Genomic DNA, 120,085 nt, shown 5'->3' with positions numbered 1-120,085 from the left:
AATATATACTTTAGTCAGGTAACATGAATGTGCCACTATTGTAATATCATCTCCAGGGATATTTGTTCCCTGCAGCTGCTTTGTAATAATGGTATTTTTTTTATAATAGACGGAATTCTTTTGTAATGTGAAAAATATAACTTGATACTTTTGAGCCAGGTTGCTTTGGTGGTTTAACACAAACATCCTGTAATGTTGTAATTATTTTTAGGGTTGAAACAGTTAATTGAAATAGTTGACTATAAAACAAAATATTTTAATAAAATAATAAATGTTTTGTTTTAAAAATGTATTCTTTATAAATACAGCAAAATACCAAAAAATAGCAGATCTGCAAGCTCCCACGTTATGTTATGTGTATTTGTAAAAATAATAAGTTGTCATATGTCAGCATGTAGACCTGAATGAATGCATTTAGCTACTTAAATCCTATTTTGGATATGTCATATGTTTCAAAATTCTAATAAATTCTAATCATAACAAAATGTAAACCTAGTTAGTGGCATTTTAGTAGAGTTAAGTCAAGGTCGTACGATTTGTCACACACGTTACGGCAGTGAAATTTGTTCTCCGCATTTGACCCATCTTTTGCAGCGGTGAGCCGCCGCCAAGGAGTGTCGAGCTGCAGCCGTGCTCCGCTCGGGAATAATTTGATTTGACCCCCCCAATCCAACCCATTGATGCTGAGTGTCAAGCAGGGGGGCATTGGGTCCCATTTGTATGATTTTGATGCTATTTGAACTAATTCATATGCCTGTGAACCCCTTGGAAAACCCTCAAGGACCCCTGGGGGCCCCCAGACCCACTTTGAGAACCACTGCTTTATATTAACTCAAGTCATACACTCATTTTAGTGAACAGATCAGACTGTAACATAAATTTTTATCCAATTTATTACAAAAAGAGCACATACAAAAGGATAATATTACAAGCCATGAAAAAAAAAATCAAACATAACAGTTTGGGTTTAGCAATGCAAATTTTAAAATCATTATTATTAGTAGTAATAAATAAAGTACAAAATTCCACCAAATGTGAATCTAACATTTACCCATAATATCCTCATCCAGTTCAACACACGCATAATCATTAACGAGCTATTGCTTTAATATTAACGATAAATAATTATATTTTGAGATAAATTATCCTATATTGAAAACCATTGCGCAGTCACAACTAAACAGCAGATTTTCATACAAAGATGGTGGCAGCCCTGTCACTGGCACTTTTTGGGATATTTTCTTCCGTTCTGTTTTTTTTCTTCAGATTCAAGCAAGCAGCAGCAAAAATGAATAATCTTCTGATTTGTTATATTCTTTGTATATATTTTCACCATATACTGTACTTATATATCATTGAGACTATATTGTTGAAACCTGAGAAAAACATGCATTTTTAGAAAGTTTGTGCTTTAAGATCCTCTTGTCTGCCCTTTGCTTTCAGTAGAGGATTGTGTGAAGAAGCAATGGATGGAGTCTAGAATGAATGGACGGTTAGAATCAAACCCTAATTAACCCATTTATTTCATATTTTTTCATAAATTAAAGCCTTTCTTCATCATAAAGGTGTCGCACAAAACTAGTGACAATAGCAGATCTACGAGCACGCTCGGCTATATTCACTATTTCAATCGTTTTTAAAACAATAATAGAAAAAGAAGGGTTTTGGACATCCATTTTTCTACCCGTTTTTCAATAGGCCTCAGGTCTTAATGGGTTAATGCCTGATGTATACCTCATCATAAGATGGTGTTTTGCGTGGATAATAACCAACCTACAAGCTGACAAGATGTGGCACGTGATCTTGTACATTGGCTATTTCCGGTGCGTGGAACCTTGTACGACAGACTATACGTTTGTTATAATATATTCAGAGACGAAAACAGAAACAGGAGAATATGGGGCACGGAAATATAGACGTAGTAGATGAAGAGAACAAAGGAAATGAAAGAAAGTAATTATGTACTACACAGTGAAAAATGCCTCTTTGTAGTCAGAAATATTTCCACAATATTAACATTTTTATCAAAGTATAGCAAAACAACTTTGATAATGGTATGACAAATGCATTTTCCCAAGTCAGTCTGATTTGAATTTGTAACCATGATTATAAAATATAATATGTAAAGAAAATGTGACATGATGCATCACACTTTTTTAGTTGAAATTTTTTGTTTTGGTGAGCAATACCGACAAAGTATACATATGGCTTAAGCAAAGGCACAACAATAGAATGAGGATGCTACCTTTGATTCATCAATTCTCGGGATTTCTTTCACCAATCAAGTCCTTCATTGGACATTTATATGAACAATAAGGTGACCATGTGATAACTTAACTATCGTCTCTGTCGGATGGAAACAGATCTACCAAGCTCCAAACCTGCTACTTTTTATGCTTTTGTGTTTCATTGTAATATGATCAAGGAGGGCATTAGTCTATGGAAAAAGAAAAAGTAAAAAATCTGGAGATAAGAGTTTTCTGTCCGACAGCAACGCTATATTAATGGCTTAAATAATGTGGAAATATCTCTTTGACGTTAGACGTGAGGCACTTATACGAGATATCACATATGAAATGTTGATGGTGAAAGCAGAAAACAACTTGACAGAGAGAGAGACAGAAGGAACATCCTTCAGATTTGTGATTTTAAAGTCAGCACATTATGAAAGGCAGAGCACTGTGATGGTGATAATAATATTGACTGATACTGCGTTATGCCAGTGAGAGGGTTCCCTTATTAAATCTATGAGTGCAAAACCAGACAGGAAGAATTGATACAAAAGAAAAGAAGCAACGAACTCCGCTGTAGTTTGTTCACTAAGAGATCACAGCATAGAGGGGATTGGAGAAATTGCATTCAAAGGAATGTAACCAATATCCACAACAGCACCAGAGAGAGAGAGAGAGAGCAAGACCGAGAGAGAGAGAGAGAGAGAGAGAGAGAGAGAGAGAGATAAAGAAAGAATTAACTAACGAACGTACTGGTGAGACAGACAAAGACGGAGACAGAGATAGCAGGCTCAGTATCATAGCCCAGGACAGTAAAGCGTGATTTACACATAGTTGTATCTTGGTGTGGCGTGCCTAAAATAACAGATCTTCAAGCTTTCAGTGTGTGGCACCTCGTTGCAATGTGAGATATTAGATCTGCTGTTGTTGGCACGCCACACTGGGATAAAACTGAGAACAAATCAGGACAGTAAACATCACACAGCCGGCTCAGGCAGATCAAACAGCAGGGTTTTTTTTTTTGCTTTTTCAATTTTCAACATTAGTCTTCAGAAAAATACAACTGCATGCAAAGCATTCCCATTTAAAACAATGCAAAAATGAGGTAACAGTTTCTTTTTTTCTCCCAAAAATCATTTTTGTGTTATTTCTAAATAAATAAATATGATTCAATTGCAAAAAGGAAAACTATATAAAATTAAATATGCACCCACAATATCTACAGTTAGTAATAAATTATGATTGTTAAATACTTAAGGCATCTCAACTGACAACACCCTGTGTAAACTATCAAAACGTCCCACAAACAACTCCACTACAGCAGGAGGCAGTGTCAACACTGGCAGTGCACAAGACAGCAAGATGGCCTGTCTTAATTCATCCTTGCTAATTGATCCCTTGGCCCACGTGCCTTTGGAGTTAGTCCCAATCGTTTTTGTTTTGTTTTTTGTTTTCCCCCATTTCAGTGCATAGGACAGTTAGGGTCCTAAAGGAATCTCTCAAGTTCAACACAAATCTGTGATATTGAAAAGATGGAAAATAGGGCATAAAAGGTCAAACAATTGCAAGAAAGCGCAAATATTGTTATTGAACGTCAAGGAAATCAGTTTTTTTAAATCAGTCTAAAAGATTCTTTCCTGGCATAAAGATTGTGCTCCATCAAGTCTATATACACTGTGAGAGAGATACTGCCTCCGTCGTACAACATTCTACATTGTTGATCTATCAATACAGCATAGCAACCAGCATAGCAACCATGGGGGGAGATCCGTCACACAACAAACACTAGGTGAATACACAAGCTCCTCACTCTGATTCAAACACTGCGTGTTTCTATACATAAACATACTGAAACCAAACGCAAATGCAATACCAAAGAAAAACATTTGTTGCTATATCTATCATCACATGTGCTTAATTGTTCTTTAGGCAATAAGGTAAACATCACAACAGGACTCATCGTCGTTGCCACCAAGAGGACAGGATGAACACACGCTACAAGTCAGCAATACAGCCACACAGACATCGTGCTCGAATTTAAGTTTGTTCGTTAGCATCGAGGAGATAGTCGCAGGCTCAGGTTAAAGCCTAATTTAAACTGTGTCGTACGTCAGTGTCGCGGAGCGTTGTGTTTTTTTGTTGTTGTAAATATGTTGTTTTTCGATAGCGACACTGTCGTCGACAAGTAAGTAAAAAAGCTACGTATAAATTAGGCTTAATTAAGTCATGCACAGACAACCGTGCACCTTCCTTAGTTTAAAGGAATGGTACAGAAGCCAACAGCCCATGTCTACAATGAAACATGCATTTACTACATTTTTCAGCCAGAGCACTTTATGTCAGTCAGGACAGCATCTATAGCCTCCTTTAGCCTTACTGTACCCTGTTACTGTAGTGAATGATGGGGATGGGCCCTTAAAATAGTTCATACTGTAGAATACATTTTCCTTTTTTTTTGTCCTTTTTTGGCTTTGGATTATATAAATTCATGTAATTAATCTGGCCACAAAAACTTCTAGAATGATGCCTTGACACACACTTCAATTCATACTTAAGGATTTGTTGCGCACACCCACACTTTAGTATACTCTATACATCTACACAGTGGGGCAGTGTGCACAGGCGGTATATGCGTGCGCGTGTGCATGCACACACGCATACACACACACACACACACACACACACACACACACACACACACACACACAAACGCACGCACCAGTGAATCAGGTCAAGCTACGCTATGGTGAAATGTATTTTGGTAAAACACTTTTTACCTGCGCATTTTAACTTTGAACACGAAAACTCGATCCCTAGCCCTCACAGCAGTGAAGGAGACCTTCTTCACGTGACACCACAATTTCAAATGTGAACAATTGTGTTGCAAAAAGACTACAGGCTGGGTGCAATTGAACTGGACACTCAGCTAGTGCTCTCCTCTATAAAGTGATGGGACCACTGAATATCACTTGTTGGACACTGCTACTGTTACTGTTACTATAACTACTACTACCACCACCATGAATGATCTGGAGACACATATGGCAGCAGGCCATTTAGTTCCTATCAACCACATTAACCCTGGTGGTGTCCCTATTTTGGGCATGTCGTTACAGGCAACAATTCTCAAAAAACCAGCCTGTGCCTATATGTGTATAACATAACAAATAGCGGATCAACAAGTTCGCTACGTGCCACAATGCACCGCGTTTGGAGCTTGTAGATATAGTTATGTAGTTATTTTCGCCACATGCCGGTGTCAGGCTTAAAATACATGATGTCACAAGTGCGTGTGAGGAAGGAATAGAGGGCGAGAGAAGGCATCTGGCTGGAGGTGGGGTTGCGCGTTCTCCATGCTCAGAGTTTGAAATCATGGCTTTTTAAGAACATGCTACACTGCCCAGGCTGCCTACAACAGTACAACACTACACTAACAACACCCCACTTATAACAAGCAAGCTACGAGTAAGTCCAGTGTACATATGTTTGTATGTATGCATGTATAGTCCTCATTGTACTGTGTGTGTGTGTGTGTGTGTGTGTGTGTGTGTGTGTGTGTGTGTGTGTGTACCGTATGTATGTTTGCATAATGTGTTTGAGGGGATGTGCTTCTATATCGGGAGAATTTCCAGCAGCCTCTTATTACATAAAGTTAACAATCCTGGCTTGGCTCAGTAAGCATGAGTCAGAGTGAGTGGTCATGTGATCGTGCGATCATGTCATGTGACATCTGGAGACATTTTGGCAAAGCACCCAGTGAGGGGGAGGGGCCAGCAGACCATGTGGAACGGAACATTGGAACCACGGCGGGGTGATTGACATGTGGGATTTCGGGCGGGTCATCAGCTGTCAGGGTTCAGCTGTGTCTCGATGTCAACACGGCATATGGGACACTTCCTGCTGGTGACCAGCCACTGGTCCACACAGCCCTGGTGGAAGAGATGCATGCAGGGAAGTCTCCTGAGAGAGAGAGAGAGAGAGAGAGAGAGAGAGAGAGAGAGAGAGAGAGAGCATATCGCTAGTCTCAGCTGTCTTGAGGGGGTCTGGGAATGCTGTCCGAGGAGGGGTCTATCTCCATATTTTACATTTATAACTGGCCGATACATCAGCTTGGGATGATATATTGATAATCCCAAACTGATGTATCGGCCAGGCTCTAGACTAGGCCTACACTACAGGCATGCTATCATGAATAGGATACAGGGGAAGAGTAAAGCCCAAACCACACCAATGCAACCTGTCGCAACACCTTGTGACAAAACAGTTTTAAGGTCAACCACACCGAAACACACAAAACATTGGTGCGGTTTAGGCTTAAGAGACCATTCCAGTGAAAATGTCGTCTCACCTGACGTCCTCTCCGTCCTCCAGCATGGACAGGCAGATGGTACATTTCTCATCCACGTCCGTCTCCTCCTCGTATTCTCTGATCTTCAAGTCCAGGGGCTTTCTCTGAGGGCCAAACGGAATGCACAAAAAGAGAATATGGGGGTCAAACCATAGAACTATAATATATCTAGAGAACGGATTGGGGAGCGACAGCCCCGCCCCCTGCTATTCACTTCCATGGAAGTTGCTCAATGGCGTTTTGAAGCACCTGGAAGAACAACGAAGTCTTCTGGATAGTACCCCTCGAGCGTTGATATGATTGGTTGGCTCCCATCATAGTACCCCTCACGCTGTTCTTGTGTACGTCCTACGTCACGATTCAGTCATAAATTGAACATGGGCCCAGCCTGCCTGCAGTACCAGGTTTTGCCCAGTAGGGAGACGACTTCAACATTGCCCAGCCAAGCTTGGGTCAAACCTTGGGTCTTTCCTTCTATAATTTTTATCCCACGATTTTGTAACCCATTTTTCAGTGTCCAAGTCGCTCCTTCACACCTTACAAGGGGGAGTTTCCCTGGTTGGACGTAGCACGTGGAAGGAACAAGTTATTCCAACCAGTTCCTTTCCCCTCCATCAGGCGCCCCGGCTGGCCAGGGGGAGGCAGTTTAGAGACCAGGATTACTGCATCTTTTTTGTGAGGGTACCTACCCTAGGGGACACGGGGAGAACATGCAAACTCCACACAGAACACTGGTTCTCAGTTGAACCAGTTATTCTTTTCCCGCCTGAAAATGTATTGGTTCTGAACCTTACAAGTTGGTTTGAAACTGGAACAAAAAAATGGCCGCCGGTTCCGTGAAAGCACCAAGGTTCCAAGAATATAGAACGGAACCAGAGTTGTTTTGGTGGAAAAGGGACCATCGTCAATGTGCAGTTTCGGGGAGGGCTTTCCAGGGGGTCCCCAGCTAAATGATTAATAGTCACAAATAGAAACCAAAGCAATGGACTGTTACAGGTCTGTAACTCAGAGTGTACAAATTGTACACTCTTAATTACATTTTATAATCTACCTTTTTGTATTTGTGTGGAAAGGTGAATCTTTCTATGGTTGTCTGGACGGCTCCTCTGCTCACACTTCCCAGACGATCTTCAAGTTGCAGCAGCTCCTGGGTCAATTCAAGAAATAGAACATTGCATAAATATGATGTGATACTATAGACACCACACTAGTACAACATTCTAACAAGTCTTCAGACACTGCTTTGTATTATTGGAGCCAAATGTACAACTTCAAGTATTCTAAATAAGTGATTCTCAAAGTGGCATCTAGGGACCCCAGGAGTCTTTGAGGTGGCTCCAGGTGGTCCCAAGGTAAATGTGTTAATACAGCACAATCACAATAATTTCAACCCCCTTATGGCTCACAGCCAACATATATATACTGCTATGTTTGAACATCTTCAAAATGATCAAAAAGGTTTGTTAGATATACCGTGAGGTTCCCAGTTCGATCTCCTCAAGTGTCCTTGAGGAGTTGAACGCCTAATTGCTCCCGATGTGCAGGTTGGTGCCTTGCAGTTGCATGGTTCCAGCCATCATTGGTGTATATTAACGTGTGGGTGAATGTAATACACAATCTATGTAAAGCGCTTTGGAAAAAAGTGCCATATAAATGCACCATTTACTATTTAGAACCACTGATCTAAATTGGATCAAACTACAACAGCTAGGTTGGTCTACCTCATAGGTTTCCCGGACGGCAGTGGCGTGCCGTGAAGGGTTTATGCCTTGTAGTGCCAGAAGGTGGAGCTGTGGGTACGGGTAGTTTCTGATCTCATGTACAACCTGGCAAGGACAAGAGAATGACACAATTATTCTACTTGTCAACCAAGCCCCTTAAAGGGCTAGTTCATCCTCAAAATGACTTGTTTTCTATCAATTACCCTGTGTGCGTGAAGCCTTGAATTGCCTTGAAACATACCACTTGTGCAGACGATGTGTTCCTGGGGAAGTGGTGCAGTCTAGGAGAGGCCAGGTAATGTTGGTAATGCTGTGGAAGCTGCTGTAGTTGGTACTGGTGGTGAGGGAGGTTAGTGTCCACACTGAGATCCCTGGAGATACACATCACACCAAATCAATGCCAACAGTGAACACCCGTTCTAGCAGACAGACAGAGATGCGGAGGGAGGGGCAACCATTTGATCTGTAACAGTGACTGACCAGTCTGTGCCTTCAGCCAGGTAGCGGGGCTGCTGCGTCAACGGCTGTGGAACATGGAGCCCTGGAGAGAACTCATAGCCTGAGCGTAGCCGATGAGCATTCAGAGGAACACGCTCCTGGGTTCTCCTGTGGAGAGCAAAGAAATTCATTAACCACTTAATACCAAACTTTGACCACCAGGGTCCTCTATACTTGGGCTACTGATTTTGTCACTCTACAGTACTCTCTAAACCAAGGGCTCTATTTTCGTCCATGCTAAACCCCTTATCCCTAAACTACTTTGTTATTTTTTACGATTTTGAAAATAATTTTCGAATAGTTCAACTAGCTGATCTACATCGACACGTTGTGAGCTTATAAATTGGCTATTTTAACTATTCAAAAATGTTTTAGTAAAAAAGGCAAAGTAGTTTAGGGATAAGAGGTTTAGCATGGATGAAAATAGAGACCCAAATCTCTTCGCCCAAAACCATGCACGCGCACGCACGCACGCACACACACACACACACACACACACACACACACACACACACCTGGACTGCGGGAGGATCCTGCGCTGCTGCGCCTCAAGCAGTTGCTGCTGGATGAGGTATTGCTGGTGTAAGGCCTGAGGTAGGAATGGAGGCCCCGCCGGTACGTCCTGGAACTGGGAGGCGGCCGGCAGGGCCGCGAGGGACGGGTGGTGCGCCGGGGGCAGGTGGGGGGGCAGGGCTGTCTGGGGGGCGGGAGGCTGCTGGTTGGCGGCATGTCCCAAGGAGAAGTCGGCCGAGATGGACGCTTGCTGTGGAGCGGCCTGCAGGTGAAAGTGTCGGCAGGAGGTAGCATGGCTGTGTTGATGCCTGGTGAAGTGAGCTCCTATACATGCACAGGACATAAACACAAGCAGTGAGAATTAAGACCACACAGACAATGATATAATATGCAATATTTTTAAGTGAGTCATTACATTCATGAAGCCTAAACGATGCGGACAAAACTACACAATAGATGTACCTTGAACACACACAAATGAAATACAAACCATTAACCACTTTCATCCCGGCGTCCCCATTTTGGGCATGTCATTATAAGGGAGATCTTCCATATAGCCGAGCTTGAAACAGCTGGTCTCAATGTGATGTGTTTTAGCTTGTAGATCTGATATTTTTCACCAGTATTCACATACTACTGTAGGCCTATACACTGTACATTGCACAATAGAGTACAGAACAGAAAGAGAGGAGTGACCTCAAACAGGAATTGGGTTCACAAGACAGATGAAGCGGCAGATGGACAAAATCACAAAGACCCCTATGGAGCAACACTAAATGCCAAGATGGTCTTCCTCATGGGTCAGTGGACGAGACACAGACAGAGCTCCGTTACACGCAGCACGAGTCCAACAAGATCTCCAGAGCACAAAGGATCGGCTTGTTTTGTCTGTGGCTGGTCAATCAAATAGATTTTGTTGTAGTTAGTAGGCAACGGAACACACATCTTTTTACTCTGGTATTTTTAACATTTCTACTGAAAACATGAATATTATTTTGGTGACGTAATATACCAAGCTCATGTGCACGTTGTACATACTACATACTGTATTATTATTTATTTATGTTTTATTTTATTGGTTTCCATTTTATTATCAGTATAACGACTCTTTTTGTTCACCCTTTCTACTTTGTTCTTCATTATTATTACCTACTGCATTGCCTGAACGAAAAAAAAAAAGGTTTTACTCTTGTGTACCTCTACACAAGGTGTCACAATAAAACTCAACCTTGAACTATCTTGCTTGGCCCTCAGCACTTGGACTGCCCGGATGATGCGTGTTGTATAAAATTAGGTATAAAATGTAGTCAAAGTGCACTAACGGTATATTAATCCATTGAAACTGAGAAAGTGAAACATTTGGAATAACGTCGAATTACGAAAAAGTGAAAGAACTACTGATTTAGAGGGCATTTGCAAATCGGCCTCGTGTCAGTTATTACAGTAGCCTATTAAACATGATATTAAGGTATACATGTAGGCTTGGTGATAATGTCACGTTATCAAACAGTATTAACCAGGCAGATATTGTTTATCCAGTGCTGCAGACTGGGTGAGGACAGGACTGTCTTGTTGTACTCTCTCGAAAGAACAGGAGACTATAGTAATCTCGCTGAATCAGCATACTGCTGGCTCAAAGCCAAATAATCAATATCCATTACTAAGCCTGGGAGTGAGCACGGAAGACTGGAAGAAATGAGAAGAGCTGGATCTGAGAAAAGCAGCTGCTTTCCTTAAGCCTTATAGTGTATACTTTGTTGTATGATATTGATAAATCAGCTACTATATTTGAAAATGAGAAAATATTGAGGAGTGGTACCACTTTCAGTCTGGTGTCCCTATTTTGGGAATATCATAGGCAAAAAAGGAAAAAAAGAGAAGTCACAAATTGTCAGAAATATTGAATATAGCCTAGGCTTGCCAATAAGCCTATATGGCCATCCAGTCCTCTGACCATCTAGGACAGGGGGAAGTCTCCAGCCTGTTGGGGATGGGACGGGAAAACAAGTAGACCATGGACCATGTCAAAGGCAAAGGAGCCCTACCAATATAATAGCCTGGGTAGTGGGAACATAATCCAAGTTTTTGTCGTCTCCGCCAGGCCAAAGGCTCATGGTTGTGCTATAACATGGCCGATTCACGTTTTTACCTATACTACTACACCAATAAGCGTGAAACTGTGCACACTCCCCCTAGGGACCAATGACAAATCTCTGCCGTGCAATATTCAGATCACAGTGCAGAGTTTAGCAAAACAACTTTTTTAATATTACTTTATTACAAACATTACGCTAATCTATAGTCAAGTGATCAAGACTGATCTGTCTGATTTTTCATTCATCCTGATTGATGTATTCCGAACATTGCTGGCCCACAATAACCTACCTGACCTGGTGGAGACCTGTGCTCCATCAGCTAAGAGGAGCACTTTTTTCTAGTTTGACAAAAATATAGTAGAGAATTATTGACAGATTTAAATCAATAATGAATACATTCATAGAATTTCCAATGTACAAGACAACTAAAATAACAAAGACAACATGGGACATATATGGAACCTGATACAACTTGGTGTAGCTTCTGTAATAACCTTAGAAAAGTAATTGCATTGATATCATATTTGTGTACTACACATTGTTTACAATCTTGTGAACCATATACATTTTAACATGTTCTAGTAGGCTACTACTACTCTCTCCTCCATACTGAGCCACTTGAGCTTGTAGAAGATGTGTTCTGTGATAGTTTAAGGATCTACCTAGCCAATTATGTTTAAAGATTTTTAGGGAGTGTTCCAGGATGTGCAGGCGTATTCCAAATGTCATTGAACAACGGCCCCTGCCAATATTTCTTTTTTATTTACCTTTGAGTGCCCTTTTAGTGCCCAACTGCCATACTCTCTCCAGATTGTTGATTGTCGAATATGTAGTCTGAGTAGGCTAAGTAACTGCTTCCTTGGTTCAAAGTCATCTACTAGCACTCTGAACCCATGGCAGCAGACTTCTTCATTTGGCATTTGACCCAAAGAATATAGACAAGATAGAGACAACTTATTGTATGATAAACAGATGTTCATGGAGCTCTATAATGTATGAACATTTTAAAATGGTTCAACTGGATGATCTACACACGATGTGAGTTTGTAAATTGGCTATTTGAAAAAAAAATCTAAATTGTGGGGGGGAAAAAGGCAAAGAAGTTTAGGGATAAGAAAATAGGCTTTAAGTACTTTTAAGATCACAGGTCGATCATACAAGGCACACACTTTTGGGGGCAGACTGCAGCTACCACCTGGGGGTCTACAGCAGCCCCTCAACACAGACGGGACCAATCAGGCGAGTGATCTGTCCTCACTGTGGAGGTGACATCCTGGTTCCAAAATCCACAGCCCGTGTCATCATGCATGAAGATGCCATGTGCCATGTACTGTAGCTACAAACAAGACTGAAGCAAAGACTCCTTCATGTTGTATGCTGAGGTTAATACAAGGAAACATAATATGTAAATAATAAATGTGATGATTAAAACATCGCAATTTGTAACATTACAACAACCGAAATCGCTTACAATTTGAGGGAGTTTTGAGTACTTGAATATACTGGGATTTGTTCATGCAATCCTTAAATTCTCACTTTAAAAATATGCCATTCATTATACAAGCGGGCGATACGCACTGTACGTCTTAAAATGTTATTACAATTTGTGCTGACATTGTGAATGTGAATATAGCCTACTTGGTCTACTTCTACAAATGAATGACGTTGAAGAGTAAGTGGATACTGAATTACTTTTAAGGTATTGAATGGGTAAAAAAATGTAAAGTATTCTATTTTCACTATCTCTAATCATAATTCATATTACTATTGCTGCCAACATTGTTTTTCACTGGACATAGCCCTGGGGAACATAAACCCAGTGACACTTGGTGTGAGCTGTGGAGTGAACCCACAATGTTTGGCTGAACAATTAGAGCAGAAATGGCGGATTTATGGGTTGAATGGTCCAGAGGGAAATAATTTCAAAGCACATTCACCCACTTCTGAGGGCAGATTAAATGTCACAGTAGTATTAAAGCAGTGAGTGAACCCAGTATGGCTGAGCGTAACTCATAACTTGTTCTCGATTTAAAATATTAATATTCCATAACACACTGCAGTGCTCCTGACAGCAGCCATGACATGTTTACTAACGATACCTCTGCCTTGAGTGTTGAGTTAACTGAAAATGCACGTAAGTGCTTTAGACCTGCCATTTTCTGTGTGGGCGACAACTAATCAGGCTTAAATCTCCTGACTGGTGCAGATCTGTCCACATGCATGTGCCTCTTCACAGCCCCTCCCCCACTATGTGGCTGCAGATGAATGACAGGCAGCCCCCCACAATACCATCCCACCCATGACTGCGCCAGTCCAATGGAGAATCAGTGTTCTTTCACAGATTATCCTGCTTATAATATAGAGCTGCAACTGTCAATTATTTTCTTGTGATTATTCTATCGCTTAATTTATTTTTATTAATCCAATAATCGAGAACGTGTTTGCGTGGCATTCAATATATAATAAATATATTTTCCTTGTATTATAATTGACTAAATCAATTGGTCTGAATAACAAATTTCATTTAAATTGAATTTCATTTTACGATGGCATCGTGTAGGGGTGGGCGATATGGAAAAATATAATATCACAATATTTCTTTCAAGCAGTATCACGATACACACTATTCTATTATTTAAATCAATTTGTTCGATAAACTGTAGCACCCTATAATCATTGTACTACACACACATTGTAGCCAATCGGTTACATGGTCCTGTGTGGAAGACAAGGACCTTGTCGGTGATGTTTTTCAGCATCCATGGAACCTTACATGCCTTGAATGGGGGTTTCTCTTCAAACAATCTGATGTAACCATTTGCAATGTGCTCTGCAATATGGTGATTTGTGTAGATTTGTAACAAGAGATTTGAGTTTCAGATGTACCTCAATTCAGAATATCAATGATTATTTGAGCTAATATGTATTCATGTATGTTCGCATAAGCCACAAGCTACACCAATTCTCGTGATTATAACAACATTAAATGTATCTATTAATATCATCAACGACATGACAATCTGCATCAGCAACTCATTTAACGCCTTATTTTAATAGTATAGTAGTGACAATAGTCGAATAGTAATAGAATGGTAGTAGAATAGTATAGCCCTGTTTTAATGGTAGGGACAGGTGGATTGAATTGTTTAGCTGTGTTATTTTTATTAATCTTTTTGCAAGACAAATGTCAATAATCTGAGGACACAGTTTGTGTCATATTGTTGCTGTTGGGTGGAAACATTGCAAGTCCAAAACCACCACTGGGGATAAAAGATCTGGTGAACCGGTGTTATTTAGTCAGTTACCTGATATTGACATATATATATATATTTATTTATTAACCCTATAGTACAGACTAGACACACCACTTTCACTTTAAAAAATAGCAGATCTATTGTGATCGTGTAATAGTGTAGATCGACTATTTTTGCAACTTTTGTGTGACATTGTCGTACGAGAAAGAGTAGGGAAGGGAAAAAAACACAATAGATACAAGTTATCTGCCCGACAATGACAATATGGTATAATTCAGACTGACTGGCCTCAGAGCAGAGCATTAATTACTTGCAAATGAGCATCAGACAATAGCACCAAGGCAGAGCCTTAGTAATGTGATTGTCTGATGCCCTCACGTCCCTATATTTTGGGAAACATTTTCCAAAACATTTTAAAAAGAAATCTCCAATTCGTACCAAAAAGATAATAATAATAAATCCAATGTTGTTTTTGCCATACGATGAAAAACTTGACTAAACTGTAAAAGTATAATTTGTAGTGGTCAATACATGAAACAATTTAAAGCGAACCCCTGTATTCTTAGTTAAAAATTGACCTGAATTGCAACTGTACTGTACTTTCCATCTACACTATCTTGTAAACTTGTAGATCTGCTATTTTGGTCAATGTTCCCCGACAGAATATGGATTAAAAAAGGCATGAGACAGAGAGGAAAAGATTGAAATGTTAATAATGACATGATGTAAATATAAAAAATCCTCCGTTTTCTGGCAAGGGCAACTAATTCAGCTGCAACTGACCCCAAGAAAGGAGTGCCCCCTCTGTCACACACCTAAGAAATGACAGCACAGACAGTATGGACAGGAGACTACTTTAACCCACTTAAACCCCATACTAATCTTAATCTACATTAAATATCTTTGCTGAAAATAGCCATTTGACAAGGTCACAACGCGACATGTTGAGATCTTATCGATCGCCTATTTTCTGCAATGGTTTTCCCAGAATATGGATGCTGGGGTTTAAGTGGTTATGGGCTCATTTAAGCCTGATTTATACGTTGTTGTATACAATGGGCGTCTCACGCCGAAAATCTACAAGCTCACTGGAGCTTGTAGATCTGCTATTTCCTCATGACAGACAATATAATTTCAACTGGAGAAAAAAAAAGTGTAGATGACGCTGTTCACGTCTACACTATATATTTTGTTTAACTTTTCAGTTGCAAATAATGTCATTTTTGGCATATGACGTGGCCATTCAACAACAAAGTATAAATGAGCCTTGGTGAGAACATATAGTTGGGAGGGGAGGGGAGGTGGGGGGGTCACACATGGAAATCAGCAGAGAGCACACTGAGGTTAGGAAAGATACTACAGTCTTTATTGGAAAATATTAGTTGTGTTGCAATGTGTGATAAAAAGTAATAATATACCCTATAACCATAATAATTTCATGCAAATAAAGACAAAAGGCAAGGCCCAGTCATGCTTTCTGTAGGGTTAACAGAAACAGAAGCAGCATCCAATGAGTAGATGTGAATTGCTAAACAGCACACATTTCGGTACAGCAGGGACAATCTCTACACAAAGATTACATTAGGATCTGCTGTTCAATATGGGAAAAAACAAAATAGAAAAAAAATGATCATGCATTAGGGCCTAAATAATACAACAACAAAAGGTAGGAAACCATAACAACAAAAAAGAAGAAAGAATATAGACATTTTTTTCTAGAAGGAGTTCTACAGCAGTGCAGGATATATTCACATCCCTGTAAAATGGATAGCATTCTGTAGGTGGATTTTATAGGGCAGGGGTTCCTGAACTTTATAGCTCAAGACCCAAAAGAGAAATTTGATGTCTCCCCCTGGGACCCCAACTATAGTGAAAATAGCAGATCTGCTATAATTACTACTTTTTTCCCCTGAAAGGTAATGATTTCTTTATATATATATATTTTATTCCTCAGATTTTTTTCTATTTTGAAATAATAATGTAAAAGGAAAATGTAGGAAAAGGGGGGAAATTGATATTTACTCCTGACCCATTAAAATGGGTCCAGGACCTCAAAATGGGTCCCGACCCACTGTTTGGGAGGGTTAGGGTTATAAGGTGAGCATGGGGCATGACAGTGGCTCAGAAGGGACTTTTAAAGCGGCGAGATACTTTAGGCCTATGTTTCGCCAATTTACTGTGACCACAAGCTGAATGGCCACATTCTACTAGTAGGAACAAAGACTGTCACACATGGGGAGGATTAGGACTGTAGCGACAGGTGCACTGGACCATCAGACAGAGGTGACCATTTCCAACGGAAAACATTAACCTTAAACCATGTTTCAAATATAGCGACAATAGCAGATCTACAAGCTCAGAGCATGGTGCACTTGGAACACATCTATTTTCACTGTTTTGTAAAGTTTTCGCCAAGAATGACATGCCCAAAATTGGGATGCTTGGTTAAAAGCACACACATCATTTTGCTGTTAATTATAGCAGTTATTTGCAGATAATGTGACCTTTTTTTTATGGGGCTGCCAATTGATGATGAAAGCTGCACGTACAATGCACCTTTTAAGGGAATGGAGAGACAACTATCCAAAGAGTTTGATCAAGCCCGGCTGTAATCGAATCAGGGGGTCAAAATGTATCCACTTTACAGAAATTTACAGCAGAATGTAGTCTATCCACACGGAATGGAAGAATCACAACAATGACATTTTGTTGTCAAAATCTAAAAGCTACAATGGGTTATTATTTTTTTTACTAAAGAGCAACATGACAGTTTAAAAAAAGACAAACTGTTTTCTACAGAAAGGTGTTATTCTTTAGTTTAGTTACACAGAAGGATACGATTATGAATCAGTTTTAAAATGCCAATGTCGTCTTCAGATGGAAAAGAGGAAGTATGGAAGAAGGGGGGGTCACAATAACAGCTAGATGCAGAGAACAGGCAGAGGCTACGGCGGAGCACAGCAGCAGATGATCGTTAGCTACACAATGGAGGGGGACAAAGGTCTGAGAAAGGCGGAATGTAGAGCCAGCCTCCATACTATGGAACAGGAAAAAAGAACACAAATAAAAGCACAATGAAATCATTGGCGCTACTTGCATGTATTTTTTTAAGTGCATGTCATTATTATTGTTGTTGTTGTTGTTGTTATTATTATTACAATCAGCACAGATAGCCTTCTGTGATAGTGGGTGATACTTTGGCCAGTGTGAAGTGTATTTCTGCTTGCATCGACAAAATGAATGTGTGTGTGCACGCGTGTGTGTGTGAGTGTGTGTCTAGGGAGTGGGGGTCAGTTGTGATCATGCATTCACAGTTTGAGCACGTTCACAGTACCTAACCTAACCTACAGTATGAAAATGTAAATCAGATGTTCCCTCTGTCACATAGCCATATTATTTCGGGGTCTTTTTTGAAACACCAAAGTAGCCTAATGAACCCATTTAGAAGAAAACAGCTCACGCATGCATGACATCTGCAGAGGGAGTTACAACCATAGAAGCGTTTTGAAAACCTTTTTGACTGTACTAAATAAACTGATCACAAGTGAGAGGGCAAAAGGACTAAATTGGAACACAGATTAAACTGCCAATTTGCAGGAGAAACCGGTATGGTTGTCAATTTCGTCTTGGCCAGTGTAGTTCTCAGCCTGTGGGTCGGGACCCACAGTGGTCCTTGAGGGGGTCCCCCAGCTAAATGATTGACAGTTGGGATCCAAATAGACACTTACAGGTCTGTAACTCTGAGTATGCAAATTAAACCAAAAGGACCCTTACAGGTTAATTAGCTTCGATTTGTAGATCCTCAGGGTAACAGTAACATATTTTAGTAGACATAGGGACCGTCTCAGAGATTTAAAAAACAAAAACAAACATGAAATGGATGTCCATGGCATGGCTTAGTGCATATCAAACTGGGGATCTTAATTAAATTAAAACAAGGTTGAGCTTGTCCAAATTGCAGAACATGGCCATTGACCAAGATGAGCCCACATTTGATTGTGAGCAGATCAATAGCAGTAATCAATATAACGGTTTAATATGAATATAAACACCGTATAAATGAATTCAAATCCACCAAAACAAAACGCTGCACGATGAGCCATTGTTGTGCACACTGCACACACAGCTGACAGACGGCTAGTAGCCTAGTAGCATCAACAGTGCTAGCTATGTGATCAATGACAGCTGCGTGTTAATAACAGGCCCAAGTATTCATCTAACGTCTAAACGATATCTCAAAACGGAGCTTCACATAATCTTAAAAACAAAAAACAGCACGATCGCTTCGGCTTCGATTAATTAAACAGCGGGCGATCATCATATATTAGCAAGTTTAGCATCATGCTGATTGCTGATACTACTGACGCTTGGATTGGGGCTAGCAGGTGTCAATACTATGTTCACATTTACATTACTGTGTACATCGGCGTTGAAATGATGAAAGCCGGGTCTGTGAAATGTTAATAGGGACATAATTAATACAATAAAATAAATATTTCAGAACTCATACCTCTGTTTCTAACTGAACCGAAGACGGGAAGAACCAAATATCCGACATGTACCAAGACCATCCTGGATCCTTTGTTGTGTCTATGGTGGGGGAGCCTACTGTGCTGTGTGTAGCCTGCTAGACAGATGGTCCATCCAGAGCTCCCAGACACACACTACTCTGCTGCTAGTCTGCTGCTGCTCGCCTGAGTCGCCTCGGCTGAGCTCCCCCTCTCTGCTGCTCGACTCGACACAAAACAAAAGCCTGCTCTAGAACCTCGTCGTACGACGGTGTCAAGCGCCTGATCTACAAGCTCACGACGCGTCGTCTTGAGTAAACCGGTGAGCTTTTAGATCGGCTATTTTCACAAAGCACACAGACCGACAGAGAGAGACGGGTCGTCGCGGGACCATGAATCCGGGACCATGAAACCTCTGCTAAAAACAATGAGATCAGCATGGGGGGAGGAGGGAGGGGGGTAACGGTTCCTCCCTCCCCCTATGTGAATTACTAGTATTATATATATATATATATATATATATATATATATATATATATATATATATATATATGCGCTGTGTGTGTGTATTTTAATTTGTGTACTCTTGAATTAATAAGTACTATTTTAAAATGCACGAAGGTTACTTTTGGCAAGTATAACTACACTCCAGTACTTAACTACTCAAGTATAAATTGGACTGAGCAAAGTGGCTATGCTGTGCTGAGTAGCCTAACATTTGACCTACAATACTTTATTTTACTACTGGGGTTGAGTACTTTGTCCAACACTAGTTGGCCTATCAAATAAAGAAACCTGCCGATGTATACAAGCTCACAACGCGACGGATGGAGTCGGAGAGACTGGATGGAACAGATGGGATGGGGATGTCAGTCACCCCCCACCATAAGCCTAGGGGCACACAAACTGAAACCTATCTCTAGTATTGTAAAGACAGATGTCTGTGTGTAACTGATGTTGGCCCTTTACTCTCATTTAGGCAACCAAAGATCTTTGCTTTGCAGTCACAAGAACAGCATTACAATAAATTCATTCTCAATATCATCCATAAAGTCAGAGAGTATAGAAATGAAGCAAGACAATAATGCAAAGACTGAGTAGCTTACCATGTCACTGTGGTTGCTGCTTTAGTAGTAGGCCTATTGTGTTTATTCTATTAATTATTTCTTACTTATTCATTTATTTTACTAACAATTCCAAACATGGTTGTGTGTTCTACTTGCCAAACATTGTGTTAGCTTAATACTTTTAACAATGTCCCTGTAGTACTTGTTACAGCAACGCCCTCTGGTGGTGGTTGTAGCAATAACTGTACAAAGTGAGGGGTCTGAAACGCACACAATCATGATGGAACATCGCGTGAAGACTTACTTACATAATTAAATATGATTTAACACTGAATATTGTGTTATCAGGCAGAAGGACATTTCGCCAGAAGCATTTACACTTAAATTGGGGGTTAAAGCAGCACAATTATTAGCATACAGCTAACAGCTGACCTCATGTGTGCAAAGATGTCAAAGGGCTTTCGGGACTTTTCTTTTAAATAGTCAAATTATCAATACTACAAGCTCACATGTTGTGAGCTTGTAGGAGCGTGCTATGTTGTAGATGCTATTCCTCACACGTCAAAGTATATAGAATTAAGTTTGGGATAAAGGCCAAATAAGACTGCATAGCTCCTCATTATTATTAATGTTGTACTCCACCTCCCCCTCCCTAGTGGCAGATGCCAAAACATGAGCTCTGACCCCGATCCTTTAGGGGTGAGGAGGTAGTTGTCTAGGGCTCTCTAGGCCTATGATGCTAGTCTACCAAGACCCCAGTAGGCTACTGGGAGAGGGGTTTGCAGTAAGGGTGGTGTGATGGGACAACTCTAGTACAACAGTTGTTTGGCCCAAAAATAATTTCCCATAGGACACAAGATGATCTAATGCCATACCAGTGAAAATCCAGATTTTGGATCAGGTTTTAGATCATCTTAGCAATACCATTAAAATAGTCTGAGCTCCAAATTGGGCAACATGGTCTAAAATAGACAGTATACTGTAGATATTTGTGTGTACCAATACTTGCCTTTTAGAACACATGCTGTATTTTGTGAATTGTATCTCTACGCATGAAAATTATATTCATTGGTGAATGTATTTTACTGATTTCAATGTGTAGCCATTTCTACTGGATAATGAAATTCAGTGTGTAAGTTACAAGATTGATCACTTGAGTTACTTTTGGAACGTTTAATTTAACAATAATTCTGTTTTTACCATTATGTAAGCTACACCTGTCATCATCATACCCCAAAAGATACCCATCTTGTATATTTGGGACAAGAAAATTAATTACAAATCAGTAATTAAATAATAATCTATTTAATTTGAAAATTGTTTCCTTTTGTTCTACAGACTAGTTCAAGGAAGTCAAGGATTTGCAGAAGCAACAAAAATATTAACACTTGTGTTGTTTACTTAAAATACTGACAGTAAAAGTGAAAATAACAAATATTGGTAAATTACTTGTAATGGGGCCACTATTTCAGTTGAGGATAAAATGTGGCAAAACAACCATATATAAGTATCAATGTCTTAGTATCTAGAAAATCACTATCCCTTATATGAGCAATGTCTTAATAACTTTCAGTTTCAACCTCCCCAATTTTGGGCTGGGTCCTTATACGTAAACATTTTCAAACAATTTGAAAATATTTTAAATATTTGTCATATGACAAAATATCTAATGTTAGCTCATGTGTGACAATAACCACAAGCCACAAGGAACAGTAAATTGGATCGATCCATATATGAAATGGTTTGGTAAAAATCATTATTGTCATGATAGCTGCATACTGATAGCTGTGGATAGAACTGGCCAAATGGAAAGAAAAAACATCAAAGTAAAAATGGACTTTAAAAATAGTAACCATCATATCAGACAATTTCACATTGGCTCAGATAACTGAAGGTACAACATGAAATCATATTACAATATCATAATTATATCATATTATATCATAATATCAATACTTAAGCAAATTCAGGTTTAAATGACAAAGCTGAAAATAAAACGCAACGGTGAACATAATTGGGATATTTAAATATCAATATTTGTTACAAGTTTCCATCTAAACTTTGGTACAGTTCCTGTGTGTATAGCATGTTCCCTTTCTGGACTGGCAGGAAAAAAGATAAATTATAATTACTCAGATTTGAGATAATTTCTTATGCTATACCATTAAAATAGTGCTTCAGTGGTAAGATCGCAGAATGTGACATTGGATTGTTGAAGTTAAATAGCTTGTCTGCAGTCACACTAGGGTTGCAGTACTGCATAAGACTGCAGTACTGCATAAGGGGTAAAAACAGTTCATACATTACATAATGTCTACTATAAGCCCCACAAATGGGCACAAGCTCGTCATCACTTAAACTCTAAATAACTATGTACTAAATTCACACCTATTATTAAAATATTTTTAGATAGCAAAATCGTCTGCTTTTTTAAGGTAAAAGAATAGGCTCTATATGATTCTGAAAGAAAATAGTGCACATTTCAAGGCATTCAGGCCATCTTGCTTTGAAATACTCAATGGAAGATACATTTCATTATGCCCGATTTATACTTGGTATGCGCTACACCATGTTGTGAGCTTGTAGATCGGATAACCTTTGGTGAGTGACTCCGGCATGCAAATAAGTATAAATCAGGCTTCAGTTATAGTAAAGGGATACGGGAGGGGGGAAAAAACGAACCTCTCAAACAACACAAGATGAGCAAACAAACTATAAGTGCACAAGTCAGTAAAGCAGGGTCATACATTCACCCACTATTAAATTACATGGGGCACTTTCAGACTTTCCCTAGCCACTTTCAACCGAATCCCTGGAGACAGACTGCTGGCTCGCAGTTTTCAAACGTTTCTGCCGAACAGTCCATACATGTTAAGAGCTGAAAAGGAGCGTAAATATATCCTACTGGGAACCAAATTAGTCAGAAGTCTAGCGATCTAGCTGCTTAGCAGAAATGGCAATTAAAATACTGTATATAGGCCTATATATTTTTTTGTGAAAAAGATTACTCTGTAGCATTTGAACATTGTTGAAGACTTGTTTGGCTTGAGAGACTATACTTTCAACCTGGTGTCCATATATTGGGCATGTCATTAGTTTTGAACATTTTCCAAAATAGCACAAATTGCAGATCTGTATGTGAACTTGCAGATGTTATAGTGTGGGGTAAAGTTTTGAAAGTACAAGATAGGGCTTAAGTGGCTAGAGCACAAAGGTGGCTTCAACATACAAGGTGTCAAAACAAAGGTATCCCATTATACATTAGAGACACCGTAGTACTACTGAATAGCCTTTGTGTGTGAGTGTGTTGGCCCTGAGGCAGATTTTGACCAGTGTTTTTCCTGTTTTCTTTCTTACAAAAAGGAAAAAATAAATCATATTAATGTGGTTGACACCAACAAAAACAAATACAGCGAACTTCAAATAAAACAGATACTTCCACGACTGCACCAAAAGCACAAAGCTTTATGCTAGGCATAAAAAAGAGAAGAAATTCATCAATGTAGGCTGAACTAAGTTTTGAAACAGTGGTGAGACTTTAGAAAATAAAACTAAATTTGACCTAGCCTAGTGTGACGGACAGTCAAACATCTATCTATTGTAAAACATCAACTGTAGAGCAGATATATTTTGTCTCGACTCCAGATGGCTGTTAGAAAATAAAACAATCCAGTCTGAATATAACATGAAAGTCTGTATAGTGGAGCAGGACAGATCTGACGTCAATTTACCAGCTCCACCTCAAGCAGCAGCTATGTTGAATGCTTATTTATACACCATCGTATGACAGGAGTTGCACACCAAATACAGGCTTGTAAATCACCGTTTTCAGTGCACGACTCCATCGTACCACGAAATATAAAGGCCCCTGGCAAACAGAGTCCATTTAGTTTGCAAACGACATGTTTAAAACATGCTCTGCAGGAGACTACCCATCTCTAGAAGAGGGTCTGTCTAGAGCTAAATCTCACAAACTGCTGGAGAATTTCTTTCACGTTTTTTTTTTTTTTTTTTACTTTTCAACATTTTAAATAATGTTTATTTTAATTTAATTTCAACTAGTTCAATAGGGATTTGATCAGGCTGAAACCTTGGCCATATTTGGAGTCATAGATATGTCAGACTACTCACGTCACAGGCTGGCCACAGGAACTCCAAGGACCACATTGGAGCCACGCCATTCCCACGTGGAACCCTGGATCCACATGATTTGATTATTTTCAATCAAACCCAGTTTTGATTCCTGAGTTCTTTCAGCTGTGTTGAAAACGTACTGACCAATAAAAAGTGCATTGACTCTGTGTGCAAGTTCTATAACCACTTAAACCCTATACTTAGTTGACCGGAGTCCCCCAGGGAATCTATGGTACAAATATGAATCTTTCCCAAAAATAAGAGTATCAACAAGCTCACAGAGCTTCTAAATCAGTTATTTTCACCGAATGTTCACCCCCAGAATAGGGACACTAGGGTTCAAGTGGTTACATCAGGCTATACTGTACACACAGCAAGCATTTACACACAATGCCTACTGCAACCACAGCCGTCATCAGGATACATGAGGTACTAGGAAAAACTTGGGGAATATATTGCTATCCATTAAAGTCGATTTCCTGTTACATTTCTACCTGAACTCGATGTGCCTCGCCTTCAGCATCTCTGTTCTCAAATTATTTGTTGGAAAACAATGATCAGGGAATCACTTCAGTAGAATGGTGTCGCTGTCAGGCAGAAACCTTGTATCTCCCCATTTCTACTTTTTGTAAATTAATGCCCTACTTCATCATACTACAGTGTCACACAAATGTAGAAAATAATTGCCGATCTGCAAGCTCAAGCTTGTAGATGTTATTTTGCTATAAAGAAAGAAAAAGAAAATAAGAAAGTGAAAAGTGGTAAAGTGTGTCTGTAGGTTTTATAAATATTGAACAAATGAAAAGTATTAAGAGCTTGTGACTAAATAATTACATTGGATCTATTGTAACAAGGTTCTTTCCCCCCATTTTCTAGTTTTGGACATACAAAGGTTTCCAACCAACAGCGACAATGGCTTTGATATACAAGATTGTTCAACAGCAGGTTGACAACAAACAAAACAGCACTTTTGAACAGGACTCTCCGCCACAAGCAGTTACGGGGTGCAGCGGCCGCTACTCAAGGAAGGTTTTCCACCGTTAAGATTACGAAGGGACCAGGTTTGGAGGTGTGGGGGGGGGGGGGGGGTGTACAAGTGACTCAGAGTAGGTATTTGTGTCCAGTGTCCTCGTCCAGGGTGAGGTCAACCACCTCGGGAGGGGACACCCAGTTCGGCTGAGGTGAAATGCTAGTCCAGAGCTGTGGCGGCTGCCTCGTGCTGCTGTTCAGTGGCTCCGCAGAGTTGGCCTTCCAGGAGGACAAGCTCTTAATGACCCCGCCACAAGGATGGGCACAACTGTAAAAACATATTGACAAGCTTAGTTAACCACTTAAGACCTCTATTCTCAGCTAAGCCTAAATGGACCTGAGACTCGGCAACTGTACTGTACCACCTTTTCCCCTCCGCACCATAGTAGCCGATCTACAAGCTCACAATGTGAGCAACGGGATGCGTTCTGAGCTATCTTTGGCAAAATATCCCCCCAGAATAGGTTATGGTGGTGGGGTTCAAGTGGTTAAAGCCACTTTCAACCCGGTATTCCTATTTTGGGCATGTCATATTGTAGGGGAACATTTAAATATCTTTCGAAACATAAAAAAAGGTAAAACAGGAGATTATTATTTTTTTATTTTTTTAATAAGAATTTGAAGGTTTTCAGAAACCGTAGGTTAGGTTTTGAAGGTCTATATGGTCAGTTATTTTCATCTGGTGCTAATAGAAAGTAGCTTCTACCAATACAGTAAAAACTTACTTACTTAGTTTTGGTCAATCAATGTATTCTATTCATTAACACTTATTATTTCAACCTTGTCTCTATTTTGCACATGAAAATATAGGTGAACATTTTCAAAAAAGGTTAAGATATTTATGTTTTGCAATAAAAAAATTGGTTTAGCACTTATTTACCAGTAGTTGGAAGATAGTGTCATGGAAAAGGTGGAAGACTATTTTTACCGTGTGTTTTCCTGCACTCCTACTATTTCCACTTCACTATCTGAGGAGGCAACATTAATGGGACCCTTGTGCTGTGAACTCTCCCTGTGGGACAGCTCTGCCTCCATGTGACCTGAAACACACAGAGGAAAAACAATCAGACACTTTCAATATGACCAGGTGCCATGGAGAGCCACAGGTTACGCTGAAACAAAAGACAGCATGTGCTTGACACAGACAGGGACAAATCGAAAGATAGATTTCTGACCATTTCCAACAGCGGACTGGATTTGGTGGAGTTAACACTCAACAAATGACTAAATACATTTGTTCACAACTTCATCTTCATCAATTTCCTGTGCTGAAGCAAAGCTGGAAAAATGTCTTAATACTAAAAGCAAGACAGCCAAGAATTGAAACTGAAGATAGACAGGAGACAGTACTTCAAAAGATGTCTTGCTGAGATTCGTATAAAGACTGAAAGTCAGAACCATTTCCACCACTTGGTATGTTGCATATTGGTGACACCACGAGTCTACAACTGTCTGGTCTCCAATGAGAGGAGTGGATATTTTCAGTTGGATACACCGGGTTTGTAACTGACCTGAGATAGCGCTCAGAGCTCTTATGCACCCAGAGTGAGCTGCCATATCCTGGTCTCTGTGTGTTTTTAGCTCACGCTTTATCACCGTGGCCCGGACGGTCTCCATACTCATACTCTCCTGGTTAGAATCAGTGTCAGAAATATCATAGTGACCCACTACTGGAGGACCGTCTGCAGAAAACAAAGAAAACACTTCATTTGTTCATTATTCAAATAACGCCCACGAGGATTAGGATTGGGCTTGGGACAGCCAGCCACAACCACTGTACGAGTTTGTAAAGAAATACGACTTTAGTTTATTTTCGTCTACAATAGCCTAAGCACGGATTAATGTACTGATGAAAAGGCTTAATGCAAAAATAATGTACTTGCACTTATTGAAATTATATTATGTTACAGGTTTGCTGTATTCCAATCCATCAAGGATTGGCAAATACTTCAACCATAAATTAAGACAAATTAAAAGTATGCCGTGATGTGTATGTTGATGCTTTCAGTTGATGTTAACTTTTTTTTACATAATCCGGTAATGATATGCCATGTACATTTAAAATTGTGTGCTAATATTAATCACTTTAAACCTGGCATCCCTATTTTGAGGACAATGTAGGCAGAAATAGTCAATTGGTTACGTGTGTATGGTTTGTAATGAACTAAAACATACTGCAGCAATTATTTTCAGTCTTTGTTTATTGCCCTTAAATAATAAGCCATTCACAAAAACCACACCAGGATGCAAAACCTCTCATTCCATGATTCCGAATAAAAGCAAAAATGAGCCAAAAAGAATGATTCCCTACTGGAGAGTCAAAATGTGTTACTTGGGACACACATTATCTGGAGAGCACCAAAAACATTCACCAGCATTACCAGAACAAACCTAGCAAAGCTTAGACACCGAACATACCGGAGATGATGTACGAATATAAACCTGTCTAATCTCTTTGGTAAATAGGACTAGACTGTCCTCAATCATTTTATGAACTAAGTCCAAGTCCCAGAGCCATTTGTATTGTGGACTAACCTGTTCAGACAACGTATTGGGTCCATTAAAAACAAAATAGCAAAGTCACTTTTGTTCGAAAATGAAAGTAATATGAAGAGATTTGAAACAAAACCAGAAGACAGAGAGAAACTAGATGAGAAAAGGACCTTACCGTTATATCAACACTTGCAATGTGTTGCTCATAAAACATTCTCAATACAAATTTACATAACCACATGAGGAATCACATGCAACAGGAAGGACAATATTTGAATGCACTCAGTTGAAATAATTGTAGAACTAATTCTTACAAGCCTACAAATATATACATAAAATGCAATATTAATATAACTAAATTAAGATTAGGACCGGGATCCCTTTAATGTCCATGACGATTAGGTAGTGTTTGGAGTGTCAAGTTAATAGGTCTGTGACACCATTGGTCATCCATGTCTGCATTGCAAAGGTGGATTGAAGAGAACATTAATAGTTCACCCGAAAAGACCACAGGATGTGAACCAGAAGGACACTTCACCATCAGAAGGATTGGAAATCTGTAAACGTTGCCATGCATCTATATTAATGCGGTAGATCTTTTTAACCACTTAAGCCCTACATTGACTTTATTTTTTTTAAATAAAAACGAGTCGATCTACAAGTAGATTTCAGGGGGTGGGGTGTATTGAAAAACACACGCCAGGCTTAGAAGTGGTTAACACAGTAGTTTTAACTACTTGAGTACAAACTGAAAAGAAAGAAAGGGGGGCAGCATTTTGTTGAAACATAGGCCAAGCTGGCAGAAGAAAATGCTAGTGCATGTAAACCTAACCAGAATTATATATGGATAGAGATTTGAGGCTAATCATATTGCAGCCAATACCTACAACTAAAGACCACATACCATATTTAATGCTCATTGTCTATACATAGGCTAGTCAAAACAAACGTTGGGAGTGATTTGTCCCTCACTAGTTTCAGTTATTACTGCACAAGGGCAGTTTGGCAGCAAAGATTAACAAAAATAATGTAAAAAACAAATGCAAATCTAATCTTCACTACCTACAAAATACATTCTTAAAACAAATGTGAAAATTTGTGTGTTAGTCTATTGCATTAATAATATATTATAGGTATATCATTTTCTTGAACTTTTTTTATTTTTATTTAGTAAAGCTATGCAACCAAAGCATCGGTTGCCACGTTGAAAAAAGTTATAAACAGATTATGAGCAAAGTGCACACTGCAGACCAAGGGCCTAGATGCTAATGAACTGCCTAGAACTTGAATTTTAAAAAAAGAACGCTCTATGTTATCATTCCCAGCATGAATTCAAGATGACAAGGCACATGCTATCTATGAAACAGCAGCCCCATACCTATAGCACTTTAATATTGGCTGCCTGGTCTGTAATGAACATTCTGTATAAATTACATTAATTTCAACTGTGCGTGCGTGTGAAGGTGAAGGCGAGAAGAGAAATAGAGAAGGCTAGTAAACAAGAAAATTCTTAGAATAGGCCATACAACAAAGAAGCCCTGGCTCAAATCTAACATTGCCTATTGCCTGTCTATTTCATCAAAGGTAAACAGGATTCTACATTAACTCCAGGAAGTCTTTAGGCTGAACAGCACCCCAGAGGGCCAGTTGAGTTATCCATGTCAGATCTCACAGTGATTCATTGCCAGCAGATGTCCAGGCTTTCAGGCCCTGTACAGCATGCAGAAGCATCTCCCTTCAACGGCTTATTATTTGCATCTATTGGTTCAGTTTAATTGTCCTCAAACTCCTCATGTAACTGACTCTTAGCAACAGTATGCAACTTGAGAGCCATAATAATGGCTGCACACTGGTGACCTGTTTTAGTCATCTAAAAAAAGGAGTCCAGAAGTTGTGACATACATACATGGAAAATCTAAACATTCAAGACACCAGGGTCAGGAACTCCCAGGTTCCCATTTGGAGTGACCACTTCAGGTAGGATGTTGTTGTTTATAGGGGCGGGTGTGAGGTTTATATTTTCTCGGGTCAACATGTATGCAGCCATCGTCTCTGCCGACTCCGATGAGGGCAAAAAGGAACTTGGAGGGGAAGGACGGGCCCTCCGGCCGCGACGGTGCAGACCCTCTAGTGCATCGCTTGAATGTTTGGATGAATCGTCGTCATCCGAGTCGAGGCGTGTGAGCTTCTCCATCCAAACGCGGAAGCGCTCCTCAGTCTGCCGTTGCATCACAGCAAAACGTGTCATGGCCTCCTCCAAAACACTGCCGATGCTGTTTCTGTCCCACGATCCGCTGTCCAACAGACCATGAATCTGTGCACCCACTCTGGATCTCTCCGTTGCACGTCTGAAGCCAGCTTTAAAGACATTGAGGCCAAGCCATAAGAAAATACAGTAGGACTTTTCATGCTTCGGAGGTGGACTTTTGTTTTAGAAAGAAAATGACTGTTTTTTGGTTACGTGCAGATCGTCTCTTTCATGCTAATGATGGACTACACATCATGCAGTCTGTGTGCAGGATGAAGTAATGGTTGATAACTTTTCTACACAAGCCCACAATAGTAGATAGATGACCGATTCATTTGCTCATGTTTGGAACGTGTGTTAAGTGATGAAACCCTAAAGAAGTAACGCAGATGAAGTACAGTATAAAACCTCAAGACAAAAAATCTAGTGTTAGCAAAATGTCATCAGTTAGAAAAGCAAATAAGTTGGTTAAATATGAACTGACACAGGCTACTAGTACTAGTACATAACTACATACTAATTACTATGGGGCATAATATAAACAAAACATTCTGATTAATGCAACAACGTAGTATTATACAGCCTAAAATGTGTATAGAACTAAATCTGTGGTTTTAGCTTAGTTCCTATTTTGCCACAATGATAGGACGAAATAGGCAACCAAACTCATAGGACGAAATAGGCAACCAAACTCAAAACCAAATATTGAGAGACAAGGGATTATAGTCAAAGTATAAATCTAATATAAATAGGGGGACTCTCCCAACAGTAGGCAGAAGGTCATGTTCAACCAACCCAACCAGTTACAGTACAGTGAGTACACAGTTACTGTAGTTGGAAATATAAAGTTACACAGGAGACATCGATGATGTAATAGACATAAGACACATTTTGTCTGCTACTTTTGATGATTCGCCTTCATGGCTGCTATTCTATGAATCAACATGCTAAAACATGTAACAGAACTCAACTCAAACAATGTTGAGAGAGAGAGACGTTTCACTTTCAAACCACCAACTTCAAAGAAGAGCAATTTCTGGTACTATGGAGACCATTCCACTGAACCAAATGCTTCATTAAAACTAAAAACAAAGCCCAAGACTGAGCCTCTGCTTTGGATCAGGAAGAAGTCACATCTGACAAATCAGGGCTTTGGGGATAGGCCTGTTTGAAACCCACCGTTACACATGACAGCAGTTGAATTTCATACAATACAGTATAGCCGGATTGACAGGTTATTTGGCGTACTGAAAAAAGACAACTATTTCGACCCAACTCTCCTTTCCATTAGGTAGGAGAGTAGGTAGGTATATAATCTGTCAAATACAAAATGATTGATCAAATTCACCATGACATATTCTTAACCAATGCTATTAGCTTCGATTCTCAGATATCAATTTAGCTACTACAATACTCAGAATAACACCAGTGAAAAGCAGCGATCACAAAGTCAGACTAATCACATACATAACATTACATAGGCCTATTCAGAGCAAACAGCCTACTGAGAATAAAAATGGCTCACTCCTGGAAGCACAGAAATAGTAACAGAGGTTAGCCTATAAATGAACCCATTTAGGACATTTAATTTAAGTTGAATAAAGCCCCTAGATTTCCACAGCATGCAAACATTTAGACAGAACACTCACTACTACAAAATGCTCTTCAACATGTAAATGTGTAAATACCTAAGGCAATGGTGAATGAAGACAAATGATGAAATGAGAACATAAACACAGGTGAGACAATAAGCAAACAAACAAGCAAAACAGCACCTGTATTGATTTGTAATTACAATGTGCAGACACAACAAGCTATTTGAACAATATAATTAGGATTGCCTAATAAACCATTAGGTTTCAATCTGATGCTTGTTAAACAACTTTAACTGGTGTCCCTATTTTGGGCACGTCATTATAGGTGAAAAATCCTAAACATAGCTTTTAAATTCTATCCTATGCCAGTGTTGCATGAGAAATAGCTGAAAAGTATGAGCCGCCATTTGACTTTTGACATCAGTATCAGCAATTATGCAGCTGATTTGTTAAGATTTTTTTATTTCAACACAATTCAATATATATATATATTTGTATTGAATTGTTTAGTTAAATGTTCTCAAATAAAAAAATCTAATATAAACTTTTCAAATTTATTTTAAGATTTTTCTTTTGGAAATACAATATCTGTCAAAATATAGGAAAATTGGGATCGGACCCAAAAATCTGGGTCAGTCTGGCTCTATTCACAACGCGTTTCTAATTCCATCAGCTATTTTCCGCACACGACATATAGATCTAACTGGTTAAACATTAATCAAATATCAAATATCAATATTACAGTCCTACAGCCAGTAATGTGTTACCTGGTATGTCTGTGTTGATTGTCTTGCTCCCTCCCGAGGTCTCATCATCTTCATCGTCAGAGGAGCTGGTGCTGGAGTCGCATGTGAGTTCGCTGTCACTCGTACTGCTGTCCTGCAGCAGGTTGTACTTCTTCCGCGCTGCCGCCTCGCGTTTCTGTCTCAACAGACGCATGCGTTCTTTGTGCTTCTGGCTTCGATGGCCTTTTACTTTGGACAATTTGCCGTTGGTTTGCTTTTCTTGCCCTCCCACTGGTGCCATGGAGGGCTGGCAGCGGTTTTTCTTTGCCGCCATTGTGTTAGAGGGCATTTCACTTTCTGATCGCGATCTCCTAGATTTTCTGCCCCCTGTAACCACCGCAGATGTTTGCCCTCCTGTTGCCTGCCCAGAATCAGTGCCAGCTTCCATGTTGGTTGATTCCCCTGCTCCTACCTGAGGAACAGACCTTTCTTCCCCCGAGGAGAGAGTGTCTGAGTCAGCCAGGTGGCCACTGGAGGATGGGGACACCATGCAGGCATTGGAGGAGTCACTCTCATAAACATGGCGAGAGACAGGCCTGTCACTCCCTGTGGAGGCGGGTTGAGACTCGGGGGAATCTCTGTGGAGCTCCTTCATGAGGCAAGGCATGGAGAGGAGTCCAGGCTCTGGGCTGTCTCCTTCCTTGTCCCTCGGTGGTGAGCTGGTAGTGGGTGTGGTCTCCGTTTTTAGAGAGTCCTCCTGCTCTCCCTTGACAGAGGCAGTGACTGAGTCTGCATCAACAGGGCACTCTGGCAGGCTTTCAGCATCCAAAAACTCCTCTGTCTTCTCTGAGTCAGCCATCTTCATGCTAGTTCAGCCCAGAGCCCTAAGGTCCAAATGACATGGACCAAAGTCCCTGGACAGGAACTCACCTGGTGGGAGAAAAGAAAAACACGACTTTACTCTCACACAAGGGCTGCTGGACAATAACCGGAACAATCGGAACCGATATTTAGAACAATAGCTAACTTACTCAAGGTAATGTATGTAGGTTAACATAATAATCCAGAAGCAGTTTTCTTTTCTAATTGAGGTTGACTAACCACTTAACTCTTGTAATGATGATGTACAAAAAATAGGTGATCTACGAGTGAACATCTTCCATTTTCACTTTTTACAACTTTTAATTTAAATAGATAGATAATACATTTGAAATCATTGTGATATTGATTTGATATCAAATCACCCAGCCCTAAATGGTAAATGGTGCATTTATCTAGCACCTTTATCCAGGGCGCTTTACATAGATTGAGCATCAATTCACCCATTCACACACACATTCATACAACGATGGTGGCGGAAACCATGCAGCCCTAAAGGTCCAAAGCGCACCAATGCATCTCCTTGCAAGTTTTGCAACAAAACGGTTATGTCACACCAATGCAACTCGTTGCAACTGCCATTGGGGATAATGGTTTCATCATCATGCAACTACATGCAATTACTCGCAGCTGTTTGGTTGCAAGGAATTGCATGGCGATTCATTGGTGCGGCTTGGGCAGATTGCTATTCTGAATTTTCTGATTGCTATCCAAGTTTCTATGGTAACCATGTACTGTAGGGCAGTTTATTCTTATAATACCACCCCTTAACTTTGCAGCTCACAGTCAAACATATGTAGGCCTTTTAAGCTGACAGAATCGAGTCATGTATTGGAAACTAAATTTCCAATACAACAGATTATAAAATAAATTAAATACAAGTTGCCCAATAAGTAAGTCCCTTAAACACTCAGACTACGTACTGTACCAAACTAAATGGTTGTCTTAGGTAACCACTTGTGTCATCAATTTCTGTGGGTGATGATTTATGTTTTAAAATCACAGAAATTGTGTCATTACATAGAAATTAAAGCACACAATACTATCTCTTACAATTACAACTGGTTAATAATATGCATGAAAGTGAATGTCAGCCGTACCCCTCTCGGCACCCTCCGTAACGTTCTGACATTTGGATGACTTTACATGTCCCTATGCATTTATCCAAATTCAAAACTGTGGAATGCACTTCCCATTGCAGTCAGAACTGCAGCATCACTTTTAATCTTCCGCCGTAGTCTGAAAACCCACCTTTTCAGAATCCATCATGGCCCATAGCACTTACCCCAACCCCTTAGATAGCATTTCTGTAGACTTAGATAGCATTTGATACAGACTTATAGCATGTTATGTAGACAGCACTATAATTGCATTGTATGTAGTCATAGCACGTCATAGTACATATGTATAGCATAGTATAGTGTATATGTATAGTTAATAAACATGCACGCAAAATAAAAATGAAAAAAGGTCTGTCTGTCTGTGTGTGTGTGTGTGTGTGTGTATGTGTGTGTGTGTGTGTATGTGTGTCAGACTGCCACAACAGCTGCATTAGCTTCCCGCGTTAACGCGTCTTACTGGTATGTATAGTTTCATTATATAGATATCCCACTGTTACTTTCTTAGCTTACGCATGTTTCATGATAAATGTTTTTATGTGATGTATTCCCATGCTTTTTTGTTCTTGCTTAATGTAAGTCGCTCTGGATTAAGAGCGTCTGCTAAATGCCTAAATTGTAAATTGTATCACACGCGATATGGTATACAGACGTACATACCCTCGGGAAAGGCCGTGCTGCGGCCTTTTGGTGGTGGTGAGATGTTTCAAAAGAAGCATATAACGGAAACGTCAGAGAATTTTCATTTGGCGCCGTTAAGTATTTTTCATCTTTGTTTGACCATTTTGGCTGCTCTGAAATTCTCTCTTCCTTCATTCCTTATTGACTTCCCATTATACCGCCTCCAGCACCGACACTGGCTAGCTGCTCGTCCCTATGTTCCTGCCTCTGATCTGCTCTGTCGCAGCTAGCCAGTGTCGGTGCTGGAGGTGGTACAATAGGATGTCAATAAGGAAGTCAAGGAACGAAGGAAGAGAGAATTTCAGAGCAGACAAAACGGTCAAACAAAGTTTGTCTCCTATAGCCGATAAGTGCTTCTTTTGAAACATCTCACCAGCACCAAAAGGCCACAGCACGGCCTTTCCCGAGGGTATGTACATCTGTATACCATATCGCGTGGGATAAATGCATATGTAAAGTCATCCAAATGTCAGAAAACTTTACGGAGGGTGCCGAGAGGGGCTAATTCATGTCATAAGATTGGAGGAGCGATATCAAAACTTTATATATACACCAGCAACATATTTGTGTCATTTCAATAGTGGTGTGGATATTATTTTTTAGCTGCGAGATGACAGAGGTGTGAACTAGTAGATCTGCTATTTTCACAATATTCATCTGTGGAACTCCTACATGCTAACCTCGATCCCCAGTTCAAATATGATTATTTGGGGTGGGGTCACGGCCAATTTTTTTTTGAGAACCAGTGCCCTAGGGCAGGGAGTAGGCAACCTTGAGGGGGTCCCTATCTCTCCCTACCTAGCACTGGACCAGGGCTTCTCCCTACCCAGCTAAACGACTGATAGTTGAATTGTAAAATGTAGAATAGATTGGGGTCCCAGAGATACATTAAATGAAATGGAGGTGCATGGCATAATGTATATCAAACTGAGGGTCGTTGGTTGAGAATCACTGCATCAAATTCATTCTTTTATGTAGCAGAGCCGAGGTCAGTTAGGTTGGACCACATCAAATTTTGTAATATTAGCTGCGACTGCGTAGTGAATGGAGGGTCGGTGCGTCGGTCAACAAGTGACATAACATAATTATACCGGCTCACACGCAGTTCATACATTCGCGACCCCAAAGCTCCAACACTGGACGCAGCAGTGATAATAATGCTGCGCAGTAGCCACAAGCTAACACATGCTAACACCTACTAACTATGCTGAGAGAGAGCACATTAGCCAACTGACGCTACACTACATGTTAGCATCAGAACATCGGCTAAGCTAGTTGCTAGTTACGATAACTTACCAGGGTGTTACTATACACTCGTTTCCCGTGCGGCCCACTTTGTTGACAGCATCCTCAATTTGTAACATTAAAAAATGTTTAACTAAACCAAAGCGTCTTTAATTTTTAACTTGGGAAAAAGTGAACCGCTCTGAGTGAGCCTGAGCTCACACCTAGCTCGCAGACTAACTGTGTTTATTGTAAAATGTCTTCATCACTCAGCCCCAAGTGGCACTGTCTAGTGAGCTAATCTAGTGAGCTAATTTAAGGCTTCCGGTGGACGATCTCTTCAAAATAAGAGTATCTCTAGAGTATTGGAAAAAAAATTTATTTGCACATTAAAACTACAAATTAAGCATTTAAATGATGCTATAAGACACACATTATGTTTCTGTGTAAAAACAAGTAATTAAATAATAATAATAATAATAATAAAGTTATCTAAATGGATAAATGCTATTCACTGGAGTGCATGGACTTCATAAAATGGACACTGGACAAAAGACGGCTCCGCGAGGCAACTATCTGGACATACCCACGCGTCCGGGGAGATGTCCTCTACCACACCCCACTCTCCGCTAAGCGGGAGAGGTGTAAAATTCACAGCAGCAGAGCTTCTACTGTGGTCAATGCAAAAAGAAATACCGTTTCCGGACCCAGAATGGACACTGGACAAAAGACGGCTCCGCGAGGCAACTATCTGGACATACCCACGCGTCCGGGGAGATGTCCTCTACCACCCCACAGTCTCCGCTAAGCGGGAGAGGTGTAAAATTCACAGCTGGAGCCCTTCTACTGGGGTCAATGCAAAAAAAATACCGTTTCCGGACCCAGAATGGACACTGGACAAAAGACGGCTCCGCGAGGCAACTATCTGGACATACCCACGTGTTCAGGGAGATGTCCTGTACCACACCCCAGTCTCCGCTAAGCGGGAGAGGTGTAAAATTCACAGCAGCAGAGCTTCTACTGTGGTCAATGCAAAAAAATGTACCGTTTCCGGACCCAGAATGGACACTGGACAAAAGACGGCTCCGCGAGGCAACTATCTGGACATACCCACGTGTTCAGGGAGATGTCCTGTACCACACCCCAGTCTCCGCTAAGCGGGAGAGGTGTAAAATTCACAGCTGGAGCCCTTCTACTGGGGTCAATGCAAAAAAAATACCGTTTCCGGACCCAGAATGGACACTGGACAAAAGACGGCTCCGCGAGGCAACTATCTGGACATACCCACGTGTTCAGGGAGATGTCCTGTACCACACCCCAGTCTCCGCTAAGCGGGAGAGGTGTAAAATTCACAGCAGCAGAGCTTCTACTGTGGTCAATGCAAAAAAATGTACCGTTTCCGGACCCAGAATGGACACTGGACAAAAGACGGCTCCGCGAGGCAACTATCTGGACATACCCACGTGTTCAGGGAGATGTCCTGTACCACACCCCAGTCTCCGCTAAGCGGGAGAGGTGTAAAATTCACAGCAGCAGAGCTTCTACTGTGGTCAATGCAAAAAAATGTACCGTTTCCGGACCCAGAATGGACACTGGACAAAAGACGGCTCCGCGAGGCAACTATCTGGACATACCCACGTGTTCAGGGAGATGTCCTGTACCACACCCCAGTCTCCGCTAAGCGGGAGAGGTGTAAAATTCACAGCAGCAGAGCTTCTACTGTGGTCAATGCAAAAAAATGTACCGTTTCCGGACCCAGAATGGACACTGGACAAAAGACGGCTCCGCGAGGCAACTATCTGGACATACCCACGTGTTCAGGGAGATGTCCTGTACCACACCCCAGTCTCCGCTAAGCGGGAGAGGTGTAAAATTCACAGCTGGAGCCCTTCTACTGGGGTCAATGCAAAAAAAATACCGTTTCCGGACCCAGAATGGACACTGGACAAAAGACGGCTCCGCGAGGCAACTATCTGGACATACCCACGTGTTCAGGGAGATGTCCTGTACCACACCCCAGTCTCCGCTAAGCGGGAGAGGTGTAAAATTCACAGCAGCAGAGCTTCTACTGTGGTCAATGCAAAAAAATGTACCGTTTCCGGACCCAGAATGGACACTGGACAAAAGACGGCTCCGCGAGGCAACTATCTGGACATACCCACGTGTTCAGGGAGATGTCCTGTACCACACCCCAGTCTCCGCTAAGCGGGAGAGGTGTAAAATTCACAGCAGCAGAGCTTCTACTGTGGTCAATGCAAAAAAATGTACCGTTTCCGGACCCAGAATGGACACTGGACAAAAGACGGCTCCGCGAGGCAACTATCTGGACATACCCACGTGTTCAGGGAGATGTCCTGTACCACACCCCAGTCTCCGCTAAGCGGGAGAGGTGTAAAATTCACAGCAGCAGAGCTTCTACTGGGGTCAATGCAAAAAAATTACCGTTTCCGGTCAATGCAAAAAAATTACCGTTTCCTGGCAGCGGTAATGCAAAAATATTAGTAATAGAAGAATTGCTTTCAACTGTCCAGGCACAGAATGTACAGATGTCTGTATGTTTTGCTTGAACAACTGTGTGGACACCACACATACTCAACCAATCTACTAGTTTGTGTATAAAATCTAATGGGTCATTGTGCATTCCTAAGGCCAAGTCTGGGATGCTATTCACTAGTTGTTGAGTGACACCACAGATTGTTTTGCAATCAAATGTGTGACCTGGATTTTGAAAAAACGCTTGAATGAGAGCTGCTAAATTCCCCGGCATAGATGACAACTGAACCATCGAAGTAGGTGTCAATGGTTTCAATTTATCTTGTCTTGTCGATCATGCTTTGTATCAACATTTTCTTTCTGTGGCGCTAGTTTCTGTGTCTCAGACATGATGGTGTCAATACTGGCTTGCACCACGCTAGAGTTCCTTTTACTACCAAGTACAATACAAGCAGCTTGTACTATTGTACTTGTTTGTTGTAGTGTTTTGGCATTAACTAAAGTGCTGAAGATGTACATAGCCAAATTATACCTCTTATCTCTGTGTATGTATTGTTGTTTGCAAATGTGACTTGCCTGTTTCATCAAATGACTTTTACATGCCCTTATGGTACAGAAATCTAAATCTTTGTTATCTGCCTTTCCTACCACTATTCTCCAGCAGCGTAACAACTAACAAGTACATACTCATGCTATCTTGATTGAAGATACGCATACTGGCTTTTAAAAGCACTATGGACCTGTCACTATTAATCTGAATCGGTGTTGTGTTTGAATGAATTAAATGAACTTACTATAATTTCATAATACAAAATCCTTTTCTCTGTTAGTTTAGTCTTAATGATCCCCCCTGTGGCATCCCATGATGCAGCACATTGTGCGGTCGCATTGTGCCACAGTTTCACTCCTGCTTTACTAAAACATATAACCTTAAGGGGACTAACTTTAATAACTTGAATGAATCCTTTTACAACAACACTGTCTGTGTCTTTATCCTCCCATTCTTTTTTAAGGTCCATCAAAGCTTTGATCTCACTGTTATCCTTCCATCCTAGTTTCCGCTGTTCATATTTGACCTGCCTGTACAAAGAAGTGTCTTTGCCAACTCCACTACGATTTCCAGCTATTAAAGACCTTGGGTCTGCATTGTTCACTGCCTCAATGTAAGCATTATGTGCAAATCGGTTCTTCATTTTTCTACCCAAGTTTGCACGCTCTGTGCTTCTAATATATCTACCTCTCAATTTGTCCTTTGTGTGATGTATGTTGCCAGTGTAAGCTATATGAAATATGCCGTCTTCGAATGAATAGAGATGTATTTTAAAGGTCATCTCACATGAAGTATGCCGACAGGCGCCAATGATTGTCAGACATGGCTTGTTTGATTTTCTAACGACAGCGGTAGAAAAGTAGTGATTAACAAAACGGATTATACAGTATGGATTCGATTCCTTGACTTTGCTGGCAAACAGCTCTTGCCATTCATACATCTTAAAATATTTATTTCCTTTGACTCTTAAGGAGTTTACAGTGTCCCATTCTGAAGACTTCAAAGTAAAGGTAGTAGGTTCAATGGCACTGTGTTTGAAGGGTCCTAATGTAGCACTAGATAGTCCCATGACACTCTGAACAGTACCATCATCTAGACTCAGAGTCTGTACAGACTGATGTACAGTGCTATACGAGTGATCTATTTCTACAGCATCTAGACTCAGAGTCTGTACAGTGCTATACGAGTGATCTATTTCTACAGCATCTAGACTCAGAGTCTGTACAGACTGATTCTGTACAGTGCTATACGAGTGATCTATTTCTACAGCATCTAGACTCAGAGTCTGTACAGAATGATTATGTACAGTGCTCTCATGAAATGCGTGGTGCACAACAACTGGCTTTATAGGCACATGAACACTGCTGGTTTGATTTAAATGTGATTCATCTACACTAGTGCTGTCTTCCTGCACATGAACACTGCTATTCTTTTCAGGCTTTATAGGCTGCACATGAACACTGTTGGTTTGATTTAAATGTGATTCATCTACACTAGTGCTGTCTTCCTGCACATGAACACTGCTATTCTTTTCAGGCTTTATAGGCTGCACATGAACACTGCTATTCTTTTCAGTATATAAAATCCCCTGTGTCAATGGCTCATGATTGCAAGTAGTGGATAAACACGCATAATTGAGTTTGTCAAAGTCTCGACTAGGTGAAACTCCCAGACAGTCCATATGAAACCAGGCTCCACAGAGGTCACATGCAATCATAGCTTTATTTCGGTCATTTGGCGCTTGGCAAATGCAATAGACAGCCCTTTTACTTGGCATGACCCATTCATTAGCATCTAGTGGATGTTTGGCACACCTTCTGTTCACACGCATTTTCATGGGTGTAGCAGATGTGTTAATTTGTAGAATCTCTAAAGCAATCTTGTCAGCTTCATCATTACTCTGTTTCGTATCTGTGGTCAAGGCATTGCCAATAACTGGACATTCACTAATTCCATCCACATCCTCTATGTGTAGGCTGTTACCAATATAAGAAGGGCTCCAGCTGTGAATTTTACACCTCTCCCGCTTAGCGGAGACTGTGGGGTGGTAGAGGACATCTCCCCGGACGCGTGGGTATGTCCAGATAGTTGCCTCGCGGAGCCGTCTTTTGTCCAGTGTCCATTCTGGGTCCGGAAACGGTATTTTTTTTGCATTGACCCCAGTAGAAGGGCTCCAGCTGTGAATTTTACACCTCTCCCGCTTAGCGGAGACTGTGGGGTGGTAGAGGACATCTCCCCGGACGCGTGGGTATGTCCAGATAGTTGCCTCGCGGAGCCGTCTTTTGTCCAGTGTCCATTCTGGGTCCGGAAACGGTATTTTTTTTGCATTGACTCCAGTAGAAGCTCTGCTGCTGTGAATTTTACACCTCTCCCGCTTAGCGGAGACTGTGGGGTGGTAGAGGACATCTCCCCGGACGCGTGGGTATGTCCAGATAGTTGCCTCGCGGAGCCGTCTTTTGTCCAGTGTCCATTCTGGGTCCGGAAACGGTATTTTTTTTGCATTGACCCCAGTAGAAGGGCTCCAGCTGTGAATTTTACACCTCTCCCGCTTAGCGGAGACTGTGGGGTGGTAGAGGACATCTCCCCGGACGCGTGGGTATGTCCAGATAGTTGCCTCGCGGAGCCGTCTTTTGTCCAGTGTCCATTCTGGGTCCGGAAACGGTATTTCTTTTGCATTGACCCCAGTAGAAGGGCTCCAGCTGTGAATTTTACACCTCTCCCGCTTAGCGGAGACTGTGGGGTGGTAGAGGACATCTCCCCGGACGCGTGGGTATGTCCAGATAGTTGCCTCGCGGAGCCGTCTTTTGTCCAGTGTCCATTCTGGGTCCGGAAACGGTATTTTTTTTGCATTGACCCCAGTAGAAGGGCTCCAGCTGTGAATTTTACACCTCTCCCGCTTAGCGGAGACTGTGGGGTGGTAGAGGACATCTCCCCGGACGCGTGGGTATGTCCAGATAGTTGCCTCGCGGAGCCGTCTTTTGTCCAGTGTCCATTCTGGGTCCGGAAACGGTATTTTTTTTGCATTGACTCCAGTAGAAGCTCTGCTGCTGTGAATTTTACACCTCTCCCGCTTAGCGGAGACTGTGGGGTGGTAGAGGACATCTCCCCGGACGCGTGGGTATGTCCAGATAGTTGCCTCGCGGAGCCGTCTTTTGTCCAGTGTCCATTCTGGGTCCGGAAACGGTATTTTTTTTGCATTGACCCCAGTAGAAGGGCTCCAGCTGTGAATTTTACACCTCTCCCGCTTAGCGGAGACTGTGGAGTGGTAGAGGACATCTCCCCGGACGCGTGGGTATGTCCAGATAGTTGCCTCGCGGAGCCGTCTTTTGTCCAGTGTCCATTCTGGGTCCGGAAACGGTATTTTTTTTGCATTGACCCCAGTAGAAGGGCTCCAGCTGTGAATTTTACACCTCTCCCGCTTAGCGGAGACTGTGGGGTGGTAGAGGACATCTCCCCGGACGCGTGGGTATGTCCAGATAGTTGCCTCGCGGAGCCGTCTTTTGTCCAGTGTCCATTCTGGGTCCGGAAACGGTACATTTTTTTGCATTGACCCCAGTAGAAGCTCTGCTGCTGTGAATTTTACACCTCTCCCGCTTAGCGGAGACTGTGGGGTGGTAGAGGACATCTTCCCGAACGCGTGGGTGTGTCCAGATAGTTGCCTCGCGGAGCCGTCTTTTGTCCAGTGTCCACTTTATAAAGTCCATGCACTCCAGTGAATAGCATTTATCCATTTAGATAACTTTTTTATGTTATTTAATTACTTATTTTTACACAGAAACATAATGTGTGTCTTTACAATAACTGTAATGTAATAATAATACTAATAATGTAATGTAATAATTATTTAATTAACGAATTAAATAACCTTATCTTATTCTGAAGGCAACTGGATGTCTTAAATTAGCTAGCTCTCAGACAGGAAGTACTAAATTAGCTCATAAGACGGAGCCGCTCCAAGTACGTCACATGCAACACTTCCGGGCCTGAAATGGGCAGTTTTAAAACGCGAGCGCCCCATGCCGCAAAACGCGGCATAGCACAGCAGCCTTGTTCACAGAGAACACTGACACACTGACAGTACAATAAATAATGCAAGGTAAAACGATTAAAAACTCCCAAGAGAAAATCTAAATGACTAGATATTCTGCATTATAATAATAGTCTTCATTATTCAAGAGTGTACAGTATCCCATTAAAATATATAATGTCAATTAGATCAGATATGGCATGTATAAAAATGAAAGTTACACCTGAGGCCAGAGACATTTCCCCTAACAACGTTTGTCAGATAAGTTAGTAACTTTAGTCTAAAGGCCTATATGATATTGACCTTATGCACACCGCACCTCTCTCTAGGTGAGAGAGGTGGTAAATTCAAAACAGGTGGTACGCATGTGCTGGTGAGTGATATTCAATGAGCATCCATGCAATTGTCACAATTACCATACAGTTTGCATTTGAATTAAATACTGGGCGCGTTCGCTAATTAGTTTGCATTGCACAGTGCACTCATAACTTAGTAAGAGAAACCTATGAAAATCGGGGAACTAAATCGTTACCAAGACATTTCTTCCCCAATGCGTTTCTAATCTTTCTTTCTTTCTAATCTACTAAAAGTTTGAAATTCAACTCCTGTGGGAAATTTGAGTTATTAGCATAATATGTGACCATACCATTAACATCCTATATAAGGCAAAAAAATTATCATTTTTTAAGTAGCATGTGTCATATGAAACTAAGGGGTTGTCATGATTCTGAATCCATTCCAAGCATTAGTTTGGTACAGTATAAGTATGGTACAATACGGTACACTGGTACAGTATGGTACTACAGTACAGTACAGTACAGTACAGTACAGTACAGTACAGTACAGTACAGCTGTACTGTACTGTACTGTACTGTACTGTACTAGTACAGTACAGTACAGTACAGTACAGTACAGTACAGTACAGTACAGTACAGTACAGTACAGTCTGGTAAATGGTGCATTTATATAGCGCCTTTATCCAAGGTGCTTTACATAGAAAGTGCATTACATTCACACACACATTCAACCAGCACATCAGGAGCAATTTGGGGTTCAGTGTCTTGCTCAAGGACACTTCGACACTAACTCTGGGGGAGCTCGGGTTTGAACTGGCAACCTTGCGGTTACCATCCAGCCACTCTACCCCTGAGCCAATGCCGCCACAGTCTGTACAGTCTGGTTGCGAACGCAGTGAGCACTTACTATGAGACCTAGCAGATCATGTCTGTGTGTCTGTGTGTGTGTCTGTCTGTCTGTCTGTCTGTCCCGCTATCCAAATATGGAGTGTGTTGCATCAGCAATCACTCAGCTCCATATATGGGCACAAAAGGGGCCAGGTCCACTCAGCTCCATATATGGGCACAAAAGGGGCCAGTGATTTGTTTGTTGTGGACCTGGCCCCTTTTGTGCCCATATATGGAGCTGAGTGAGTTCGCTTCCCGCGTTCGCGCGTCTTACTCATAGAGTACAGTAGGTGTATGGCACTGTTGGCAGGTAGGACCACTACCAGTTGACCTGGAGTAAGTCTCATGGTCGGGGGGGTAGGACCAAGTCTCATGGGATTTGGTATTTGTTTATAAACATTTGTGATTTGTTTATAAACATTTGTGATTTGTTTATAAACATTTGTGATTTGTTTATAAACATTTTGGGATTTGTTTATAAACATTTGGGATTTGTTTACAAACATTTGGGATTTGTTTATAAACATTTGGGATTTGTAAGTCTCATGGGGGGGGTAGGACCACTACCAGTTGACCTGTAGTAAGTCTCATGGTCGGGGGGGTAGGACCAAGTCTCATGGGATTTGGGATTTGTTTATAAACATTTTGGTATTTGTTTATAAACATTTGTGATTTGTTTATAAACATTTGTGATTTGTTTATAAACATTTGTGATTTGTTTATAAACATTTTGGGATTTGTTTATAAACATTTGGGATTTGTTTACAAACATTTGGGATTTGTTTATAAACATTTGGGATTTGTAAGTCTCATGGGGGGGGGGTAGGACCACTACCAAGCAGGGCCGGTTCTAGGCATAGGCGAACTAGGCGGTCGCCTAGGGCCTCAACCACTGAGGGGGCCTCGTCACAGGGAGAAGATTAATTTTTTTTCATGTATCCCTTACATGGGCTACTGGCCACATGTGGCCCCCACCTAGCTTCTTAATTTTGATCTCAAAGTGCACCAGATTGAAGCATTTTCATGGCAAATTTACAATTTTTATCCGGCGTGGCAAAGCAGGAGGGGGGGGGGCCTCTGTATAATATGTTGCCTAGGGCCTCAAAAGGCCTAGAACCGGTACTGGTTGGCACAGTACAGTACGGTACGGTACAGTACAGTACCGCACCCAAATAGTCTGACTGAACAACTGGGCACCTGGACAAATGGGCACCTGGACGAGTGGATGACGTGGCGTGGCTCTAAAGCGAGACCAACCAAAGTCTGGTCGAGTTTGAAAACCACTGGTTTGAGAAAAGTTTGAGAACCACTGTGCTACACTGGAAGTGGAACAGAGCCTTCATTTGTATCATTGGCAGTGGTGTTGTGCTCATAGAACAGTACCACGCCGTGGTACCACTAAATTTTTGACGTGCATGTCACGTGCAGGGACAGAACGGAACGGTGCATGCGCATGCACGCTAGAACGCAACCCCCGGCCTAGATTCAAGAGAAGATGCGCATAATCGACTTCGCGTCACCAGACTTTCGAAGACACACAAAGTACCCAGTGCTCTAGGTTTACTGGTGCCCCCCCCCCCCCCCTCTTTTCACGCCGTGTCAAGTACCGTGCCTACTACTTTGCATAACAACAGGACAGCTTTAACTGTTTATACCTGAGCGCACAGTAAGCATGCCCCATGCACACTTACACTTACAGCAGTAGGCTATGGTTCCAGTAGGCTACTGCTGCCACAATTAAGAAGAATGCCTCCTCCAGAACAGATTCATTCGTCCAAAGAAAGCTTTCCGTTTCGCTAGTGTGCAGTAAAGATGTTTGTCTGACTATTTTAAGTCTACTTTTGTGTTTGTGTCTAAAACTATTTTATCATGAACATTACTAGAAGATAAATTGAAAAGTGGTGAAGTGGTCCTTTAACTTTGTTACTGAGTGTCCACCGTTAAGATGTCACAATCCAGTAGGTGGCAGTAATGCAACGAATATGGATGCCAAGCGATAGAACACCATAGAAGAAGTTTTCCCTGCGAGCATCGGCGGAAACACAACAGCAGCAGTAGATGAGATGCCCGGGGGAACGAAGCGGACTGTTGCTCATTTGAAACAGACATTTGTTTTTACAACAATAGCATCGACTTTTCTTTGTAACATCCCACGGTCGCCGGTCGGCCAAGACGATATAATCTAAAAAAATCAAGGTGACGGAATACGGTGGGATTTTGAAGGTGAGATATACCCTATGTTGCATTTAATTCCCTTTGTTAATTCCATTCCCGCCCAATTGTAGATTACCCGGAGCGCAACAAGCCCGTTCGTTGCTGCACGTTTACACTATATCTGTGTTATTAAGGTAAAAAACTATTAGGCCTATTTTGCACTGGTAAAAAAAAAGGCTCGTGATTATAACGTATGGTTTGTGCTTTGTAATTTTGTACTAGTAAAACATTACTTTACACCTAACATTATGTAATTGGCTAATTGTGGGCTTCAGGTTTTCTATTAACAGTTCTGAACAGAGCAAGTACTAATTCAAGCCAGTTATTACATGCAACACTACCTCTACAGCAGTGGTTTTGCAATTTGCAACTTATTAACATATTATACCAATTAAGGACATCTAGTTTGGTATGAATTAAGCCACAGACCCCCATAACTCAGTGTACAGAATATTGGTCAATTTATACACACTCAGAATCAGAGTTATGCCAACATAGGTTCCTTTACTATCAACAATTTTGCTGGGGAGTGGGGACCCCACCTTGAGAACTCCACTGCCACAGCAGTATTGCCAGAACCATGCCCAAAAGAAGCGACTAACACATCAACACAAATCTGGTACGGGGGTCTCTGGCACAAAATGTTTTCAGATGGGGATACGCAGACAATTACATGTTATGTTGGGGGTCCTTGACATGAAAATGTTTGAGAACCACTGGTTTAAACAACATGAGGAAGGAAGCCCAAATAAGAATGCACTCTGAGAATGTACAAATGGAACCAATGGCCCCGTATAGAAACATTTGGTTCCATTTGTACACTATCAGAGTTAAAGAATGGGGGCCCCTGGCTTCATTAATATCAAACACTAAACAGGGTTCTTCAAAAGGTTGAGAATCACTGTTCTAGCCCATAATTGTATCAATATAAAAATGTATTGTATCAGTATAAAATATATTCCTCGCTTGATCGAAAGCCAAGTTGTAACTAACCTTTATAATCTTTTACGATTTGACAGGTACAAAAAAATGGCAGAGGGGTCAGAGGCTGGTTCTCCTAAGAAGAGAGGTCGACCCAAAGGCTCCTCCAACAAAAGAACACTATCGAAAGCCGCTGCAGCTTCTGATACCCCAAAAAGGGCAAGGGGTAGGCCGAAGAGTAAGCCCAAGCCAGAAGGTGGGGACGAGGTTAACGGCAGTTCTACGACACCTGGCAAGAGGGGCCGGCCAAAGGGCTCTCGCAACAGGAAGCCCAAGCCCGTGGGAAGGCCAAGGAAGCACCCTCTGCCGTCAGCCGACGAGCTGAAGAAACCAAAAGTATGGAAGCCGCTCGGAAGGCCACGCAAAAACCCCCGGGCCGACGACGCAGAAGGCGCCAGCAAAACCCCGCGACGAGCCAGAGGCCGTCCCCTCAAGGCAGGTTCAAAACGGGGTGCTCAGCCGAAAAAAGACCCCTCCGATGGTGGGCCCCCAAGAAAGAGGGGACGTCCTAAAAAAAGTGCAATTGCAGAAGAGCCTGAGAGTGCAGGAGAAATGGATGCATCTGAGTAGGAGGTACACGAAGAAGTAGATGGGGATAAACTAAAAATTGTGTTCCAGTAACTGAACATGATGAAAGTGACTTGTAGAGTTGCAACAGTTAAGAACACAAATCGATTTAATTGAGAATAAAAATAGATTTACATAAAATAGAAAAAGAAAAAAAGTTTTCAATGTTTTTTTTGTTTTTTTTGCTCGTTAAAGTTACATGAGTGCATATGCTATTGCTGGGTGATATTCAATGTAAGCTTCTCATATGAACACATTAAACACAAATACACAATCATTGTTTAGTTAACATTGGTTTCTGGAGTCTTTCATTTGGGAATTTGGGATTGCAAGGAAGGTGTGGGATTCCTTTTGTGTGTCCGATTATTAGTGATTATTTATTAGTAAGTACTTGTGACAATATCTACAGATATTGTTAGAATTTGATTTTTTTCCCACATCGATTCATTGATTTATATAAAAAACATGCTTTAATTGAAAATTAATTGATAGAATAATCACTAATAAGACAATTGATTTTTAAATGGTTAAAAGTAGTTAATTTGGCTCGGTGGTACTACACAGTGGGACTGTTAATCTGGGTTTAACCAATAGAAAAACGGTTGCAGGAGTGAAATTATTTAAGTTTAACTGCATAGACAAAGGACACAATGTATTTGGTTGTTTTTGAAAACAGAATAGTAGTTTGAACTTTTAACAGTGAGTGCCTCTGTTTTCCTGACTAACTTGTATGTTTACCTTTTTATTGTGCTTTTGATGCTTTCGTTGGTTATGTCATTGCTGTTTTTACGCTGATGTTTAATTGTTTTAAGAAACAACAAGCATGCCTTTTTTTGCTTATTTCTTAGTTTTCAGTATGTGGGGTTGAGATTGAATTTTGACTTGACTTTTGAAACAGAGACCAGGCTTTCCTCCGAGGTGGTGGAAAGCCTGGTGAGGCGAGGTTACCTGGGGGGTGGGTTATGACTGTTAAAATGTGTTTTTGTCATCAACATTTTGTATGATAGTTTTTACTTTCTCTCTCCAAAGCCATTTTACAGTTGAAGATGTCTTTATGGTTGTTTTATATTAATTGCCAAAGCTTTGAATGTGCTGCCATCATTCCTGGATTGACCAGTTGCCATGCATACTGTAATTCGTCTGTCGGGCAGAAACCTTCATTTTACGGTTACGATTTTGAACATTTTTTTAAGTCATTGAGTCCTTAAACTATGACATGCCTGAGATCCCAGAGATTGTAGATGTATGGTTTATTATTTTCAGTTTTGACAGATACAAAGTTGCAGCAATTTCCAATTTATTCAATCTTGTCTCTTGGAATTATGATTTATGAACTATGAAGCTTATCTTAAACTTCTTACTCTTTAGATCCTGTAATGCACTTCACTGAGAAATGTTTTTGCTTGAGTATTGCCAAACAATTTAACAATTGTATAATACAGTAGAAAGATACAGTATACTGATGAGATTGCTTGATAGGCTACACTTTTAAGACTAACATGCAATCTGGTTTTGGTCCAGTGACCATGTTTTTGTCTTGTGTGTTTTGAATGAGAAATTCAATAACTTGTGACATATGGTCTTGAAATAAATTGTCAATATTACTTTACTATGGTGTGAGATTTTCATTAAATCATCTCTACACACAGTCAGGCACACGTTTTAATTTGCAGAATGCACTGATTGCACTCTAGTCTAGACACGTGTGTACTTGTTATTAATTATGGGGAATCATCACTAGAGATTGCAGCACACAGCCATAGTATTACTGCTTTGTATTTTATCGGTGTTGTTTCATGTCTTGCACCAGCACCACGGCTATATTTGCCATCATCTGAAATACAGTTTGAAGAACTGAATGAATCTATAAACACCCGGAATTTAAAATATAGCCCACTTACAAGCTCAGAACGCGGCGCAGCGTCGCGACGAGATCTGGTTTTCGGTGCCTGACAGCATATCCGGTTCATTCATAAAAGCCTGTCCTCCATCTTTCCAGGCCGGTTGTCAGACTGGTCAGTCAGTGGAGGAGAGGATCGCGCTGCCTGCAACGACATCAGCATGCTGTCAGTTCGTGTCGCAGCGGCTCTGGTCCGCAATCTGCCCCGTCGGGCTGGATTTGTAAGCATTCGTTCGTTGTCATTCATTGTTGTAATTTTTGCTGAACTTTAACGACGTTGTGAAGGAAGTTCGACTGTTCGAGTCTTTTCCAGAAATCAATGGCGAGGAGGAATGGATAGAAACGGCCATATTGCATCTACTAATTTCAACATTAATTTACCCTTTTATTTAGTTTTCTTGCAGATGTCTACAAATTTGTATAAAATATACGTATTATATGAAGTATTCTCTTAAAATGACAGGTGATAAACATAGTGGGGGGTCAAGGGAGTATGCCAGTGAACATAATCCCATTGATGGTTATGAATGTCATTTCGCTTTGAAGTTCATGTTTACTCCATATATAACGTTATATGAGCGTGTCATCATTATTCAGGTTGTAGCATTGTGTTTATCTGACATTAATCAGGGCCTCAGCGGCAGATCTCAAGGGTTTTTACATAACATCTCGTACCGATAACGGCTCTTGTTTTTCGGTCACCGGGCCGGCATATTTTTTAGGGCTTGCTGCTTTGTACTGCCACCTACCGTGTGTTTTGGTCGAAAGGATCGTAACCATGACTAGCCTGGCTAATAAGCCAGACTCAAATCGGCTGATTCGGTCTGGTTTATTAGCCAGGCTAATCCATGACAACCAGTTTGATATGCATTAGGTTGGACCATAGATTTATTAGATTAGGACAGGGGTGTCCAAACCTTTTTCAAAGGAGGCCATATTAGAAAATATTAAAACACCCAAGGTCCAACTACATTACCAAATTTAACCAGACATGCAAGTAGGGTGGCCACCTGCAAGACCTCAGAAAGGAGGACACTTTTTGCGGGGCTCGCTCCCCCGACCCCCCCCCCAGATATTAATATTATTACTACTACTATTGCACCTGATTTTCACCACTATCCTCTCCAGCATTATGTCCACAGAGAACATATATTTGCTAATTAAATTAACCTTTTTAAATTATAGGGTACCACAAAGGCCATTCATTTTATAATCAATTTATTTTATTTGATGTTTAGATATGTTTTATGTTTAATCTCTTTCTTGTGTTTTTTTTTATACAGTCTTATGGTCATCGGTGTGGGACATAGAATGATGCCAGTAGCCTATATATTCACAGTGCTTTAGCCTCCCTTTCTTTATGATGTCGAGTTCCTTGCTCCATTGCTCATTAAATGTAGTTTTTCATTTCGGCATATTTGGCTTATTTATCTCTGCATCAACTATACTAAAGTGATTGTGAGAGCTCAACAAACAAACCGACCATCCCACTGGCAGTGTTGCCAGGTTTTGGAAGAGAACCAAGCAACCATGTCTATGAAAACAAGCCCAAAAGAAGCCTGACTAGGCTTAGTAGCCTATTATATAAAACAAGCCCAAAGTCGCTTATAATTAAGCGGACATGGCAACACTCCGAACGTCTCCACTCACCCTCACTCTTTTTAAGACAGTGTGGCCGGCTCGCTTCGGAGCTGAGCAGCGCTGCGGAGATTTTAATACCCAGGCAGACGACGTAAATGACAGTTATGGCACAAGCACTGTATATCACAAAAAAACGGACAATTATGTGTCCGGCCAGAGGTTGAGGTGGGAGGAGGACAGGTGGGTCTAAAACCGGACTGTCCGGCGTGAAACCGGATGTCTGGCCACCCTACATGCAAGGTAAAAACAAAATAGCCTTTCTTTGACCCCTTCAGAATGAGACAACAATGAATCCTGACAAATTATACTCTGGGAAATGCCCAGGTCAATAAAAAACATCAATGTAAAAATATGGCCCCATACAGTGGGGCGAACACTTCAACAGTTCATAATACAATTTAGGTATGAAGCTTCAAATTCTTCCCCAGGCCGCATTTGGCCTACGTGTGGCGGGCCGCACTTTGGACCCTGTTGCATTAGGACTAGGTTACAGACTAGGTGTTAATTTAACTTTGAAAGTTGGTGTACAAGTTGGTTGGTTGACCTAACTATCAATCATTTAGCTTGGGATCCCCCAACAAAGGACCTCCTGGGGCCCCGAGATCCCATGTTGTATTAGTAAGCCTAGTAATTTTAAAACACAAGATTTAAATTAAAATGATTGGCTGTTTTGTTGCAAGTTTGGATACAAACTGTTTCTCATTGCTACCCCAGTCAGAAGACTTTTGCTGACTGGGGCAGGAATAAGCTTTTGTAGCTAGCTACCAATCCCAATTGTTTTGAAATGCTATATAAGACAAGTGCAGAGGGCTTAGCTGCTGCCTAGACTCGTAAGAAATTAACACGATTATCTTTAACTATTGGACAACTAATTCTACATAATATCACATGATGTCAAGTCTTTGTATTGTAAACAATACTTTATATGCCACTTTATGCTACCTCTCTTTAAATTCTCAAAAGGTTTCTAAGAATGCTGCTGCAGCATGTGTAGGAGTCAAGAACCTGCACACCACCAGACCATGGCTACAGAAAACAGGTCAGTTATTTCCAATAAGTAGTAAACCGCAGGTGCCAACTACAGGTTTATGGTGCTACACAGCTGTAAGTGCTAACATTGTTGCATTGACAATAGAAATGTTCAGATAGTACTTACTGCCTTTTATGCCGGCTGGCATGTAGGGCAGCAACAAAGGATTTCGTCTCCTGTCTATTCTGGGCCAGTGTCTTTTTAGAACGGCCAGATGTGATGCAGGGTCTTAAGCTCTCCCTCCACTCACTGTCCTATGCCAGGTGTTATTGGGTCGGCCTCTTTTATGGCCTCTTTTATGGGGGTGATGTTGTCCACTACAGATTACATGCTCAATCCATTTCCACCGCCTTCTCATAAAGATGACTAAATTAAAAATTCATTTTTAAATATTGTGTACGAAATGACTTTTAATACCCATCAGTCTCTAATATCCTGTGACCAAAATTATCTTATCTTGTCTTCTTGTGTGAATACACTGTTTTCAAATAGGTATGCATGCACAGTATTGTCTTGGTTTGGTTGGTATAAGAATAAACATCTTACCAGTTGATTTTAAGTAATAAAAATAGTCTTTACTAGTCGAATGCTATTTGAATACTGAAAGAAAACAGAATGTCCATTATAGCTGAAATAAGTCTACACTTCTTATGGGCAGTGGTGTTTTGGTCACTACACGTGACACCACACTCCACAGCATTCTAGCAGTAATTCTTCTACGTGCAAGGTTACTCTAGAGAGTCTAGAACACGTCCCCCTAGATTCACGAGCAGGTTTACCAGTGAACGGTATAAAAGCACCACAGCATTGTGGTACAGTACTTCTGTCTGTATGTAACAAGAATGCCTCCTTGGCTATTCTGTGCACGTCATTAAAATACTGTTCCCGTGGGGGAACGGTAATGTAAACGTGTAATCACCATTACACTACTGCTTATGGGTAAATAGAAAGCCTCTCAGTCATTTGATGTGGTGCAACAGGTGCATGCATGAATGTATGTTATTTAAACAGTGTATGGGTGTATGTTAACAGGTACAGCTGAAATGTCTTCCATGCTGGAAGATAAGATCATGGGAGCTTCCATTAGTGCTGACTTGGAGGAGACTGGTCGTGTTCTGTCCATTGGTGATGGTATTGCCAGAGTCTATGGCCTTAGAAATGTGCAAGCTGAGGAGATGGTGGAATTCTCCTCTGGTCTCAAGGTGAAACATACAATACTGCCAAGCAACAATCACAGTAAATGAATAAAGGTCATTGCTCCTGTTCTTATCGTGCCTTCTCTTCTCCAGGGTATGTCTCTGAACTTGGAGCCAGACAATGTTGGTGTTGTCGTGTTTGGTAATGACAAACTGATCAAGGAGGGGGACATTGTCAAGAGAACCGGAGCCATTGTGGATGTTCCTGTTGGTGACGAGCTCCTGGGTCGTGTTGTCGATGCTTTGGGAAATGCTATTGATGGAAAGGTCAGGACATGATGCTGTAGAGGATTACCGTATATAAAACAACTATTTCATGGATCCTAGTTTACAATTCCATTCTGTTATTACCGGTACATTTGTTCTGTAGCCACTAGCCAACCATGAGCATTAACTTAACTGATATTTGTCATGCTGGTATTTACCAGGGTCCCCTTGGCTCAAGCATCCGTAGGCGTGTGGGTCTGAAAGCACCTGGTATCATCCCCCGTATCTCTGTGAGAGAGCCCATGCAGACTGGCATAAAGGCTGTCGACAGTCTGGTACCCATTGGCCGTGGACAGCGTGAGCTTATCATTGGCGATAGGCAGACTGGGTAAGTTATACCCTTGAATGAGGACCACTGGATTTCAGTCATAGCAGCAGTCCCACCACTCCTTTTGCCTTTCGCTGAAAAGCTGTCAGTGGGAAAGGGACATGGCTTTATTGTCATTAACAAATACTTGAAAGAGCCAAGACTCCTCCTAAAACCAACATGTCAGATTTGATTATCCCATTTGACTGCATTTTAAATGATGATAATCAAGATTGATAATCAGAGATGCCAACTACTATGTTGACCATAGCAGCCACGAAATGTGACTCTGCTACAGTCAATGTCACAAATCTCACGTTTTTTGTTGTTTTCTCCTTTTGAATGGGATTAAACGGAACAATGTGTCTGCTAAAATGTACCTAATTTGTGGCGTTCAAGGTTTCTTTTTAGCAGAAATGAAATATCCTGAATATTTGCCTTATACATTTATACTGCAGCAAAACCGCTATTGCCATCGACACCATCATCAATCAAAAGCGCTTCAATGACGGAACGGATGAGAAGAAGAAGCTGTATTGTATCTATGTTGCTATTGGCCAGAAGAGGTCCACAGTAGCTCAGCTGGTGAAGAGGCTTACAGACGCTGATGCCATGAGGTACACCATTGTGGTATCTGCCACTGCCTCTGATGCGGCCCCCCTGCAGTATTTGGCCCCCTACGCTGGCTGCTCTATGGGAGAGTACTTCAGAGACAACGGCAAGCATGCCCTCATCATCTATGACGATCTGTCCAAGCAGGTTTGTTAAACCACTTTAATACCGCAAGTGTTAAAACTGTAGCCATAGCACAGTTTTCCTTTCTTATGATTAGTTGGCAGCATTTGAACATGAAGGGTGATCTTTGTTGCTGCTCTAGGGCTATGTGTCCAGTGCTATGGGCTGGGGCAGTGCCTGTCAGTGGGGAGTGTTAAAACCGGAAGAGTAGGATAGAGGTGCTACGTTTTCTCCGTGGGGCCTCCTCACTGGCCGAGTGGAAACACTGAACAATTTGGGTGAAAAAAATACAGATTTATACAGATGAATCAAATTTTCCGAAGACGGCAGCACTAATTGACAATATCATAAGTAGTTTCAAACAGTTTGATCGTTGCTCTTCACTTTCTTCAGGCCGTTGCCTACCGTCAGATGTCCCTGTTGCTGCGTCGCCCCCCTGGCCGTGAGGCCTACCCTGGAGATGTGTTCTACTTGCACTCACGTTTGTTGGAGCGAGCAGCCAAGATGAATGACAACTTTGGTGGTGGCTCCCTAACTGCCCTGCCTGTTATTGAGACCCAGGCTGGTGATGTGTCTGCCTACATTCCAACCAATGTCATCTCTATCACAGATGGACAGGTATGTGTTTCAATGTACAAATTGGCACCGGTCTAGTATACAAAATAAAAAGACTATAAAATAAATTGTGCTTTCAATCATTCGATTTAATAAAAAAAGTAATTGATAAAATAATCACTAAGAAAGTATAGTTTCATCCAAAGTGAAATACTTGACTGGTAGAAATTCTAAGTGGTTTGTTTTTATGCTTAGATCTTCTTGGAGACTGAACTGTTCTACAAGGGTATCCGCCCAGCCATCAATGTGGGCCTTTCTGTATCACGTGTGGGATCTGCTGCTCAGACGAAGGCTATGAAGCAGGTTAGTTCTGACTTCTAGTCCGCTGCTGGCCTCATTTATCTACCAGTGGTGAAGTGGTGGTCCAATATGGATTGTAATGACTCATCGTATCCCAATAGGTGGCTGGTACCATGAAACTGGAGCTGGCCCAGTACCGTGAGGTGGCGGCCTTCGCCCAGTTTGGTTCTGATTTGGATGCTGCTACTCAGCAGTTGTTGAATCGTGGTGTTCGCCTGACGGAGCTGCTAAAGCAGGGACAGTACTGTAAGTATTTGCACATACAGAGGTGATTACAATATACTGTAGAATCTACAGTATATCTACAGATTCCTTCAGAAAACACCTTGACTAAAGAGCACATTGGTCAAAACACCGGGTCTTGTGATGATCAAATAATGAGTCGCATGGGAAAAAATTGACTCAAACAGTCTTGAGTCTGAGATGAAACTTTAATCTTTGCTGTTATTTTCGGGGGCTGTACTGTATAGTGACAGGAGGGAGCCTAGTACAGAGCCCTTGGGAATCTGGTCAACTAAGGATAGGGTTTAAGTGAGTAATCACAAAAGGTTACATAAATAAATAAAAACATGTTTCAGTAATATACATTTTAATCATTAGTAATAAATTGTCTCGTCTACACGGCCCTGAGGATGACTTTTTTATCTTATCTTTTCTTTCGTTTTGCGATTCTTTAGGGTTTGTTTTTTAAATTCAAGTTTCCTTATTATGCTAAGTAACAAAATAGAAGGTAGATGGAAACCAACCTGTTATATGACTTGTATTTAATACTATAAATAAACATTTTTATTTAATGTTTCAGGTCCTATGGCTATTGAGGAGCAAGTAACAGTCATTTATGCTGGTGTGAGGGGTCACTTGGACAAAATGGATCCTAGCAAGATAACGAAATTTGAAAAAGCTTTTCTCCAACACATTCTAAGTCAGCACCAAGAGTTGCTGGCGACTATTAGGTAAGTTCAAAAATAAATGTAGTTCTAGACTGTTAAAATGTTGGAACTTATTTGTTAATATTAATTTTATATTCAGTTTTCTTAATATTCCCTTTAATATTATTGCAGGGCTGATGGCAACATCTCAGAGGATGCAGATGCAAAACTTAAGCAGATTGTGTTGAATTTCCTCTCCAGCTTTGAGTGATTTCCTTTGGGCTTTTGTTCAAGTATAGTTTGTGTATTCATATTGCATCCTCAGCTTTTCTTTTCCTGAACCTTAAAAAGTGGCACTTGATCTAAACGATCTTTAATGTACATAATATATCTCCTAACAGAATAAAATGTTTCAACCCCAGGACACATGGTTGCCTTGGTCTTTATTTTGTTAAACAAATCGCTCCATATTTTATTTGTCTCATGAATTGACATGATTTCAAGTCTCTGCAAAGTAGATTATCATATCTGAAATGATGGAATCCAGTTTTTCTTGAAAGACCAACAAGCCATTAGATAATGACAATACTGCGATTCATAATCAGTGGGCTAAACAAGCCGGACAACTGGTATCCTTGTGTGTACCACTTTTACCATTACAGATTAATCCTCAATATATTGTTGGGATAAAGAAATCTGAAGTAAACGCAAATCGGGGGGCATACAATGCCACATTCAGCTGTGCAAATCAGCATTGTTCGGCAACAGTTTGCGTTGTGTGTGTGTGTGATGTCAGAGCAGAGCTCAATCACTATATATGGATTTGTAGGGCAGACTAACGGGGGATGTGGAGATAAGAGTAATAGACGCATATAGAGATAGAGGCATTGCTCAAGCTCCAGGCGTTCCTAACCAGTATCAAGTAACAACTTTAATGTCTTAAAAATTGTATTTGAGTTCATTGATTTTCAAATGTCACAAACATGTAAAACTAAGATGAAGGAAAAGAAGAAGGTAGAAGAACATAAGAAGAAACCATTAGTGGAGCGTAAAGGGAAAACGTGTGTGCGCTATAAATGTGGTATGCTACCTACTATACAGGATGTTCTTCGGCAAAGACCAGGTTGGTATGAGGTCAAGGATGAAGGACAACAGTGGGACTTTAACTGGTGTGATATTAGCTGGCTGAGGGATAATTTTGATCAATCTTTTATGGAAGAACATCAGAGGATATGCCACTTTCGCAAGTGCTATGAGCTTACGCGAAAGAACAGCATGGTGAAAAACCTGAAAAGGTATCGTAAAACCCTTGAAAGGGAAGTTGGGTGGCGGGAAGCAGCCAAATGTGACTTTTTCCCCCGCACCTTTGATCTTCCCAATGAGTACCACCTCTTTGTAGAGGAATTCAAAAAATCCCCTGGCAGCACATGGATCATGAAACCGGTGTCGGGAAGGGAAGGCAAGGGGATTTTCCTATTCAGAAAACTGAAAGATATCATGGACTGGAAAAGGGATGCTGGCACCTTCCGGTACTCTGAGGAAGTACAAGCAGAAGAGAATCAAGTGCAAAACTACGTGGTACAGCGCTACATAGAAAATCCCTACCTTATTAATGGCAAGAAATTTGATTTGAGAGTCTATGTCCTCGTAACATCATTTCATCCTTTGAAGGCCTGGTTGTATCGGGACGGCTTTGCCCGCATCTGCACTACACGATATGACCTCAACAGTATTTATGATGAGTATTCGCACCTCACCAATGTAGCAGTTCAAAGAACAGCACCCGCCTATGATCCTGAAAAGGGCTGTAAGTGGCAGATAGATCAGCTTCGTAGGTACTTGACTGCCAAGCACGGCTCCGAGACCGTTGAGGCTATGCTCAAGGACGTGGATAACATATTTATCTTCAGCCTGCAGAGTGTGCAGAAGCTCGTTATAAATGACAAACACTGCTTTGAGCTCTATGGCTATGACATCCTACTGGACCAGAACCTCAAACCGTGGTTGATTGAAGTGAATGCCTCTCCGTCGATGGCAGGCAGCAATCAGGAGGACTATGAGATGAAGTATAATATGCTGGAAGACACACTACACATAATAGATATGGAGGCAAGACTCACTGGGGAAGAGAAGAGGGTGGGTGGCTTCGACCTCTTCTGGCATGACGGGCCCGTCTACAGAGAGGACATCAACATGGAGACGTTGGGGTGTTCCTCTCTGACTGCCAACACTCACTTAGGGTGTGTGAATGATAGGAAGAAGCAGCTCCGGGTCCTTTTGAAACCATTATCTGTCCAGAAGAAGCTATGATTATTGCACAGAGAATTGAGGACAATTGTAGGATTGTAGTAATATATTTTATATTTTACATTTACTGTCAACTAAGAAAAGATATTCTTTGTATAATTAGCCCTTCACTAAATCCCATCCCAAAAAGCGATTGTCCAATGCCAATCTAAATAGTTTAGCAACAGTTGCTATGGAGGTCAAGCTTTCTTCGCTGCTAACATGCCTATTGGATAAGGATGGGTTGGGGAGGGCGAACTAGTGCTAGGCAGTGTGCTACATGTTTAGATTGCCTTTTTGTTAAAGTTGCACAAAATCTTGGGATGGGTTTGCGGTAGACCGGTAGTTGATTCATTTCGTGAGAGCTGCCAATGTTCTCCCTACTTAATTGAACTGACCATCAATTTGTATTCCAATAGATATTTATTATACTCCATATCCCAGGCAAAATTCACCACTTTGAACAGGTTGCTACAATAACTATACTCCATGAAATGTGTAGGGCCTACATTAAACAATTGTTAATGGCTTAATTTCATTCCCCCTCCCTCTCTCAACAAATGTTAAAAAGGTCTCATATTTGGATTATTTATACATTATTGCATAACCAAATTGCCTTCTAATATAGGTTTAGGTTAAATGGAACCAAGCTACAAACTATTCTTGTGGGTAGAGTACCTATCCAGCCTCAAAATGTGAATGTTGTTTTTGTCCCTTTCCACTTGTATCTCTCCAGAATAAACTGAGACAATTATGGTTCTACTTTTGTTTCCCAGTTTGTGCTCAAATTACTAAAACCAATTGGCTTATCCTGTCCCCGTCCACTCCTACTGACTTGATCATGAGATTGTAAACTATCTTCTCCAACAGTATTAGACTTAATGGTTGTGACATGGTGGTGATGTATTTATAGCAAAATGTGTTAATACATTTTAAACCCTTTATCCATATTCTACATGTTGGCTATTCAAGCGTTGCGTTGCTTTTTTTGTTATGGTGAATACCTGCTTTATTTATTTTGTTATTTTGATTTAATTGTTGAGTGGGCTTGTTTGTTTTGTGTATACTTTGGTTGTTATTAATCCACTGCACCTTTACATCAATGCAATTAACAAAGTGTAACAAATAAAGTGATTGTATTGTCTGTCTAACTTAAAATTTTACTTTTATTTGTCCGATAACGTTTAGTAAGAAAATAGTCTGGGAAAGTCTAGAATTGAAAGTAACTGCAGACATTCTTATTCATTCCTATAATAGCCTAAACATATTCATATTCAACCCTTAATGATTAAATAACACCTTAATAAATCTTCAGTGGAATATAATACATATTATATTATATTATATAAAACGTATGACAATCAATTGCTGGCCAGATATAATGTACTGTATGTTAAATCACACCTCATGTAAAATATGAAATAATGCACACTTGTGCTATCTTGTGGTTGCTTGTAGATGTTGCAGGGTGACTTTTACCATTCTTCAGTTCTTGCTTGGCAGCAAAGATACATTCACAACTGAATAAATAAATGACTGATTTTCTCCTTGTATCGAATATTGGGGATGATTTTATCAGGGTAATTCTATTACAAAGACTTTTGTGTAGACTCCTGCTTTTGCTTTTAATTTGTTCTTTAATATCTCCCTTACTCGGATATCTCATTATGTTTATTCCCCTGACGGTCTTCCATGAAATTTCACATTGTTTTATCTTGTTATTCTTAAAGCACTGTAAAATACTGTTTAAGGAAGGTGCAGTTGTGAAGGCTAAATGTGATCCTTTCTTACTATGCAGCATGCACCAACTAATACATGCACACACACCAACAAAGGTGTGTGTATAATTACATTAACTAAAGAACGTTAATTTGTCTACTGCATCAAAGGCTTGTACATTTGCAATCTTTATTGGAGAAATGAGTGCAACATTTTACATTGTGTCAAAGAAATAGTGATATATGGTCATGAAACTAAAGACCAATATTGTCCATATAATGTGAAGTAGTGACATTTACAATTGGAATAAGTGAAGTCAATGAACGTTTGACTAATTAAATGATTTTAGTGATTTTAGTGATGTATTTAGATTTGCTTTTGAATATAATTAAAACATATGAAATAATAAATTATTAAGTGAGAGAACCAAACAACAAAATGCTAAATGTGCCAGTGCGCTTTTAGAAAGTGCTGTAAAAAATAATATATAAATTTACTTAATATAACATTTGTATATAATATACTTTAAGCTCTTTAAGCTGAATAAATAAAAACTTAAAAACAGATTTTAGCTTAAATAATTCCTGCAGCAGCATACGTTACACCCAGTACTGCTTAGGGTGTATTGAGGGTATGTAGTAATTTTGCTTGGGTATTCTGTTTTGCCGGACATAACAGGGGTCATAATAATCCCATTCCAGCACAGATGCCAACACACCACTGGGCAGCAGGCCGTCACTATCTGCAGACAATATCCGGAGTGAGACACCTGAGAAGAGAAATAGTATTTGTAACCCACAATGATGCATGCATGACTGCTGGGCAGTGATTCTCAACCTTGTTTATTTCAAGGACCCCCAGTTTAAGAAAAAGGAAATGGTCTGGGTAAAGCATGGTCTTTGGTGGTGAAAAAAATAAGAGTAAAATAGTATTAAAAATTGGTATAACCCACACCTTCTCCAGTTTAATATGCATAATTAGGCCACAGACCCTCCTTTGATATATTTTTTTGAATTATGTTTTTTATTATATATTTTTTATCTCTGGGACCACACTGTAAAATCGGGTGTTGGTTCCTTTTTTGTATACTCTCAGTTAGACCCCTTAAAGTGGTGGTTCTCAAAGTGGGGTCCGGGGGCCCCCAGTGGTCCTTGAGAGGGTTCAAGCTAAATGTGTTAATACATTTTAAACCCGGCCTTTATCCATATTCTACATGTTGGCCATTAAAAAATAGCAGTTACATAGCACACAAGCCTCACTTCAGCTTGTACATCTTGTATTTTGGAAAATCTTAATTTCCTTTACATTCTTTTTAGACAAATCTCTTCTCGGCTGGGGTCTACCCGGGTCTCTGGCACAAAACATGTGCAGATGGTCTGTGGCCAAATACATATCAATTTGGAGGTCCTTGACATGAAAAAGTGTGAGAACTATGCCACACTTTTGAAACCCTGGTGGTTCCCAAACATAAAGATGAGAAACAGTGCATGTGTAGGTCAATAGGCAGGATTGAGACTATACCTGCACTTGCACCAAAGTCGCTGTCAAGCCCCAGGTTGACCGAGGATGAATTCAGACAAGTCTGTTGTTGCACATCTGTCAGTAAGTCTAACATACTTCCCATCTGCTGTGTCACCTGAATCACACATGAGTCTCCATATTTAGTATAATCAAACATGCATTTCTTAGTGTCTTGTGTTGCTTTGGTTTGTTACATACATAGTTACCATTGATAGTAGTGAATGTGTACCTCCTCAGGTGAGTTGGGTGGCACATCGTTTATCTTATCAGCCTCTGAATCACTGTATTGCTGCAATACAGGTGCACAGGTGTGAAGCCAGTCCATCTTCCTCTGGCAGTACTTAGACCTGAGAATATAGAGAAAATATATTTCTAATTGTAACAGAATGATGCATGCATGACTGTAGTAGAGCAATGATTCTGAAAATTGTTTTCATTTCAAAGACCCCCAGTTTAATTGATATGCATTAGGCCAGTGGTTCTCAACCTCTTCAGGCCACGTACAGACACCCCAAAAATAATCATTTTTGAACTTACCGGTAGTTGGGACCTGACAAGCACTTGGAATTGTAGGAGTTGAGACTCGGTTCCACATGTAATTATTGTGAAAATAGCTGATCTAAAAGCTATTCTCACTATAGAGGGTATGGTGAATGGCAAATCGAGTGGCAAAGCAACATGCTAAGTGAGTTTAACATTGTTTAATTAAATCAAATAGGACTTTTCTGTGTGGATGTATGGGCTGTCGAGGCCAGAAAGTAGTTTTTTGCCACTCAGTAGGCATTTACAATATAGATGGTATGGTGAATGGCAAATCGAGTGGCAAAGCAACATGCTAAGTGAGTTTAACATTTTTTAATTAAATCAAATAGGACTTTTCTGTGTGGATGTATGGGCTGTCGAGGCCAGAAAGTAGTTTTTTGCCACTCAGTAGGCATTTACAATTTACAATTTAGGCATTTAGCAGACGCTCTTGATCCAGAGCGACTTACATTTAAGCAAAAACAAAAGCATGTCATACATCACATATATAAAAAAGTAGTTATCATGAATCATTCCTGCAACTTCCTGGTTTGATGATGATGTCACTCGCATACCCTCTATTGTTGCCTCTTACTTATTTGACAATCTGGCCAATGTTTGACCAGATTTTATAGTAGGCCTATAGTTTGTTGATTAGCCTACTTTTGATGCAGTAATGGTCCTTTTTTAATTTATTTATTTTAGGTATTGAAAGTCCTTAAATTAACATTCATACTGAGACTACAAGAGGATAAATTCTATAAAAAGTGGGAAAAGTGGAATCTATTCTCTCAGCCTAGCGATATTGCAATAGGATTTCATTAAATGTTTGTTGTAATATGAAAAATGCAGCCTTTTTTCTTTTACTTTTTGTCCTTTTCTTTTCTTTTTCTTTCCCGTATTGTCTTGTTAGTTGAGTTCTTTTTTTTGGTCTATTCTTCCTTCAATAAAAATTAAGTGAAAAATAAATAAAAATAAAGTCCTTAAATTGTACTCCCCCCCCCTCCCCTCCCCTCCCAGGTTGAGAACTACTGCATTAGGCCACAAACCCCTATTTGATCAAATATATGTTTTTATCTCTGGGACCCCATGATTCTACTATACACACACTAGTACATAGAACACTTTGAGAATGACTCACATTCTATGATGTGACTTGGGCAACCCAGCCATAGAAGTGCGATCTGTTGGTGTTGCCAGAATGGTGCTCGGCGCTCTCAGGGACCCTGAGCCGGTTCCTGTGGCCCCATCTGGCCGAAGGAACCGCAGCCCCAATCGCTGATCTGTTGTGGAGGTTCTTGACGAGGTCACCGGTTGTTGCGGAGCTGGTTCTGACACATAAGTCCTCGCTCCGTCGAGTCCGTCCTGATTTGCGAAACAAGGGACGTCACCTATCCTCATGAATCGGTGACGCGTGGACAGAGTCGATTGCAAAAACATTTCCTCGTCCTCACGTTTCTTTGTGTTCTTCTTGGATATGATCAATAACTTGTAACCCAGGAAAACACAGTTCAACAGAAGCAGGAGAACCACGCAAGGTATGAGCAAAAGGACAAGCAATGTCAAATTAGTCACTGGGTAACTTTCACTCAGGTTTGAAAGTGTTGTTTGGCCCGTTTGCGACATTCTTTAGGCATAACGACTTGCTTTTCGTACAAAAGTGAATGTTTTCCATCATCTTCGCAGCGAAATTCAACCGCCGACCAGTTCAACCAATACAAGGATCAGTGCGCTCCAGTATGCAGAGTAGACGGCAGGTGCGCAGGTGTTTCTCATGATGGCTTGATAGCTCATTCAGACACTCACCCTCTGCGAATTGTTAATCCTGGAACTGTCAACTGCAGTGTTACAAAGTGTAAACGATTAGATTTTCTTTCCCCCCTTCCTTTTCTTTTTAAGTAAAAGTACTGACCATGATTGTATTCTGATTATTTATTTAGGCCCAATTATTTACTGTATCTATTCTGTATTGAGTTATACAGATATAATTCTGTCTGTTAGTAGTCAACTAAAATGAAGACTCGAGAACGAGAAGAGTTGAATGGCCCATCAGGACACTGCATCCCCAGTGTTAACCATGAGATGGCAGTAATGCATTAGTCTTGTGTGTGGATTGTTTTGTGCTTCTAAATCTACCCTGCATGTCTGAAATGTTGGCCAGCAGAATATCTTTAAATCTGAGTTCGTTGATCATATTTGTTTGTTTAACTTTCTCTTGTTATTTTAAGCATAGGATTTTTTCTCTCTTAGTTGCCCCTTTTAGAACGTTTTCTTGGAGGTGGCGCCCTGGTGGTGACTGCAGCCAGGGCCCAGGACAGCTAGCTATGGGGACTTGTTACCATGGTTACAAGTCGGCACTCTCTTACCTCAATTTCCATATAAATACAAGGCAGGAAACGACAACAAGTAATCTTAAAAAAGCAAACTTTATTGAAGCTTTTTGTGATACCTCTCCAACTATACAATATCCTAAAACTGAATTATAACATATTAAATATTTGGAAACATAAAGCAAGTTCATATACAGTATATTTTTTCTGTTGTTCATGCTACTGCTATATCCATATCAATTCATAATATATCAACAGCTGGTTTATTGCAGAATATATACAAACATTTCAAATGATTCAATAGAATATTTGACAGATGAGTCTCTCTTAGAGACAATGTTTCTATTTTCTGTACGCAAGTACATCTTAGTACACAAGTACATTTTTTCTATTGTAATAAATCAATGTAAAAGATCAGTCATATGAACACCATATAACTTTGAGAGTCATTATTTTGGCACATTATTATAACATTTGCATTAAGTCTATATATAAACTTGAATTGCAATTTGATATAACATGGATTTGCAAAAGAAATAACAGTACATCTAATCCTTTTATTCAAAAGAAAGCCTTCAGATACCATTTGTCAGTTCTGAACACACCACTGTGTGGTATTGAGCATCATGCCTAAAGTGCATACAACAGTAGCAAATCATCTCTTGCTCAAGTCTCTATGTCATCTGCTGCCTCCAGTGAGGCTTGGCTTGCCCTTGTACAAACACAATACGAGATTGTGATTTTTTTAGCACCTTTTGCAAGGCTGTGCAACATCGTACAGTACACTCATGCCTGATGTATACTTAGGTACCCAGCAGTTGCCGGGATATTGCGTGGATGTATAGGCTCTCTCTCCCTCCCTCCCTCTCTCTGCCTTTCTCTAACATTCTCTCTCTAGTCCATGTTTAAGCTCTCCCTCTATCCACATCGCTCGCCCTCTTTCTCTCTCCCCCTCCCTCCCCCCTCTCTCTCTGAATAAGCTCTCCCTCATTCTCCATACCTCCCCCAATTCCTCTCTCTCGACGATCAACCCCAATCTCCCATCTCGCTTAATTAATTCCATCCTTCCTCCCTCTCTTTCTGGCTGATTGAGGCAGTGAAGGCAACTAAGTATACGTCAGAATGCATGGTGAAGCTGTGGAGATCTGGTCATAAGCAATTAGCACTTGGCCAGACTGTGCTTGATGATCTCACGAGACTGGGGTGGGATCCTGTCGGGGAAGATCACCTGGAACTCCACCATCAAGTCGCCGCGCTTAGAGGGGCTCTTGGGAAGGGGCAAACCCTCACCCCGCAGTCGCCGGATAGCACCAGGTTTGATGACATCGCTACATGGTAGCGGCATCATCCGGTTTCCCAGTGTGGGGACGTTAACTGTGCATCCACAAAGAGCCTGAAGAAAAGAAGAGAGATACATGTCAGTTCTCAAGACTGAGGTTTTGTAATGTATTCTCAGGGGTCCCTGTAATGACTGAATCAATTAATTATACACTGAGAACATCAATCAAGTAATGCCTGGTTCTGCTCAAGGTTTCGTGTGTTACATAAGTGTTACATATTATGTTTAGTCCTTGTTCTATATATACTAGCCGAATGTGGGCGTAAGTGCAGAACAGAAAGCAATAAACAAAGAAAGAAGGCTCCCTGTATATGAAAGCCTTCTAGAAATGTGGTGTCGTAGGAGAGAGAGAAAATGAAGAGAGATATTTGCGGGGGCAGTCAGCATTGAGGCTAAATTTAGGTTTCCGCTCTCTCTTGTTCTGCAGGAGCTGATGAGGTACAACACTAGAGCAAGCTGCTGCCGTGTTAGCAGGCGTTTGTCAGCCCCGTAAGCAGTGGGGAAGAGTCTCAGTGAAGAATTAAAGCCATGATCCTCAGTAAATATGACAGGGATATTATCACTGCAGAAGGCTGCAGTCTGCACGCTTAAAAGAATCACACCTGTGTGAACCGAGTGGTGCAACTCCCCCCCCCCCCAGCCCCCCCAGCCCCCCCCCCCCCTCCTCTCTCTCTCTCTCATTAGCAAGCAACAGTGCAGCACTGTCTCTCTCTCTCTGTTTCTGGCAAACAGCGCCCCTACTGGTACTCATTAAATGATGCTCATTAATGAACACATACGGTAGGTGAACACGGACATTGCTGTTCCTTGGAGTGGTTGCACCACTCAAAAATAAGTGGTATACAAAAGATCATGAATGATGAAGGATTGTAGTGTTATATAAACGATGACTGTGATAATAGGATATTTGAACCTTCACTGAGTGGGTTTAAGTGGCTGCATCTATTGCATAATGTCTATGTTGCTTTGAGTATTAATAGACCAGTCATTTTTTACAGCTTAAAAGTATAAAATGAGTGTGTTTAAAAGTGGCTTGATCTATTGCATAATATGTCTCCCATATTGCTTTAGACTATTCGACCAGTCATTTTATGTAATTGTGTAGCATACAATTACATAAAATGAGTGTGTTTAAGTGGCTCTATACCTCTATTGCATAAAATGTCTCCCATTTTGCTTAGATTATAATAGACCAGTGATTTTATATAATGTTCTAAATGAACACAAACCCACCTCTTTGAGGGTGATCTTGGCTGTGTAGATGATGTTGGAACCATCTCTCTTGTACTGAGGGTGCTTCTTGTCCTTGAGGATGAATGTGACATCTGCAGGGCCATTGTTGGGGGTCTCATCTCCCTCTCTGGGGAAGGTGATCCTGGTCCCAGCCTTCCAGCCCTTCTTCACGACCACGTTGAGCACCTTATCTTCGGATCTCAGGCTGCTGCCGTCGGCATTGAGCCGTCTGTGTGTGATCTTCATGTGCTTCGTGCAGCCGTGCAACACCTCCTCCAGTGTCACCAGAAGGTCGTGCACCACCACAGCCTGCAAGTGCCGTCGGCCCTTATGAAGGTCGCGGGTGTGAACCCCGCCCACGTTTCTGAACATGAAGCGGTTGAAGGGGTTGAAAAGTTTGTCCTCAACATCAAACTCGGGCCCAAAAAAGATATCAAAATGATCAGAACCATGAAAGAAGGTGGAGAAGGTAGCGTGGGCGTCACCATGGAAATAGCTGCGGTTTGTGTTTGCATGGCCGGCCATTGACATCCCGCCGCCGTTTTTAAGTCCTGTGAGACAGAAAGAACACAAGGGTGGCATTTATACAGAGCAACCTTATTGGCGTGGTATTTCATTCCGATGCAGATCGCCATGCTCTTTTATAACAGCAATGGGTTGCACAGAGAGTGGGTTGACTTTTTATTGTTTCTTACATGTCTCTAAAATGTAAGAAACAATACAAAATGATGTTATAAATGTTGTCGCACCAGAGGAGTCAGAGTGTGGTGGTAACAAAAATGTTACAGATCTGCATGCTCACAATGGCGTTATATCACGACACTTTGTGAGACTGTAGATCATTTATTTTTCATTATTTTCTACTTTCCGCCATTGTACAAGTGTAAAATGAAGTTGTGAGGAAAGCACTTCCACTGCAGTCTTAAATAATTTATCAGCTGTGGGACTCATTAATGTCTACATTGCACATATTGCCAGATATACAAGAGAATGGATTACTGCTTGAGTCAGTGAACATACTGTATCTATTCCCCACTTCTGGTTAAATTAATAATCTACCACAAAAGCATGAATTGCATAAATGGCCTCCCGCTCACCTTCCTCTCCAAACTGGTCATATATATTCCTCTTCTTGGGGTCGGTCAAGATCTCATAGGCTTCTGCAATCTCTTTGAACCTGTCCTCTGCGTCAGCCTCGCTGTTCTTGTCTGGGTGAAACTTCAGAGCCATCTTCCTGTAAGCCTTCTTGATCTCATCTTCATTGGAGTCAGAGGAGACGCCCAGGACCTTGTAGAAATCCTTCCCTGTGGATTTGATCGGTAGACAAGGCACGTCTTGATCAGACTTACTGCTCTCCTGAGGAAACCAAGACATCACACGTTGGTTAGATCATTACAAAGCAGATGCTCTGGTATCACCTGCCACCTTTCTCAACGAGAATGGACTGCTGTATTAGTTTTTTTCTTCTCTCTTTCAAATACTTGTGAGCATAATCTACGACTTGTATGAAACGAGTATGAATCTATGAGTGAATGAGATGGATGAAAAGTAACACTACTATGTCAAGTGTGAATTTGACTGTGTGGATTGATAGTCCAGGGAAGTTAGAGGCTATCATATTGTATAATAGGGCCTACCAGAACCTTTGAAAAGCCTGTATGCGAAAATCTGCATTGTGTATAGCACCATATCCAAAGTGCTTTACAATGTGTATTACATTCACCCATTCATACACACTGAATGAAGACAGAAGCAACCATGTAAGGCATCTGCTCGTTCAGTGTTTTGCTCATAGAGTTTCACGAAGCCAGTATAGGAGCCAATGACACTGAGCAACATGATCTCTTTGCACAATGCATCTCATATGCGTTCATCATCTGTGTTATCTCTGTCTTATTTCAAAGACCCCCACTTTTATATTCATTATGCCATGGACCCTCATTTCATATGATTTGTACCTGGTACTACTTTACACTGTAAACTCCACTGCATGATTTGAGAGTGTACAAATGGAACCCATAAGGGTCCATTTATTTCCATTTTATACATTCTCAGAATTAATGCAGTCTCAGAGGGTCCATTTGGTTCCCAACTATGATTTGTCTAGAGGCCCACTGGAACCTCCTTAAGGACCCCATGGGGGTCCCTGGACCTCATGTTGAGAAATGAGAACCAGTGATCTATATATTCAATATTCATATATTTTCTCTCTCTCTCTCTCTCTCTCTCTCTCTCTGTGTGCAGGCTAGTGAAGGTAAAGACCTCCCTAACAACAGAGATCTCTGCAGCGATTGGCTGCAGTTGGCACATTAACAGCCTGCATTTGAATGAACCCACAGCAACAGTCAGTGTCCTCAGCTTTCACACACAGCTCCGATTTTACGGAACATGCACACACACACTCATGCATTTCATGGATTTACACACATGGGTGCAAAAGTAGACTATGGCAATCAGCGTAAACAATAGAATTAAACAACAGCAGACTAGTACTCATTCTGAATGTTTGTATTAAGCTCTGGTTAACAGATTGATGCAGTACTTTCAAAGCCTACTTGTTAATCTGTGATACAGACTGAATAAATTAAACTTACCCCAGACGAAGAGCTCGAGCTGTCATCCCTGTGCATAGAACGTACTTTGCACTTGACGTTGACATTTTTGTGCTTCATTCCAAATTGCGTCCAGATAAGAACCATGGTTGCTTATTAAACTCTGTGTCGCTGTCCAGTAACAGTGGTGCTGAAATGCCTCTTTGTTTAAACTGTCACTGTCTGTACAGAGACTGGTGCTGAAATGCCGGCTTATTATACTATGTCGCTATCCAGTGACGGAAGGTGCTGAAATGTTCTCCTCAGTCCGGTGCCTCTCTGCGGTCTGATAAATACTGTCTGCTGCGGCAGCTTCTTACTACACTCTCCACCCACACAGCGTGACCGAGCTTTCCCCGAACCCGCCCAGTCCCTGACGCATGACAGGGAATGCCATGATTTCTGTTGCCTCGCTGAAGCCCATTGGTCGGCGTGTTATGATCACGCGGATGTAGCGGCCTCCTTCTCCATCTCGAGTCTTGCTTCCGGAGTTCCGACGGCTGGGCTCAGCTGATTTGGTCACGACACGTTATGGATCCTGGGAAAATGTCCATGATGCCGCGTCCATCCATGTAGACATAATAGATGCTATGCAACAACTGAATAGTCTATGATGATTTTCAAAGGGTATGCTATTTATGTTTTACTGACTATTCGAAATAAATAAAATATTGACAAGTCATACTGTCTGCTAATGTTCACTTTTACATGGGCATGCATGTCATTCTAACATTTAAAAAGAAATAGTGGAACATATATGAGCTTGTGGATCTGCTATTTTCGCTATCCCTCCTATGACAAAGTATATAGTAGGACTTAATTAAGGACCCTATTAATGTCTCTCTCTGAGACAGACTCTGTCTGTGTCGTTATGTCTCTGTGTGTAGAAGTGTGCGTGCATCATTGTTACAGTCTAGCATGTGTGTGTGTTTTTATGTATCAGCTGTGTCGGTCATTTGTGTGTATAATTGCACTACATAGCCTCTTAAACATAATCCCATAAGTGCGATGGCTAGGAGGTGACTTCTTCATTAATAATATAGTTGTTGTTGTTAGATTGGAAAACATTGGGAGAGTGTCTTCCTTGGCCACCAAGTTTGGTGCTGATTTGTTCCAGTATGTTTGAGGTCAGCCATGAAAAACACACACACACACACACACACACACACACACACACACACACACACACACACACACACACACACTCCCTCAAGTTGCTCCTATAACAAATTTTCCCACAGTGACAGACACTTGTGAATGTATTTAGGTTCTACTGCCCTACAAAGTCATGAAACACCGTTTTCTTGGCAATATGTGCAGCGTTGCTATGGAAATGGAAAATTGTGTCAGAGAGAGCGCATGCATACATACATACAAGGTCATGCTTCCTCCTCCTGATGCTGCACTCCACCAATGGCAGAAGGAGTTTCTAGTGGATTCTCCATTCTTCCTTACAGGAAATGGGAGACAAATTTGGTTTGAATGTGCACAGAGCCAGAAGCGTCACACGGCAGATAGAAGCTCTTCCAGGCCTACTGCTCACAGACTGTGCCAAGATAGAATTAGCTCTTTCACAGTGTTCATTCTTCCTGCCCACTGGAACAGCCACACTAAAGCCTCATTCATACAACGGATTTCTCAGTTAATGACAGTGACACACCATTTGTGTGCCCAAGTAAAGTAAATAACTGCAGGTTTTAGTGTGATGTGCTTGTCCCTTTTCTCTGTCTTTTTTCTGGATTCATGCCTCTTCATCAGCAGTGGGAGTAACTAACTAAAAGTCTATAGGTGCAACTTTCTTACTAGTTCATTCTTTAGTTTATACAAATCATACATTAACCTCGTATAGGCCTTATTTTATACTTTACCTGAGTAAATATTGTATTTTTTACTCAGCTACAATTATGTGACAGCTTTAGTTACTTTGCAGGTTTAGATTATAAAAACAAAACATTTATACTTTTATTTTAGCTATTCAAAAATAGCACCTCTACCAGATCACAACAGATCGTGAGCTTGTAGATCTGCTATTGTTGGTACTATAAGCATATCTTGACACAATCACAAATACTACAGCATGTATGTTTACTAACGTAACATTTTAAAAGCAGCTTTTCTAAATTGGGGTATTGCTACATTTACCGGTAGTTAAGTCAGTACTGCACCACTGCAGAAATGTGTGACCCTGGAGCTATCCACACATGTCCTTCATGTTCACATTCACAGCTCCATGTGTTTATGTTTAGGTGTGGGGCAGTAGGATATGTGAGGTGTTGCCAGGTCTGCTTATCATAAGCAACTTTGGGTTTGTTTTTCTGTAAAGTTGCTTGGAAATATTGAGTGGGTTGCGTTGCGTTTTTCAGAGCTCGTTTCTAATGTGCAGTTGCTTATTTTCGCTTGTTCCCTAATGTTGTATTTAAACCAGTGGTTCTCAAACATTTTCAAATCTAGGACCCCCTAATTAATAATTATTTATTTGTCCATGAGGCCCCCCTCATCTCAAAATAGTTTGTAGCAGCTAGGGACCCCAGTATCGGATTTGTGTTGTTAAAATGTTTTTAAAAATATTCAAAATGGTTCCTTTAAAAAAAACAATTATAGCATACAATAGATACAAATATATTTAAGCAGTTACAAGCTATTTTCAAATATCTGCCACATCTCTCGCAAAATATGGCAACACTGGTGAGGCGTCAGGTGAGTCACAGTGGAAGTGACACTGACATCATCCCATTGCCGACACCTCTCCAGGCCCTAAAGGTCACACTGTCCTGTTCACCAACCAGGCTGTGGGAAGGGAAAAGTTCACCTTTTATCTACTGCAGCAGGCCAAGGACCACTTAGCTGAGAGAGACTTGTTTGACAGCACTATCATCAGTATTGTCAATAAGGCTTTTTGAGGGGCGCTAGCCCCTCCTATGCCCAGCTTTGTGTGTGGGTACAGGCACACTGTCACGTCAAGAGGCGGCAACAGCTGGTAGATGGAAATGACGCTTGCACGCTGCTTCAACTTGTAGTGTCGGCAAAGCGCTTCAGTTTTTTGCCCTTTGGGTCTTCGTCAGGAATGATGGCATGCATCCTGACGAAGACCCGAAGGGGTCAAAAAGTTGGAGCTCAATACCGGTGTGCAGACTTGACTTGCTATCTTCTCATCTGTACGTATGTGTGTTCAGCACCCGTAGAATTTTTTAGATGTCTGTGCTTTCCTGCTGGATCCTATTTCTGATAAGAGTGCCCCTCACTTCACAGTTCACGGGTGTTTTTCAGATTCAGACCATGGCACTTTAAAGAACACCACTTAAAACCTATACTTTGACAGTGTCTACCAGAGTTCTACACTTGGCCTGCTCCTTTTTCCTCTAAAACAAATCTCTCCACATGTAAGCCTGCAGATCTGTTTTCGACAAATGTTCGCTTATTAAGAGTAGACATGCTCAAAATGATGATGCCAGGGTTGAGTGGTTGAAGGTGCCTCAAGAACAATGAAAACATTCTTTGTTGAGGAACCATTTCTGGTTCCTTCACAGAAAACGGTTCTCTATGAGGAACATAAAAAGCCAAACAAAATAAACGTTTATCCACGCTTAATCATCAACCTCCTCTTCTCGCCTTCTGTTACATAATCATCCTCCAGCCCCCACACATGACTGAGTGTGAATGTCACTGTGTCCCAGTGGCTGGGCCAAGTGTTCCATGGTAAAACGCACGCACACATACAGAGTAACGCCATGTGCAGTTTTTGAGGGGCACTAGCCTCTCATATATTCAGCTATTAGTGTAGATTTTCGTCCTACACAAACATTAAATTCCCATTGACAATGCATGGAGAATTTACGTCATGTGGTTGAGCAAATCAGTTTAGTATCTATTTTCATCCTACACAGATTAAATTCCCATTGACAATGCATAGACAATTTTACAACAGTGTCTGAGCAAATAGACATGTTACATCATGATGATGTACGATAAGAGCGCACCTCATTTCACACGGGTGTGATTTCTTACCTAGCAATTGCGTTTAACATACCATTGTCCAGTGTCTGACCAGCCTTGTGTCTTTGACATGTTTTTAAATAACAATGTTACAACTTACATGTTATACTAAAACCTGTTCCCTCTTTTCCTTTGATGGAAATCCTGTGTGGGGATCTCTAGATGGTGCATTTATATAGCGCCTTTATCCAAGGCGCTTTACATAGATTGTGCATTACATTCACCCATTCATACACATTCATACACTGATGGTGGCAGAAACCATGCAAGGCACCAACCAGCACATCAGGAGCAATTTGGGGTTCAGTGTCTTGCTCAAGGACACTTCAACACTAACTCTGGGGGAGCCCGGGTTCGAACTGGCAACCTTGCGAACATTCAGCGAAGATTGTGACATGTGAGACTTCATATGGTTACATTTAAGGCTACAAGCAAACTTACTGTACCAAAGGCAGCACTTTTAATTTCCCTTAGCAGTGCTGCCCTCTGCTGTCAACATTTACAACAATTATTCTGGGACATGGAAATGCACTATAATACTGTATAAAGGAGAACTCAAAGCAATAGATATTAAGTTGACAAGAGTCAGAGGTAAGTTGTGCAAGTTGGCAGCTCGACAGAGTGCATTTCTAGTTTTTTTATGCTACATTAACACATTTCGCTGGGGACCTTCAAGGACCCCACTTTGAGAACCACTTCTGTAGATCTGCTGAGGACCTTTAGACCTCTCAGAGTCTCTCAGTTCTCTGAAGTACTGCAGGTTCTTCTCGGGGTAGGAGACCACCGACAGAGGCAGTCTGCAGATGGCCGGTGTTTCAGAAGAGAGGAGGAGGAAGATGAGAGTTGACAGGCAGAAAGGCCAGGTGCATGCTGGCAACGCCACCTGAAACATGAGGACCGTGCTGAAGCATTGCGGGGGATATGTGAGCGGTCACATGAGGCTGATCTGAATTGATTTAGGACAGCGATTCCCAACCTGTGGGCCGGGGCCCACTGTTGGGCCAGGATATTGCAAGTGGGCCCCCAGTTACTTGGAAAAATTATAATGATGAGTTTTCTGAAATAAATATTTTCACGATTTTTCTAAAATAGCAGACCTACAAGCTCGGTGGCGCGCTATGAGCTTGTAGATCTGCTATTTTTCAATAGCTAAATTATAACAATGTTTAAAACACAAAAAGGGGTTCCCGCCCAAAATAGGTTAAAGCGCCTTCTGCGATTCTGACCAATCCATTTTCAGTGGAAACACTCTGAACCGGTTCAAAATATGTCAGGAAAAAAATAACAGAACCGGTTCAATCCTGGTGGAAAGGGGGCCAGTGAGACACAGTTAAGTATAGATAGAAAGTACTCTGTCCTATAGTGAGCATTAGAGGTTCATATATGAAGATAATGTTGAACAATGGTCAAATGTTTCTTTCAATATATTTATTCTTCTTCAGTCTTACCACAGGTTAGATAGAGCCAGTAAGTGTGCCTGCCATGTCAAAGCATAAAACATCCCTCCGATGGCAGCACAGGACAAAGCGCTGTTATATCCCCACAGCCCTGAGTAAATGTCCCCGTGTGAAGCTGCTAAAGCCAGACCTGCACAAAGCATACGAGCACAAGGTTCTATATGAAATAGCTGTCAAACAGGACAAAACACCTAATGCATTCAGAATGCCCAAATCTGTAGTTCACCCAAAGAATGACTTATTTTCAATCAATTACAGACCCCATGATGCCTTTTTGTTGCATTCCTCACTGTATTGCATTACTGCTGTTATTTTAATGTGTTATGCTTTGCTTTACCTTTTTTCTCCATTGCTCTGTAAAGCACTTTGAGCTGCATTTCATGTCATGAAAGGTGCTATACAAAAAGTTGTATTATTATTATTAAATAAGCCAATCAAATCATCACATGCCATGCTACAAACACATTCCGTGCTCAAACACACCTACACACAAAGCTGTGCATAGGAGGGGCTAGCGCCCCTAAAACTGTTTCCAAAAATAGCACAATACTGTCATTCAACAAAGTATGAGTGTTAAGCGTGTTAAGTATAGTGTTAAATATTAAGCCATGATAGTGCATCTTACCCTGGATGTTAACATCTGAACCGCAGCTTTTACAGGCATATTTAATTAACATTATAATGTATTTGTATAAATGAAGCTGCCACAGGATTGTTACCAGATAATACTCCAACGGCAGAGCCCAGCATGGCATGAAGAAAGATGGTTGGTGAGGCGATCAGCAGAGCCAGCAGAAACACACCTGCAGACCAGGGGTTGTCACATCCATGCACCTGGCTGACCCCTTCTGGCACCGCCAGAAACAGCTGCAAACAAGGCATCAGTAAGATCACGGTTTCTCTTAATTTAATTCCATAGATTCCCCAGTGTTTAAAGCTGCAATCCATAATGTTATCCTTATGTTAAGCCCTCTCCAGGCTCATGTACTTGGTCTTCTGTTTTTGCCCCTCTTTATCAAACCTCTTTGGTAGAGGTTTTTGCCCTTTCTCATGTATTGTTCTCATCCTTCAGTTGAAGCACTGGTGCAATGTTGCCGCTATGTGAGCTATGTGAAGCTGCCCCTACCTCTTGTAATCTGAAGTGAGAGATGTTATCTGGGCTGATGGCATTTATGTCACATACCTGAGAGACATCAAGTCCTTCCATGGTGCCGTTGTGATGCCAAGGGGGCGACTTTGTGATGAATGGCTGAAAGATCAGATACAGTATGAGTTGCGAAGCTGCTAATCCTCACCAAAACAAACAAACACACGCTGCTTTGGCGACGGACAGAGCGACGTTAACTTCTTATGATCCTACTTCCACTTCTGTCACCATGTTGCAAGTATGTGTATAACAGATACCCAGGAGAGATGTGCTGTGCTCAGTGCCTTTTATTCTATTAAAGCCGGTAGCGTACATGACTGCATTGCAATGACAACAACAGCTTCATGTGACTCAGCGAGGTAATAAAGCTACAGAGGTAGTAACATACGGGGACCACGGGGTGGGGCCGTAGCCTAGCTAGAGCACCCTGTAACACTCCTCTCTCGCCGACGTCATCATTTTAATCATAAGACCTCGTTTTGACCTTAGAGTATTCTATGGTTTTGAGTGACAGTCTACTTTATAGGCTAGTACAGGGATACTCAAATAGATTTACCTGTGGGCCACATTACAAAAATGGCAAGGGGCCAGGGGCCAGTAGATAAAATTACGACATTAATGATACTTGATAACTTCTCTCTTTCAATTGCTTTATTTTCGCAAAATGTATCAAAGTACAATGTGCATGCACACAATATGTAAATAAATAAATGTGTTACATTTTCTTGCATAAACACAAAGAGCTGTTTCCATAACTGCTCAAATTATTGCACATAACATGAGTAGCTGTTATAATATTAAACATAATAACATAACATGAGTAGCTCTTTGCCTGCCTGCCTGCCTGTCTGTCTGTCTGTCCATGAGTAGTTATTTGTCTGTCTGTCAATGAGTAGCTGTCTTACTGTCTGCCTGTCTATGAGTAGCTGTCTGCCTGCCTGTCTATGAGTAGCTGTCTGTCTGTCTGCCTGCCTGCCTGTCCAATTGTCCATGAGTAGCTGTCTGTCTGCCTGTCTGAGTGAGTAGCTGTCTGCCTGCCTGCCTAATTGTCCATGAGTAGCTGTCTGTCTGCCTGTCTATGAGTAGCTGTCTGCCTGCCTGCCTAATTGCCCATGAGTAGCTGTCTGTCTGCCTGTCTATGAGTAGCTGTCTGCCTTCCTGCCTGTCCAATTGTCCATGAGTAGCTGTCTGTCTGTCTATGAGTAGCTGTCTGCCTGCCTGCCAAATTGTCTATGAGTAGCTGTCTGTCTGTCTATGAGTAGCTGTCTGCCTTCCTGCCTGTCCAATTGTCCATGAGTAGCTGTCTGTCTGTCTATGAGTAGCTGTCTGCCTTCCTGCCTGTCCAATTGTCCATGAGTAGCTGTCTGCCTGCCTGTCCAATTCTCCATGAGTATAGCTGTCTGTCTGCCTGTCTATGAGTAGCTGTCTGTCTGACTGCCTGCCTGTCCAATTCTCCATGAGTAGCTGTCTGCCTGCCTGCCAGCCAGCAAGTTGGTTAACAGAAAATAAATTGTTATGGCTGAGTAAAATAAAATACAATAAACACAATTTGCCTGAAAATAGATTACCCAGCTATGACCTTTTTCATGAAAAAAAATGAGTAGTGATATGGCTGACTGAGTAAAATAAAACAATCTACCTGAAAATAGATAGCTATAAGTGAAGAGCAATTTCCGCAATTTCCGCAATTACCATTTCCGCAATTTCCATTTCCGCAATTACAATTTCCGCAATTTCCATCTCCGCATTTCCGCAATTTCCGCAATTTCCACCATTTCCGCAATTTTCCGCAATTATAATTTCTACAATTTCTGCAATTTCAATTTCCGCAATTTCCATTTCCATTTCCAACTATTAATGGCAGCTGGGTTTCATCATTCAAATAAAATAGAATTCTGTCCGTTTAGCTATAAAATTATGTCAGGGAATAGGGATACACAGTATATGTCTTTCATTTGCATTGCATCTCCCCCCCCCCCCCCCCCCCCAAGCTTTTATTTTCGTTCGAGTAATAGTACAACTCTAATAGTATTACTTATAATAATGTAATTAAAGATAACTTCATTCAGATTTATTTATTTATTAGTGAAGATAGATCAATTTTACAAGAAATGTGTTGCAATTCGGAAGTACAATTACATTAATTTACAGAAATAATCCAATTATCCGAGGGGTTCCGAATAGTCTTCTCCAACATTGTTGTTGTTAGTTCATTGGTTGGAAATAGTTCATGTCCGCGATGTCAGATGACAAGGTCTGACTTGGCGATGGTTGGCGAGCTCTCGTTGGTTCAGCACAGTGGTGAATGGTGATGATGATGGCGTAGTGATGTAGCCGTCACAAGATGACGTCTCATATTGCTGAATACGTTGTCCTGACAACCTGTGGATCTGAAACCTTTGGCCTATTGACTAACGGCTTTTGCTGTCTCCGTTCAGGAACAAGGTCACGCTATCTCGAATGGCTGATAAAGGAGCAGCTGCATGCAGACAGAGTTAAAACTTTGTCCTTAATATGCCTAACTGGGGAAAGGACAGTAAGCAGTATGGCGACAGAAAGATATACTAAGAGTGATAGGCCCCGAAATACGAACAACAGGATGGGACAAGGTGACATGACAGGGATGGGATGAAAACATACTGTAGTCACAAACAGATAGGGACCTCTCTGACCTGACAAACAGGATATGGAGAACTGTCCAACTTGACATGACATGTAAACAACATACATTTTATCCATCACTCATAGAAAAAAATAAGCTTAATTGCTGACATTAAATGAACAGGTTCTAGTTAAAATAAAACTTGGTGCCGCAGTACGACCTGGGTGTGAAAATGTGTTGGTTTTGAGTGTATTAAGACCTTACAGTAGCCTACTCCACCCATAGCGGACTCTTTACAATGGTGTGTCTCCTTTATTTTCACCAGAACCTGTAGATAGTTATGCACAATTTGATCAAAGAATAATGAAAACCGTAAGACAGACATTTTGTGTTTTCCAAGGTCAACCATGTTAAAAAATATATGCATTTTATATATGCAATATTTAATATAAGTTACCTTATTTCTAAACAGTTGTATTTATATCACATCTCCAATGGAGAAAAGGTTGGTTATAAAACAAAGCTATTTTAGGTCAGTCAGGTAGTAGGACTACTCATAACTGCCATAATATACACAGAGAAAACTTTCAGTCCACTATATAAAACACTGGTTCTCAAAGTGGGGTCCAGGGACCCCCGGGGGTCATTGAGGGGGTTCCAACAAAATGAGGAGCAGTCCAATTTAATTTCTTTTGGCTATTTGAAAATAGCCGATCTCACAAAATGTCACAAATGTCATATGGGGGACTTCAAATGAACACACACGCACACACACGCACACGCACACACACACACACACACACACACACACACACACACACACACACACACACACACACACACACACACACACACACACACACACACACACACACACACACACACTCTCTCTCTCAGATTAGAGGGAGTCGACTCCATGTTGGGTGCTGAACTCCTGGAAGTCCTCAGGGATGGTATCTATGGAGCACAGAGGTCAGGGGTCAGGAGCAGCAGTGGAAAGTAACTAAGTACATTTGCTCAAGTAGTACACAAGAATAATCTTGAGGTACTTTACTCCATTTGTTTATACTTTATACTTTACTCCTACTACATTTCAGAGGCAAAATACTACATTTGCCAGGTAGTATCTTTTATTCCACCATATTTATTTGACGGGTTTAGTTACCAGCTATTTTGCACATCTTGAGATTTAGATTATTAATATAAATTATAAATCAAATAATAAATGACACATTTTTACAAGTTAGCAGTATATAACTTGATTAAAATGAGCTTGACCTTTACCAGCAGCAACACTAAAGTGATGAACACATTAATCGCACGCCAAAAAGAGACGATCCAAAAGCTTGCAAGGCAAGGCAATGCAACTACGTTGTAAGAAGACTGGCTATTTTCAGTCAGAGTGATAATGGCACGCAACTAAGTATCTTACTTTACAGAAAGCCAGGAGTTAATTAGCCAAGAGAGACATGTTGGACTTCATGGAATCCAAATGACGTCACGTCATGGTGACTGGGAATTTTAAGTCATGCTAATTTCTGGGCAGGAACCCCTTTTGGTGTTCTAACCCTTCTGGACGGGAACCCCTCTTGGGGTTCTGTACAGTATGTACAGTATTAAAAAAAACCTGCTATGTAAATATTTTAAGTATTTCAGAAAATAGAAGGCGTTTTTAGAATCAGCCTCAGTCCAAAATGGGTTAACCAAGTGTCACCCTCTCATTTCATAAAGACATGTCGTAGGTCGTAGCTTGTCAGGAGGAGATCTTGAATGAACAAGAAGGTGGCCGCACACACCAATAGCCAGAGTACCAAAATTTATTCGGACAGCAGGTTTAGACAACTTCCTAGGTCGTAGCTTACCATTGCAGCGGTATTTTAAGTTAGACCAGATGATGTTTTCCTGGGAGAAACAGAAAACGCCTAGTCGTCCTCCTCTCATGGTGGTGTCGATGGTCACACCTGAGTCTGCTACCAACTCAGTTCCCTCGTAGAACCGGGCCCTGAACAAAACAACACATCAACATTTTATTTGTTGGGGATATTCTCACCTCTTAACCATAACCATTGAACCCTATTCTCAGGCTAACATTCGTAAAAAGATATCACCCATCTGACATCTTACGTTGTCATTTAGTGCCCTAAAGTTTAGGGCACTGTAATGTTTGTTTAGGGCCTAAACAAACATTACAGTACATAGACTTGGCTGGCAAACGGTTTATATAAATAAGTGCTCTAAATATACATTGTAATATCCTCAAAGTCCATAGACTTGGCTGGGTCTAGACTTTAGTGCTCTAAACAAACTTTAAAAACCCCATCGACTTGGCTGCCATATGATGTAGGCTGCCATATGACAATCTTCAAAAGCCATTAATTGGAGGGGATAGCGCTCCCCAAAAATAGCTAAACTACAAGCTCACAAGCCGTCGCGTTGTGAGCTTGTGAGGCTAAATGAGACTACAACTACTGTAGGTTATTAAGAATCAAGACGAATTGTGGCAACTTTAACATGTTAATCCTCTCTCACCTGATGTATCCAACCTGTGGACGGTGCTGCAGGTACCAGCGGTAGGACACCTTGTCCTTCCAGCCCACATTTCTGGGGTCCTTCCACAGAAGACGCACCTGGTCGGTGGTGTCTCCCGTGTGCCACAGAGAGTTCCTCAGGTGTTCACCTGGACCTGACCTGGACTTTACAGCCTGCACAACGTGAGGGGGAGTGAGAAAAAAAGAGATACTGGTAGGAGGTGTGTATTAACCACTTTCAACCTGGTGTCACCATGCACATTTTCAAGAATACATTTAAATGTTGTCCAATCTGTATTGGTAGAGTAGGTTAATACAATATAACTTATACAATTGGGGTGGTTATATTTTGTGTCCCTGCTCTTCCATAGAATTTAGATTGTGTCAAAGGTCATGTCTCACCTATAGACACAGGATATGACACAAATTATGCAGGTTCAAATCCGGGGTAGAAGAGGAAAGTTACATACTGTAGTTAGTGCTTTGATTTTCAAAAATAGCCAAAAATTGTCCAAAGATCTGTGTCAGCCGTCAGGTCACCTCACATTGTGAGCTTGTAGATCTGCAACTTTAGCTATTTGCCATACATACGGCAAAAATATACAGGGCATAAATGTTTAATAACGTGACATGTTGTCAAGCAGACTTAAACTTCAAATCTGGAAATGAGATCAGGACTCTCTCACCTTGAGCTGGATGCCAGGCTCAGCCACAGCTCTGAAGGGCGTGGCCTGCCAGTAGGTCTGCTCTGTCTGCTTCCACATCACCACGTAGAAGGAGGAGGAGTCCTGGTAGCCGAAGATGAAGCCAGCGTAGTCGTCATCAGTCACCGTGTTCACGTGGAAGGTTCCTTCAAAGTCCACACCACTGAAAGCAGTGTAACCTATAGCAATACAAACATCTCTTCAGCATCCTTTATGTTCAAAAGCTGTATAAACAAAATGTACAGCGCAACACATCATTTGATTTCACACACTCTTTTACACCCAAACACATTTAAGTTGAACTTGAAGTTGATGATGGTCTTACCAACTGCAAGTCCTGGGTCACTGTTCATAGTCTGAACGATCTCCATTCCCTACGAGAGGAAACAGGTGTTTTCACTGTTAAACACAAGTTATCTTCAGGTTCTAGGTTTCATTTATAAAAAAAGGAGATAATACATCAAACATTACATTATTATATTGATTTACTTTAGGAATAAATAAAACATTTTTCAAAACACCGGTATGAATTAAGGGAAGCGAATATAACGTGAATACCGTATGTGTGTTTACATGTCAATGGTATGTCACCATTTGAGTGAATTAAATCAAGTGAGTCTTGTGGATCTGACCTGGTTGAGAACCACCCAGTTGGGGTCAATCTGGGCGTCGCCCTCGGGGTCCAGGACCACCGTCTGATAGGCTCTGAAGTCTGTCAACGTGACCTCAGCGTTCTCAGGACAGTTGTCAATCCTGTCGATCACCTTGTCCTGGTCAAAATCTGACTCGCAGATATCTCCAACCCCGTCATCTGCAGGGACACAGCACCGTTAGAACAACAACTATGTAGGCTATAGGTGGCTGCGTTACTACTTGCCTATCGGGCCATGGCTCTTTAGCCGAATGGTAACGTGCGCAGCTTACTGATACGAGGTTCCGGGTTCACCTCCCAGCTGGCGCTACAGAAGTACTTTTGTACGTATTAAGTAAAATGTAGAAATACTGTTGTAGGTAAAAGGCCTGTATCCAAATTGTCTTAACTACAATACAAACAAACTGCCCAAGTAACATATTGTGGCTGCCGGGCAGAAACCTTGTATATCTCCATATTTAAACTTTTATGTTTTTTTTTACAGTTCAGTTGTTGTGGCCCCCTGCCTAAATTGAATATCCCTGCATGGAGCCAAGTGTGCAACACTTTTCCCCACTCTCTTTTACGTTACTCACTGTTGTCATCAATCTGGTCAGGGTTAGGTACCAGTCTGCAGTTGTCTGGTCCCGGTGGTAGGAAGTCAGGAATACCGTCGTTGTCATCGTCATCATCACACTCATCACCCATGCCATCCTTGTCAGAGTCTAGTTGCGAGCTATTGATCACCAGGGGACAATTGTCCTTGGTGTCCTGATGCCCGTCACCATCACTGCAGAGGAATGACATGTCAATGTCAGGTCATGTCAGTCAATGACAATATCACAAGAGCTGACAGTTAACAGTTACACTTAGAAATAATGCCAAGAATAGCCAACCTATGTGTACTGTTGACACACACACACACACACACACACACACACACACACACACACACACACACACACACACACACACACACACACACACACACACACACACACACACACACACACACACACACACACACACACACACACACACACACACACACACACACACAGTCACACACACACACACACACACACCCCCACCCCCCCTAGGTCAGGGGTGCCCAAACTTTTTTGCCAGCTCAACGAGATCTACCCACAAAAAATAATTATGATCTAATTGCTGAGATTTGTTTAAAAATGTACCTGAGGGGGTTTTAGAATAGTTACATACAGTAAATAAGACATGAGAAAGCACACTTGGAATGGGAAATAGAGGGAAATTTGAATTGTATAGGTTTCTTTTGGATATAACTTTGTAGTGCTACTGACGTTTGTGTACAACACTCTTAAAAACAAAGTATTGCATTGTGGGTTTGAGCTGACAGGCCCCTTTAGATGTCAATCAATCAAGTCACCTTAATTCAAGTAGCAGATGCAAAAACGTTTTTTTTTATTTTTTTTATTAAATATATTTTTTGGACCATGCCATTTAGATAATGATCTAACTTTTGGGCACCCCTGCCCTAGGTGGCTGAACCATGCTGTAAAGGAGCCATGCTGTAAAGATACTGCATGTACATCACACCGCCCAGTGAGGTCCGCGGACGCCGGACGGCCCCCGCCGGGGTCGGTCACGGCCCCGGCAGAGAGCTCGGAAATTGTTATCATGGTGTCCATGATGTTTACGTTTGAGCAACAACACAGGCACTATAAGGTCAAACTGTACAGGTAGAGGTCGGAGGTCAGCATGTTACCTGTCTTGGTTGGTGTCACAGGAATCTCCCACCAGGTCGTTGTCAATGTCAGACTGAAAAGAGAGCAGACATTGAACAAAGCAGCCCCACCTGTGTCCTCCTCCTCTGCAAAATGTTCTATTTCTGACATATTTCCGAGCGTATCAAAAATGTACATGTACTACAGATGTCTTCGCTAGGAGCTACAGGTGGAGCCAGTACTTAACTCACTAAACTCTTCTCTCACTGGAATCCCAGTACCATAATAGAAGCTCAGTGTCTCCATCATATGATCGTATGAGTTTTTACTGTATCTACTGTAATTAAGTGTGGATGTGATCTGGTACACAGTACAATTTACAATTTAGATATTTAGCAGATTCTCTTTTCCAGAGTGACTTACAATAAGCAATAAGCATCAGTCTAAACAAAAATATACTATCAAAACATTATCTGTAGGCCTACAGTACATTGTAACTAAACAATACCAGGTAAACTATGTCTATAGCATCTGTCTATAGTCTAAAGGCCAGTCCACACCAATGCTACGCCTTGCAACAAAACCGTTTAAGCCAGTCCAACGCCTTGCAGCATAATGGGTGCAAACAGTTGCAAGAAGTTGCATTGGCATTGACTGGCCTTATTAAATAACATGATGCCTGTGTAACCACTTTCATCCTGTCATTTGTACCTGGTTTGGGTTGGGGATATCAGGGCAGCTGTCGCAGGCATCACCCACTCCATCTCCATCCCGGTCCAACTGGTCCCTGTTCTTCACACGCTGACAGTTGTCCAGAAAGTTCTTCAGACCTGGTGAGCAGTCAGCAAAATAAAATTGGTATTGTTTCTGTGTACTGTACATATGTATGCATACTAAGCTCTAAGCTAAATGCCTAAATTGTGTGTGCGTGTGTGTGTATGTGTGTGTGGCATAGGCGGCGGGTGCATAAGGCTAGGGAAGGCTTAGCCTTCCCAAAAATTATCCTGGGTATTTTTTTAAATATATATAATATATGTGCGCAGCATTATAGAAGGCTATTGTGTGTGTGTGTGTGTGTGTGTGTGTGTGTGTGTGTGTTGTCGCTGCCCCCTGGTGATCGCTGATCGGATATAGGCTATACACTACAGCAACTGGCCTAATCAGCATATGATTGACTACTATTGGTGTGTCTGTAAACCTCGTCCTTCCAGTCGCTTTGTAGCAAAGAGTAGCGCACGCTGGTTTGTTTTGGGAAACAGCAAAACGCAAAATGTATTTTTCAAGGCAAAGATAAAGTAGCCTAATTCAGAAGAAGAAGCTGTGAGTCGGCTGTCAGAACTCAGTGCCCGCACGGTTCACAGTTCACACCACTGCAGCAACACTGACACGTTCAGCGGAGTGACTGCTGTCTCTGTGCCATCTAAGAGCCATGAGCCGCGACTCCCGGAGGGGCAGCAACACCGCCGGGTAATCTACACTGACTGACTCGAGACTTGAGAAAAAGTCGTTGTCTGTATAGGCTAATTCATTGGTAAAAGTATGCTAAATAACTCATTTTTAGACCATCTGGGAAATAAATAAATAAATAAATCCGCGGCGGCGGCCTCGCTTCGCTCGGCCGCCAGAGTCCCCCCCAAACGCAATTCTATAGCCTACCCAAAGGTAAAACGCACCCGCCGCCTATGGTGTGTGGCCTGCTTACAATATAACAACAATTAAAGTAGCATTGAGATATTGTACAATATTATTAATTTAGATTACTGAGATCCATCAGAATTCACAACTTATTTTGCAGACAACCATTTTTGTTGTCAATATAGTATACATTGTTAATTCAGTAATTTCCTTGACTATTACAATTACTGTAAGCTAATTTATTTTCTATTCTAATTAATGCATGGTTCATGCACACAAATACTAAACTGATATATTATTATTTCAACATCGAGTTAAACTGACAGTAAGGTCATGGTTTTCATCACTAGGGGGCAATGTTGCACTTATGTGGATGTCAGTTGAGCTGTTATTCCTCATGAATCACATGGAGACAGCAGCAGATTGATAGAGCAGAACTGTAGTTGTATAAAGGTCGAGCAGCAGCTGTCTGTACAGAACACCACCAATAAAATACCTGATTATAGGGAAACTGCTGTAAAAGAAAAACATCTGTTTTGGTCTATCATGTGACTGCTGTTTGTAATTCAGTTCTCTAAGGCAATTTGGTCAAATATCAAAACCATAATTGTAATGGTGTAACTTCTTTTTTACGCAAGCCTCAAAAGCTTGAATGAAACCCACTTTACTTCAAAGGTCAGTGATAATCTGTGCAGTATAATGTTAGTACAGAATTGGAAAGGGCAGAATCACGCTTAATACCCTGAACGCGCGGTTCAGGGTGCTGTGCTATCTTCCACGCACAGTGGTGCGTGGAAGATAGCCAATCCATATGCTCACAACGTGCCGTGATGCGACAAGGTGTGAGCTTGTACAGTACATCAGCTATTTTCAGGTCCCTGTCTCGTGTCTCCGTACCGTCACCATCCATGTCATCGTCACACGCGTCCCCTTTGCCGTCACTGTCGGTGTCCCTCTGGTCAGGGTTCACCACCGTGCGACAGTTGTCACAGGCGTCACCGTGGCCGTCCTTGTCACTGTTCCTCTGGTCTACGTTGGGCCTCAGCCAACAGTTGTCCTGTGACCCGCAAGGTGAGCAGAATGGGGGTGCAACAGTTAATCCAACTAACCAATTCATGTAATAAAATGTAATAAAATAATCGATCCATGTCATGCCATTGCCATGTGTACGGCGTACACTTGTTAACCAACCTGCTCATTTGGAATGCCGTCACCATCTGCGTCATTGTCACAGGTGTCTCCCATGCCGTCCTTGTCCGCATCCTCTTGGCCAGAGTTGGGGACATACATACAGTTATCCTGTCAACAGAAATGTGTCAACATTAGTTCATCAATACAGCTAAACAGACTCACTCTGCTCCCTTGAAAGTACAAGAGTGTTCGATTATTATTCATCTGGCACAGTAACAATTTATACATTTGTAATAACCTGTAACATTTGTACTCTGAGAGTTTTCGAACCCCGTAACTCTGCGAGTGTACAATTGGAACCAAATGCACCTGTACTACTGAGAGTGTTCGACCATTTGTACACTCGCAGAGTTAAATGAACACTTAAGATTTAAGAAGGGTACCTTTTTACAGCTGGCATCTTTGCATTTGAGTCTGTCATCGGGGTACCCATCGATGTCAGTGTCCTTCCCGCACATGTAGCCGTTACCAGCCCAGCCGATCCCACACTGTCAACAAAACATACAAGAAACGTCTCAGGGGTGTGTGACTGTGTGTGTGTGTGTGTGTGTGTGTGTGTGTGTGTGTGTGTGTGCCTACCTCACATGATATGGATCCATCTCTCTCCATGGTACACAGTGCGTTGATATCACAGGGGTTGGTCAAACTGTTGCCACAGCTGATCTGTGGCTTACAACCCTTTACCTGGTCTCCCGTGAAGCCTGTCTTACATGTACCACATTGGTATGAACCCTACAGGGATGAGAGAAAATACACACCATTATAGAGAGTTATAGATACGCATATAAATAATATATAGTTATAGTAAGTATTGAGCCATTTTGATCCACCACAGCTGTCGGGCGATTTATTTGTCTCACCATTGAGTTGTGGCAAAGAGAGTTAGCTGTACAGCCTCCATTGTTGGGTCCTTTGCATTCATCAATGTCATCACATGCCTAAATTAAGACAGAACGGCAGCACAACATACTTATTATAGTTTTCATCTGTATTATTTGTTACCACCCCCACTTTGGAACTACATTATAAAGAGCTATCCACCCCAAGAATGATCAATATAACAATAACTATAAATTTGTTTTTGGGATCAGTGATTTGATGAACGTCAGAAACACACTGACAGCCTATCAAAATGCGACCAAATTTACAGGGCTTCAAGGTCAACATGACATCACAATTCAACATGTTTACAGAACATTATTGTTCATACGTGTGGACGTTCTCAGCATAATCATTTTACAGTAGTTATCTTCATAGTTATCATTCCTGTCGGCCCTTAAGAGTGTATAGACTCACCTGTTTATTGGTCTGAGCAAACAAAACTCCCACCCCCTCAATTTCTAAACCAGAGTAGCCCAGTGGGCAGGCTTCACAGCGGTACCCTGGGGCCATGTTCACACACGTCACGCCAGGGAAGCAGGGGTCAAACTGACACTGCAGAGAGGACATGTTAGAAAAGTTAAAAACATCTCTACAGCACTCATGAATTCATATTTGCTGGCGTGTAACCATTTTCATACAGCTACAAGCTCACAATGTGTTGCATGGCGACACATTGAGAGCTTGTAATTATTTATTTTAAAATAGCTTAAGTACTGTATAAAATAGGGCTTAAGTTGTATTGATACACAAACCCACAAAAGCATTCACACATGCATACTGTATACACACATGCGCAGATATACCTCATCCACATCATCACAGCTGAAGCCATCTCCTGTGTAGCCATCAGGACAGGGTCCACACTCCACACCATCCTCTGTCTCGATGCACATATCTTCACGGAAACAGACACCCGGGGCACACTTTGGTTTCTCCACCACCGTGCCACCAAGTCCTTCAAAGCAAACACGGAAAACAATCCATTTGAACCTTGCACGACTCAAATTCACTACTTAATATGAATTATCTTTTAATTTACGATTGTGCAAACTCATTCAACACAGAGACAAATTCTATACCCCAAAAATACTATATTTTAACCACTTTCAACCTAGCATCTGGGCATGTCATGTGAAAATGTATCATGTATGTATAATTTATGTTCAACAATTGTCTCATCTCAAGGTATATATACACCTACAGCATGAAGGTGTACCTTGGGACTTTGACTTGCCCATTGGTGAGCCTTGGGCACAAAACATTACCAGACCACAGGCCTAGTACAACAGACTGTCATTGTTACTGTATTAGATCATGAATGTGTGAATACATTTTTATTTTGACCAAGTAGATTAAAACACAATATCACAACTGAAGTGTTTATAGTTGGTCTACTTGCACTTCTTTGAGAAATAAAGTATATAACTTATATATTATTATCAAGAGGTATTGGAATCACAGATAGGACATTGAAGTTACATAGTGCAGCCTGCTGGCCACTGGCTAACAAGTATTAATAGAGTTAATATCTTACCACAGGCTTGGCACTCTGAAATGGTGTTTCTGAGAAAGGAAGTCTCTTTAACCTGGAGGGGATGCAGACAGGGTGTCAGGGACTTCAAAGGGTTTAGAGTCAAGTGTTAAGTGCCCACACTAAGGCCATTAGTAGCGGTTACCTGTTGAATGAGGACATCTTTCAACTCATTTATCACTTTTGTTAACTCCAGCATTTGGTTAGACAGCTGCTTGGTGTTGACTCCTAGAGAAAGGTGATAGAATATGTACATCACTTGTCAGGGTGCTGCTGTTACGATCAGAACCCAAACACCAACATGCTCCAATACATTTCAATGACAACATTTCGAGCCTATAAGCTCTTCATCCGTTTGACCAAACGCCGAGCCTAGGGTCGATACATTGTCATTCATATATTGGAGCATGTTAGTGTGTACGTGCAATTTCTTTCCTCTTTGGCTTTTGACTTATCTGCATTGGTTGGTGTGATAACGACATATAGGCATAATAACAAATATACAATCTCACAACGCGTATCCTGCGTAGCCCAACGCATATCCTGTCTATATTTTTGATGAGTAACACAGTCGTACATCAAAATATAAACCAGTCTTCAGTGTTGAATGTCCAATTAAGACTGAGACGCATCTTTTGAAATCACATTTTAATCACATTTCAAATCACCCTGGAATGTGTTTAGAATGTGTTTAAAATGTGTGTGTGTGTGTGTGTGCGTGTGCGTGTGCGTGTGCGTGTGCGTGTGCGTGTGCGTGTGCGTGTGTGTGTGTGTGTGTGTGTGTGCGTGCGTGCGTGCGTGCGTGCGTGCGTGCGTGCATGCATGCGTGTCCGTTCAGATTTACTACCAATCTGATTTGGGCTGGCAGTATGAACATGAACATAACTTTAGAGAAATGATTATGTAATTGTATTTAACTGAGGCTGTTTCCTGAGCCTGACCTTATGCCACAGTGACAATTAATTAGGACATACAGATGTTTACATTTACAGAGAGAGAATCTTACCCAAAGTTTGCACAGAGTCTCTTTGTTGGTGACAGTCTTGCAAACTTGCAATGTTTTCAAATGAGTCTCCAACCACCAGTTTGAGCTCTTCTAAACTTTCCTGTTTGAATAAGAAAAAAACATGCTGAGGTTGAGTCACAGCACTATGAAAGAGATCATAGCCCAATATACAGTAATGATGTGGCACAAACTAGACAACTTTAAATGATAGCGCTGGGGGTTAAGGTTATAGGCACCATGCAACGCACCAACCTGCTCATCGGGAGCAGGTTGGGGTTCAGTGTCTTCTCGAGGACACTTCGACACGTATAGCCAGGAGGAACCAGACATTAAACCAGGAATCCTCCGATTCCAAGATCGGTCCACCCCTTTTATCAGGGCTGCTTTGCAAGTGACCAATTAACTCATTGGTAAACTCATTAAATGATTGGGATTTAGGTTCTTCAACTATCGATTATATTCTTTCGTTACAATGAACCAATTAAGCATTATTTAATACTTTGTCGCACAATGGTGTCATGCAATAATAGTGAAAAAATGTCTTCAATTTCTTCAATTGACCGCCACGCCCCGCGACCCCTAGTCAGGTTCGTATGAGATGTATCCGGACATATATGTGTCACCTGCTCCTTCTTCTGCATGGCTTTGAGCTCCACCATCCCGTAGCCTGCCGGCAGACCCTGGAAGACGGCAGGCAGGTCCCGGACGGCCTCCACCAGCCTGCAGTCCAGGTGCAGCTCCACGGATCCCGGCTGCTGTTGCAGGCCTTTCAGGTGGAACAGCAGCCGGTGGCGCTGGCCGTCTGCCAGCACCAGGTTGTTGAACGTCACCGAGCTCATCCTCTTGTCAGTTCTCAAGTAACGCAACACCGCTTATGTGGAAAGACAGGGGCGGAGGGAAGGGATGGGAAGAAGTGATTAATATGAAGAGACAAATACCAAGCTGCAATTACTATTTACAATTACAATTTATAGGCATTTATCCAGAGCGACTTTACGATAAGCAAGATAATCACATATATCACAAGATAATCACATATATCAAATGCATAGAAATAGCCTAGTCCCTCAGGAAGCTATTGGATCACAACCAGGAACCTAGCATCAGTCTGTCAGTATGTCAAAAACTAGGATGCCAGGTCAACAAATTAACCTGGCATCTGTATAAATAACATGCTATCTAACTTACATTTAAACCTTTGCATAAGACTGCATGGTCGTCAAGCTACCCTCACCTACATTTATAAATACTCCTAATAGCAAATTGAATTTTTTATGGTCCGCCCCCTCCCCCAAATTTCAATGTGACACAGCTCTGTTTTCGTGATTCTTTATTCCCTTTTAATTCTATATTTTTATTTGACACTTGCTTGTAAACATGTGCTTTCACATGCCAGTTCCTGTTGGTCTGCAGCGTTGTTGCTGAGAAGGAAATAACAGAGATCTATGCTGAGGCATGCACTCTGGTCCCTTTTCCACCAAAAGAACTTTAGTTCTAGAACTGGTTCTGTTCTAGATTCTTGGAACCGTGGCGCTTTCACGGAACTGGCAGAAATGTTTTGCTTCCAGTTCCGAACCAACTTTAGTGTTCTGAACCAATTCATTTTCAGTGGAAACACTCTGAACTGGTCGCTGAAAACTACAGAAGTGATTCTCAAAGTGGGGTCCAGGGACCCTCAGGGTTCCTTGAGGGGGGTTCCAAATGGACCCTTACGGGTCTTTACCTCTGAGAGTGCACAAATGGAACCAAATGGTCCCCGGTACATTTGGTTCCATTTGTGCACTCTCAGAGGGGCTCCTTGAAATTCAAACATTTGAGACCCATGCACTGAACAACAGTTATATCCACAAATTCCTCCTTGGTAGAAGCGTAGCGGATATTTACTGCGAGTAACCAGATTACATGCTTCTCTCCCCTTGTCCTCCTCCTACCTCTGTTGAGCTTCCCCAGCACGGTGAACTCAAAGTACTTGCTGTTGTCCCGGGGGTTGTACAGACCGAACACCGTGGTGCCCGTCTTGGGCTGCAGCTTGAAGGTGGCCAGGATGAACGCCTCGTTCACACCCTGCTCAATCAGGCCCCCTTGTAGGAGGTCTGGCAGGCAGTCGGGTGATGTGAGCAGATCATACACTGCAGAGACAGCAGGGGGATTACAATTTAGCACACCCTCTTATCCAGAGTGATGGTAAACAACAACAATCAAATGCAGAGAGAGACAGTGTGGTGCCTCAGTAAACTATAGGATCACAGGCAAACCAAGAACCTATCAAACAAAAGTATAAAAATAATATATAATTATCTTTGAAGCACATAATGGATAACAAATGGATGATGAATGATGTCCAAAAACTGTTACTTTTCAGGAAATGGAATGAATGAATGTTGTTACTATTTTAGTCACAAGCAAAATACTTTTCATTGGTTAATAAAATCTACACGCCCCCTCCTCCCCCCTAAAAATAGCAGATCTACAAGTTCATGTGTCACATCATGACGTGACGTTGTGTGCTTACTACTTTTGCGTGACAATGATGAAGTAGGGCATTAATTCACCCCAAAAAACATAAAGCGTTGAAATATGGAGATATGAGGTTTCTGCGGCAGCAATGTTAAGTAATGGGATGTTGTCGCTGCACCTCGTATGTCCAAAACGGTTACTTTTCAGGAAATATAGAGAAAAATACATTGAATCTGGCATCTCTATCTTCTTATTATAGGTCACTTTCCAAATATTTTAAAATGTTCATTGTGAGCTTAATTTAGATTTAGGCTATTTTATATATTTTGCATGACACACTGTCATACGATGAAGTGAAAAATTGGGCATTCATTTATTAAAAAAGATACTGAGATGTGAGGTTTCTGACCGACAGCCCCGATGTATATTCACATCACGGAGTTGAGAGTAAACACAGGCTGAGTAGACCGATGATGGTAATTGAGTGGGAACGCTTGTTGCTCCATGAAATACAGTTATAATCAGTCAACACAAGCTTACTTTCTGAGTCTGAGCCAAACTCTGTTTGTCTGCCTCAAAGACATTAGCTTGTCCTTGGCAAGACATAATTGTGATTATTATAGTGCAGTGGTGGAGAGTAGTGCATTTACTTGAGTATACTGTACTTAAGTAAGAATGACTTTCACTACACTACAGTACATTTCAAAGACAAATTAAATATTACAATCTTGACTACATTTCTAGGAAGGTAAAAAGTACATTACGAATTCATATTACTTTTATTACTTACATATTACAATTCATATTACTAGCCGGTGCCCGGCTGTAGTGCACCGAGTCAGTAACAATGGAAGTTGGAGATCCATTCATTGTCAACAGCATTTTTAAAACAAACATTGAACTAAAAACAAACATTAAACCTGTATATAGGAGGGGCTAGCGCCCCTCAAAAATAGACAATCTAAAAAAGCTCTCAATGCGTCGCGATGTGACAAGCTGTGAGCTTGTAGCTCAGCTATTTTCACGATTATTGATATTTTCTGAAGATTTCCGGAAAATATTATGATTTCTAAAAGTTCTCCAGTAGGCTACTTTAACATATACGACCAGGAGTATCTAAACTTTGACTCAAGTACTGGGGTTGCGAACTTTGTTCACCACTGTTGTATTGTGTCATTTTAGGTTTTTCAAAGCTTCAAGCTTAGCAGAGTTTCTCTCAGTAAATGCATTGTTCAAAATGTACACTTTTATTAGAAATGCCATTATGATGAAATGTTGTCACTTACGGAGATTAATTTACTGTATTGTCAGGGATTACATGCCAGAGAGACCTTCTTGACTTGGTTAGAATTATTTTCTTTTAATAAAGTGAGTCAGGAACTGGGCTGGCCATAGGAGGATGTGCAGTGAATTTCTACTCGACTATCTGAACACAACGTGAATACACAAGTGTCCTCGCAGCAGTCCGAAGGTCTGCTGTCGTGAGGCACCAAATTGTTCCCAAATGCTCCCAGAAATTGCTTTTTCTCAGCCAAGACTGCAAAGCTTGATCCCCACATGAGCCTCTTTCTTTCTTTCTTTCTTTCTTTACCATCTGCCCCTCTTCATTCTAGCCAATGACATGCAGCACATTAGGAAGCAACATGACTCGTTTAAAAGGGCAATGAACTGTAAGTTAAATGCGACTGTACCACAAAACAAGACATTCTTTTGCTGTATCTTCTTTGCTCAACCTCACCTTTCCTTAATAGCATGACTGTCCTGGTTAGTGAAAGGCTTTTCAAGTAGCCTGGGAACAGAACAAAATGTGCAAGCTCATGTTTCATTCACTCTGCATTGGTCTGGTGATGCCAGTCTAGCGTTCAACACTACCCATCTTACTTGATGTGACGCATACAAACAATTATCTCTGCCTGACTCGGCCTATAAATTGTGTCCTGCTTGAGTTTAAAGGTTGCCATCAGTATTTTTTAACAACCTATGCGCACGCACGCACGCATGCACACACACACCCGTCATCATCATCTGTCTTTTGGACAGAGGCCATTGTGAGGGTCATGTTTTCCTACCCCTGGGACCCCTTGGGTCTCATTTCACCCCCCAGTTAACCTCAGACTACGAGGTACATACAATTACTTGAACTGAATCCCATTAAGACATTTCTTCCTTAAATAAAAGCTTAGCCTCTTCTTGTAGTGAGTAATTACCATGATTTCTTCCCTTTTCACAAGTATGCAGTGGTAGACAAAGTACTTGAGCAAAGTGCTTGAGTAAAATATTGTAGTACTTGCTTTAACAAAAAAGTACTAAGCATATTTTCAATAATATCAATGCATTGCTGCATTAAATTTAGACATTTTCATAGCAGATCTACAAAGCTCACAGTGTGTCACATCGCAGTGAGCTTTTAGATCTTATATTTCTACTACATTTTAAGTGGCTTAAGTGTTTAATTGAATGTACTTTCCCCTTCCTAGAAATGGGGTCAAAAGTACATTTGTGTTTATCAAAAAATACAAGATAAAATATACTATCTAGATACATGTATTTATTACTGCCCACCATTGCAAGTATGTAGACAGTAGACTTAAGACATGAAGCCTGAGACTTCAGGAAATATGATTATAACTTAATGTGATTCTTTTGATGGCAAAAAAGGAAATTCAGCACATATGCAGACAATAATGTGCATTGTATTTTCAAAGCACATGTGTGCATGCACGAGAGAGAGCAATTTAACATGTGTGCCATGCATGATGCATACATCATGCGTGTTTATAAATGTGTACGTTTCCCTCAAGTTCAGTGCTGGAGACATTGATTAGAGTGATTACTCCCATGTGTGCAGATAGTTTGGAGTGTGCTTAAATCCATGCCAGACTGCTTAACCCCCTGAGCTCATGTCACCTGGCTGGGAGTGGGAGATCTGGTTTTGGTTTGAGGAGTGCTGTGATGTAGTTACTGAAATTGTCTCCCTTTCCCATTGTTTTGCAATCCCCCCCCCCTCTCTCAATTTGGTGCACACACACGCACGCGCAGTTGCGCACGCACGCACACGCACACGCACACACACACACACACACACACACACACACACACACACACACACACACACACACACACACACACACACACACACACACACACACACACACACACACACACACACACACACACACACACTCTAACATTCTTCAGTAGCCATATCTTCTAAATTTCATGACCACTTCAGGATATCATGTCTATCAAAACATTATTTTTGCTTTGAGTATCACAAGGCATGTCTCCCTCTGTGTGTACTTTGGGTTGGGATGCGGTTTATTCCATTACAGCTGTCTGTTAGGTCCATTATTCAGCAGCTCAGAGGCGCCTTTAGAATGCCCAAAGGTACAACAATGAAGTCTTTATTTGACAGATAATGGAAGTGGAGGATAAATTAAATCCCATTTTATATGCCAGATAAAATGCTTTAATCAAACTTAACGCTGGCTAAAGTTAAAGGGGCCTTTTAAACCGTCAGTTCTCACATCCCATAAGTAATTTCTGGCTTAAGTTTGGCCATCCCAACATTTACGAGGCTTTGTCATTTAATGTGCTTATTATTGCTAATTACTTCTTACTAATGCTAAACATGCTATTAACGTTCAGCAATACATAGGTTAACTCTAGTAACTCTCGTTAAGTCAAACTCACCTGAAGCCTGGGCGTCCACATGTACCCACAGATTTAAGATCAGCTGCGAGGCCACGATTAGCAACGTCCACAATCCCATGTTGATCTCCCAACTGATCCCAGCAGATCAGCAGGGCTTCTAAGAGTATCCGGACCACTTGAAGTTTATTGTATCTAATGTATAGTGTGTGTTTGTCTCCAGGCTTTCACAGTGAGCTTAAATAGTAGCCAGCTAGCTACTACTGACCGTCTTTTGTGTCTGCATTTGTATGCATGCCTACTGTATGTGTGTGTGAATGAGGAGACTCTGAGGGAGGAGCAGTAGATCCTCAGATGCTTTTAAGCGTTCCTCAGACGGCCCCATGCAGAGAAGGAGTGACCTGCTAGAAACCTGCGAGTGGGAGTCACTAAATCCTCCCAGTAGCTCCCTCGGGCTTCTAAACTAAATGCACTGCATGTGTGTGGCTTCCAGTGTAATCTCTAGAAACATTCTTTTAGCCACAGAAACAACGTTTTATTGTGCACAGGACGCTTAAAATGTGTTCATGCCTCGGCTTTAGATCCCTTCAGGAGACTGAAACTTCTGGAGACATGTTAACGGGTACGCCGTAAAGCCACCTCTCTGGCGCTGCAGTCTGGTTTTATTAGCAACGCACGCACGCACGCACACACGCACACCTTCTGACTGAAACACACAGAGATTCTTTGACTTCATGCTTCCAGTAGTCAGATGTAACACCTCTCTCTCTCTCTCACGTGCATCCATTGCTTCCCCGGGCAACAGTCAGGAAATGACTGGAACCCAGAGCCTTAACAAGCGCGTGTTTACCAGCGTGTAGAGCTTCAGACGCCCTGAGGAGGAGGTCGTCAGCATGTCTGGCACCATGCTACTAGTGCTCGCCCCATTTGTCATAATAATGAAGGGTCTAAATAGTGTTTGTTTTCCCACCCGTGTTAACAACTTTCAACCTGACGCCCCTGCATGGGATTATAGGAGTGAATGGTCCAGAAACGTTCACCCCTTTCACACGACACCGTCATAGGCAAAGTACAAGTCTTAAGTGGTTAATGGCTGTGCAGGGCCTTTTTCCATTTGGACATTTAGACAATGTACCAAGTGATCCTTCATTGGAGTCCACCCATTGAACAAGAAGGCAGGCTTCTGAAATATATCATCCCCCACCCCCCCACCCCATCGTGGCCTGCTTAACAAACAGAAAAACAAACCAGGGTAAGTTTACTTGCCACTGAGTACACTTTATGTATGTGTCTGGGAGTCAGCAAAGTACTCCTTGGGGTGCAGTTTGTATTTTGTGTGCGTGTACGTGCGTGTGTGCGTGTGCGTGTGCGTGTGCGTGTGCGTGTGCGTGTGTGTGTGTGTGTGTGTGCGCGTGTGTGTGTGTGTGTGTGTGTGTGTGTGTGTGTAGCCAGGTTTTTGTGTCTGCATTATGGTTTAGTACAGTATTATGGTATGGTTTTATTGGTTTACTATATTTATTGCCAACTCATGAGTACTACATTTATTGTCTACTATGCACTTTTAACTTTTTTGTACTCTTCTTATTCTGTGCTGCAGTGACATCCTGAATCCCCCCATTCGAAAGTGTTATCCTATCCTATGTTGTAACAAACTATCTTTACACCTGGGAAAAACTGAATCCATTCTCTTTGGATCAAATAGTAAGCTCAGAAGGCAGATGGCTTCTTGGTTAGAGTGGGTGACAATATTATCACACGTAAAGATGAAATTTCCTACCTAGGTTCCATCCTGGAGGCTAATCTTTCCGGTGTTAAAATGGTCACCAACGTAATCAAAAAAGTCAATCAAAGAACAAGATTCCTTTACAGGATCTCGTCAATGGACAACAAAAACACCTTGAAGACCTTAACAGGAGCCCCCGTACAAGGTTTCTTCGACTATGCATGCACCTCTTGGTACCACAGCACCTCAAAGGCCCTTAAAACAAGGCTCCAGACCTCCCAAAACAAACTAGTCAGGCTCCTACTTGGCCTCACCCCCAAACCCACCTCACCCCTGCCCACTTTGACAGGCTGGAATGGCTTAGGGTCAACGACAGAGTACAGCATCTTGCAATGGGTCTGGTCCATAAGATACCCATGTACCTGTCCAAATACTTCCTTAACGTTAACGAAGTCCACACCCACAACACCAGAGGGAGTGCAACAAACCTGCATGTACAACCCAGATTCGGCACAAACAAGGGACTAAATTATTTTTGCTCCTATGGCACAAAAATGTGGAACGCCCTACCAACAGTCATTAAGACATGCAAATCCCTTGACTCCTTCAAAACCGCTCTCAAAGGACACCTACGGACGGCTGCAATTCGAAATCTGTATCCCCCCAACCCTTTTTCCCCTCACTGTATATGTTTCTTTACCCTTTTTACCTATCTACAGTATTTGTACGTCTCTAAATGTTTTGATGAATTGAACAAGGTGGACCCTCTTGTAAACAAGTGCAATGCTTTATTGGGTCGTCCACTCAAGTCGTCCACAAAAGTCTTTGTATTGAGTTGTGCTTGAAATGTACTGTAATTCTGCAAACTGTTAATAAATATTTCAATCAATCAATCAATCCGGCTCAGTAATGCAGCGTTGTGTAATAGACCACAGTGGCTGCTGGGGTCAGAAACGTTCACCGATTCAATATTAACTTCAGTCTAAGTGGCTGTAAGTAGCTGCTTAAAAGAATAAACACCGGTATCTATAGAAACAAACAACCACACATGAGTCATGGTTTCCATATCTCTACCACAGGTGCTGCTTGTGGGCAGAGTGAACGCTGCTGCAGTCTTTTTGTAGGCTCTGATATGGAGCCCATCCAGAAACCCTCACAGCGATTCCTGTGCTGCGATTAGTTGAGGTTACAGAATGATACTTTGCAGGCATAGGGTTCTGGATCAGAGAAAGCCCCACAGACCTCTGCGGGGCCAGGAGTCCAACCGTTGAACAGACCACATCAGTGTGCTGCAGACCTCAAGGTTGCGTCATATCACGGTGTGGTTTGATGAGATCAGACATTAAACTGTGAATGAGACCAAACCCCAACTGTCTCTGAAACTGACTCATTATTAGCCCGGAGGCCTGAATCCCAGGTTTACTGTACTGATTTGAAGGATTATTCTTTTCTGCGCTGTTGGTTGAGTTCAGAGACTAAATAGCATAGAATTGCTATAATTAGCCTTGCAGCAAAATGTACCGTGTATGGGGTATGAGTTTTCAATACTGATTTTAAACAGCAAATAACAAAGGAATAAGGATGTCTGGGTGCTCAGAAGAAGTCCTTGAAAAGTATAGCCACAAAGCTTTGTGCAGATTAGAAACCCCCCCCCCCCCAAAAAAAAACAAAAACAAAAACAAGGAAGAACTTCGATTCAAAGTGATGCTAAATTGTGATGGAACAAAATAAAACATTTAGATAAACTAACTCAGCTCTTTTTAAAACGTTCTCATCTGGTACTTGTGTTCTGTGCTGTTCTCATGCATGTTGTATGTTGTTTCCCGTTTATATTAATATCAGTTTAATTTGTTATGTTTGTGTACATCATGTAAGTATTATGTATCAGTCTTTTATATAACCCCAGTTGCCATTCTCATATGCCATGAGTGCATGGAGCGTGAAGTGTGAACGCGAGGACACGCCCCAACGAACCGAGGAGGTAGTGTAGTGTGGCCAAGTGCAGTCTAGCGTGAACAAGACAGCTCCTCAGCTCTATTGGCACAGCGGGTTGTGAGTCTGGGTTGCCGAGATCGAGGGGCGAGATCGATCCTACTGTAGCACAAATCACTACATTGTAATGTCCACTCCAAGTACTTGCTAAATTAAAGAACAACAAGAAATATTCATAAAATAAAGGTAATCCATCCAAGAGTTTGTCTCATTAGGCAACACTACTGCTTTGTTCTTTGCTCAGAAGCTAGGAAATCATGTGGATATTGGGATCCAAATAGAAATGGTGTGGGCCCAATGTGGATCATGAACTTCATGTGGCCAGCCTGTGGCATAATAAGTCATCCAAAATTTGGGAAAGGTTCAGCACAATGAGAGCCCCATTGACTTCCATTATAAAATGTAATTCAACATTTGAAAAACTGTAAAACAATGTTAGTCTAGTTACTTACTGTGACATACTGGCAGCGTGAATACAAACTTTGGTGCTGATCATTAGCCCAGCAGTTTCCCATAGCTCCGGACAGACCAGACACTCAGACTCGTAGACGGCTAGCCTCTTGCAGAACCACGCTGTAAAAATGGATATAGATTTCTTAGATATAGATTATTGTTCCAGCTCTAGGTGACTTTGTCCACTAAGGACTTTGTTGTATGTCAAATAGCAACAATAGCAGATTAACAAGACTGCTATTTTCATCTGCTAAAAAAATTAAAAATAATTTTGACCCAAATAGGGACGCCAGGGTTCATGTGGTTAAATCTGTGTAATGCAAGACTTGGCCTTGGTCTGTACCATTTAACTTAAATTACACATGGGAGTCAGTCAGGGATATTATATCGCCAGCATAGATCTATCAAATCGCCAGCCCACTGAGCCCAGTCCAGCCGAGCGTCTCACTCTCTGTTATTATAAGTAAGTAAAGTTTATTTATAGAGCACCTTTCACAGACAATCACAGTCACAAGTCACTAATAAAGTAAGACAAAAACATCTGAACTGAGTGGTGCAATACACCATGCAATGCAGCCTGCGATGGTTTTATACAGACAGGTAAAAAGAGAATTATAATGATAATCAAGATGTGATGACACAAGTGCGTGGATAATAGTTTCTAACTCTGGGTGTGAAACAACTATCTTAGTTTGGCAATGTTACGAAGGTGATAAAAACAAGTGTCTGATACAGAATTAACATCATTAACAATTAACATCTAAAAGCATAGACTGATCTACTATTATACTGACTGTAACTCTTAATGCATGGATGTTATACATCCTGAATAACCCGGGCTCTCTGCCAACTCTGAACAAGTCAAATGGCATTAAGTTATTCTTCATCTATAATCATCAAGTGTGTTGCTCCCCCAAAATAATTGATTTTCAACATGTTTTTCCATCTGGAAATCACGTATTTCTTGCAAGCAACATGTACGGTTGCACAACAAAGTATAATATAGCTCAGAACAGAAATGTTCAAAACCAGTCCAACATAGCCTATGTAAAGAAAAATGTGTTTCAGAAATATCTCTTTATCCAAGAGTTGTTTAAAGATGGAGTGCCGTGATGTTTTTCCACCCTAAAACATGACCATCAGGGAACTGTTCGCCCCAACGACTTCAAATTGGATTCACGTGTTCCACACCACCACAGGGGTGCACGTGCTCAGTGTGGAGTCGGTCGGACTAACAGCTGTCCAGAACCGCCCCAAAAAGACCCCTGCCTGGGCTCTGGAAAGGGCTTCTGCCCATGGTCCATATATGGAGCTGGCGGTAATTACCGCCATACCAACGGTAAGGGGGAGGACGATTATCGCAGTAACACAAATCCCATACCGCCCTAGCATCCAGTCCAGCCTACTCCAACTTGCATAGTTCCAAGTAGGCCAGGGCACCGCTGTAGAGGCTCCAACAGGCACCACTCTGGTTATTATAATATAAGGAGGAAGATTTTTTTCATACTGTTTCAAGTGTACAGTATTTGTTAAAATGTATTTTTTTATGTGGACACGCCCACCAGTTCATTAAGTATGCCTGGTTTTCCTGGTGGGTGGTGATGGGCGGTGATCCACCTGAACTGAAGCTGCACCCACAGCTGTTGTTGTATGATAAAGGGGGAGGGGTTAGGGGAGGGGATGATATTGTTATGTCACCATCACTGTTTTTTCATTGGCACATTTGACTATCAATAGTATCAAGGTTTCATCCTCTAGGAAGAAACCCAAAATACAAAGAGAACTGTCACCTCATAAACGCATGAAAAACTGGAAAAAAAAGTTCTACTGCGAAACATGCGTTCCCGCTATTTAATCCAATATTCTACGCTGCCGAGATTGTTTTATTACCTTTAGAGCATACGCTGAAGCTACATTTCCCAGAAGCCCTAGCAGCCCAGAGGATGACTTGATTTCGGGTTTCGTCATCATAACACGACGGCCTCGTCACCAGGTCCGGGACAAAACCATTGTTTCTTTTTAATTATTTTAAAACGGCGAATTAAATGCATTAAACAAATAGCGGGTTTAGTGGGTTATGCAACAATTTAAAGCCCTGAAAGTGTTAATAGAGTTTTACCGTACCAAGTAAAAACTAATGTAAAGAACCATAATTATTGCATCCAATAACATTTGTGAAAGCACTGCTAGATTTTATGCATTTGTATTACCTGACCAAATTACTCGGCTCAAGCTGTCTTTAAAATCACTTGAAAACACCCCACCTCCAACCTCAATGTGAGGACATTGTAACATAACCTCCGGCCTACTTTACTTGGAAATCAGGGGTATTATTTGAGAAGATTGATGATAGATGCAGTGTTGTATTTTTCTTCAGGTTTTTCTTTTTTTTGTGTTATTTTCTTTTTATTATTATTACTGTGGTGGGGAACCATAGGATATCGTTTCTAAAACAACAGTGTGCTTTCAAGAACACATTAAATGTGTCAGTGTAATTTGTGGAGTCCGCTCAAAGCCACTGCATGGTGGCAGAGTTCTCTGTGATGGGTTTACCACATGTAATGGCAGTCTTGTATTCCATCGTATGATGGTGTCGGTGCTGAAAATAGCCGATCTACAAGCTCACAACGTGTCGCATCCACGGCACGTTGGAGCTTGTAGCTCGGCTATTTTCTAAGTTAAACACCATCTTGCGACACAGTATATAAATCAGGCTTAACTCAGAGTTCACTAGTAGTCCATTAGACTACCCCAGCTGTTCCTACTCTGTCATTGTCCAGTCACACACTCTCACATACACACACACAAAACTGCCTTGTTTTTTTACTGGTGCATTATCAGCCTATTATGAGTTGGGACTAGTGCGAATGCGTCACGTGTAGGGGAGCCTGTCGCTTCAAACATCTCATGAATGCGTGTAGGGGAGCCTGTCGCTTCAAACATCTCATGAATGTGTGTAGGGGAGCCTGTCGCTTCAAACATCTCATGAATGCGTGTAGGGGAGCCTGTCACTTCAAACATCTCATGAATGCGTGTAGGGGAGCCTGTCACTTCAAACATCTCATGAATGCGTGTAGGGGAGCCTGTCGCTTAAAACATCTCATGATGAATGAGTGTAGGGGAGCCTGTCGCTTCAAATCAGATGCTTGATCAGATGTTCTCACCGTAGTACGACCTTACAGTGAGAAAGTGTGACCTAATGAGTCAGACTTGAAGAATACATCTTCGATCCTCTCCCTCTTTCATATTTACCTCTGATCTCTTATCTTCCATCTCTCTCAACTCATCCCCTACAGAGAGTTTGTATTCCATCATCCTCAGCAGGGGTCTCTCAGTGTGAGGAGGACTGAGCTGATGAAGAGAGGAATCCTCTCCTCTGATCTTCTCCTTATCTTTGTCCCCTCACTGTTGGTGTCACACCTCCTCACACTGGGAGTCGACACACACACACACACACACACACACACACACACACACACACACACACACACACACACACACACACACACACACACACACACACACACACACACAGAGGGTGGTCAGATGGGGGAGCAATGGGAGCATAGTCTTACTCAGAGACATGACAAACCGGTGCTCAACAGATGCTTGTAGATCTGATATATTCAGTATTTAAAAAATAAACAAAAACACAGCTTGACAGCCGATCAAAACCCAACATTGGGCATTTTAATACAGGTGAAAAACATTGTTGTCTTTTCCAACGGGACCTTCTGTAGATATGATAATGTGCTTGTTACCAAACGGAAGCCTTATTGGGGATGTTAACAGCATTAGTCTAAATAGATTATTTCTTGGAGCGTCAAACAAGTTGCAGGTGACTACTTTTGATTATTTAGATAGTTGTGGCTCACGCAGTTTGGCGTAATAATTACCACAACGTTAAGAGCAAAAACCTGTCAGCAATGAGACTGAGTGTACTGTACACCAAAGACTATCATTCTCTTGTCACAAAATAGAGCTATTCTGTAAAATGTATGATTGTATGCAAATGAGAGAAAAGAAATGTAGTGTTCGAAAGCAGACAGTTAATGTATATTCCTGAAGTGTTTCTGGTACGATTAGGGTATTCATCAATTTATTATCAAAGCCTCTATATGTGTATACAGCATACTAAATTCACCATCATCTTCAAATACACTGTGATATCCGATAAGCACTTCTGTTCCAAGGTATTGTCTTGTCATGGACGATATAGAGCCATTAGATTTGTCAAATGTATGCTATATTCAAATGAGAGGAAATAAATGTAGTGTCGTAAATCAGATAGTTAATGTATTTATTCCTGAAGTGTTTGTGGTACGGTTAGGGTATTCATCAATTTATTATAAAAGCCTCTATGCATGTATACAGCATACCAAATTCACCATCATCCTAAAACACACTGATATCTGATAAGCAATTCTGTTCCAAGGTTTATGAAGGTAAAAGTGGAAGAGTCAGGGCCCCCAAACAAAGGAACATAGAAATGTTTAATGAAGAATTTGTGTCCAAAAAGTGTTAGAATTTATGTATTTGTGCCCAAGAGGAGGGACCTAACTTAGCTTATCTAAAGTATTCACAGTGATTCTCAAGGACCCCCAGGTTGATGCATTAGGCCATGGATCATTGTATTGTACTATGATTTCGCTGCTGTCTATTCCGTGTGTCCTTAGGACTGTGTATAGATAATCTCCAGCACAGATCTTTCTTATTCCATCCTGATTGGCTGAGATTGGCATTGGCATCCAAAGTTTGAAGGAGTGGCTCGTTTTTAACAAAATGCCTGAAATCATGAATGTTTCTGAGAGAATATAACGAGATATTGTCAAAAGATCACGCAACTTCATTCTGATTGGCTATAAAGATTTACTTCTTCTACCTGGCCTGGTGGACACCTGTGCTTGGCACATTCTTTTAGTTTGACATGATTTTATGTCTGGGACCTCAAACTACACTGTAAAAGCATCATTGTTAATTTAACTCCTAACTATCAATCACATAGTTCCCCTGGAACACCCTCAAGGACCTCTGGGGGCACCTGGACCTTACTGTACTTTGAAAATCAGTGTTCAATAACTTAAGTAAGTGTGCTTCTGTTAAGCCACATGCTTTTGATAACAGATGAAGCGTGAAGGATATACTATATCAGAGCCTGTTTAGACACTGGATAATACAGTAGGGAAACTGACCATATTTGGTAAATCGAACGTACTCGTGTGGGAAGCCTCTATGACCTTGTTTGAATGTGAAGTCATGGATGACATGCCGTGTTTAAAAGCATTCCTTTGTTGGGAACAGAAACTCTTTGAAACAGGATCCTGTATTTCCTTTCTAGCAGTACATAGGAGTGGGTAGATAATGCCTTTCCCAGTGAGACAGATGTACGATCTCTGAAGTGTAGGGCAGGAAATGAACCCTTTTCTTCCAGAATGTCTAGACCAACAGAATTCTGTCCTATGAGGCTTCCCGACTGTTATATGAGATTAACCACTAGGAAACCGATGGGACGACGTCCACAATAGATAGCCTGTCCACACACATGTTTGACACCATCTACTTAAGCCCTGTTTTATACTTAATTGTACAACGGTGTCGCAGAAAAATAGCTGATCTGCAAGCTCACAATGTGCTGTGAAAATAGCTGACATACAAGCTCACAAACAATGCATCACGCAGCGACAAGCTGTGATAGACCTGCTATTTTGGCAACTTTTAAAATAAAAAAATTGGAGGGGGGAATTTGAAACATTCGCCGGGTTGAAAGTGGATATTCCACATGTACCTCGTTGCTGCTGCTCTGCAGCATACCATGTCAACATTTAAATAAATTAAGAGTGCCTTAAAAGTTAAAACATGAGTTCCGTGAGTGCTGGTTTTCTCTTTTAAGAGACATTTCTGTTAAAGTTATTTACCCGACTGCGCACCCGGTAAGATTGCTCAAGAAGTTTGAGACTGTTTGGAGTTGTGCGAGGCTGCGAGCTATACCTTGATAACATGTACCTAGACGCCTACATGACAATACACACTACATAAACTAATATTTCCTTTTCCAGTTATTACATCATCTGAACATATGGTGGTGACACAGTCCCATGCATGAAGAAGTCATTATAAGGTTTTAAAGTAGACTAATAGGCGTGTAATTGTGGGGGATGTGGCATTGTAGAATACCCTACCCCTCCATACTGGAAACGGTATCGAGTCTGCTTTAAAAGGAACGCTCCAAAACCGTTGTTCCACATAAATTATACACGTCACTGCATCACACAACAGGATTATGCAGGAGAAGAAATTCAACTTCTTCAATTTGATATACAGGTTATGAATTCTGGGCTAAGATGCTTTGGTACCATGGTGTGTGTGTGTGTGTGTGTGTGTGTGTGTGTGTGTTTTCACGCTCACACATGTCCCATGAATACAATCCAGGTGTTTTTGTGGTCTGTCCAAGCAGCATGTTGTTGCACCGTCAGCTTTGGTGGTTTAATGGGCTCAGCAGGACCTTGCACATCAAACACTCTGCTAATGGCTGATAAACTCATTGGGCTCGGAGTCGGCCATACAACAAATGCAGGCAATTTACTCACTAGGCAGTTAAGTTATGTCATAAGATGGCGTTGTGTGGTCGAAAACAACCGTCCTATGAGCTCACAACAAAATAGTGTTTACTGTTGTCAATAAACACATTTATTTATGTGGAAAGGTTATTGTGAGAAATATTCCAGTGAAAGATTATATCAAATCTTTGAATTGAAAGACTTGCACAGTTGCACAGTATGACTTTGACCACTTGAACCCCAGCAACCATATTTTGCGGGGAACGTTAGCCCACAGATCTTTGGCAAAGGCATTTGGTGTAGACGGAAAGAAGCGGTCCCAAGTACAGACTACAGAGACAACTCTGCTTGAGTCCCAGTTCAACAAGGCCCGCTATATTCATGAGATGCTGACTAGGGCCAGAGAGGGAAAAGGAGGTCTTGCTCGTTCATGGGAAGGTAATAAAATGTCAAACCCATGACTGGTCAGAGCAGCCGGCTTGTTAAAGAAAAAAGGGAAAAGGAAGAGTTACGTAGTGATGTAAGGGATGACAGACGGAAAAGGACAGACTGGTGCATGTGATGATGTCACAACATTTCTGTAGGAGCTCGTCAGCTTTTCAGCAGATGTTGTGGTTTCCAATACTGTACTGTACGTGAGCAGCTTACACACTGGGCCATAATGTGACTCTCTGAAAGTACTGTACAGCCTTTCTAGCCAGACATAATGTCCTGACAAAATAAACATTATGTGCAAGTTATACATTATAAATAACAAGTAACTTGTTTTTTGTAAAGCACTTAACTTTGAATTGCTTTGTTGTTGAAATATACATTCTATATACAATCCATACAAATAAACATGCCATGATTCTGCAAATAGTAAGGCTTGCCCCATATGTCCCTTGAAATGGTCACCAAATATTATCATATTCAGCATGTGTACATCCTACAATACATCCTACAATACCTAAATACATTTCCTGACTTAAAGAGAATAAGATCCACATTGAGGTAGTGAAGGTTGATATTTAATGGGGTCATTGTAGCTCAGACAGATAGTTGAGGGGACAAAGAGCACAGAGACAGCATTTTATGTTTTGTCGAAATAAAACAACGTCAGAGCACAAACCCCTAAGAACTGCTGTAAACTAATCACTCTTATAGAGGGTGATAGCTAACATATAATACAATTCATGCATTCTCTCTCATTGCAACCATGTTAGCACTGTGAATCTCCACTGATTTCATTGATGAAGCTGTGATAAAAATCTATGTTTCTCTGATGATGTTTTACGCCAGCGTCACTTTAGATGAGTAGCCAACTAGCCAAACAGTACCATCCATTTGGTCATTTACAAGATGGCCACAGACTAACAGACAGAACATGGATAGAGTTCTGCATGGTGGATAAATAGATGTACAGAGACGGTAGAACAGAAAGGCCGTCTTCTGTGGTTTCCCCATGGCTAGGGCTGTCGCCATTACACATTTAACCCATTTTGACCTGAGATCAGATTCTATGTCAGTCGTTCTTCGACTTTTCAAAAATAGCAGACCTGCAAGCTCGGTGGCACGCTATGAGCTTGTAGATCTGCTATTGTTCAATAGCTAAAGCATAACATAACACCAAAATGGGTTCCCGCCCAAAATGGGCTACAGTAAGTTGACGATTAATTGTCACACAAAATTGTAGATCAGCTATTTTCCAAAAAATAGCAGAAATAGCTGGTCTACAATAACTGACGCAGGTCAGCTATTTTGGGAAAATGTTTGGAAATGTATACTTTTTTTTTAACATGGAAACGATACTGACGATTCTGCAAAAACAATCGCAATTATCTCAAATTCTTGCGATTGGACGATTATGTAATAATTGTGACAGGCCTACCCATGACTGGATCGACATTCGAATACAGGTACATACAGTATGTATTTGTATGATCAGGAGGAGGGTGACAGGACTGTCACTAGCCAGACCATACAGTATGTCACAGTATGCTGGTTGTAGAGGCAGCTAATCGTTTCCCTATGAAGATCCTAAAAGAATATATAGAATATACACGATAAATACAAGTTTTTATTTAATATGTGAAATTGAGATATTTACTAGACAACAAAATTAAATGGTCGACACTAAAGAGCAAAGTGTGTGTGCGTGGCGTGCGTGTGTTTGTGTGCGCGTGTGTGTTTCTTACCCGACTCCCAGTGTGAGGAGGTGTGACACCAACAGTGAGGGGACAAAGATAAGGAGAAGATCAGAGGAGAGGATTCCTCTCTTCATCACCTCAGTCTTCCTCACACTGAGGGACCCCTGCTGAGGATGATGGAATACAAACTCTCTGTAGGGGATGAGTTGAGAGAGATGGAAGATAAGAGATCAGAGGTGGAGATGAGGGGAGCCAAGGCCTTTAAATAAAGTTTCTCTTTGAGAACATTTAACTTATAAGCACAACATATAACCACTTAAACCCCAATACAAAATAAATAGCTATTTTTTGAAGGCTTTCTGAATTTGAACAATGACTTTGGCTATGAATTAATCGCTGATACATTGGTCTGGCTTTAATGATGAAATATTCAGCAGGTCTGACTTGTTTAGGTTACGCATTCTCACTGCCAAGTGCTGTGTTGCTTTTCAGCGATGGCCGATTCTTATACTCCCAACTAGTAAAAGGTAAAATAAAATGAAATGCCTAGCGGTGTGATATCCACATCTGCTGACTCTGTTCTGTCTGCATACTGATCATTTTGCTCTCAGTAACAAAGGCCTGACGCTTGCTCAGATGCTTCCCAATTTGTCACCGTAGTACGAGCTGGTTGTGTTTAGACGGCACATTTTCACTCCCATCTCGTGACATAGTAGTGACACTTGGTGAAGACCCCCTTGGGTCACACACTCAAAACATTATACAAAGAAAATACAGTCAGAAATGTCAACATGGGATGTGAACGGGGTGCCGTTTGTTTAGTTTCAGGCTCAGAAGTGAACCAAGCATCATTATACGTTGACGTGGGAGTGAGAATGCGTTGGTTTAACTTTCGACCACAGAAAAGAGGTGAAAGAATTCAGGACGTACTTTGGTGGCATATTTTCAGGTCTGCTGGACCAGTCCCAGACCCACTCAGCATCCACTCGCTGCTCAACCTCCTCCTTGAGATAGAAAAGAGGTTCCGTAAAACAAGACGAGAGTCTAGATTAACCACTTTTAAGTAAAATGATTGTAATGAGTAAGGCAGATGAAGATGAAACATTTGAATGTTTTAGGAATACCTGTATGGTAACACATTGACTGTCGTGCTCATTGGAAGGTTGGGGGGATTCACTCATCGGTGGAGTCTCAGTCTGAGGGGGACTGCAGACAAGACACCCATATTTAAAACCAATTAAAACAATTCATACAAATAAATTCATAATAAGTTCCTGAGCTTCTATGCTAGTAGCTATAAAATAGGTATTATTAATTGAAGGCCATCATTTATTTTACTGCAGCGGTCTCAAAGTCTCGTCCATGCAGGACCCTGGCTCGGACTGTTACAAATTGAACCAAATGTACCTGTAAGCGTCCAATTGGTTCCATTTGTACACTCCAAGAGTTGTGGGTGTCCTTGAAATTAAAAAAGGTTTGAGGGCCACTGTTTTAGTTCAACAGACCTAGGGGTTATGAATGAATTATGAGAGTAGACTAGACTCTCACTCAGACCTACAATGCTGTTCCAGCCAAAGTTTTGGCTTTTTAGGCCCCCTCTGGTGGACACATTTGGGGACAGAGTGCCATGCAGACATACAGTATACTGTACAGACTAGTCTCTCAGATGGGGTCCCAAATTGCCTACAGACAGATGTCTCTCTACTAATACAATGGTGATTTAGGTTTATGAAACAATCGTTTTTATTTTCTTGAAAACATCTGCACAATGAAGCGTTAAAGGAAAATGTTGCCGACTATGTGTCGCAACACGCACGCACGCACACACACACACACACACACACACACACACACACACACACACACACACACACACACACACACACACACACACACACACACACACACACACACACACACACACACACACACACACACACACACACACACACACACACACACACACACACACACACACACACACACACACACACACGTCTGCGTTATTTGTTTAATTACCTGTCACTCTCCAGCTGAGCCACCAGCAGGATTCCCTCCAGCTCTCCAGGGGAGACACTGTCCTCAAATGAGACACTGTCCTCAAATGAGACACTGTCCTGTGGTCCTGTTATCAGCTCCTCCAGGTCAACCCAGGAGCCTGAAGAGGGAATGACAATACATCTGATACCATTAGAACAGTGTTTCAAGAGCCCCGGAAGTGATATATATTTGTCCACCATTTATAAAGATTTTGTGCCAAAGAGGACATTTTTCAAAAATAGCAGATCTACAAGCTCACAACATATCACATGTGGAGCTTGTAGATGGGCTATTTCCCAATAGCCAAAACATAGCTAAGTGTTTAAGTGTTTAAACTGTTCCTCATTTTGCTGGGGACTCCCTGGAACCCCCTCAAGGACCCCAGGCCCCACTTTGCAGGCATTAGAATACACACGCAGTCAGCAAATACACAGAAAACGGTCATCAAAGATCCAACATACATCTATCTATTCTACAGTGACTGTTAAGAAGCAGACGACACACGTAATCAAGTCAAATTAAATTAAATGTTAACGGGGGCAGCAGGTGCATGTTGTTGCTGTTCGTTGGCATATGGTGAGTATTAGAACCAGCTTGTCCTGACATGACATCAGAGAGGAGCTGAACGCCACAAGGACAGCAAACACTTAAATACTTAATCAGATACGTACTTATGCATGCACGCACACACGCTCACAGTACGCACATCAACACATAAACACACACTATGGTCTGAGCTCAACTAATCCAAGCAGACAGAATGTTTGTTTTAAGTTGTGGAATCCTCTGTTCTCTCCTCACACACTGTCTACTTGAGTTGAGCCTGCATAGAGTAGACGCCCATCAGCATGCATGTGAAGTTTGTGAACTGTGTGAACTGAAGGCATTCTGTCTTTCTCCTCATCTTACCAGTTTTTACGTCCTGGCTGTGACAAACTACTATCTAGAAGTGTGTGTGTGTGTGTGTGTGTGTGTGTGTGTGTGTGTGTGTGTGTGTGTGTGTGTGTGTGTGTGTGTGTGTGTGTGTGACTGTGTGTGTGTGTGTGTGTGTGTGTGTGTGTGTGTGTATACTCACAAACCGCCAGACTGATCAGCGCCAAATGTGGTGAAATAACTCATGCATTTATTTTGCTTCACATATGTTTTGTTTTATGGGTCATTTTAAGCCTTTTTTGTCAGTAGATAGGACATGCAGAGAGAGAGGGAGAGAGAGAGAGAGAGAGAGAGAGAGAGAGAGAGAGAGAGAGAGAGAGAGAGAGGGAGACATGGGCATTTTATGCCAAAAAAAAAGCATGATGGGTGTGGGCAATGTGTTTGGGGGGTTGGAGAGTGGAACAGGCAAGGGTTCAGAGAGAAAACTGTGCCATTGCCCCAGTTATTCATCCAGAGACAGCGAGCTATGACATAACAACTGCCTGGCAGCCTGCTTTCTGTATTTATTGCATTTGGTCGTTCTGCGGCATTACAAGAGTGTGGTGAATCGCTGTGCTCATTAAGTGGTTAATGTGGGCCACTGTCATATCAACTCTAAATAATTTGGGCCAGTGGTGGTTCTTAAATTAAACTATGTTGTGCTCTTGCATATTGGATATAGATGCTGGATATGGCCTAGCTATTTACTATGTTTACATCATTACGTTTTTCCTCAACAAGTTAACACATACTGTATGCACACACTATATAGGCTAAATGCGTCAGGAAATCTCCATGGCTTAATTGGCTTACGGAGAAGCGGTGAATAAGATACAAACAGGTGAGTCAAGGAATCTCTTTACACAATGACAGTGCGAGTGCCACAACAAGTAACTAAGTACATTTACTCGAGAACTATAATTTTTCACTTTTACTTGAGTAATATTTGACAAGGAGTATCTATACTTTGACTCACTTTGTCCACTACTAGCTAAAATTGGCTAAAATGTGATAGCTCATACTGTATTGTAGCCTACCTTTAACACTGCCAGCGAAAGACCGAATAGGTTGAAATTAGTTAAAGGTAGAGTAAGTGAAATTGTTTTGTTAAACTAAGCGTTAACTAGCTCTATATTCTGCTATAGAACTTATTAGAGTGTTGGTTCAGTAACAGGAGTCTCCATGTCTCCTCAGGTCTTTAATTAACAGAAAATGCATTTTAAGGTTGGGATAATATTCTTCATTCAAATAGGACAGAGAACTCACACAGGATACAGATTAAACTAGAACTGCACTCTGCCGAGTGCATACTTGCTTGTTGCACACTAGTAGGCCATAAATGGCCTACTAGTGCGCAAGCAGAGCGCGCAAGTACTTTCGACCGCTGGAAACTATCACATCTCAGTATCTCTGTGAAGGAACGTTTGAAATGTATAATCATTACGTGTAACTATTTGCTACCTAACTACTTTTTTACAGAAAAATGAATCATTGATATGTGATGAAAAAGAAAAGGTATATAAACTGAATTAAAATATATTATACAGTATAATTATTTTATTACTTATTGTAAATTGTCAATTGTTTTAAATGTATTTCATTTTGTACTATAGTGATATTAATACTAAATCATGATCAGAGTAATATGTGTCTCTAACTTCAATTTCTGTAATAATACTTTCAAATTTGTTGAAATATACATGATCTAAAATACTTCCGAAATCTGTAGTTGGATTTGTATCTCAGTGATGACGTAAGAGAAATGGTCAGCTGTGTAATCTGGTCCCACCAGATACCACATTACGTCATCGTTGAGAGCTGGGACCAGAGTACACGGTGTGTATATGTATGACTAGCTCTCAGTGATGACGTAAGAGATATGGTCATCTGTGTAGTCCCAGCAGACCAGGCACAGATTTACAAATTACAAATCACATTACAACTACATACAGAGTATGTAGTTGTAATTTGATTAGCAGTATACTGTGGTTACTTGGTTCCAAAAAGTGAAGCCAAGTTTTTTTCAACTGTAAGTCTGTGCCTGGTTTGCTGGGACCAGTTACAACATTACGTCATCGTTGAGAACTGGGACCAGAGTACATGGTGTGTATATGACGTAATGTTGTAACTTGTAACTTGTAACTAGTCCCAGCAAACCAGGCACAGACTGTATGTAGTTGTTCTAGTTACAACTACATACAGAGTATGTAGTTGTAATTTGATTAGCAGTATACTGTGGTTACTTGGTTCCAAAAAGTGAAGCCAAGTTTTCTTCAACGGTAAATCTGTGCCTGGTTTGCTGGGACTAGTTACAACATTACGTCATCCTTGAGAGAGTACATGGTGTGTATATGACGTAATGTTGTAACTTGTAACTTGTAACTTGTAACTTGTAACATTACGTCATATACACACCATGTACTCTCTCAAGGATGACGTAATGTTGTAACTAGTCCCAGCAAACCAGGCACAGATTTACCGTTGAAGAAAACTTGGCTTCACTTCGAAGAGACCAAGCGAAACGATTACTTGCGCGCTCTGCTTGCGCAAGTAACAAGTTGTAGCATTACGCAGAAGCAGGGATTGAACCCGGGGCTCCCACTCGCCAGACCAACGCACAACCTACTGTGCCAATAGGGCTGAGCCCGATTGGCAGGGCTGTTGCGGGCTTGGTCTTGGCTGGGGGCTACAAAGTGAAATTGGAAGTGATGACACAAAGAAATGAGCAGACAAAATTGGAACTGGAACACTATCAAACGAAAGCTAATAAATCTCTCCTGATTTATTTAGAGAGTGGGAGACCGATATTACTGAACAAGCACTCTATAGCAATGGTTAGTGGTTACTATCAGAATAGTGCTTTAACTTTTTGACAAAAAAACAGTATCCTACTTTTAACTTGTGTTTTCTGAGGTTACAAATGTAGGCCTCATTGTGTTATGCCAGTGGTTCCAATGTCCAGGTGTGCATTGAGATTTTGTGACACACACTATTATTGCCTACATACTACACAAAACTGTTCTGATTTTGTTGTATAGATATCATTACTTTGCGTGGCTTTTATTTCCTATGTTGCAACAGTTATATACCCTGAAACAATATTGTAGCAACATTCTGATTATATTATTATATCTGTACACCCCCCCCCACACACACACACACACGAAGCAAAACACTTATAGCTGCAAAAAGTCTGACTATGATTAGTATCACCTGTGATATCATGTCACACCACCCACACTAAGCACTGAACCGAGGGAAACTGACTGAGTGAGGTAATTAATGCATTCATTAATGACAGCATGAGGTCACTCATAACTCATAACTTCAAACGTTGTGTTAGGGGAGAGAGAGAGAGAGAGAGAGAGAGAGAGTGAGAGAGAGAGTGAGATAGAGACAGCGAGAGAGAGAGAGACAGCGAGAGAGATAGAGATAGAGATAGAGAGACAGAGAGACAGACACAGAGAGAGAGATGCGTTTAATACATCACACCATACAGTAGACCTATATAGGCGTTAATGATGCTCTTACCGTAGAGTGCATTTGCCGGTGTCTGCGAGTCTGACAACGACATCCTTGAACGGGGGGATTTTGCGACTGCAGAAGAGCTCGAAGATGATTCTGAGAGACGAGGACAAATGAAGCCGCAGGTTATGTTGATGCTTATGTTGATGTAATGTACACTTTGTACAGCATGTCTGCTCTAATTTTGTTAAATCCCTTTGCTGTTGTAGGCTAGAGTCACTGTCTGTCACTGCGTTAATCTGACGGCACCCCGCCCATGCTGGTGCGCAGCACGTGTAGTGAAAAAGTAAACAAAACAGAGTGGCTGTTGGGGCTGCTAATGGAACATGACATGAAGCATTGCATTGGGAAGGTTAATAACATTGGCCTATTTCTATACTATGACATTTGTGTTTGAAGATTACATTTGCATAGTAGCCTACCCCTCTGATGTACTTGATATTTTGTATTTACTAACACAACACACAGTTTTTGCCATTTGCCAATGGGTTCTCAGATTGTGTCTTCTTCACAGACAAATCACAAAACAAATCTTGCTTTGCTGGCCTCTTCCTTGAAATTTCCACAGGGTGGCGACATAAGCACACAAGTACTATGCACACTGACAGGAATCTGCAGCCAGGCAGGTTTCTGCTTTGCATGCCTTGCCCCACCTAGACAGACATACGGTATATAAACAGTATATGGCCATTTAATCTTTTGATAACCCATGGGTTATCTCGTCAGACTCACAACCCATTCTGTGAATCATGGCCTGCCACTTTGGACAGTGCACTCGTCAATGCGAGACGCCATTGGCTGCTCAGCATGGGTATACCCGCTCGCTTAGTGGCTTGCTCAGGTGCATCTGACGAGCCTGAAGGCCTCGTTGTCACGCCCTTCAGTTTCATTGACACTTTGGCACTTCAAATGGTCTGAAGGAGAGAGTTCAGCCGCTGAGCTGCTGTGTGGCGCACCTTGATGAACTCCTTGCCTCGTCCATGCAGTGATACTTGAATAAGTGCTAGTGTCTGGCAGGTGTTTCAAGCCACTCCCTGAGCACTAAGCACTTCGCAGGTCTCTGTGGGTTTGTGTGATTGCAGAGATGTCTAGTGCTTCCCTCACTGAGCAGGAAGGCGCTTGACGGCACAAACCGGGGATCTTGTTAACACAAAGATAGAAGTGCACTGCTGATTAGAAAACGACACCCACTGCGCCTCTCCTCCTCTCCTGTCGTCCCTTAATTCTCCACCAATATGCGGCCTGCCCCAAAATAGACAGCCTGTCATCCTTTTTGGATGTATTTTCTGTGCTTCAGACTTGCATGCAGCCATGCACATAAACAAACATTTGACATTTCAGTCAGATGATGCAGCCATCATTCTTCACAGGAAAGGATTTGACTGGTGCTTTGCACACACACACACACACACACACACACACACACACACACACACACACACACACACACACACACACACACACACACACACACACACACACACACACACACACACACACACACCCACACACACACACACACACACACCCACCCACCCACCCACTCACTCGCAGATTCTGCACAATTACCTTCACATTACCCATCAATTTCAATAGATCTGAGTCCGACATTGCTCAATGCAGATGACTGGAGCAGAGTGATGTAATATGGCTGCCGCTCCAAAATTCCATTGAACCCGCCTCCCACTCTAAGCCCCGCCCCCTTTCACCATTAGCCCCGCCTCCCGGGCCTTTCTCAGCCCCACCCCTCTCCAAATGTTTATATTGGGTTTAGGTTCCAAGATGGCCGCAGCACCAGAATGTTCACACATTCAAGACACCTGTCTTGTGTCTGTGTTTAATGGCCGCTCCAATGCATTTCCAATGGAAGCCCATATGGTTTGACCATATGGGACCATATTGGGGGGGGGCAGAACACATCCATCAAAGCTGTGTTCGGACACAAGTCAGGTGTCAAACACAAGGCAAGTGTCTTGAATGCAGCTCAATAAGCCCACTCACCTCCGCCCCACCCCTCGTGGTGCTGCGGCCATCTTGGAAATTAAACACAATATAAGGGGGTGGGGCCGAGAAAGGCCCTTAATTGCATAGGTCAGTAGTTTCTGGTATTTTTGGCTCCATATGGAGATCTAAGGGTGGAAGCAGGGGCAGTGTCTTGAGTGTACAGGGTTTGATGAGGGCCCAGGTAGGGCTTGATGAGGGCCCTCAAAAGTAATGCTGGAGTGATCGAGTGAGCGAGCGAGTGGCCGAGATTTTGGGTATTGGAATTTGGCTTTAGTGAATTGTATTTGCTTTAACGCAACAGGAATTCCGATCTCATCTTGCTATATCATTGCCTCAAACATGACAGAGCAGCAAATAAACTGAAATAATTAAAAAAAAATACAAAGGTTGCCACCATTGAAGTCATTTTCGTATCGCAGTTGCTCTCCTTTACAAACATCCACTTGTGTACAAGTCCTTTTCCATCTGTCTGTTCCTTTGCCCAAAGCATCTCTTTATTTTCTACATTCAGTTCTATTTTCGCCTGTATGCTGCTTTGTTCCTGGTGGGTATCACTGAGCACATTCATGTGCATTGCTTTCCTTCACATCTAAATGAAATTGGCCTTTGTAAACATTGTTTACAAAGGCCAATTTCATTTAGATTGTTGTTTACTAAACAACAATCTCTGGTCTTTCCCTTTCTTCTGTTGCCATGGACTGGATCGGAGCTCTGCCCTTGTCATCGATTTATTTTTTATAGACTTGCCTATTTTGTGGGTTCTTACTTCTTCAGTTGTTGGTAGTCATGGCTGCCAGTTCCCATCTGATGTCATGTGGGAGTCCCGATTGCTCCAGACTATACTGAATGACTG

General features: G+C 41.4%; 10 protein-coding genes across 14 annotated transcripts in view; 2 read left to right on the top strand and 8 right to left on the bottom strand.

The window, feature by feature from the left end:
• Nucleotides 1-875: 875 nt before the first annotated feature.
• ark2ca (arkadia (RNF111) C-terminal like ring finger ubiquitin ligase 2Ca) lies at nucleotides 876-19,498 on the bottom strand. The gene is made up of 8 exons (XM_080756333.1): nucleotides 19,172-19,498; nucleotides 9,314-9,635; nucleotides 8,781-8,906; nucleotides 8,542-8,671; nucleotides 8,301-8,405; nucleotides 7,631-7,726; nucleotides 6,580-6,683; nucleotides 876-6,191 (listed from the first exon to the last, which is right to left on the bottom strand). Exons 1-8 carry the CDS (start codon nucleotides 19,230-19,232, stop codon nucleotides 6,074-6,076), a joined length of 1,062 nt encoding a protein of 353 aa, XP_080612459.1. The 5' UTR covers nucleotides 19,233-19,498; the 3' UTR covers nucleotides 876-6,073.
• Nucleotides 19,499-21,567: 2,069 nt separating this feature from the next.
• Nucleotides 21,568-36,607, bottom strand: ark2n (arkadia (rnf111) N-terminal like PKA signaling regulator 2n). Of its 3 annotated transcripts, XM_080756339.1 has the most exons (5): nucleotides 36,435-36,607; nucleotides 32,503-33,390; nucleotides 26,911-27,081; nucleotides 26,328-26,439; nucleotides 21,568-25,667 (listed from the first exon to the last, which is right to left on the bottom strand). In XM_080756339.1, exons 2-5 carry the CDS (start codon nucleotides 33,323-33,325, stop codon nucleotides 25,472-25,474), a joined length of 1,302 nt encoding a protein of 433 aa, XP_080612465.1. In that variant the 5' UTR covers nucleotides 33,326-33,390; nucleotides 36,435-36,607; the 3' UTR covers nucleotides 21,568-25,471. The 3 variants fall into 3 exon arrangements, with proteins under 3 accessions (XP_080612465.1, XP_080612464.1, XP_080612463.1); XM_080756338.1 differs by lacking the exon at nucleotides 26,911-27,081; XM_080756337.1 differs by lacking the exons at nucleotides 21,568-25,667; nucleotides 26,328-26,439; nucleotides 26,911-27,081 and adding an exon at nucleotides 27,514-30,250.
• A 13,762-nt stretch (nucleotides 36,608-50,369) lies between these two features.
• Nucleotides 50,370-57,662, top strand: atp5fa1 (ATP synthase F1 subunit alpha). The gene is made up of 11 exons (XM_080755965.1): nucleotides 50,370-50,499; nucleotides 52,883-52,958; nucleotides 53,982-54,151; nucleotides 54,239-54,412; nucleotides 54,574-54,740; nucleotides 55,178-55,478; nucleotides 55,848-56,072; nucleotides 56,265-56,372; nucleotides 56,471-56,615; nucleotides 57,172-57,322; nucleotides 57,431-57,662. The coding sequence occupies exons 1-11, from the start codon at nucleotides 50,440-50,442 to the stop codon at nucleotides 57,507-57,509; spliced, it is 1,656 nt and encodes a 551-aa protein (XP_080612091.1). The 5' UTR covers nucleotides 50,370-50,439; the 3' UTR covers nucleotides 57,510-57,662.
• A 788-nt stretch (nucleotides 57,663-58,450) lies between these two features.
• LOC308309668 (putative tubulin polyglutamylase TTLL9) lies at nucleotides 58,451-59,548 on the top strand (the record flags this gene model as incomplete). The annotated part of the gene is made up of 1 exon (XM_080755580.1): nucleotides 58,451-59,548. One exon carries the CDS (start codon nucleotides 58,451-58,453, stop codon nucleotides 59,546-59,548), a length of 1,098 nt encoding a protein of 365 aa, XP_080611706.1.
• A 2,294-nt stretch (nucleotides 59,549-61,842) lies between these two features.
• Nucleotides 61,843-64,912, bottom strand: hwa (huluwa; the record flags this gene model as incomplete). The annotated part of the gene is made up of 4 exons (XM_080755579.1): nucleotides 61,843-62,012; nucleotides 62,765-62,879; nucleotides 62,994-63,111; nucleotides 64,428-64,912. The coding sequence occupies 4 exons, from the start codon at nucleotides 64,910-64,912 to the stop codon at nucleotides 61,843-61,845; spliced, it is 888 nt and encodes a 295-aa protein (XP_080611705.1).
• Nucleotides 64,913-66,703: 1,791 nt separating this feature from the next.
• LOC308309549 (dnaJ homolog subfamily B member 5) lies at nucleotides 66,704-70,903 on the bottom strand. Its single transcript, XM_080755445.1, has 4 exons — nucleotides 70,783-70,903; nucleotides 69,286-69,544; nucleotides 68,189-68,739; nucleotides 66,704-67,009 (listed from the first exon to the last, which is right to left on the bottom strand). The coding sequence occupies exons 1-4, from the start codon at nucleotides 70,885-70,887 to the stop codon at nucleotides 66,776-66,778; spliced, it is 1,149 nt and encodes a 382-aa protein (XP_080611571.1). The 5' UTR covers nucleotides 70,888-70,903; the 3' UTR covers nucleotides 66,704-66,775.
• A 4,441-nt stretch (nucleotides 70,904-75,344) lies between these two features.
• On the bottom strand, nucleotides 75,345-77,507 carry LOC308309919 (urea transporter 2-like). Of its 2 annotated transcripts, none has more exons than XM_080755892.1 (3): nucleotides 77,413-77,501; nucleotides 76,949-77,096; nucleotides 75,345-75,655 (listed from the first exon to the last, which is right to left on the bottom strand). In XM_080755892.1, the coding sequence occupies exons 1-3, from the start codon at nucleotides 77,434-77,436 to the stop codon at nucleotides 75,588-75,590; spliced, it is 240 nt and encodes a 79-aa protein (XP_080612018.1). In that variant the 5' UTR covers nucleotides 77,437-77,501; the 3' UTR covers nucleotides 75,345-75,587. The 2 variants fall into 2 exon arrangements, 1 of the variants encoding a protein (XP_080612018.1); XR_013963437.1 differs by lacking the exon at nucleotides 75,345-75,655 and adding an exon at nucleotides 76,232-76,359 and having other exon boundaries at nucleotides 77,413-77,507.
• A 1,941-nt stretch (nucleotides 77,508-79,448) lies between these two features.
• Nucleotides 79,449-98,299, bottom strand: thbs4b (thrombospondin 4b). 2 transcript variants are annotated; one of them, XR_013963417.1, is made up of 23 exons: nucleotides 97,940-98,299; nucleotides 93,721-93,918; nucleotides 92,413-92,660; nucleotides 91,790-91,889; nucleotides 90,929-91,011; nucleotides 90,787-90,838; nucleotides 90,056-90,207; nucleotides 89,667-89,804; nucleotides 89,231-89,308; nucleotides 88,950-89,102; nucleotides 88,754-88,858; nucleotides 88,371-88,478; nucleotides 88,077-88,236; nucleotides 86,256-86,374; nucleotides 85,586-85,638; nucleotides 84,438-84,631; nucleotides 83,843-84,021; nucleotides 83,536-83,584; nucleotides 83,193-83,389; nucleotides 82,508-82,680; nucleotides 81,841-81,980; nucleotides 80,792-80,935; nucleotides 79,449-80,725 (listed from the first exon to the last, which is right to left on the bottom strand). XR_013963417.1 is itself a non-coding variant. In XM_080755412.1 (22 exons), exons 1-22 carry the CDS (start codon nucleotides 98,016-98,018, stop codon nucleotides 80,877-80,879), a joined length of 2,817 nt encoding a protein of 938 aa, XP_080611538.1. In that variant the 5' UTR covers nucleotides 98,019-98,298; the 3' UTR covers nucleotides 80,727-80,876. The 2 variants fall into 2 exon arrangements, 1 of the variants encoding a protein (XP_080611538.1); XM_080755412.1 differs by lacking the exon at nucleotides 79,449-80,725 and having other exon boundaries at nucleotides 80,727-80,935; nucleotides 97,940-98,298.
• Nucleotides 98,300-110,592: 12,293 nt separating this feature from the next.
• On the bottom strand, nucleotides 110,593-117,277 carry LOC308309666 (BCL2/adenovirus E1B 19 kDa protein-interacting protein 3; the record flags this gene model as incomplete). The annotated part of the gene is made up of 6 exons (XM_080755578.1): nucleotides 110,593-110,641; nucleotides 110,800-110,943; nucleotides 111,682-111,755; nucleotides 111,876-111,957; nucleotides 112,771-112,909; nucleotides 117,235-117,277. 6 exons carry the CDS (start codon nucleotides 117,275-117,277, stop codon nucleotides 110,593-110,595), a joined length of 531 nt encoding a protein of 176 aa, XP_080611704.1.
• A 2,725-nt stretch (nucleotides 117,278-120,002) lies between these two features.
• The window catches only part of LOC308309665 (kelch domain-containing protein 3-like), a gene marked incomplete at both ends in the record, with an annotated part of 1,068 nt that continues 985 nt past the window's right edge, over nucleotides 120,003-120,085 (bottom strand). Inside the window, one exon of the mRNA XM_080755577.1 lies at nucleotides 120,003-120,085. This exon is cut by the window's right edge and continues 985 nt beyond it. Coding sequence (XP_080611703.1) covers nucleotides 120,003-120,085 — 83 coding nt within the window.

Source organism: Protomyctophum bolini (genome assembly GCF_963924005.1).
Source record: "Protomyctophum bolini genome assembly, chromosome: 22".
NCBI lineage: Eukaryota > Metazoa > Chordata > Actinopteri > Myctophiformes > Myctophidae > Protomyctophum > Protomyctophum bolini.
The sequence above is the reverse complement of the archived record's forward strand: the minus strand, read 5'-3'. Positions and strand labels throughout refer to the sequence as shown.

What these genes read in the sequence shown, in the direction of transcription:
- ark2ca (XM_080756333.1), bottom strand. Translation starts at nt 19,232, where the DNA reads ATGGTCTTGGTACATGTCGGATATTTGGTTCTTCCCGTCTTCGGTTCA. An exon ending in AGGATCCTCCCGCAGTCCAG is followed by an intron (nt 8,907 to 9,313) that starts GTGTGTGTGTGT and finishes TGCTCTCCACAG; the next exon opens with GAGAACCCAGGAGCGTGTTC. An exon ending in ACACATCGTCTGCACAAGTG is followed by an intron (nt 8,406 to 8,541) that starts GTATGTTTCAAG and finishes TGTCCTTGCCAG; the next exon opens with GTTGTACATGAGATCAGAAA.
- ark2n (XM_080756339.1), bottom strand. Translation starts at nt 33,325, where the DNA reads ATGAAGATGGCTGACTCAGAGAAGACAGAGGAGTTTTTGGATGCTGAA. An exon ending in AGCTCTGAGCGCTATCTCAG is followed by an intron (nt 26,440 to 26,910) that starts GTCAGTTACAAA and finishes TGTGTGTTTCAG; the next exon opens with GTCACATGGAGGCAGAGCTG. An exon ending in GGAGTGCAGGAAAACACACG is followed by an intron (nt 25,668 to 26,327) that starts GTAAAAATAGTC and finishes ATGTTTTTACAG; the next exon opens with TTGTGCCCATCCTTGTGGCG.
- atp5fa1 (XM_080755965.1), top strand. Translation starts at nt 50,440, where the DNA reads ATGCTGTCAGTTCGTGTCGCAGCGGCTCTGGTCCGCAATCTGCCCCGT. An exon ending in ACCATGGCTACAGAAAACAG is followed by an intron (nt 52,959 to 53,981) that starts GTCAGTTATTTC and finishes GTATGTTAACAG; the next exon opens with GTACAGCTGAAATGTCTTCC. An exon ending in GCTAAAGCAGGGACAGTACT is followed by an intron (nt 56,616 to 57,171) that starts GTAAGTATTTGC and finishes TTAATGTTTCAG; the next exon opens with GTCCTATGGCTATTGAGGAG.
- LOC308309549 (XM_080755445.1), bottom strand. Translation starts at nt 70,887, where the DNA reads ATGGTTCTTATCTGGACGCAATTTGGAATGAAGCACAAAAATGTCAAC. An exon ending in GCTCGAGCTCTTCGTCTGGG is followed by an intron (nt 69,545 to 70,782) that starts GTAAGTTTAATT and finishes TGGTTTCCTCAG; the next exon opens with GAGAGCAGTAAGTCTGATCA. An exon ending in CCAAGATCACCCTCAAAGAG is followed by an intron (nt 67,010 to 68,188) that starts GTGGGTTTGTGT and finishes TCTTTTCTTCAG; the next exon opens with GCTCTTTGTGGATGCACAGT.
- LOC308309919 (XM_080755892.1), bottom strand. Translation starts at nt 77,436, where the DNA reads ATGGAAGGACTTGATGTCTCTCAG. An exon ending in AAGGACTTGATGTCTCTCAG is followed by an intron (nt 77,097 to 77,412) that starts GTATGTGACATA and finishes CCTTGTTTGCAG; the next exon opens with CTGTTTCTGGCGGTGCCAGA. An exon ending in TGCCGTTGGAGTATTATCTG is followed by an intron (nt 75,656 to 76,948) that starts GTAACAATCCTG and finishes CTCATGTTTCAG; the next exon opens with GTGGCGTTGCCAGCATGCAC.
- thbs4b (XM_080755412.1), bottom strand. Translation starts at nt 98,018, where the DNA reads ATGGGATTGTGGACGTTGCTAATCGTGGCCTCGCAGCTGATCTTAAAT. An exon ending in AAGATGTCCTCATTCAACAG is followed by an intron (nt 90,839 to 90,928) that starts GTAACCGCTACT and finishes CATCCCCTCCAG; the next exon opens with GTTAAAGAGACTTCCTTTCT. An exon ending in ACGGCATTCCAAATGAGCAG is followed by an intron (nt 88,237 to 88,370) that starts GTTGGTTAACAA and finishes TGCGGGTCACAG; the next exon opens with GACAACTGTTGGCTGAGGCC.